Raw genomic sequence first — 144179 nt, forward strand, 5'->3', positions numbered from 1 at the left:
CTTCATTGGTACATGATGAATATTTTTATAATTTAAAATTTTGTCTTTGGAGAAGAAAATAAGAAGGAGGAAGTAAAAAGTATCTGATTGGCTTTTGAACTGTGCTGTACAGCACAGCTGTGTGTTCAGCACAATATATCACACACAGCAAATCAAAGCTAGCTTAGACTCAACTTTTCTGCAGCTTTTTCCTCCAATACCTTTGTAGGATTACCAATTAATAGAGACCAGATGCCAAATACTTGAGCATGGCCTTAAATCAAGAATGCAAAGAGCCTGATCTCCTTATTGTCCCGGGGGATCATGTGCAAATTGAATTTAAGCGTCTCTTTTGATTTGTTAACTTTTTGTATCTGTCCTCTAATCTGTTGTAAATAATAATACAAAGGAGAAGGAGGTTCAACCACACAAATACATTTCTTCCTAAAAATATTGCCAAATCTTCCAGGCACAGCAATGAGCAGGACTCCAATTAAGGACTCGCAGATACAACATAAAAATAGAGAAAATGCTGAGAAAAAAAATTTCAATTTAGATCTTTATTATACAGGCCCAAAGCTGTGGTCACCATGCAGTTACACTGTAATGGGAATGATTTTGCTGAAAGGCTCTCACTAAACAAATGTAAAGAGACCACAGACTACAGCATTCCAAATATCTGACACTTTAATTTTTGAAAGAGCAAAAATAAATAAAGGAATGGCAAGTATGTCCTTTTCACATATGTTGGGGCATATACATATTCCTTCTTTTCTATAGCTATTCAAGAGACAAAATTAGCAAATACTGTTCAAAACCACAGACCTTTTGTGTGATGGCTCAGCTAACTTTTAGCTGTTTCCCTCTCCTTGGATATTAGATCAAACACACATTTAGATAGGTGCATATGCCAAAAGAAGAAATGCAATGTGGGGGGTTTTGTAGTTCATTTCTACTTCCTGCCTTTTCCTTCTCCTTTTAGGAGAAGTAATGGGATGTAATTGGAGACAACCAGTCAAATAAAAACCCTAGAAGTTTTTCTTTCTAGTTTTCCATTATAATCTCATAATTTAAGGATTAATCACAAATTTTAAAAAGTTGAGGTGTCTTACAAGGCATTCATCATCTCTGGAATACAGATAGCCACAGTGAAGAGCTGCACATAGACTGCACACATAGTGTTATCTAAAAGTGGTTATCTTTAAAAAAACAAAACTTTTTATAAAATCTGTAGATCAAAACAGAGCATGTCTTATTCCTCACAGGATTTTCTTGCCACCTTCTTCAATTATTTGCACTAGGAGATGCTACAAATGATATTAGTTACAATATACAGTCCACTGTCATCTTCTGGTCCAGCAGAAGAACCTGTCTCTTCGATGGATGCAAAACTGTTCATCTGAGCAGATCATCCTCAACAGCACAAATATGGTCTAGAAACTCATAGAGTTTATTGTTTTAATTTATAAAATTAAACCTGCCCCAGACAGGTACTACTGGTGTGTAATATTGCCATCCCTGGGTTCTGTCAAGAAGGGGGTACTGAGGTGCTCAGAGCCGTCTCCGAGCGCAGCGCTGGGATCCTTCTGGCACTCCAGACCCAAGGTCGATGGGATGTGATGCGTGCTAGAACTGGGAGCACTTCTCACTTAGCTCTGCAGAGCCCGGGACATGGTAAGCTGCCAGAACTTCCTTCATCTTGCCTGTTGACAAAAGGAACAATAGCTAGTCATCACTGGTTGCTGGAGTTTAATTCCCATTTTTAAAAAGTCCTATAAACGAGACTTTTTGTTTTTTCAGCCATGCAATAGTAAATGCTTCACTAAGAAAATATTTGGGATTAAGTTTACAGTCTCTCTGTTAGCCACACAATGCTTATGAGGGAGAAAGGCCTTATTCTGTATGGTTCCTAAAACATTATCCAGGATCAACCATACCATTATCTAAAAAATAAATGTCCAGTATCTTAGTACTTTAAAAATGTCAGTATAATACTATCCTTGTAAAAATTATTTTTGTATAGCAGATTTTCTAGATTAAAGTCCTATATTACACACTCTAATGTGTCTCTCTCACACACTGTACACAAGATACAGAGTAAAGGATTAACAAACAATGAGCAAGAATCCAACAGGTTAATAAGTGGCTTATATGAGTTTGTTGTAGAACTACCTCTAACACATATTGGTCATGTCCATTATGTATTAGTAACACCTGTAAAAGCTTCATAAATGACTCACTGAATTGGCTTCACAGAACCAAGGGTCAAAAGAGCCCTCTACATTATCTATTCTGATTTTCTGACAATTAGAATTTTTTCAGATAGTCCTCAGTGAAGTCCAAGAAAATCAAACTTTTAGTATCACAGACGGAGATAGGAAAAACTAAGAATACACCTCCAATATATATTTGTTGCAGAAAATGTAAGAGAGGCAGAGGTACCTCTGGAAGGTGATTATCCCCTCCCTTGGCATTCCAAAAGGCTTGTTCTGCTCTATGAATTAAGTGTACATTGTAACCTTTCATCCAAACCATCAGTGAGAATATTGAATATTACTGGAACAAGGAAAAAACACTTGAAAAACTCTACTAAACAGAGTATCATTGAGAACTATTCCTTGTATATGGTTTCCAAATAATTTATGCACTCACATCATCATAATTTATTCTAGCCCAGTTTCCCTACCACACAAGAACAGTAACAACTGAAATATTTTACCATACAGTCTTGTTTAAATAAATCTGCTAATACAAGCAAACATATTTCAAGAAGAATTATGTAAAGTTTGAAAATAGAAAAAATAGAACCATTATGGAAAGAAGATTTCAAGTGATAACACAGTCTTCCTAGCAATTGATTTCACATCTATATGGCTACTTTTATGAAGTATGTGCTTTATTGAAATATTGTTCAATTTAGACTACTGGAATTGTTTCACAGCCTTTTAAAATTGAATTTTGTTCAATGAAACATTCCACTGAGAAAATAAGAAACATATACCACTACAGTTTAGAAACAAATCAGTTGCACAGCTTCACAAAACTCTAGACCACAAAATTATTGTTTATCTTGCAAAAGATATCTTGATAAGAAACATACTGAAAAAGACTGTTGAGACCAACAGGACCAGTGATACTGAGCTTTGCAAAGAATAGGTTACCATTTATATTAATCTTTATGAAGATACAAGACAATTCCACAAATACAGGAGGCACAGATCACTCTTCCTAACCTAATTTAGATTATTAGCAGACCACTTCTACTTTTCACTCTATGATATATTTTGTTTGTGCCATCTGTGCTACTCAGAAATGTGAAATAACTTGCTCTCCAAGGTGGAAACAGAGTCCCCAGCTCTTTCTTGACTGGAGGAACTGGAGGCCAGCAGAAGCTGAAATACAACACAAAGCCCACCTTCAATTAACACAAAATTTAATTTGATGTTTAGGGAATATCCCACTGGATTTCCAGTGAAAGAAAAGTAAGACTGACTTCCTCTGAAAGATACATGGTGACAGAGAGACAGCAGCATAAAGAGTACACACAAATACTTCCAGTTTTCTCCAGTGGAAAATAAGGAAAGAGGATAAAGGACAGGTGAGCCAACCTGACTGCTCATGATGTACAGCCTGCTGTCTGACTGCCAAGACAGAGAAGAAATCCCACAAAAAACACCTGCTTTTTACAGGAAGTCAGATGTCCTGAAAATGAGACAAAGCAGATGTCTGCTCCTTACTGAGAACAGCTCTAGGGGTTATAAATTACAGAGATTTAGGGGATTTTTATCAAGAATTTTAGACATACAGATACCAGAATTACTTTTGTCTTTTTGTCAAAAGGGCTAGGATCTCTGAAAGTCAAGACTTTGCTAACAGTGACAGGGAAAGAGAGACAAAGTATTCAGTCAGAAGCGTTACTGAAAGTCCAGGCAGCATCTTGCTCAGGGCCAGAAGAGCTGATGGCTTGTTGACATGGAGAGATGTGTCATGGTGACTCCTGTCTTAAAAGATCATCATTGTTCTCTTTGCAATCCATGGCAAGCCTAAGTATCCAACCAGAGCTATCTGGAGCCAGTCAGTGATGGCAGGAGAATTTGTGCCACGCTTGCCTAAGTGCCTAACACAGGTGGCAGGAGCAGCCATGAGAGGTGTGTGGGTGTGTGACTCGCACTGCAGAGCGCTCACTGTGCTGCAGAGACAGAGCAGTCAGCTCTGCAGTGTAGATGTATGGCAAGAGTAAAGTGAGATGAGTCCCACGCCTTCTTTTCAAAAGGAGAAACAGGAGTCTGTTTTTAAACAGTGCAACGTTCCTGTGTTGGCTGACAGGGGGAAAAGTAGTAACACTCAGGGTAATTAAGACTGCAGTTATCAAATAGAGATTAATAGAAAGTGCAAAATTTCCTCATTTTAGCAAGCAGCATAGAACTTACATAATTTAACTGACTTTAAATTCCAGTGAAAATTTGTGGTTAAAGACTAGATTACTGATAATGACAAACCTCAATCTGTTTGTTCCTTGAGGTCAGATGTCTTAAGCTTTACACTATGCGAATACTGATTATTACAATACTTGAATTAAATTATGAAGCCCTTGTCCCTGATGTTAGAGAAGCCTCTATCAAGATAATAATAACATTTGGAACGTCATATGATGTTTTGTATATATTGTGCTGTCATTTATGAAGAGGCAGGAGGAAACTTGAAAATTATCAGAGTGTTTTCTATGACTCAGCCTAAGGAGTATTAGGGGAAGAAATTGCAGTAATGTTCAATATTTGAATTGCTATGTTATTTCTGTATCTGTATACAAAAGTATTCCTATAAATCATTTTTAAAACAAATTAAAGGGTAAATATTAAGTGTTAGAGTATACCTTTGAGTCTTGATATCATCAAGTCATTGGGGATATAAAGTGAAGTTACAATGTGCTAAATTTAAACTATACTTAATTACAATGATTAACAAAGTCTCTAAAACTCTAGAGAATTTATTTAGAAGTGTATTTTTAAATTAACAAGAATTAGCTAGTTTAATAACCACATGAATCTGCTTAAAACAGTAGTGCATACTTTAAACGCAAGCAGTGTGTAATTTAAAGCAATGTAAAACCATTGGAAAAAAATCCTACCTAACATGATTCAAAAATCTGAAGGACTTTCAAAGCTTTTCTGCACTGTATATGGTGGTGTAAGTGATATCAGTTAGAAATGAACAGTCCAGTGGCACATTGCATTCTGTAGGTAAGACCTGATTAGGGTACCAAGTGACAATCCAGTTGCCAGTCCTCCAAAATCCAGGCTGGCATCAAGTATTCTTTTTTGGGAGTGGGTGAGTTCTGGGCTGAAGGAAGAATTTCACAGCCTTGAAGCAGTTTCCCTGGTGTGTGACTGAAGATGCTTGTACTGCACGGCACAAGACAACTGCAGCTCCCTCTGGCCTTTTTACTTTCCTCCCTTCCTTTCAGGTAATCTATACCTGGTGTTTTTCACTCCATATGTATCTTCTGTCAGCAAGAATTCTGAAATCTGAACTATATCATTCTTACAGCTGTGCAAACTTTGGCAATTCAGTCCCTGGCTTTGTCAAATCCAGTGTTATCAGCTCCAGAGAGTGAGCTCCACAATGTTTTTTTCTGTGAAGCTTTTCCTTCTGAAGAGAGTTGTTCCTGCATGAATAGTTTTCATTTTTTAGTTCATTTTTCTATGCTCATAGATGAAAATGTGAAAAAATGTGATTTTTAGGTGCTGATAGGCTCAAAAGAATCTGAGAAAAGCAGATGAAATGGATTTCTAGAGACTTTATTTTAAGATTACACTATTTTAAAGCCAGTCTCATAACCTTGGAAGGCACAATTTTTGAATATTTGGCATTTGCATGACAAGAAACATCCAAATATACTGTCCTCCAGCTTTGCTGGCTGACACAGTTATCCTGCTCTGCCTTGCCATGATGGAGAGAAAGATTTAAGTTTGTTTGGGGGTATGCCTACACACTTACATGACTGAAACTTGATCATGAGCCAACTCTTGACATACTTGCTAGAGCACTTCATCTACATTCAAGCCAAACAGTGTTCATTGGTGTGGCTATGGAATGGCAGATGGTGCGAGCTGGAAACTGCAAACAACACTTCAAGGTGTTAATGAAGAACAGCCTTAATCTCTCCGCAGCTGAGCTCGACTGCAGGAATGCCTCTGGTTTGCTTCAAGGCAAAGGCACATCTATAAACACAGCAGGGGCACTTCAAGCAAACCCTTTTGGTATGCACTGAAGCTGTGAAGCTGTGAGGACAAGCTCGGAGTGGGTTGGTGCCTGAGCTGGCAGCGAGAGCATCCCCACAACAGTCACAGGCACCGTGGGAGAGCTGGGAGCCGACAGTGTGACTGCAGCCACGCTGCATCAGTCCTGCAGGAGAAGCCTTAAAACAACCTGGACCTCTTCAGCTTGCAGGAGCCTGTGACTGATTGAGGGAGCTGTTTGCTGTCCATGTCCCAGAGAACAGAAGTTGTCCCAAAGTGCTGCTTTGCCCCGGTGTGAGCCACTGGGAGGGCAGTGCTCGGCACCAGCGCCTCTCTCACCCAAGATGTCGCTGGATGGGTTGGACGTTGCTGCCTCCTGGCTGTGGGGCTGGTGTGCGCCTCTAAATGGGCACACTGGGACAAAGCAAATAAAAAGCCATTGCACAATCACTGAGTATCAGCTGGAATTGGCTAATAAATTGTATGCCAGCAGGACATAGCAGCTCCCTGTACTCTTCTCAAAGCAGGAACTCCTGGCTGGGCTTCCAGCAGCATGGAGGAAGCAAGCTGAAGCCCCAGTCAGTAACCCTACCCTGAAATGGAATGGAAGCTCTTAGACCTCTCTAGTGTTTGTCAGGGCTGTAACACACTGATGGCTTGTGGCAATTCTGAGACAAATCAAACCACCAGGATTTTTCTTCTCTCTCACAACTGGAGTCTCTTAATTTTTTAACTTTAATTTTAACTGAATACCTATGAGCTTCTGGTTCCTGACAGCAAACTCTGGAGCATGCAAAAATAGTCCATAGCCCTTTACTATGTGGAATAGAAAGGGTACAAAGTAGGGGTATTTGAAAGGTCTCAGCATGCAGGCCTCTCCCATTCCATTCCATTAACTGCATTAACTGGCCAAGATGTATCCTAATTTTTTTTTAACATCTTTTTACTTACTGTTCCTGAAGTTCATTGCTCTGATGACTAGAATAATTATTTCCTGATTTGAAGCCTGCATTTTTATGATCAATTTATAATTGTGAGGCTTGTTTTCACAATAAAGATATTTTCTCTTTTTTTGGGTGTGCTCTTCTTGGAGGGGGTTAGAGAGACTCTATTCAATCTCTTTCCCAAATTTCCTTTTATAGGGTTAAGTCAACATTTGTTAGCATCCTCTTGCTAACATCCTCTTGCTTTCCTGTTCTTTCCCTAGCTTGCTTCTCAGTGTCTTCCACTTTTTGATTTAATCTTGCCGGAACATGAATGATGAAACTTTATCCTACAAAGTTCTGTTTAGGAGACTGATTGACAGAGTCCCTTGGAAGGCAGCTGTGAAGGGCAAAGGAATCCAGAAAGGCTGGACATTCTTAAAAAAACCCAAAGCATCTTAAAGGCCCAGGAGCAGGCCATCCCCACATCTCAATGGATAAGCTGTCAGGAAACAAGATGGGCTTGGCTGAACAGAGAGCTTCAGCTGGCATTCAGGAGAAAATGAAAAGTCTATAATCCTTAGAAGGGGCAGAGAAGTCCAGATCACTACAAGGATCTTGTGAGGTTATGCAGACAGAAAATTAGAAGGGCCCAAACCCAACCAGAACTTAATCTGGCTACAGCTACAAAACACAGCAAAAATGCTTCTTAAGGAGAAATTCCATCTTTTTCTGGATGTGGGGTGAAATATAGCCACAAAGTATGAGGAAAAGACTGAGGTACTTAATGTCGTTACCTCAGTCTTTAATAGAATGACCAGTGGTTCTCAGGATACCCAGACTCCTGAGCTGCAAGACAGGGACAGAGAGTAGAATGAAGCATCTTAATCCAAGGGAAAATTGTTACACCCCTTAGACAGACAAAAGTCTATGGGCTGGATGGGATCCATTCAAGGATACTGAAAGTGCTGGCAGAAGTGCTCAGCAAGCCACTTCCCATCATTTATCACTAGTTCTGGTTTACCAGTGAGGTTCCAGATGGCTGGAAGTTGGCAAATGTGATGCCCAACCATGAGAAGGATTGAAAGGAGAATCCAGGGACCTAGAGGTTTCTCAGCCAGACCTTGGTCCTGGGGCAGGTCATGGACCAGCTCATCTTGAGTGCCTGTACATGCCATATGGCATGTACAGGACAACCAGGGGATTAGACTCAGACACTGTGGCTTTGTGAAAGGCAGGTCTTGCTTGACCAGTTTTGTCCATGGCAAGATGGCCTGCTTAGTGGATGAGGAAAGGTCTGTCCTCGTTGTCTACCTGGACTTTGACATCATTTCCCATAACACTGTCCTGGAGAAACTGACTGCTCCTGGCTTGGACAGGAGTTCCTGCACTGTTCACTGGGTTAAAAACTGGCGGGATGGCTGGGCCCAGAGTGGTGGTGGATGGAGTTCATCCAGCTTGTGGCCAGTGACAAGTGGGATTCCCCAGGACTAAGTGCTGGAGCCAGTTCTGTTAAATACCCTTATTGATGTTCTGGAGGAGGGCATCAAGCACATCCTTAGTTTGAACATGACGCCAGGCTTGGTGGGAATGTTGATCTGCTGGAAGGCAGGAAGGCTCTACAGAGGGAGGGATGCTCCCATAGGCTGGACCAGTTGGCTGAGCCAGTGGCACAAGCCAAGTGCCAGGTCTTCCACTTGTGTCACAAAAACCCCAGGCAGTGCTACAGGCTGAGGAAGAGTGGCTGGAAAGTGCCCTGGCAGAAAAGGACCTGGGGGTGCTGGTTGACAGCAGCTGAGCATGAGCCAGCTGTGCCCAGGTGGCCAAGAAGGCCGATGGCATCCTGGCCTGGATCAGCAATGGTGTGGCCAGCAGGAGCAGGGCAGGGATTGTCCCCCTGTACTCAGCACCCGTGAGGCTGCGTCTCAAATCCTGTGTCCAGTTTTGGGTCCCTCAATATAAGAAATACACTGAGGTGCTGGAGCATGTCCAGAGAAGGGCAGCAGAGCTGGTGAAGGGTCTGGAGCACAAGTCCTGTGAGGAGTGGCTAAGGGAGCTGGGAGTGTTTAGCCTGGAGAAAAGGAGGCCCAGAGGGGACCTCATCACTCTTTTCAACTCCTTGGAAGGAGATTGCAGCCAGGTCAGATGAGTCTCTGCTCCCATATAACAAGTGGCAGGACAAAAGGAAATGGCCTCAAGTTGTACCAGGGAAGGTTTAGATTAGATCTTAGGAAAATTTTCTTTATGAAAAGGGTTGTCAAGCACTGGAACAAGCTTCCCAGTGAAGTGGTTGAGTCGTCATCCCTGGAGGTATTTAAAAGACGTGTAGAACTGGTCCTTAGGGACGTCGTTTAGTTGTGGACTTGGCAGAACTGGGTTAATGGCTGGACTTGATGAACTTAAAGGTCTTTTTCCAACCTGAGTAATTTTATGATTAAGACACTGATAACTTCACTTTCTCTGCTGGAGTTACCTTGCTTGATATGTCCTAAGATAGCATTTCCTTTTTTTTTTTTTACGCAATGCACCAATGGCTCAGAAATATCTCATAACTAATAAACATACTTTTTTATTCTCACTTGTTTTGATGTCTCCAAAATGTAATTGTAGAAACTTTACTTCATTGAACACCCAACTTCATATTTGTACTACTAAATTTTATCCCAATCTTGCAGCATCCCCTTTGGATGAAAAGTACCCACCATCTGTTTTGTCAATCTGCAGAATGAATGCATTTCCTTTGTGCCCTCTGCTGTCTAACAATTGTATCTTCTGCCTGGTCTTAGCCATGTACTGGTGACCATTAGCCTGCCTCCCCACATGCCCTTCACAGTTGTCACTTTGCAGTGGCAGTACTGTTTCCAGTTGCTGCAGTACAGGAATTATGTCCCTGGTGAATTAGAAATGCATGAATAGCCAGTAAAGGTGAACCTTACAACATGGAGCTTCTCTTAAAGATCCTAAAAATTGCTTGAAAATATCAGTCTACCTTTAAATGCAATTATTCATATTTAGCTTTAATTAATGAGTTAAATAATCTTATTTTAGGTCCAAGTAATGATTTGCCATTACTTGTGGTTTCTATGCGACCTCAGCTGCTATTGATCACAAAGTCAGTAATTCTAGTCTGGTTCTGCCTTGTTGGGCCTGGAACTAAAATTATTTTGGCAACCTAATTAAAATTTATAGATTATGTAAACAAAATGCCTCTTACTTCCATACTCTTGTTATTCTATAAATGTCTCTGTGTTGATGGTAGATCAGTCCAGCATTAAATAAGCAGAAGACAATCTTCCTGTAGGTCATTTTGTTTCAGATCATTAACTCCATTTTCTAGTCAGCTGCCTCTCCACAAATTCTAAAAACATTGGCTCAACCTACATTGGTGTTACTGCTCATTCATTTCAGTTATTGCAATCAAATGCCACAACATATAAAAATACCTCAGATAATCATTATGGGACAGAGCTCCAGAGCACAGCCAAGGCTCTACACCTGTTGAAGATTACAGACTGCTGTGATGCCAGCAATGGTCTCCCAGTAACTTACTACTATTAAGTCCATGCTGGTAGGTTAACTGGATGAACTGTTTTTTTTGTTTTTTATTTTAACTTTCTCTCATATTACATTTTAGACTTTTTGGTGTGCTTAAATCTGTCTCTTAAAAAAATTTGTAATGTGCCTCTTAGCAAAACCCAATGGGAACAGCTCTGTATAAACAATTACCACAATCAGCAAGAACTTATTATTTTATCTGATCCCATCTTTTGGTTCCGAACTCTCCATATCGAGAAACATCTCCATCACCATTATTCTCCATTAGCCCTGACAAAGACTGATCTGTTTTTAAAGACTTGTAGTTGCATTCTCTTGATACCTTTGCTTTTAAAATTATCTCTTTTGCAAATGTCTACTTCTAAAATCTTGTGAAGTTCAATATTAGGCTCTTCAAAATGTTTAGCTTGTTCAAGTGTACAATTGTCAAAAGACACTATTTTTTCCAAGAAATGGGAAAAAATAATCAGCTTCAGTTGTGAAGAGACGGTATTTTTTTCTAAAAAAAGACAATCACTATTGCTAGAGTCTGCCCCTCAGCTCCACCACAGACCACCCAGTCCACACAAAGTTATCCATCAGAATCAGTCAGCTGGGGAATGCAGCCTGTTCTGGATGCCAAGGATTTCCAGAGAGCAACACAGCCAAATTCATATAATTCTTGTTCACCAAAGGACTTAAACCAGAAATATTCTTCAAATTACTAAAATATCTTCTTACTGTAACTATCAACAGCATTTCTGAAGAGATCTGACATTACAGAAATCATGAAATACATTTAAAAGTTGTTTGAGACAGAGAAGATAAACTTCAGAGGATCTTTAGTTTCTGATCAGATTCAACTGCCAAGAATATTAAATTTAATATTAAAGATCATTAATAATACCTTGAAGAAATACTCTGGTTCTTGTTTTGAACAAAAATTCATCACAAAGGAAAACTCTCTTACTGTAAGCAAAGCTTTCAGTAGCCATTGCAATAGAAGGTTTTTAAGATATACAAAAAAGAACAATCTATTTCAATATCAAGACAGCATTAAAAAAACCCAAATAAAATACTGTAAATAACTTCATATCTGTTAGGCTGGGCTCTTTGGCTCATATCACTAACAGAAAAATCTTACTATCTTTATTTCATTAGTAATACTGCTAAAATGAAGAGGTATGTATTTTTTTCTCTAATTGCAGAACATATTTCCTCAGTGATCCAAATGTGAAAAGGCATGTACTGCAGAGAACAAATGCATCTGAACAGAAGTAAATGTGTACAATAAAATGGAGATAATGGAGTAAGAAGGCTTAATTAATTCATAGAAAACTTCATGCCCCCAGCTACTTTGATTATTGAATTCTTACATATGTTGGTATAAGATTGTTAAAATGCAATATTCCCCTAAATTATATACTTAGTATACTTCTTGTACAGTTACAGCCTAGGAAAATTGAGTCTGGTGCCTTTAAATACCATTTCTTTGGAGATTCCTAGGAATGTAGAGAACTTTCCAAATGTAAAGTTTTGGGGGTTTTTTTTGCAAGTGCAGTGCTGCCAAATGTTTTTTACCACTAAATAAATGCTATTTCAGCTGCATTTGAGCTGTAATAGTGGTAGCTAATGGCCTATTCACTTAATCATAGTTATTCACTCCCTGGAAATGTCTCCGAATATAATAAATGTTTTGTTTTCATTGTGGACTCTTAAATTACAGGCATTATATAACACCCATGATATATAGCCTATCTGTATGAATACAAACTGAACCAAAATCACTCCCCTAAAGTATTTCTAGTATTTGGAACTTCCAAAGAAAGAAATATGCTGTTGTTACCCACAGAGCTACTAAAATAGCATTGAAAGCAGGGTAAGAAATGGTTTTAAAGAACATTCTGGTTTAACTAAAATGTGGCTATTTGTCATCCATTTGCAGAGGTCTGAAATAACTATTATAGAATATTTTTTAAACAAAGAAAATAAGAAACATACTCAAATAGCTGAACCACAGAGATCCTTCCCTAAAGGAAAAAAGGGCTGCAGATGCAGGATTTCAATCTGCCCTGTAAGAGACAGAATAACCATAAAGTCTTCACTCTGAGACCAATCCCCTCACTGTGTGATGTACCAATATAAGATGGATCTTGTTCACCTCTTTTTAAAAATATTTACATAGGTTGTAGAAGATCCTGCCAGTCTTAGCTCTGCTTTGTTCACTGCTCAGGAGAGATTATATGTATTATACTGCATGTTGACAGCCTATCCCAAGGGTAGTGTGATATATATATATATATATATATATATATATATATACACACACGACAAAACAGCTGGTTCTATCTCATCACTTTGTAGTTGCCATTATATTGATGAGGCACAGAATCCTCCTCTGTAGTTTCTTCAGGAAGTATGTTCCAGATGTATTTTAAAAAGCTGCAGAATATGTTTTAAAACAATATTCGACTTCTGAGGTCAGGCTGTGTTTTTCAGCTACAATTGGTTTGTAGAAAGGATTAGATTGTAGGTCATAAAAGTCTGCCCCTGGTTACTTCAAGAAGTGAAGACAATCTTTGAAACAGTCTTCCGTTGGCTTCGCAGATGAAAGCACTTCTCCATGGAAGCATACAAAAACTCAGAAGACTTTCAAAATTAGAATATGGAGAAAGTTTGGTATTTAACACCTCTTTTATTTCTCCTGAAGAAAAACACACTCAAGTATTTGCTGAAGAAGTAATTTGGCAGGGCATAAAAGACATGGGAGGGTGTTCTGGTTTTAACTCTAGTTTCATAGAACATTTTTAGAACTTAGTAATGGAAAGGAAATCAAACCAAAGTGATTATAAAATGAGATTTCATCATTCCTAGGAAAGAAAGTGCAGACCAGTATTGAGAAGCACAGGGAATGCAGCCACAGCCAGCTTCAGAGACTAATCAAGGACACCCCTAGGCAAAGGCAATCCAGAGGGGGAAAGAGTTCAAAAGAGAGGACTAGTTTACAGAAGGGCAGCACTAAAGCACAGCAGCAAATTAACCCAGTGCACAGTAAATGAGCAGTGCGCTATACCAGGAGATAATTAATTACCTTAGAGCCCCAAAGGAGTAATTTAAGAGGTATCAGTAAGTACACATGGCTGGGAGAACTGCAAAGAATTCACCATGCAAACATGCAGGGAAAAGAAAGATAGAAAAATGTAAGAAAAATTCTGTAATAGTGTTAGAAAAGGAAATGCTGCTTTTTTTTTTTTTAACAACCTTGCTAGTTCAAAATAAACTTTGCCAGTGAGAATACTGCTGCTATCCCCTGCAGCTCAGCAGAGATCAATTTAGCACCTGAACATTGCCTTTGGTGGCTGAAATGCCAGTGACTACAGGTCATCATATGCTGTGACAGTAACAGGCAGAGAAAAGTCTGACTCCATCCTATTACATAACTTCTGCTTGTTATCAATCATTAAAAAAAGGTCTTTCATGAGGTTTCTCAAAACAAACTTGTTGTAAATCTGATGCCTTTTATATTTGACAATCTCACACTTTGGTGGTAAAGTAGATTTGTAGCATCTGATACAATATATTAAACTGCATGAGGTTGCAAGCAGTTTATAAGATTGGACTAGAACTCACCATAACTGCAGTAAATTGGATAAATGTTCTGAAATTAATGCATTAGATCCACAATGAGAAGGACAAATTAACACAGAAAGAGCTGAAGGGAGTTATAGTGATCTATAAGCAAACCCAAAGTCAGCATGCTGATGCTATCCACTTGCAGAAAAAGGGAGCCTGATATACAGGCAGAGTAATACTGTAAGCAAATCAAACAATTATTTTTCCCGTATTACCAGAGGCAAGGCCTTGACTGCATTACTATATCCAGCTCTGCCTACTGGGCTGTTGAAGCAAAGAGACAGCTGGAGGGAATCCAGGTAAAAGCCACAAAAAATTGATAACAGATGAAGAAGAATGGAAGGTTGAAAGAAATAGATTGTTTAGTCTAGAAAGAAGACATGATAACATATTTAAAATATGTAAAGGTTTGTTATGAGAAGAGGATGATAACTAATTGTTCTCCCTGTTCATCATGCAGAAGACAAGACTTAGTATGCAGTTGTGGAGAAAAGCTTTCTAACACGAGGCCAGTGAGCCAGGCAGCAGGTTATCCACAGGCATTGCATGTACTGGTGTCACAAGAAGCACTGGCAGTGGTGAGACAAACCCATGTGGAGATGAGACGTGTGCTTGGTTCTCCCTGAAAGCAGGTGAACAGTCCAGGTGATCCCGTGTGAGAACCTGTCCTGAGCCTCATGCTCAGCCACAGAAACCAGGCACAGATCACAGCTTTCCATCACAGAGACTGAATACTATGATGCAAATGACTGCCATTTGTCTCAAGATGCTTGCCAGGAAGGATGGAGCCTGCAGGACAAGGGATAAATGTCTCAAATCCATTTAGCTGGTTAATTCAATTGGCTGGAAGTAGCAGAGAGCACCCACTCAGTCACTGCTGGATACTCTTCTACTTGTTTAAAGTGCTCATGCTCAGTCATACCTTTACCCCATCTTTGCTTTCCATAGCCCTTTCCAGGGGTTTACAGGAGTATTATCGCAGGAATGGTTTACCCAGACTATTTAGGTGTACACTGCTGTGGGGCTACTGGTGGAATGAGTTAATGAATGTGTTAGAATGAGCTGAACAAGCTCTAAAAGCAGTAGGCAGGGTTGGTCACCAAGGCTGTACCTAGACAAGGTAGATGGCATGCACAGGAAAAGGGGTGACACACCAAGAGCTTGCACCATAGAGATTCCCACCATGGGGACAGCTGGCAGCCACCCATGCCAAATCTCTGCCAGGGAGGACAAGGCTACTGCATTGCAGGGCCAACCATCCCAGCCACCAACAGGACTGCTGTTCCCAGCTGGTTGAGAAAATAGGATCAGAAACCCCAGTATGACAGTGAGAGGGAAAGACAGATGGGAATATCTGGAGTGAGGCCCACCAGTTTTGCTGCTTTTAGAAGAGTTGAGGAGTAGAGATTAGGGAGAAAGATTGTGAAAGGTCCTATCCCTCACAGAACGGCAAGCCTGAGTGTGCAGACCCTTAAGTGACTTCACCTGTACACTACTGGATTCACAACAGGTCTCTTAGGTCTCTTACTTTTTGGTTTTTTTGTTTGTTTGTTTTGTTAAGAAGCATTGAATTTATTAACTACTCTCCATTACAATAATAAAATGAAGAGCAAGGAAAACAGAGGCAAAGGTCTGTTCTTATGCTCAATCACATGTAAAGACTGGATAGTGCACTGTGTATGTTGGATATTCCTTCTTACGTGACAATACTGACCGTAACTACTGTCCTGGCAAAATCAAAATCATTGACAAATGGGATTAAACAGCTCCTGTCAATGACTCAGTTGTTCTTTCTACTTTCCTGCTAAGCCTTATGGCTTTCTGAAAAACTTCCTCAGGTAAAGGTCATGCTTCAACCATTTTTAATGATGATTCCCATGATTTTCCTGCTACGATGTCAAAATTGCTGCATATTACAATAGCTTTTAATTATAAATGTAGACAGCTAATGAGAGTGTACAATTTAAAGACATCCAGATTTGAATTATTTAATGGTCTCTGTAAGGAAAAAAAAGTAAAAGAAATGGTACAACACTGACACAGAAATGTTTGCAATGCAACATCCTGATTACTCCCTTTTTATTTTCCAAATGTACTGAGGGAGCATTTATATTTCATTGCCCAACACCCTTTGAAATTAATTTAAATTTAATAGATATTTGCAGCTCTAACTGCTTCAGGAGGAGGGGAGGGGGTGGGAAGGAGCATTTTCCTCCTTTGATTCCACAGTCACTCCAGAATCTCTGCAGACCATATTTACACAGGTAAGGATGACTTATAGAGTAAAGTAAATCTGAAGGTGACTTCTCTATCAGATGGTGTAACTAAGTGGGACATTATCAATTTTCAGAAAATACTTGCTTTCCTTCATTTTATACGATTGGCCTATTGGGTATCTGCTTTGCTCTCACTGTGGGATGGCAGCACCAGCTGAGTGCTATGTATGAATGTAGTAGATATTCCTTTTCTGCTATGCATCATGCCATCTTTAAGTTCCTGCGTGCTCAACAATTATTACAGACATTTATGGCAGCATAGACTGAAGAAACTATGCCAAGTAGGGACTGAGGATACAGAAAATCCTCCTAACAGTGAGCCTCCAGGGACAGAAGAGTTGTCTGTAACTTCCCAATTACATGAAAGCATCCTTGTCTTCGTTAAAGAGTTCAGTTAAAATCTCCCTGAAAGCATAGAGGTTGTTAAAGGAAAAGGCATCACAAAACTTCCCATTACCAGCAGTAGCAGCAGGGCCCAAATCTGTTCCAAATCTGTTCTGTTATGAAACCTAACACACAGAGGCAAGAATGTTCCTCGGCTAATAGGTCACACTCAAAACAAGTAAACCAAAGAATTGAAAAAAAAAAAAGGCAAGCACATTCTGTCATCATCTCTTTATCAAAAAAACTAAACTCTTTATCAAACTATCTAAAAAAACTAAACTATCAAAACTAAATGCTAAGACATAAAGCAATTTGTCCACTATCACATAAAGCCTACAGTAAGTCACATGAGATCTTTACTTTAGAGCAGTCAATCCAACTTTCATTAAACTATAATTGACATAATGGACCATATTCCTATGAATTAGTCATTTATATAACATAGGATTTTAACAGAGATAAAAATTCCTGATTCCTCTGACTTTTCTGAAATTTTACCATTGATGTGTTTGCATGAGAGCTCTAGATCCTCTCCAACAAGTAATAAAGCAAGGACACTTCTCATCTGGAACAAGAAATGCATAGCATGGAAACGAGAGCATGCTAGTCAAAATGCTCAGGTAATTAGATATGATAAGAAGGAGAAAAGGCTGCAATGAGAGATCAAGGTTTATGGAAGTTAATATGATCCCTTCCTCTGATCTCCACAAAACAAGCAGAAGAAAGAAGGAATTTACAGACAATCTGCAGGCATAATAGTTGTCACCATAAAATTCCATATTATTTGACTTGGTTTATTTTACAAGCATCCTAGCATGAGAGCTTGAAGGATAAAGCAGCACATTTTTACAACTGACCATGATTCCAGAAGAATACAGCCTTTTTCAGTACTGTACTTAACTGTGCCAAGTCAAAATCTTTGGACACAAAGTTAAGTCCTGGCTTAAGAACCTTGAGAAATAAGGTGATGGTGTGGGAAAGAACTGGGCAGTTCTAGAAAGAAGGGAAGCTTGAACATAAGAGATATTACACTGAGTGGAAAGAAACAGGATAATCCAACATGAAAGACTAAGGAAATGCATATTTATAAACACCCACAGAATGCTTATTCTGTGTTAATCTAATCCTAGGTAGGTTGATTTCAGCACAATTACCAAGAACCATCAAACATTTTGATCCAAAATGTACTTTACTTTCCGGGTGCAATTCCATCAGGATTTACACCCACCTGCCTGGGAACAATATTTGTGTCTATGAGAACTTTTGCTTTTGTGCAGTGCACTGTATCACACTGAGGATGAACAGATGCCTCAAAGGAAGGGAATGATGGACTTGGGTAACCTCTGAGACTAAAATTGTTATTTTACTTTCAGTACAGAAAGCCAGATTGCTGTGCCTTGTAATTGATTACTTTCCATAGTTATACAATTATATAACTAGAGAGACCAAATACAGTTAGAAGCATTTGCTTCCTGTGATGAAAAAAAAAGATTTTTCACAAACAACCTGTCACTCTCACTTCTTGCAAAACAAAAAATAATCTATTATGGGAGAGAAGACCTCTTTTAATGTGATGACACATCAATTTTTGAATACAACTACAAGACAGCTTTATTTTGTATGGCAATTTCCATACAAAATGTATTTTTGTTTGAGCCTTATCTTTAAACAGTGCAAGTAATTTAATAATACAGCTTCAATGTTCATATGAAATAAAAGCAGATAAGGAGCCAAATAAAGGATGCAAAGCTATTTACGTGGATATCCTGACTGTGCAACAGGGACTTAATAGTGCTGTAAATTTTAGTCGATTTAAAAGAGTCAAGCTAAATATCATACTGGACTAAAAAGCAGTCCGATATCTGGAAAAATGTAACTGAAACTTCAAGGATCTTGGTGACAAGATATTTATTTATATCTGGGTTTATGGACACTCATTTGTAGTTATTAAAATATGGTTTAATAATAAGTAAAACTTCACTAAAGTGTATCTCAGTTAAAATCTTGGCCCTGGCAAATACACTTGCTTCTTGAAAACCTAATTAAAAGCCAAAGAAGGTATCATATCTCACAGTGCTAATGAAAAATCTTGTCTGCTTCTATCAAGTGAAGTGCCACTGAAAGCAGATGGGAAGAAGGAGAATCTCAAATTATTTGTGAAAGATATCACACAGAATATTTCAGAGAATTAAACTCCTTTACGTGAATTTATTTTGAAATTCATGAAAGGTAATTAACACCATCAAGTGAGAGCTTGCTGGTGGAAGGACAGTTTCTGAGTAATATTTCTCTAACTTCTAATATAAAACTTTGGGAAATCAGCCAAGTTTCAAGAAATGTCAGATTTTTAAAAAATATTTGAATGACATTTCACATTCCAGGATTAAAAAAAATGGTCTCATTAGAAAGAACAGAATAATCTCACAAGCTCATCTACCTTGAACCACAATGTCATAACATTAAAAAACTAGGAAACAGAAATAGAAACTGAACAAAAGGACAAACTAAAGGTGTGTTTTAACATATTAGAGTTTAAAACTTGTCACTGCTTTATCAATTGTGCTTACAATCAAGTAAGCAAAGGGTCAACTTTACATAAGTGTTATATTATTTTCTGTTTCTCCATTTTTGCCTTATTTGTTCCTTTTCCTTTAAGCACTAAAGCCGTGATGCTCCCACATGTGCTTTAAATGTAAGCATGTCTGGTTATTCTGGTTATTCTAAACAGACTAATCATATTTTGAGTGTTTTGATGGATTAGTATGTAGATTTTTAAATTTCATAATAATAATACAAAAGAAAGGTAAATCAATGAGGGAAGCAATTCAATGAACTTTTCAAAGTGTTGATGAGAAATCAAAAGCACTTATAACAGTTAAAGCACTGCTGGGTGTGTAAATGAGTTCTCTCACAGTTTCACAGAGATTGTCACAGAGCTGTGAAGGGACCCACAAGGATAAGTGAGTCCAACTGTTACGTGAACAGCCTGTACAAGGACCAAACACATTGGATCACGATGTTGGTGTAATTAGCATCATACTCTGACTATGCTCATCCCAGGAGCTGATCATGGTTCCAACAGACATATTCCAATGGATTATTTTTATGCTTTCTCTTTTTGGCAGTGCTGCCCTTCAACCTCTTCAAATGTGTTTTGATCCTGAAGGCTGATAAGGATGAAATAAAAGGTAGAAAAGAAGGCAGGAGAGCTTTAAATTACACACCACATACATACCACATTCAAGTATGTTTAATTATTGCTTTCAGATGATCACTATTGAGACCTCAGATGCACAAAGCAAATGTGCAATCAATAGCTACTAAATTGGAATCCATCTCATCCACTTACACAGTAGACAAAAGGAAAAAACATGTTATCTGCTCTGTAATAGTAGCATAATATGAACTGTCAGGAACTGGTCATAAGCATTCTTAAATTGACTGGCCCACTGACAAGGAATAATATAATACTTTTGAATTTATCTGTACTAGAGGAGAATCTAATCTAACTGTAAATACTTAATTTTTACTAAATTCTACCACAAGGTTATTTTCCTATCTACCTCTATATAAGCTTGAGCAGCACACTTTTTTTCTTTTTAATTACTAAAACTAACTTTATATTCTCTTGAAATGAGTATGGATGGGTACTGATTGTGAGTCAGAGGTGACCACTTGGACTTGGCTCTGGTCAGTTTGAAGGGTACCTACCTCACCCTCTCAGGCAGCTGCTGAGCAGGATGAGCATCTGCTCCTGACACCACAGTTGATGGTCCCATTGCCACAGGAAATCACCAACTGCTTCATTTGACATCCAGCAGGAATTTCAAAAAAAGGTGAGGTAGACATTTTGCCAGTCTAGGGACAGGTTCTCTCATAACTCCACGGTGGTCTCTGAGTTAATGTAAGCTACTGTCACTGGCTGTGTCAGCATTGAATATTTAAGATAAGTATTAGAATAACAAAATTTAAGGATATAGAGCATGTCTGGAGCAACAGTGAGGAATAGAGCAAAGCCCTGATAACCATAAAAACCTGAGTAATGCAGACCCTTTTCTGTGTCAATTCCTTTCATATTTGCACATGAAAGCACAAATATCCAGAATAAATTAGTTAAAATCAGTGAAATTAGAATAAATCAATGAAAATAAATAAAATTTCAGAATAAATTAGTGAAAACTAGGAACATTTGATAGAATACATACAAAGTTCTGCTCTCAAAATCTCATCCCACTTCTAAGCAGTGAAAGGTTTGCCATGTTGGAGGTTGAGAATTGGACAAAACAAGTAATTTTATTGACTACTTCCAAATGATTTCTCCCGGGTGTCTCAGACTTTTATGAGTGTCTTAAAAGAAAGCTCATAAAGCTATAAAATAAAATGAGAAGCAGCAGTTTTTTCAAGGTTTGCTAAGTTGTCCAAAGAACTGTTTCTCAGCAGAATGACTCTGAGGTTTTGTTTCAAGCAATTCCTTTGGGAGACATCACCTTACCTCATACAGGCACGCCCAGCTGGGGATGAGCAACAGTAGGGTGGGTGGCCCAAACCTAATGACATGAGCAGGTGAAAAAAATCTATTTCCTTGATACCTGAAGTATCTTTAACAAAGCTGACCTTTGGAAACAGGTACTGTACAGCATATCCTCCCCTAGAAGATCCCAAGGAAAGCCTGTACTTTGCTCAGACAGGACTGAGAGCTTTTTGTGCCTGCATTTACTTGGCCAGCAAAGAGGTGGACAGAAGACTTCCTCATTCTTTCCCACCTCATTCCTACAGCAACTTTTGCACAGATTCACAGAATATTTAGAGTTGGAAAGGACCCACAAGGATCACTGAGTCCAACTCTAAATTAAATGGCCAATAGAGGGACTGAATCCCCAACCTTGGTGTTACCAGCACCATGATCCACCCAAATGCCTTCTCCCAGGACAGCACATGTGCCAAGCAAGGGTGGCAGCTGCTGAACAGCTACAGCCACAGCACGGGCACATGGAGCACAGGTGCTCCTCCTGCTGCTGTGGCTGACACAGGGGCCTGGAAACCTGGCAGGGAACCTGTCAGCATTTACAGTGGCAGCATAAAACATGAAAACTTAAAATTACCTTTAGGTGTTTAAGTGGAAATTATTTTTATTTTCAAGTTGTTCAAATCAGAAAAAAAAAATGAGAGTAATATGATTTATTTTATCTAGTTCTCCATTTGCAATTTTTGTTGGGTTTTTTTCTCCTTGTAGCTAGGTTTACTCTTACTAAAATGATCACCTAAACATTCTGATCTAGAATTAAATAGAACCATTCTATTTTTTATGAGAGAATATAGTATATCAACATAAATTTGTTTAGCAACGATATAGTTTAATATATATTCAGCTCTTGATTTCTAATAAACAGAATTATAGATGTTATGTATCTTATTTTGAAAGTGACAATTGTTAGTTATCTTCAATTCTCACCCTTTTGAGTCTACAGGCAGTCATAATTTGCAAACAATATTTGAAGACCTAATCATATTTCCTTTTGTTTTGCAGTCACTTACACAATGATGGTTGTCTTTTGCTTTATATGTGCAACATGGTTTTCTTTGCTACACTCACAAGTATTCCTTCATGTGCCATGTGAACAGTGTGACTCTACAGAAGCCCATCCATCTCCTTAGTGCCCTGGCTCTGCTGTGGGGAGCAGCCTTTATGCTCCCGTTAGAAATGTGCCTGTGTGTTTCTCCACCCAAGCCATCTCTCTTGCCACCTCTCCAGTTACTATTCACTGAATGTTCAAATGAAGCTACTCTTTCATCTCACCAGGAGCTGGATAGCCTGAGCTAGAAATCTGGAAGCTAGGAGACTTTTCCTTCGCTCTGCTGTGAGAAGAATGCACAAGTGGAGCTCTTGACAGATGAAGGGACCACAGGAGATTTACTGACATGCCTTCTGTAAGATGGTGGCCAGTTGATAAAGGAGTGACAGAATCCAAGACAGACAAGTGACAACATAAAGTTATGAATGACAAATACTGCCCTTGGCTCCACACACAGGGAAACCTGTCCAGAGTTTTGTGCTACCCCAATAAAAGTCATTCAAGCAGCAATCAAAAAGTTTAACTTCTGTGGATCAAACCTGGGCATTGCTATGTGAAAACCACTCTTTGATCCTTCTTCACACAACTGATTCTAACATGAGAAAAAGGACTTACAGATGTTTCTTTCTTTGCTGATATAAATAAAACTCAAAAAAAAAAGCGTCATTCCTACTGTTTGGGACAAATTAGGATTTCTGTTATGAGATGCAATGAAAAAAATCTATTAGCTTGTTTTCTTTTTAAGCAGTGGTTTTTAAAAAGAGCTTATTGCTCTTATCTGTTTGAAAAACCTCATGTCCATGTAAAAACTGAAAGGGTATTTATACTGTAAAAGCCCCAAAATAAAACCAGATTCGCCTTTACTTCCTTCCTGTAATTCAGTAAAGAATACAATTTAATCCATACTCTGTACCTGCAGAGAATACTACAATCACATTGTTCTTGAACAGAGGGAAAAGATACTCACTGTAGTATGGGGAGGAAAGAAAAAGAAATGAAAACTTCAGAGAAAACCCATGAAAGATCTTAATAAAGAGAGGGATAAGAAATTAGTCTCTCACGAAGGTTATCACATGAAAATCTCTAGCTTTCTGGGATTTCCTTTCACATTTCAACACTGTAAGACTGAACCTCTGGCTTCCTGTTAATGCACTGAGTACAAATCAACATGAAAAAACTGAAATACAAAATCCAACTAGTGTACAACAGAGGGTACACCTGTACACACAGCAATTGTAGAGAAAGCAGTGCACTGAGGCACAAGACTGAATGACTCTGAGAACTGCACTGAAGATATACAGCACGTCACCCCTACAGGGCTTAAGGCAGCAGCTCTCTGGTTTCCACAGAGCCGCACCACAGTGGGCTGGCAAGAAACAGCAATGACTGTGCATGTGCTGGGCACCCTCTGCTGGCTTCACAGCAGCAAGTCACCAGGCTTGGGAAATAAATATAACGAAGTGCGAGCAAAATCCAGGGAAGAAAAAACATTTTACCTACAAGCATGAGTAAAAAAGGAGGGATCAGAATGTCCTTAAAAAATTTAAAGAAATAAATACCTCCAGAACTTTTTCGATTTTAACTCAGCTATCTTAGCTATCTTAGCTGTTTCTACTTATAGTTACTATCAAACTAAAAAAGACACCCTGCTCTCATAAACAAAGCATTCAGCATTTCTTGCATTGAAAAATCACTTTTTTCCCCTTTAACATAACTTTTATCAACATCATGGCTAGCAATAATTTCTCCTAGTTTACAAGACTCCTCCTGAGTGTTGACAGGTTACATGTGACCCTTCATGGTCTGCAAAGCTGACATAAACAAAACTCTTGCACATTTGAAATTACCAAAAGCAGAACAAAATACAAGTATAACAGTGTTAACTCTCAGCAGCAGCCAGCTAGTTAGGCACCAATTCTACATTATAAGGAAGTGAAAACACATGTAAATCCTAATAAATTCACTTAACATTCCTCACAAATCCTTCAGTTTCACAGTTCTTCAAAACCACAGAAATCTCCCTTTGGTCACTACTGACACTTCTAAAAACGTTCTTAATCAGTACCTAAGCATTAAAGGCAGGAATATAAAATCTCAGTTTTGTTGTATCAGTAACAAAATCAGCAAGTGCTTAGAAAATTTTTCAAATGCAACACCTGCACCCTTTTGAGAGGGGTTGCCATACAGTTCAATTTTCACAAAAAAGAGGTTCTCTCAGAAGAAAAATCCTACGATACTCTGACACTTGATAACTTGCTATGTCCTATGGATATGGTTACAAAAGTGTTCAGCATTTTAGAATGCAGAATAAAATATCAATAACCACAAGTAAGATGACTGAGCTTCAAAGATCTTTTCTTGCCCACAATCCATTCCTCAGTCCCACTGGAAGAGATTTCCCAGTTTCTGTGCTGTTTGGCTGCTCATTTTTGCATCCTCCTCTAAGTCCATTAGGTTGGGATACATTCAGATGGAAAAAACATAATTTTTGAGAGAAGAAAGTGTAGGGGGATAGAATATAAGTAAATAAAGGTAGTATAGAAAGTAATCTTACCCCCTAAAGAGTTGCAGCTGGGTTAATTACTAAAGATTAGGAGCAGGCCTGATTTTAACAGGCCACAGCTGTAGCCAATCAGAATAGTGTTATAAAAGAGTGGATTGGTTGGTTGGAGGGAGCTGGAGTCAGTTGGCTGCTGTGAGAAGAAGGAAGAGTCAGTGCCTAGAGGCGATGCCTATGAGAAACATCAAGGAGGTATGAAACTCTAGCAACATGGAACCTTTGCAATATAATGACAACAAGAAAGTTAATAAAGTACTAATGCATTTTGCCAAGGAGCACGCTGTACACAGAATCAAGGTACAGGTACACAGGATACAAAGTATAAAGGTAAAAGAATAAAATGAAACTAGGTCAAATTTCTTATTCTGCAGTCTCTACAGCCAGAGAATATGTGTTGTTTTATTGAAATAGCATGATCCAAGAAGTATTCGTTAAAATTTTTCACCACTAGAAAACAAAAATTTAATGTCGCTCTGATCCAGAACATAGGATCCTCAACATATCCATGAGCAGGGGTATGAACTCCTCTCACTACTTTCATATTCATCAAGCTCTATTTTACACAGGAGAAAATTAAATAGTGGAGAAGCAATAGTGTTGTTCTCAAAGAAGCAACAGAAAAATGTGCACGTGAAAGGCAGCATTTGCCACATCACAGACAAGACCTAGCAACTCCTGTACTGCACAGGTGCCAGCAGAGTTCAGGGCTCTGCTTGGTATTTCAGGTGCTCAGAACAAACACAGCAGAAGTGGCCACCCTTCACAAAAGGCACAACCAGCTGCTGACCCTGCAATTCATGTAACACCCCTGAGCACCAGTACAGATGATGAATAACCAGGGGAACAACTCATCCAGCTGCTATTCTTGTCTTCCTAAATCCAGAGGCTTGTTGCAAAGAAGGGTTCAAAAACTGGATAAGGTGTCCTGGAAAGGCAGGCTTATTCTTTTTGCATGCTCCTCTTGCTGCACACAGCTTGAGAAAATGCCCTTTGCAGAAAGTGTCAGCATGTTTTGGGGACATATTGGACTTCCTCTCTTAAGAAGGTGAGGAAATAGGCTGCAGTGGTTGGCTAGACACCACTGCTCCATGTAGGCAGGAAAAATATAGAGGAACAGTAAGAGTACATAGAACATGTTCCTTCAAAATGCATCAAAACTTCACTTTCACACTGAAGACACTGGAAACCATAATATAATAAGCTGCTTTGAAATGCTCACTGTGAAGTGCTTTTGCCAAAGAAATCAGGGTGAAAATAAAAATTGGGGCAAGTATTGCATGACTCCACTAGAGGTTTTGTTCCTAAAGAAAAACACTAAATTTCCTATTTCAATGTCTTTAGAAATGGCTAACAATGGCATCTGAAGGATTCAAAAGAGTATAGAAAGAGACCCAAGAACATCCTTGTTAGGAGCAGTGATGATCATGAGATGTAGTACGTTTGTGCTGGCTGCTACTTAGCATGGTCAAGATTACATGAGGAATGGGAAAACACACGCAGGTGTACTTGAGGTATCAGCCTACTGAGAGTATTTTGGAAAGTCAGAACCACAAAAAGTGTCAGAATTAACTTTTGGCTTTTTCCCAGAAAATGAGACCTTGAAGTAGGAACCACCTGCCTTTAGTATCTTCAGATACAATTCTGCTCCAGAACAATCCAAACAAGCACCCACAGTGATTTTATCATCTCTCTTGCTCGTAACTGGATTCCCTTCCAGTAGAGCCCCTGGTTCACAAACCTGATTTGGCAGTAATTATTATCTTGAAAAGCACACTAACTTTAAATACTTCTCCTATTTGTAAATATTAAACATGTGACAAAGTTCAGTATAAAAAGACTGCTGTAGTAATACCACTGTTGTGGCTCAGGTAGAAAAGACAATACCAGGATGAGCAGGAGCCTTGTGTCTCTATGGCTCAATAATATTCCACTCTCCAGCCTGTGCACCTGGCAAAACATAGCAGTTTGCCTGGACATATTTGCATATTTATCTCTGTGCTACCTCACAGCCTGAGATAAAAGGTTGTGGTTGGTATTTTTCCAGTCAAGTGTCAGGATACTTCAGGTTTTGCCTTTCACAGTTCACCAGCACATCATTTTCTATAGTATAACACTGGGAACCTGGTATTCTCTCATAGCAAAATCAACTACCACCAAGACTGAACCTTTCTTATATATGCAACAACACTATGTTTTGCTTTACTTTAAATAAATAAGACACTAAATAGTGTAAAAAATCTGGTGTAACCAACCAAATGTTTCATAGAAAGCTAGATGTAGAATACCAACTAAATATTTAATTTTTAAATATTCAACCGATTTTCAGAGATGATGTGCGGTTAAATCTGTATGTGAACACTCCCATGTCTAACTCTGACTTTTTTGACATGACAAAGATGGAAGTCAAAACAAATCTGTGTCAGCTGTAGGAAGAATTTAAGTGTAGCATGCATGGCAAAAGGAAGAGTGAATACTGAAGTCTGTGTTTCCTTCCACAGCGTAGACTGTAAATTCTCCAGCTAAGGTTTCCATAAGCTTCTGTAAGATGGATTTATAAATGTACACTGATAGTTCCACAATAATAAATTAAATGTGTTGTGTGTTTTGGGGTGTATAGCTCAAGTCAATGTTAGAGTGTTACTGTAAGACAAGATGTGTAATTTCAAAGCTGCATTCTAGGATGCTTAATAGGACCCAGTTTTGGAAAAAAAAAAAAGTGAGACAAAAGAATAATGAAATTTCTTGAGAAGGGCCACAAAGAAAATGTAATTTTTAAGTAAAACAGCCCATTAATTACAATCTTTCCAGTTCTTTAGCAGGCTTTTTAACCCTAAAAATGCTAGAAATATGTGCAGAATTGCTTTCACAATTTATTCCTTTTGGACTTATGTTTGTCTACTTTAATGTATCAAGATGAGAGACATTTAGAACAAATTAATTCTCCAAGCTGGAAAAGTGAAAATCTTCTTAGCTTTCGTAGCAATCTGTTGGTTGCTTAAATTTCTTCACTTTGAGTAAGAATAATTAGAATATCTAGGGACAAGGAGAGGAATGGAAAAGGAAAAAACAAGACTTTGGTATTCACGACTATGTACAAGTTGCATGGGATAGCTCCTGAGGCTGCTCTAGCTTGTGCACAATTTTTCAAGTTGCATATTAGAGATGGGATAATCTGCTAGAATGGGTGAAAAATGCCATTTCAGTTAAATTCTTGAACATGCTAGAACCAGACTATCATGACAAATATATGTAATTTTGAATAAAATTTTTATTTCTCTCTTTTTTTTTTTTTACATGTCATTCATTACTTCTATTCTGATTAATACAGAAATATAAGAACTTTTCATGGAGAAGGAAATTTATTGAGGAGAGTTAAGCAACACATTCTAAAATGAAATAAGAAAACTTTATTAACCTAGTGCATTCATTTTTAAAAATCCTTTGAGGAAAAAAAATGCTATTTAAATAAAACATAAGCTTTCAAAAAAAGCAATATGCAGATGAAGAAAAGAAAGCTGGAGGACATAATGGATTTTGAACAAAGAACAGTGACCATGTATTAAAAGGATGCTCTACGTGCTACAGTGAAAAGATCTACTTAGAAAGTACAATTGTTTTGGGAGAGCCAGAAGATAAGACCAATGCAGTTAAGAAGCTTTAATTTGCTTGCTTTCTTTCTCTATGAACTCTATGAATTTCCTAGCACAGCACTAGACAAGTATAGTGCTTGCAATTTTTTCAAATATTTTATACATTCTATTTCATCATACTTTTAAAATCCCAATAAAATCTTTACTAGGGTTGCCTGCTCATAAATACTTGCACAGGAAAGAGAATCTGAAAGGGAAAAAAAGTTATCCCCTAGAAGCCTCTGTGTTAAAAGCAGTAGAAAAATCAAGGAAATTAGAACCATATAATCTTCTATCACCTGCTCTTCTAAAGGCCCCTGTAAAAGAAACTGAGACCCAAGAGAGTTTGAAATCCTGGACCTAATTAAACAGTCATGTCCCACTGGTAAACAAGCAAGGCTGTATAACACATAGTGGTTTAGACTAAAGCAGCATTATTTTAAATTCTCTACCAATAACATGAAAGAATGTAACAACTTTAATCAAGAAAATGTCTTCTGCAGGTAGCAGAATGCAAGAAATGCTGCAGCCAGCACTTGTCAAACTGGGATACTATTGTGAAATGCACCCTTATAGCTACTGAGGTAATTACAAGTAATCAGTAATTATCTCTACTAAGCAGACATTCCTCAATAGTGATGTTTGAGATTGGTGATTCATACAATTTGATAATCTTCTCCTTTTTTTTCTGTGATAGCTTTGCCTTAAACAGCATCACTCCCAGCTTCTCACTAGTGTCTGTATCACAGTGATGCAACACCTACAATGTATTACTTATTGAACAGGTTACACAGGCATTAGTCAGAACATCCTGTAATCAGCACTCAGAGTGGAACCCTGAACAAGGGCAGTTCTTGGACTAGGATAACACAAACAAGGAATAAAATAATCTTGGATTTTACACCAAAACTTCAGTTTAGCACACGCCCTGCAAGTCATATAGTTCTTCATCATGCTTTTGGCTGGGTTCTAAAGTATTTACTATTTAAAGATACCCAAACAGGTATATTAACATCTGTGTCAAGTTGTACCTCCAAGAACCTTGTAAGCTTACAAATATTTACACCTACCTGAGTTTTGGGGGGGGCTTTTGTGGTTTGGACAGAGTGAGGAGGTGTTCATTTTTAATTGAGGTATGAGCAATACTAAGAAAAATGCTCAGGAGTACCTAAAATTTTTGGATGTTTGCTTGCTTGTTAATTAGTAAATATTTAATCAGAATGCACACATTAATTTCTGTCTGCTGAATCTAAAAAAAAAATAAAAAGATTCATTCATGCTTTCTAACTGTATTTTTTCTCATTTCAAAATGGGCTAACAAGCTATTGCTGCTGAAAAACCATAATCTGTCTAGTGATTTACATATAGATCCACTCTGTACAGTATTTTCAGTGACTGCTAGAATATGATACTTCATTCCACTTTCCTATTTTCCACAGTGCTCCTGATCATGAAATAAGGGTTACAGGAACAAAGCACGTGTGAAGTGTACCGACAGAAACTACAAGCAGTATGCACACAAAACTTAAAAATTACACTTCAATATTTTGTAAAAATAACATTTTATCCTAATCGCTTCAAAGTTTTACATTCTAACAAAAATAATGGATGCCTCATTCATTTTATCAATTCATAGAACTTCAGCCCTCCAAGTTCATAGTTTTAATACAGTGTTTTCTAATCAACATGGAATTTGAGAGATGCCATTATTTTGCTTTTAATAAATAGCAAAAATCCCAAAACAATCAGCAAGCATTTTAATTTGCTGTCTGTATTTTACTTTTAAACACAGACAGCTTTACCACTAGGGTCCTCAACAGTGAATTACCTGCACTGGTAGTCATACTGCACAAAAGATCCATGACATTCAAGATAAAGACTTATGGTTGTCCTAGATTTTAACATCTCAGTTGTGCAACTGAATGACATAATTCAAAGATATTTCTAACCTACTGTAAGAGGAATTCTGTGATAGAACCACTTGACAAAATAATGTAATGCAAGCATGTGGAAAAAAAGGAAAATGAACTGGACAAACTAGCACAACTTTCAGTAAACATTTTTGAAGTTGAGTGTACACTTACTATTTATGTATTTGCAGAAATGAAATGACAAAGATTTTCTGGAAGAAAACCACTGAACCCAAAATTGCATTTCAAATTCTACAGACAAAAAATTTCTTGGTTTTCTCTACATTTTTGTCTGAAGTTTGAAATAGGTGTCCTTTTCAAAAGGACAAACTTAAGGCAGACTTAAAACTGCATTTCACTGCATTGCTGAATGAGATGTGATTACCTCAGAAACAGCATAAATCCAAAATATTTTTTCCTTTGATCAACTGAGGTGACAGAGCGCTCATTGGCTAGATGAAGGTGAATGCATTTTTAGAAAGAACTTTATACACTGAATACACTTTATTTTTACTTAATTCCTGCTGTTGTCAAGAAAGAGTTACTTTGCTTACAATACGATCTCTACTTAGTGTGGAAGTGACATTCAGATCCAAAGTCCCTGCAACTATGGCTTAGATGAATGCTACTGACCTACATCTGAGTTAACAATTCTAGATCCATTTAACACTCTTCACCTATTCATCTGGTAAGGGTTTCTTGCACTGCCTTGCACACAATTGTAATGTTCTGGTATGCAAATCGATATGGCTGTGAAGTTACCTGTGAAGTGTTTGAGAAACATCAAGTCATCTGCTCTAAAGAATTTGTTCTTCTACATTTCAACAGAAACTTTAACACACACTAATGTGAACACATATGCATTATGAGACACATATGCATGAAGAAAATCATTCAAGAGGAATTTTGTAGCATTAAAACATAAAACATTAAAAATATTTCAGCTAGCCTATTTACAAGTTACAGTGCTCTCTGACCACACTGTTTTTTGCAAAGCACAAAATAGTCCTTTGTCTGAGGGCTTTAGTATGATTTCATTAGGTAAGAAAATTTAAAATTAGCACTAGTGACTTCACTTTAAAAGAAAAATGACAGAGTACAGAATAAGATTAGTAAACTAGTAATACAACTAATATCACTGTTAGTATGCAAGTGCTGAAATGTGCACTTTGAACTCTTGGAGAGAGTTAATCTGTAACTGTATAATATATCTTAAGATCCTCTTCATTTGTAAGAGTACTTAGACTGCTAGAATTGCCTCCTCTAATCTTTGGTAGCAGACCATCTAAAAGATATTAAGAGTAGGATATTCAATGAGACAACCCTTTTTCATCAAGTTCTTGCAAGATAGGAATAAAAGAATAACGGCAAATATAATTTTACAGCTTACCAACTTCAAGAAAAACCCTATTAAGAAACTCTCATCACTGACAAGAATGACTTTTCAGATCCTATATGCGAGTTATTACTCAAAGAGATGTAATGAATTTTCTTTTTAGTAGTTCTACTTGGCTTTTCTTGACTATGAAATATCAAGTACATACACTAATTGAATTATGTTTATTGTGCACCCAAAGAACTTGTACCAAATAAGTTAACGTTACTGTGACAGCCCTTCAAGGAAAAATGTAAGACTAGTTACAATTAAGGAAAGATACTTTTGCCATTCTCATTCAAATAAACAGCTTCAAATTAAAAAAAATAATATCCCACCTTTATGCCTTTTAAAACAATCTCTCATCTACACCACTAAATGGCATCACAGTGAATGCCTACTTGTGGAAAGGAAGTTGAAAGAAAAATTCGACTACTGCAAAATTCAAAAGAATCAGCAGTAGATGTCACAATAGGGAAAGGAAGATCCTTTAATTACCTGAATCAACAACAACAAAAAAGGGAAAGGTTCTTCAATAACATGAATTAAAACAAAAATTTTTTTCAGTTACTCTTGATGACTCCTGATATTCTGAATAGGTTTTAGAATTATAAAGCTGGAGTATGACTTTTTACAAGAGCAAAGAACAAGGGGCAATGGCTTTAAACGGATGTACAGCAGACTTATATTAGATAGAAATTCTTCACTGTGAGAGTGGTGAGGCACTAGAACAGGTTGCCCAGAGAAGTTATGGATGCCCCATCCCTGGAAATGGTCAAGGACAAGTTGGATGCAGTCTCTAACAGCCTGGTCTAGTGTCCCTGCCCACGGCATGGGAGTTGGAACTAGATGATCTTTAAGGTCCCTTTCAACCCAAACCATTTGATGATTCTGACTGTTCAGATCTCCTATTATCAAGCAACAAAAGGTCACCATTACTGAAAAGACAGAGAATGAAATTTAGGATCCATTTTTATCAGTTTCAAATCAAATTACCCAAAGATGTTAGTTAGGGAAAAAAGTCAAGAGTACTTTCAGTTTGACCAGCAGAAAATATCTTTGCACATGGTCAAAACTGCTCAAATTGTATATTTAGAGACTTCTGTAATAAATTGGCTTATCTTATAAACACCTTCTATATGTAAGTTTATTTTATCATTTTCCAACTGTGCTTAAGGAATGCCTGACTGCCTCACTACAGGTTTGATTACAGTACTCCCATCTTGACTTACTCAGGCTAAAAGTTCCTTAACTTCATAAAGTCACTTAAATCACTTAAGTGGCTCTAGGTATGTTACAGAGTTCTCCTGAAGCAAAGGAATCTAAGTGAATATATTCTCCTGAGTCTGTAACAAAAGGAAGTACCACACATACAAAGAAAGCATACCAGTACTTCACAGGAAAAGGTTTCAGCAAAGAAATCATGTCCTTATAGCAAACGAAGGCTACATTTCACCTTTATGGATATACTGCTCTACTCAAATGCTCTACAGTGAAAGAACCACAGCCTGTTTAAAAAGGCAAATACATCAAACATCTTATGGATGCATATGGTTTTCAAGTAAATGTGAATGCCTAAATACAATGTGTTGCCTGCAAAGCTAACAGAAATATTTTTCAATGTAGCTGTTACTTATGTGAATCATACATCAGCTTCTTCAGTTGCTGGAACCCACAACCTTTCATCACTACAGCAAGCTTTAAACCGGCGTAAGCCAGAACTGCTACCCCAATGCCTGGGCCCCATCTGCTTTCTGCCCCAATCTCACTCTCTCCTTTGCAAAAGCAGAAATTAAAAGTCACTCCCATGAATCACATCAAAGATTTGCTCTGGGTGTCAGGACAGTTCCTTTCAGTGCACACATTGGCTTATGATGGCTTAATCTACAATAAAAAAGGGAAGTCTTCACTCCAGCTCTGAAACATTTAAAACTTCCTACTGGCAAGATAAAGAAACCAGAGTGTTTCATTTATATAAAGTCCCTTCAAGTTTCTAAATATGGCTATATTTTGGTAATACATATCTGCATGCTACATTATTTAAATAAGAAATAGAACAGTTCTAGCTGTAAACATAATGCAACTGAAGACTGTACAACAAACTTTTATTCTACAAAAAGACAGGGTTTAGAAACTGATAGTGTAACACATATGTACAGTAGCCAATTTATTAATGTTTCAAAGATATTAACAAAGATAATAGATTTATTAAATGCATTGTTCTATACCACTACCAACCAAATTGTTTAACAACTGTCACCTGGCAATTTACCTAAATCTTCATACTATGAACAACTTGGCACACTGCCAGTCCCAGTTTAGAAGAACAACAGATGAACTTCAAGTTTTCAGGAGGTTTTAAACAAAATATTTAAAAAGTAAAGCTACTGCCAATATGTGTTTGATTTTGAGTATTCATTTCTGTGGCCTATGACAGAAGCCTTTTCAAACCTAACATATTAAAATGAAATAAAACCCCTTAAGTTCATAAAATATCCTTAGAGCTATTTTGTGCTTTTGGGCTTTCACACAATCAAATCTGCCTGACCAGAACCCCATGAGTAGCTGGTACAGCAGCATCAGTTGAGCTCTTTGAGCCAGAGACTGCCCGTGACAATACATTTACCTCCAGCACTCATCTCAACTCCCAAGACACGTTCTGGTAATAACACATCAGCAAGGTCCATTACAAAGCAGTGGTTATTTAATGCAGACCTAATGACTACTACTTGCACAATAGATAATAATTCATTCAAGTCCACTCTTTCCAAGGGCTACCTTCATTAAGCTGTCTGTTTACTATCCAGAATAGAAGTCCCTGGAACTGAAAAGTTGAACCATGACACAGCATGAAAAATACCTCACCATCCAGAGGAAGAGGACTACACACACAAGTAGCTTCTAGGTTCAAAGGCTTGCTAATGCTTTACACTCATGTGATGTTTTCATACTTTCACCCCTTTTTGAGGGAAGCAGAAGGGGAAATAAAGCTTGCATGCTAATGCTTTAATGTTAAAGATCAAAAGTCTAATTTGAGCTAAAAACGTTTCTTTTACCAAAGGGGCATTCATGTAAGAGAACCTACCCTTATTATCTTATTATGCAAGAGGAAAACAACTTTCTTAAAACTGAGCGAAAGGGTGCTTTCAGACACAGAATTTTAACAAAACTTATTTTGAAAGAAGTTGGTGAAATGCACTTGAATGGAACAAACTGAAAATCTGACATCATCCTACAGCTTAACCTTTCCAATTAAAAGGATACACAAGTAGCAAAGCAGGTGAAAGAGGAGAGAATAGCACTACTAATTTACCTAAGCAGCCAATTCATCTCAACAGTTTAAAAAGAGGTTCAACTTCAATGTTATTCCATCAAAACACAACCCCCCAACTCTTATTTCTGTAAAACATGTAGGGTTTTTAGACCAACATCAGCTTACTTTTAATGCAACATTTCTGAGCTTTGAGTCATTAAAATCAATTAACCATGGAGTACTCAAACACTAACACTATCTATCCAGAACACCAAATATATTACAAAATAAAAAATGCAAATACTCATTTAAGTTTTGGCTTCATGCATATCTGCATTTTAAAAAGTAAGCTGGAATACAACTGCATATTCTTATTCTTCTTATATATATATTCCACCTTCTAGAAGCAGTAAGAACATCGTAACAATGAGCATGAGCAGATAAATAGAAGCTTGACAGCACTGCAGTGAAATAAGTTTTATCTTACTACCTAAAGAAGGTGAAAAGCAAATTTTCACAACCTAGTTTCATTTCAATTTTATTGAAGTGCCTACAGTATTCTGTGAGTGCTTGCACATACACAGGCACACACAGAAAAAATGGTATCTACAAACAGTTTACACAGATATTTACATACATGTTATTTACATAAACTAATATGACTGCATGATCTTTGATGTAAAAACCATATGCTTCTTGCACATGTAACTGTTGCATTGGTTTTACAAAAGTAATATAAACCTTTTGCAACAACTGGCTAAGCATATATCAGAGCTGATTCCAAGTTTTTAGAGCTTGCAGGTTTTTTAAAAAAATACAATACCTAAAACACTGTTATCAAACAAATATGCTTTATTGGCATCTAAAAACAAAATGCACCCAACATTAAAATGTACTTTTTCATTTTTTAAACCCACTGCAGTATGAGGAACAAATCACAAACACTTACTTTAGAGAAAACAGAGACTATAGTGTAGATTTTACAAAATCACTTTTAATCTCTGTGTTATGCTCCTTAAGTAACATGGGCCATTTTTTTTTTCTGCCGAATTGTAGAGACATAAAATATCACAGCTTTATCTATACTTTAAAATTCTGCAGCAGCCTAAAAACACGGACAAGATACACCAGCACCTGTTTTCAAGTATAACAATTTTGATAGCCAAACTAAGGGTAGTATCTAAAAATTCCATTTTCTTCCATAGGAAGTCTTTGTTTGACAAGCTGTTAATTTATCATTGTGAAATTAAAAGCAATTGGGGGCAAGTTTATGCTTTACCAAAGAAATAAAATAAAATTTAAAAAAAAACCCAAAAGCAAAAAATGTTTACCTACCATGTTCAAATTAAGAACAGTGTTCTATACAAGTCAGTTGTACAGTTATTTAAGTGAAAGATGAACATGAACATCAGATTAACTTAATTCTGGCAGACAAAAGTGAACTGCTACGGTCCAGTCAGCCATTTATCTATTACAGAGAGATGACAACTTTACAAAAGGTATCTTTTACCTACTGAGTGATGATTATGTCCCCTCAGTTTCTGTGCTTTCTACCACTGGTTCACTCTCTATATCAGCTTCTGTGTCACTCTTCTCTTTGTTTATCTCGACAGAAGATGTCAGTTTTTCATAAAGTTCTGGATCATCCTGCACCTGTGCAGTTGGTGGCTGACTTTCTGTCTCTGTATTTTCACCATTTACCTGGGGCATATTATCAGCTTTGCGTTGAGAAGTGGCCCCATCAAAATATTCAAAAACCCTTGGATGTGGAGGTGGGATCCAGTTGTTTGACATTCTGTCTCTTCCAAACCTGTTTCCATTAATTTCTCTGCAGAAATTAAAATCTCTGTCATCCCTATCCCTCTGTCTTTCCCAGGGTCTTCTGCGGTCATCAAAATCTCTGTGAGCATCTTGTTCAAATCCTCTATTCCAGCTGGGACCACTTCTGCTATCAAACCTATAGTTTACATGCCGAAACCTCTCTCTGTCTTCATGGAAGCCTTTAGGGCCACCATAAATAGGGAAGGCATGGTGCTCTCTTTCATCATAATCTCCTCTCTGTCCCCAGTGCTTGTCTGAATTGAAACCAAAATGCTCTCTTCGGCCAAGGTTATCTATACCTGGTCTTCCAAAATTTTCTCTCATGTCTATATGTGGTCTAGCAAAGTGTTCTCTTCCATCTACTGGAGGCCTTCCTATACCTTCTCTTGGATCAACTGGTGGTCGTCCAACAGAATCTCTGACATCCACTGGAGATGGTCTGTTAAGATTATCTCGGTTTTCCACCGGAGGAAAGCGATAATCTCTGTCCCCCTCCTGTTGAATGTTATCACCTCCAAGAGGTAGCCTTTTCTCTGGATTAGAAATGTTATCGATATTTTGTCTTCCTGGTGTTCCAAAAGGTCTTTCTGTTTGATTAAAAATATCTGCTGGAGGAAAAGGACCTCGAGGTGGTGGTGGGTGAAGAGATGGATCGAGGATTGCGGGAGGAGGAATAGCACGCTGTGGTGGCATTCCTGGCTGCATTAAAGGAAACCTTGGTCCAGGCGAATGGGGCATTAGGCCTGGACGGATATCTATAAGAGGCATTCCTGGCATTCTTTGATTACTGATATTTAAATGAGGCATGTTTGGAACTGCAGCTGGATGCTGCATTGCCATAAGTCCAGAATTACTTGGAATATTTGGTGGTGGCACTCCCATAAGTCCAGAACTAGTTGAAACATTGGGTGGTGGCATTATGAGAAGCCCAGAGTTGCTTGAAACACTCGGTGGCTGTACTCCTGCCAGAACTCCTGAGCTGCTGGACACACTGGGTGGCTGCATTCCTGTCAGAAGGCCAGGGCTGCTTGAGACACCAGGTGGATGAACTCCAGCTAGAAGCCCTGAGCTACTTGAGACATTTGGTGGTGGCACTCCAGCCCTAAGTCCAGAGCTACTTGAGGCATTAGTTGGCTGAATCCCGCCAGCAAGAGAAGAGCTACTGGAGACAGCAGGTAGCTGCATTCCTCCGGCAAGACCAGAATTGCTGGAAACAGTCGGTGGTTGCACTACTCCTACAAGTCCAGAGCTGCTTGAAACACTGGGTGGCTGTACTCCCCCTGCAAGCCCAGAGCTACTTGAGACAGTGGATGGGGGCCCTTCTCCACTAAGCCCAGAATTGCTTGAGACACTGGGTGGCTGCACTCCTCCAACAAGTCCAGAGGTACTCGAGACATCACTTTGCACTGAAATGCAGTGACAAGAAAAACAATTAACAAAAAATATCAGTGTTAACACAAAATGCGATTTAATCCATGTTCAGGTAATGCATGCAGTGATGATACTGCTGACAAGGTGTGTCCTAGTTTCTATAGGTAATATATAATATTTCAAACACATTGGTGATACATAGACATTATGCCACAGAAATTAATGTCTCTGCATAGTAAAGACTGTATAGTAGCTAAAATTTACAAATCCCAAAGCCATCACCCAATTTATGCAATAAACTATTAAAATTTTTGATGAAGTTCTACAGATGTTATACTATCCTACACTCTCCTGCTCCTTTCCATTGCTACTTGTGTAATAATCAAACTGCATTTCTAAGAAGTTCTCTGATGAGTTCCCAGATTCAGCTTTACTTCTTGAGACTATGAGAAAAACATACTTAAGCATAAGCTGCTAGAAGTCACTGATCAGGTGATGACAAAGATGGTTCTCACCATTTCCCCAAATTAATTTCAGAATGACACCCTACCCAGCACAAAACTTCCTATTCTGTAGTTACTAGCTCAATGGACTATGATTTGCAAAAATCTCTGATTATGATGCTTCCTGTACAGGATCATATCATATAATGAAAACATTTCTTACCAGATCTATTGTTTTCACTGGAAGAAATCTGAAGGTCTGTAAGATGTGGTCCTTTGTCATCTGATTCTGGTTTGTTGATTGGCAGGGGATTAAAAACACTTCCAGCAGATAATGTTGGAGTAGCTAGATTGCTAGTAACTGTACCAACTGGTAGAACAAGGCCAGTAAAAGGAACATCCTTCATCGTCTCTTGTGCAATTGGTAATGGAGGCTGTACTAAAGCTGTAGAGATATAACAGAAATGTATCACAGTAATCATATAGTGAAACCTTCAAATTTAGTTTGGTAGAAGTCAGGCTGATAAATCAGAAGAAGTGAAATTAATTACCCTCACTGGTACATTTTTTGATAATAAATTTCTTATCCTCAATCAGCAATGTAATATTTAGGGATTTTTCCTAGAGATCATGAGCTCCAGGCAAACCTAAGCAATCAGTACTCTGACATATTTTTAAATGTTAAATGAATACAGTTAGAATGCTAAACTAAAATAAATTATTATATATTATTCACTGACTAAGACCAAATAATTCCAGTAATAGCTACATGTGTTAGAAAGGTCCAAATACTGAACTATGCAAACAAATAATTAACAATTTGCAACTTAACTCCATGTTAGGTATAATTTTTCAGTCTACATTATAAGCTCTGTAAGTCTTTATTCAATGCCTGCTTAAACCAGCTAAACAACTTCTGCGTTGCCATTTCCCATTACACAGAATTAACTTGCTTTTGATTAAATAACAAAGAGTATATAAACAAAGTAAACTTTTCATCACACACAAACAATTGTTACAGCAATCAAACTTACGTGTTGGAACAACTGGTGGGACAACAGGTGGGGGAACCACAGGTGGTGGGACAACAGGTGGAACTGGAGGAGGCATATAACCTATATGGAAAAAAATGACAAACGATTACATGAAAAGCAAATAAACTTTTGCAGTAAAAGACTGCCTACATTATTTATCCCAAAAAGTTGTGCCACTGTTTGCCACTGGCAAACAACATATTAATAGGAAGAGGCAACATGGTTATTGTTTTCAAAAACAACCCCATCTTCACTACAGATGATCTGCAGGTGCATCTTTAAGTGATATCTACCAATAGTATCCAAAGAAGAAAATCAAGAGTTTCAAACCTTTCAAAAGAAAGGAGATTGATTTTAAGTACTTTTAAATTTTAATTTTTCACAAAGGTAGAAATCTGTGATTCTTATTCTCAACAGAAGACATTGGTAAAAATAATACCAAGTTAGATAAAAGTAATTTTAATCTAGTATATAATTTAGGAGTCAAAGGCCAACTCACTGAGACAGTGACCAGTAGCTGACAGAAAACTTTGATGTACGCAGAGGCACACTAACTGCCTATGCTCATTACACACTGCATTTCATTTTTACTGACTTACCTGGAGGTGGCTGTGAAGGGTTGAAACTTGCTCTCAAGAAGGGTGGAGGAGGAATTGGGCTATAACCAGGAGGAGGGACAGACATTGTGACAGGAAACGCAGGTGGAACCAAGCTAACAGCAGGCACAGCTGGAGCTACTGGAATCTTTTTTCATGGAAAGAAAAACAAGCAGCTTCAATATTTAACAGTATTCAAAGACATTAAAAGGGATAAACTGATCTAACTGCAATTGACATCAAGCACTAAATGTTCCAAATGCTTTGTATATATTTCAAACACTGAAGAATTAGATTGCATTCTGAAATGGTACACTATGAACAAACAAGGACACTGGAAGAATCCTATTTTATCTTTACTTCATTCTCACACAGACAAAAATACAGTCTAACACTATGTCTATTCAAGAATAAAAATGTATTGCAGAGGGGTGAATGCAGCAATGCAGAGAGAGAAAAGGAAGAAAAATATAAATAGTGTAGCAATTTGGGGGCACTTTGAAAACAGTGATTCTAGTGTCTAGAAAAACTTAGGTATTTTAGAACAGTACTGGAAAATTAAGTTTAGTGTGCGCAATTATAAAGCTAATAATCCTGATGAAATCCTGAAAATTATTTATTATTTCCTGAATTTCTGTTTGAGCTATGCATTGTGTTACAGTGCATCATATTTATAAAGATGTAATTAGAAGCAGTATAAATGTAATATATAAATATGTATATTTAAACATATACTGATCACAGTGTACATTAAGAGATGGCTGAGATAGGAGGACTGAAGACAGTTTTTGCAAAAAGGAAAAAGCCCAAAATTCAATTCAAGTAAATGCAAATATATTAACATTCATATGATTTCATGTCAGTTCAACAACTAGAAATGTCTATATACATTTAGAAAAATAAAACACAAATAACATAAGTACAAAACTTATTAAGCAACTGCATGAAACTAAACATTATGGATGGAAACAATTCTAAAATATTTCAGAACTGAACACTAATGGATGCAGGACTAAAATCAAAAATATTTTATCACTTAACCTCAGCGTTAAAGTTTACCTGTATTGAATAAGAAGTCTGCCCACCAGTTCTGTGGGGCTTTTGCAAACTCAGACAATACCAACCTGCAGCATAGTGACTGGTTGTGTGTAAGCTTCTGTCTGTGTTGTAATCACGGTACTCTTATCCACTGTAGCACTCTGCGTCGTTTGAGTATTTTCTTTAGCAGCTTCTGAGCTTCTGGCTGTTTCCCACTCTTTAAAAATTATTTATTTTATTATAAAAAATAATTAATGTGTTATTTTTGTTTAGATGTCTTCCTTCTTAAACAATAAATTTGAATCTAGTATCTACACAGATTCATTACAAATAGCCCTCAAACTTATTTTTTAAAAGAACGAGTGCAATTATTTATGACTGTGTATTTTAAAGAACAAAACATCTTTATCTACCTGCAATGCTGTTTAATTTTGCCTGTATACAAACTGATTTTTCAAAACTTGCCAACTTTTTTTACCAATCATTCTGTTAACAATTTGCAATATAGAGTATGCTCCTGTTTTCTAAAAACTCCTGTAGCCAGTATATGTATATTACCACTTGGCAACTGTACAATGAGAAAGAATCCTGATGTTAAACAAACTTCACCACAACCTCCATTTCTTCCATCTGTCATTTCTCCAAGAATTTTGTACTTTAAGTGTAACAGAGTGAATGTATTTCAGTAATGTTACATGTTTTAATTTTTGTCATTTATACTCAATTTTTACTCAAAGCAAGATTGTATTTTGACCTGAAGAATCATTGTCACTATTGTGAAAGTCTTAATCTACTGTTTATTTCAGTATAATCTGTTTCAAGAAATCGCAATACAAGTAAATCTTTCATAAACCTGACAAACTATTCAATTGGGTTTCAGATTAAGGGCTAACACAATTTATTTTCCTGTCTCTCTGACTTTATGAAAAAAATACCATAAGGTTCTGCTAAGCTGTGCCTATCAGGACAAGTTCTAATTTCAACTTAATTCTTTAACCAGAATACAAGACTTTCCTAATCACAAGCAGATAACAATTTCTACACAAATTGATATTTCACATACCAGTGCACAAGAAGTTCAAACCTCTTAAAATATGCTAACCTTTATTAACTGGCCTAAACTAATTATCTTCTGTCACCAGTTCTTCATTGTCATGACAATCAACTAAATCCAAAATTATTTGATTAATCTAAAACTAAAATCTAGATTTCATTATTACAGTGCCATTTATATTGTAAACAAAGAGCTAGAAAAATCTAAGCAAATGAAAAAAGACTATGTATTTCCTAAAAAATAATGTGTCTGAGAATTTGCAATTACCAAAATAAACACACTATCAGAATTATTAATGTTTGTACCTGTATTTACTGTTTCCTGATCAATCATGCCACCTTCAGCAAAGCCCTCCAAATCATCCAATTTCACTTTCTCCCATGGAATATAGGAAACTCCCAGATCCACATCCCAGAATTGCTTGTATTCTGTTTTCACACCTTTATTCAAAGCCCAAGCAATCTGAAAATAAAACCCAATCAGACAGTATGGTAAATCATATAACCTAGGAACAGAATATTTCAGATTATTTCCTTCAAGTTTCTGTCACTGCACATCAATCCTCAGCGTCTATTAATTAAAAATTTTAACAATGTTTGGATTTTAAATGAACCTGCAAGAAGTTTACTTGGCCTCTACAACAGGTACATGTATGATTAATTATATCAGAAAGCTTAAATTTGTTCTACATCAATCCTAACATATATATGGGGAAATTAAAAATACAGAATTTCAAGGACTTACCCTAAAGTATCAAGCAGGTAGAAGAAATCCCTATAGCATTTAACAAAATACTTATCTCTAAGACTACTATAAAATTTAATATTAAGTGACCCAAACTGTTAGGTAGAGGATTTATTCTGTATGTACATAAACTGTGGTCCAGGTGTTTCCTAAAGATCAAGTCATTTTTCTACCTTTCATATTGCCTGTTAAAAGCTGCATTTTACACAGCGAAAAAGCAGTTTACACCTCATTGCTTCATTCTTCTTCTCCACATTGTACATTTGAGTGAACAGCTGCTAAAAGACAAACCATCATAGTAGAATTGTACTGTGTTTGAAATGGACAGCATCCTTAAGATTGAAATCACCTTACCTTAATAATTTTAGATCCAATTTTATATGACCCAGAGCTAAGTTTCTGAAGAGCACGATATGCATCTTGTCTGTGTACCATACAGACATAAGCACATCCTCTTGGGGGAATCATCTATGGAAAAACAGCAGAGGTTTTAAAAAGCAGGAAAATCAGTACTTCAGATTATGTATATAGCATTTCTATAGTATTGTATATAATACTATAGAAAGAAAAGCATACACTGTAAGCAACTGTTACCTTAATTGGCCATATTAACAAGTTTGGGCCTGGAGAAAACTTAGTAGTGATACTGGCAGGCTACTTCAGTTACAACATTTCAAGAAGCAGCAACAAGCTGAAGAATGAGTGTCATAAATGACATGAAAAATTTGAACAGGGAGCAGACTGGGACATCTACATTATGACATCAGAAAAGCAAAATTTGCTACCTCTTCTTAAGCTCCAGATTGTCTGTGAGCTGAGCAATAACCTCTCACAGAGGAGTAAAATAGTGATTAAAAGTATATTGCATTTTTAAAGGGCAGACTCCTCATTCCTGAATGTTATTTTTTTTAACATTTTACTGTATTTATGTAAGTATAGCATGTTTTATTGATTGTATGTCATAGCACATAACCCTTGCAAGCTTATGCTAGCTGAATTGTCATGTATGACAATCGCTTACATCTGTTTTAGTCAAAATCTTGGTGTGCTTTTACACTGTTTAAATGCACTAGTAACATAACAAACATGTAAGATGACAGACTGTAAACATATTTTCTAAGAACTGCATTAAGATATACATTGTTATTCTAGGTACTTAAGCTTTGTGGAATGCGTAGGATGAACTATCTACAATATAGTTTGCCTTTGAAATATAACAGGCACTGGGACATAGGTATAGCTGTTACATCTCTTTCCTTAATTGATAGCCCCTGCAAATCAAAATGAGGTTTAAATGTCTGGCTACGGGGCTAGTTTTTTCACTTGTGAAACTTTTTAGAAGATTCTGTAAAGTCACAAAAAAGTATTCCTTATTAATTACATATTTGACTATACTAACATGATAGAAAAACAGTAGAAGTTTCATCTGAAATGAATGAAATTGCACAAGAAGCATTTTAAACTGCTGAAGCAAGAGGAAAACCCAGATTCCTCTCATGCAGATGTGCTGCTTTAGGAGAAAAAATACTTCCTTTTGAAGCTGAATTATAGGCAACTGAGGTACTACTCTAAACACCTGACTCTAAATTATTCTAAGTAATGAGAATTGTATGTCCAAATTATAAGCATCTTTTTAATTGTCACATTTTAGAATAAACATTTATTTACAGTACAATTTCTTTTCTTCTAAATGTTTTATCGAGAAGGATTCAACTTAGGGAATCCTCTGTTAGGAAAGTAACCAAGAACAATGAGGATACACATCCATAGGTGTCCGTAGGCCAAGGAAAAATGATATCTGCTCCATGACGCATCACTAAACCAGAACAACCATAACTTTTTGGTTAAACTCTAGTTTAAAAACTGCATAAAGTGCTAGAGCTTAGGAAGAGCCTTTTTACCTTGAAGTGTAGTCTTTAGTGCTTCAAAACAGAGTAGATCAAAACCAGGTGGCAAATATCACGGCCACAATTTTTAACTGTGATAGAAAAGTCTCCTAAATACAAGTTTAAGCAGCTGTAAAGAATTCAGAGACATAAGCATGCTTAAGTTTCTAGTCTAACATTTCTGAAATACCAACATGCTTACTTACATTAATTGACTCTATTTGTCCAAATTCTTCAAACAAGTTTGTTAAATCTTGCTGCGTAGCCTTCTTGTCTACTTGACCTACCCAAAGAGTAGTACTGCAAACTGTCAAGAGACACATTCACATCAATCAAAATATTGAATGTTAGCTTCTGAAATATTCTATAGCATCAATGTAAAAGGTTTTGAAACTACCCAGGAATCACTGCTAAAAACCCAAGAATGGTAAATCTGTTACTTACTATATAGAAAGTACATTAAGAAAAATTATAAAGGATTAAACAACATCAAACATATTCACCACAAGCATTTCTTCTTCTTGTTTCATATTCTTTTAAACAAAATAGTTGTTTTCATAGAAATAAAACTGTAAAATTCTGTAGATTAGCACTTAGGGCAAACTGAATTATAAATTACTTCTGGAAAAAAAACCAAAACATTTCTCTTCTAATTTCCATTAAAAACCCCATGCCTTTAGGATTCATGTCAATTTTAACAAAGTAAGACTAAGTTCTAACTGGCTAAAAATGTCTTACAGATGGAACTTAATACAGCAGTATTATGCACTGCATTTTCACAAGAAAATAGCAACAGTACTATTAATTTACTATGGGCAAAAACCTGAAAAGAAGTTTATCTGAGGCAAATCAGGCTGAAGACATGCATGATACTTCTGATTCTTGTCAATTCCACCACAAGCCCAGATCCCTGCCTTCAAATGTCCACCCACCATCCTCACCAAACACAAACACTCACTGACATGAGCCAAGACTTCCTTCTGCCATATGTACATGGTTCCAATTCCTCTGTCTTCCAAATACTGCCCAATCTATATGTGCAGCTTGGATTTCTGGGTTTGCCCTATTCTTTATGAAAGAAACATTCTTTCTTCATCATTACCTTGATACATCACATCTCCTTTCTGTACCAATCCTGGCGCACCAAAATGGAAACCAGAGCTGTGCATTCTGTCAACTGACATTTTAAACTGACTCTACAGTGGTGAAAATGACCAGCTGTATGATTTCTCTTGGACAAAACTTGTCCCTCACATGCTTGTAGATATCCCTTTTATATCTCATGGTGTTAAGCTCTAGGAAACAATTCTTTAGATCTCAACAAGTAATAGCGGCTGTCACTGAACAAATTTCATGAAGCAGAACACTTGTCAGGTGAATTACTTGTTTATTTAATCGCTTACCTCCCCCCAAAGTTTCCACACTTCACTTAGCCTACTTAATGTCTCCTTTAAATTTCACAGGACCTCAAATGCTGCTGCTGTTTGTTAGGTTACTTAACATCTCTGTCTCTCAGCTCCAACCATTTTGATTATAGCTCCCTGCCTTGTAGACTTCTGGGAGAAATCTATACCATAAAACCAATTTGTCTCTTTTCATATGAAAAACCAGAGAAGAAGAGGGAAAAAAAGTGCATTGGAACTGTTTAAAGTCACCTTGGAATGATATAAAATATTAATGTGAAGAGAACAGAACATTCTTTCCTTTACAAAAATGAGTTGTGAGCTGCTTTCTTGTCAGATAAACCATATAGCTCTAATACACAGGATAAATGCAAAACTATATCAGAAACAGTTTATAACCTATCTGAACAAAACTAAATTCTCAAAATACATTTCCTTTGATTTAAGCAACCGGGTGGAGGAAGTTATTTTTTTCCTTACTACCTTCTTTTTTTTCAGTATGTTAATTCTCTGTGTAAATGAATGCAATACACAGCAGCACTCTGCAGAGGCTGAAATCCACTTGATTTTTGAATACTTCCTTAAGATACTACCATTATGGTCCATCTTACACTAGCAAATTCCACCTGTTTTGGTGCTACATTCCTCTGAAAATCTATCTAAAAAACAATGTTAACGTCTTAAAACCCGGGCCTCTAAGATTTCCATCAAAGTGTCTGAAGTGTGCACCACACACTTTAACATTTTAACAATTTTCAGACCAACTGCTGGACATGTTCAAATGTCAAGTTAAAGACAGCATTAAAGAGAAAAGATTGTAACTTAAGAGACAGCCCTTGCTGCTCTCTGTTTTGAAGCATAATCAGTGGTGCAAGTGTGACTAAAAACATCAGTAGAAGAGTATGACACTTGTTCTTGTCTAAGATGACATGATGTACCTAAGCTGCAAGAAACATCAGAAATTAAACTTACAAATATATAAATAGCCAAGATAAATCTTGTTCTGTCAATGAAAACAAAGCCTTTTTTCCACTTAATCCCACATTATTAAAGCACTACACAGGTACTACATACCACTGAGTGTTTTTGACCGTATAGGAGGCAATCCCTTTTTCTGACGTTCCTTTTCCCTTTCCCGAGCCCTTCTTTCACTGGAGTATGACCGAGATGACTTTCTCTTCCTTTCTCTGGATCTCGAGCGCGAACGTTTTCTGTGTTTCCGCTTACGAGAACCAGACCGTGATCTAGACCTTCGTTTTCTTGGTGACCTACAAAATACTTAATTTTAGTATGCTGAGTTAAAAAAAAATACTCTGATTTAGTCATCTTTTAACTGTAAACTTTAGGCACTACACAGACATTTCCATTATATTTACTAAAACTACTTCAGGAAATAAATTTAATGCCATTTGGGTGAGGAACAGAATATACACGTTAAAACAAAACACATTCAAAATGTTCTGTAACTACAGTACCTAATTCTCTGGCACAGAAAGTCTGTCCAGCTGACTAGTGTCAGCTATTTCTGTAACCTGAACAGGTCTTAAAAAATTTCAGTTAAATCACAGACGTAGCAAATAAACTGTCATACCAAAAGTTTGCATCTAATACACAAACATTTAACAAACATATCTTTTTTTTTGCCAAAAACTGCTTATGATAATTTTGGAAAATACAGAATTAAGACTGACAATCTCAAACTGCAACTTTTTTTCAGAAAAACTTCCTTTACTTAATGCAAGGTAATTACAAAACCTTGAACGAGATCTGGAACGAGTTCTTGATCTTGAACGAACAGCTGATTTCTTTTCTTCTTGTTCAAAAATCTCTTCTTCAGCAATATCTTGACCTTCATCTATATCCATGTCCTGAGATCAGACATAAAAATTGTTCAGTAATACTTAATAAATTTACTCACAATACATATGACTTGGAATCATATTAGTTTATGTTTTCTTTTCAATTTCTGTAATAAAATTTTAAATAATTTTACCTGTTGTTGAATATCCATGGAATCATCTACATTTGCTTCCACTTCTAAAAACTGCTGTTGACTACTCCCTTGTGATGGTGACGCAGAGTGCTCTGAACCAAAATTTCCTTCTTGATTCTCCTCAGGACTTGCCTAAATAACAGTTAATAATATACCATAAAGCCCCTTGCAATTACAAATGTAATACTATATGAAAATAATATTCTAATTTCTCATCAATATGAAAGCTGAACTGGATATCAATCCATTCTATTCCTTTTTTATGCTATCATCCTTAAACACAAAACTTCGAAATAATTAATATTTCTGATTACAAAATATTAGTATCTATTTGCTAAATAACAAAACTACAGTACACACAGAGTACACAATTTACTGCTTCAAAACAGAAATTCACAGGACAAACACAGCCATGTGTACAGTGACCCTGAAAGACAGCCACTTGTCCCCCATGCATATGCATTAATAAATGTCAATACTAACATAATAAAAATATTTGGAATACTAATTCAACTAGTTAAAAAATTTACACTAGCCTGAACTTTTTTATAGTGAATGATTTCGGACAAGCAATTACTGAAAAATAAGAGAGGAAGCTGTGCCATTTGTGTCAACATGGCAATTTCAAGAGATCTAACAAAATACACAGTTTTGAAACAACCACCAAAATTAATGAATGTGGAATACTCAAGGTGTTGATGATTTGCTAGAGAAAAAGCTGTAACAGCCTGTGCATTGCCTGAAAGTACAGATTTGGAAAAAATATCTCTAAGGTACAAATAATTCAAGAACTAGAAAAAATGAAATTAAAATATTCAGAAATTATATGAGAACAATTTTGAAAAGCAATTTAAAATCTATAATACATTACTGCAGGTAAATATTTCAGTGATCCTCACTATATTTTAACTTTAATTAAACAAGTCCTTCATGTTCTATCTGCCCAGAGAATGACAGGAAGTTAGCAGAATGATTAGTAGTAACAATTTTATGTTTATATTTTTAAACATCTTATAACAAGTTTGTAAAAAATATTCTACTATAATTCAGTTAATTTTTTTGCCTTCTGACAGAATGTTTTGTCTCATTTTCCTTATATTTAATTATTCTGCAACCATCTGTTTCTTGGTATCAATGCCTACAATTTTTGTTGCTCCTTCTGTTTTTGTCTTCTGTCCTCTCCTCCCTTTCCCTCTGCTCCTCATCAGATGCCTAATAATTTTGTTTTGTGCTTTATCTTTCCTTCTCTTTCCCTTTCATCTTTCTCAATGAAACTTACACAAGGAAATCAAGAAAATATTACCCATAACATACTGCAGTCACTACAAAGTAGTTTCAGCAGCAGTTTGTATCTTTTAGCTGTTATCAAAGTGAAAAAAAAATCCTTTCTCTCCATACTGACTAGACAAGAAGACTGGATCTGAAGGGAAAATTCATCAGGTCTTGTAATAGAAAATTAAATAGTAAGGGGAAAGTCAAGTAACGGTTCTACCCATAAATATATTGTAAACTTTGATTTTGCTGATTTTACAACAAGGTAGGCATTCAGTGTTTTTATTTTCAAATTAGACAGATACTTTTTGATATGACATATCAAAAGCTCCTCAAACAGATCACACCTCTCTTTATTCCTTTACAGCGTTTTAGTGTTAAGAAACAGAAATAGCCAGATATCCACCAAGACCCAAAACTATTTAGTCTGTAGCTATACTGTATATTCTTTTCCATTTACTACACTTAAATGAGAAATGAAAACAAATCAGTAAAATAAAGCAGTAAATAAACAGTATTTAGTAAAAATTAAATTAATAAAGTCAGAAATTCAAAGCTTAAATGGCATTCTTGATTGAAAGCTGAGCCCCTTGGCTCAGGCAGTGGAATAGATTGTTCAGGGAGGTGGTGGGGTCACCATCCCTGGTGGAGTTTAAGAGGTATCTTGATCTGGGCTGGGTGATGTGGTTTAGTGGTTCAGGGATTACAGTGGCAGTCATGGTTGACAGCTGGACTGGATGATCTTAAGATTCCTTCCCACCCTGACTATCAATGGTTCTATGACTTGGCCTTTGCACAGCTTGAACTAAAGTCTCCAGCAGATGTTTGCTAAGTTTGTGATCCCTTGTCTTTTCTTTCAATCTGAGATTTCTATTTTCCTGTCAAAATATATCCAAATACACCACAGGAAGTCCACTTCATACCTGGCCAGGATCAAGACAAAATACTTTTGTCTGCTTTGGTTTGCTCCTTTTTTTTTTTTTTTTAATAGGATCAGGAGGGGAAAAAGAACATTTAAGTACAGAGGACTAATCTCAGTAGAAATAAGTCAAGTTATGTCAGCATAGAGAGGACACAATTCATGTAGTTAAGAGGAACCTTGAGTTATCTCAAGCACCAGTTCTTAATGAATTTCTCAGGAAATACATGACTATACTTTAGCTCAGATTCTTCAACAGAATTATTTCATCAATTATTAGTCAAGACATAAAACTCAGGGAAATTAAAGCTACCCACAGTCTTTATTCTGTCCTCCCCTCAGAGACAGGAGCATAATCACTTTATCGCTCACCTTATTCCTTCTGCAAGCACGGGAAAGCATTTTTTCCCCATGTAAAGAGCTGAACAGCCAAAGCACAGTCATGTCTAACTCACCTAATGAGTACTCTTTCCTAAGAGAAGCAAATTGTACTCCCCACACATTTGGTTGAGGGTTTTTTCTGCTTTAAGCACTTTTTTCCACTTACCCCACTTACTCAGCAAGTTTCTGTTACATGGTTAGCTAGCAATAAAGACTTTAATTATATGAAAACTGTTAGTAACAACACAATTTTTTTGTCCTGGAATATGCTTTTTTTAATCAGAGGAGAACATAAATTACAACAATAGCCACAAGGTGGAGTCCTTACCTTTTGAGGCTGCTGCTGCTCCAAAAGCTGCTGTCTGAGATGCTCTAAATTTTGCTGCTGTAGCTGTTCAGCTAGTTGGTGAAAAAGTGAGTTGTTCACAGATTCTGGTACTAATGGCCTAAAATGAAATAACTTAAATTAAAAAAAAAAAGCCTACAGTTTTTCTGTTTGTTTAAACAGTTAGTAAATAGATTTTCACAACTGGGTTTCAAGTTTAAGTAAAATGTAAAATAATGAGGACAATGGAGTTAGTTCCACCTTCTAATATCATCACTATTCCACCAACTGTATAAATATAACTATAAAAGACAAAGAACATGCTAACTTTATCCTAAAGTAAAAAAATATTCTGGAACACAGACTTAGAGTAAATGTGTATGTTAATTCAGAAAACTGTCTTTTCTCTTCCTAGTGTTTTAGTGTACTTGTGCTCTGAAATAAGTATTTTCCTTACTTAATCCTAATTTTCAACTAGCATCAGGCAAAATTTAGTATTTTCCATAAGAAACATAGCTTGGTCTTACAACTGGGAAGAGGGAGTTTCCTTTTTAGGCTCTTCATTTTGTTCAGATTCTTCCCCAAAGTCAAACCTGTCCATCAGCTTCTAGGAGAAAACAAAATAAGCATTACTAAACACTCCTTATATGTCCATTTATGCATATTTCCTTTTCATTATGAAGATGCTGTCATTTCTCAACTTAAAAAAAAAAGTTTGGCAAATATCCTGAATAGAAAATTAAGTGGCATACTGTTATTGTTATCAAACTCTTGACTGCATCAGATTTTGGCCCAGTTTTCCTGAGCTCTGCTGCAACAAGTACAACCACATGTTCTTTCCACAGTAACTAAGAGCTATTTTGGAGTAAAGCTTAAATAAAGATTAATTTTTTGTAATGGTACCTTTAATTAGAAGAAATTACTACGAAGAGGCCAACTATTCAATCCTTTGGTAATCATCAAACTGCTCTGCTCATATCAAGAGAAGACCTACAGCTTGATTACTTCACAAAGAATTACTGTATTTTCACACACATGTGTCATTTAGACAACCTGAATTCCTTCAAATATACTGCTCCTTGAAAAGAACTTCTCAATACTCTGCAAAAAAAAAATCAAAGCAAGCAGTTATCATGTAAGAGGAATAATCCTTCTAACGGATAAAAAGAAAGGTATCTGAAAAGGAGAAAAACTTGGATAAACTTCCTGTGTTATCTGTGAAGATGTCTACACTGGAGTTCTGCTTAAGTAAAAAAGTAAAGTTTTTAAAAACTTTTTAAAAAGTTTGGAAGTATTTTAACAGCACCCTCCTTTCTTGAAGAGAAAAACTAAGGAACAAGCATAAAGAAATACAACAGATGTTATTTATCAGTGAGATTGCATTTTTTCACTGTTTAATGAAAGAACCATGCTATTAAAACCATGTCCATGCATCTTCACACACCTTGGAAGTTTTCTGAAAAGCAGAGCTAATGCTATACTACCAAGCACCATAACTTCCTCTCAAATCTTAATCTCAGAAAAAAAAACAGAGGATGAGAATGTATGGCAGCAATTTTGAAATACTAAGGTAAAAACATCTTCAGCAAAAAGCCACGATTATCCAGTACCCCATATTCTTTCTCAGGATGCTCTATTTATTCTCAGTTACTGGAGTCCAGCAAGAAGAACAAAGCATAAGCTAACTAGAAGATGGATCAATCACTGATCAATCAAGAATTTTTAGAACCACTTTACCCAATATAATATTTATGAGAAAGCAGGACTGAATATGTCTCTGAGAAAACACAGTAGAAACACAGACCATTCAGCTTATGTGAGATGGGATGTTAAAACCCAGAACAACTTTCACCATATATATCTAATCCATTAACAGCAAGGTGATCACCTTTTTTGTTTGTTTTGTTAGAATATTTCCAGTGAGACACTTATAAAATGTTGCTGCTCTGAAAAAAGTTGTGCATTTCAGAAAAACAACCTCAAACTTAAAATACTATTAATCATCATGTATCTTTCATCATGATAAAGCAGGAGGCAAAATAACAGAATATGTACTGTTTACACGGCTGAGAAAATAAATAAATAAAAACTAGTCACCAGTTCACAACAAACAAAAAAAACATTCAGATTAACCAAGGCCAGAGAAAAGGAGAGAACTTCCAGCCAAGACAGGTAAATGTGCAGCATGATTTTTTTTTATATTTGGTTTAAGTAATATTGTACATACTGAAGCAAAAAATCTGAACTGAAATATCTTGATTTTACATAGTTTGTAGAATAATACTCTCTATAGTGAAGTAACAGAAATTAAACCAAATGATATACTAGGATACCAAGTTCAATGTTACACACACATGCACATAAAAGATGCAGAACCTTCCCTTATGCTACATATGTTACTTTAATTATGTAAGAAGAAAACATGTTCAGAAAAAGCAACAGAAAGGAATAAAGACATGAAAAAAGGTTTTTATTAGAAATGAAACTATTTTTTTCATAAGAATCAGGATATGCTCTTTGGAAATTAAAAGAAAAGGAGTAGGGCAAATCCACATGTAATGTTCATCAATTTTTTTTTTTACTGTAATACAGTATTTGGTTCTATAGCAAGATCAGAAAACGTGCACATTCAATGTTGCCGAAAGAATTTTTCACATAATGCAGATTAATTTGCACGATTAAGTAACACAAGATGCTACAGATTGAAGAGATTGAAAACAAAGGATTGGAAGAACTGACAAATAGGTTCTTTTAAAAAAAGATGGATACTTATGCATTCATCAAAATTATTTTCTTGCACTATTTATTATTTCTTATCCAATTCACAAACATGATGTCATGGAATGAAAACTATGCTTCACAGTTTCCTTTGGATCACAATACTAAAAAATATTTGGGTTTTTCATAAAAGCTCCCCTTTCTTTTATGTCTCAAATATCTCATCAGGATATGAATTCCTTCCATTTGCTTCAATTTAAGATGTCCAAAATTCAAGACATCCACACCTACAAATAAACCAATCCATGGAAATGCTGGAATTCAAGTCTGCAGAACAATGCCACACTATAAAATACTTTCTGTATGTAAATAATACAGCAGTCCCTATTAACTGATGCCTTCATTCCCTGTGATTATGCCCTTCTCAAGCTGATGGTTACAGCTGTGGTACAGCAGAGTACAGGCCATTCTTTTCCTGACTTATTTTTACAGCTGCATTACTGTCAATAAAAAGAGATTATCTGAGTGAAGAATAAAAAAGGGTTTTTTGCTTCTTCAACTTCCTTATGCTTACTATTTATTCACTCCAGGACAATCCTACAGAGATTATGTACACACAAACTATTTCTTCCAAAGACAATAGAACAATGCTTATTTATTTCTTTCTTTAGCTAGTTAGTTATAATTCTTTGAGCAGAAGTTCTTCCTTTTTTATTACAGGTATTATACTACTATGACTGCAATTGCCTGCATGGTTGTTGCTACCTGGCATGCAATAATATTAGTATTCTTAAATTCCTGCGTTCTGATTTTGTTTGTAATTTGGTTTGGGGGTTTTTGCTCTTTTTTTGGGGTGGAGGTGGGTTGTTGGTGTTTGGTTTTTTGGTTGGTTGGTTTTGGGTTATTTCAATGAAAGTTTCTTTACCTACAGGCTTATTTATTCACTTACATCACCTTGTGGTGAAACTTAAAGTTTTCTTGGCACATACTTTATAATGAGAGAAAATTACAAATCCAACTTTTTTACTCTTCTGAGAAAACAGTGTATATTAAATTAATTCCTGCATATTTTCCATTTATTTCCTTGTAAGAAACAATTCTCATTGCTATGTTACAAAGAGTGCAGAAATACATGGCTTAACTTTGCTAAATCATAAATCAAATCCATTACCATATTCAATAACCTTTGTGGGTCTTTTCCAATACTAGATATTATACAATGGGTTATTTAGCCCTAAACTCATATAAAACTAATATTTTCATTTACACTACTGTCTAGACATTGTTTTTCATTTTCAAGCTGTATCACTTTATGGTATATTAATGTATTTTTAAAATGTCCAAAGTCAAACAATAAAATCCAAAAGAATTTCTAAATTAAAAAAAAAAAAAAACAACTTCTTCAAAGTTCTATTATTTTACTTCTACCTTATTAAAAGAGACACTCTGTTCCAGTGGATTAAGTGTGTTAGCAGCAGCAGCTGCAGCTGTGAGTTGTGCTGTGAGGGCCTGTAACTGGACAACGAGACCGGCATCCAGAGCTTGAAGTAGCGAAGGCTGAGGTTTCTGCTGCTGTATCTGCAGTGTCTGTATCAACTGCTGAAGCTAAAAGAGAAAAGATAACAAATACATTGAACAAGATTTTTTAAAGCAAAAAAGCCAAGTACAAAATAGACTTTTCCCCTTCCACTTAGTAAAAAAACTCCCAGGAATGAAGTATCATCTAACCTATGGCTATTGTTTTGTCTTTAATTTATTTACAGCAAATTTTGTTCCCACTTACTGGCTAATTTGTTTTCTGGGGCTGATAAGATAGGCAGATGCTTCTTCTTCCTAACTTGCTCTGACAGGTTTCATGATGATGCCAGTCACCACTCAGGATTTCCTGCTTTCTAGTGTTCCCCCTCTTCTGCTTCTCCAGTTTGATTCCTTTTGACCTGAAAAAAATCTGTTAGCCTATTCCAGCTTCCTAAGGGCCTACCTAAATTAGGATAATCTGTGTCCTGTAACAGCATTTGTACAGAGAAAAGAACTGCACTGTGGCAAGCTCCACAGGTTGCCAATGCAACCTGTTCATAGGGAGAGCTTGCACCTGTGTCTCTGCACAAGTCACAAGTGAAATCTCATGGTGAAACTCAGGTGTGGGTTGACAGAATGCAATTCTCCTACCATGTTAACAAAACATCAAAAGCAAATGTACAAACCAATCACTTGGTCTATCTTGATGTCCTTACTTCAAATTCATATCTGTATATAATCTTTTAGAGAAGCTGTCCTAATAAGGAAATAAAAGGCTTTCTCATAGGGAGATCAATTTATCTGTAGGACAGGAATGCTCCCAGAAAACTGTGCAATTTGCCTTAAGAAAAAATATTAGTCCTACTGAAAGAAGCTCTCCTAAACCACTGTGGAATTAGAGGAAGCAGTTCTTTGACACTCCTTGAGATAAATCTCTAGTCTTATCTTTAGATATTTGTGGGGAAAGGGTTGAGCAAATTCAGGTAGTTCAAACTTGCTGACATAAGTCCCTGATTACCCTTACCTTCAATACTCCAACCCCTTATAAGTTTCCCCACTAAACTGTTAAAGGGTTCAATGCCTCCCTTCTTACTAAGCCTCATTAGAAACTTCATAAAGTGAATTTCTTTTCTGCAATGCATCAAAAGTGTGTGACCCTTTTTCAAGATAGATTTAGAGTAACTTTCTGATAATGTGAAACCATTTTCCCTATTCTTTTAAAAAGTTATACAGATTTCTTATACAGCAGGGCCTCTGAAAAGGCTTCAATTGTTGTTCTACCTCAGCAGGAGCTTTCCCTGATTACTGCAATATGCAAAGCTGAAGAGTTCTCCCCTCACCCCTTTTTGTCTGGTACCACTGGTCCAGCCTGTACATTGCACTCAGTAGGAAGGAATCAAACTGAAGAGGCAGAGATGGAGGCCCTAGAGTGGAAAAATCCTGGGTAGGCACCATTCTTGCTGTTTTCACATTCTTGCTGGTCACATATGTCTAGACTCTCAATTTACCTACACACATTCTCACCAATAAAACACAACTGTAGGATTAAATCAAGGTCTTTGGAGCTGGGGAGAGGCTGTGGCAGAGGACTGGTTTGAAGAACAAGAAGAAAAGAGACGGACAGGATATAAGCAAATATCATAGTTCCTCTACCAATCCTAGACATCTGCATGTACATATTTATTATGTACCCAGTCTGTCTCTTCCCTTCTGCTTAAGACTATTTTGAGCTAAATATCCAAATGGTATTTCTTTGTGATCTGCTGTCTTTAAAATTTTAATTCCCTTCTCATCTTCATTTTTTCATCTTGCTTTTCTGTTTTTATATTCTCTAAGCAAAAATCTTTAAAATTACCTCACTGACTTTCCACATATTTACCATTCTTATTTCATATCCTTTCCTTTTTAAGAGCTAGTCCACTATTTTTCCTTCATATTTCTCAAAGTATCTCAGAAATTCATTTTGCTTTACTTTTCAGTGACTTCATTTCTTCCAGTGTAAACCTCCACTTGACTTCTGAACAATTACAGACAACTCTAGCTAGCTAAATACTGTAAAACATTCTCATTAAGTAAAGTTGTTATTGCCAGCACCAGAGCTTTCATTGGCCACTGCTTCTTATTCATATGCATGAGATTTTGTTTTGAATGCCAGCAGGTAAAACAATCTCAATCCAAATAAAAATCACAATGCCAAACTTATGCAGGTGCCATAGCTCTAGCACAGCCTGAAAAAATTATCTACATTTTTACAGAAAGCCAATTGTGTGTGCTTAACTTATGTAACCACAGGTTACAAGGGCAAGAAGTTCTTGTGATGCTGGAAATTAAGACATTTTTGAAGTTGAGCATTTAAAAGATTGAAGAACATAGTAACTTCCAAAATCTTATTTTGAATGCTGCAAAATAAAATCTATGTTTAGCTGATGGAAAGATAAAAAAAGGAATTAATGTACAGTACACTTCCTGAAGAAGTTTGCTCCCATTCTGTAATGCTGAACAATGTTTAGCTCTTCCCCAGGCATCCAACAGAGACATATGCTTTAACTGGCATTCTATTTCATACCTTTATCCATGAAATCTTATTGTTGCTCTTGATTTAGTCATCTGCAATAGATCTGTACTTGTCATCTACATAGACAAGCATGTATTACAGATCATCTTATCTGAAATCATCTTCTGAGACTCTTTAAAGATGCTGGCTTTAAACGGGGCCGGCTACAAAAGGGAACACGGAGTTTTAACTGACCTGGAACTTACTTGTGATGAACAACCTCATGGGAAAGTTAACATGGACATCGGATATAAAGACAAATAAGAGATACACATGAAAGCATTCCTTACCTGTACCCCAAAGTCACAAAGTATCAGACAGTCTACAGTGTCTACAGTGTAACTGTCCACAAAATTACCTGTTGGCCTTGAGGACTCTGTAAAATCTGTGCAACAGCGGCAAGGGTGTCTGTGTTAGCAATCTGAGATACCCAAGGATCAGGCAAACTCTGTGCCACATTGGCTGGGGTAACTGGAGTCACAGGTGTACCTAAAAACCAGAAAAATCAGTATGCTAAAATATTTCACACAGAAAATAAAAATAGTATTAGAGGAGACAAAAGCCTGCTGTAATTAAACACTGAGAAAGCACATCAATTGAAACTACTTTTCTGACATAAACAAGAGCACACAGAAATAATACAGACTCACATCAACATTCCTCAAGTAGCAGAATTACTTAGTGTTAGTTGGGACAAGTGGGACTACTAACAAAAACACTGATGAAGACAAAATAAATAAGTTTCACACAGTATTCCAAAATATTCAGTGGAAACTACATATACCAAAAGATAATTATTAGCAATTTACTTGTCAGCTTGTCCAAATCTCACTGGACTTGCACTTTATCCCCAGGAAGACTCTTAAAGATTCTACTAAAAATTTCAACCTGTATCAGCTGGATTCATGAGGATTGCTTGTTTTATTGTTTTTTGTCAAGAGAAACACTGAGACTAAATCAGCACTCTGATAATTAGTTTCATGCCATAATCCAGAAGAATCCTCCATACCCGCAAATACTTTTTTATTTATAGCTCAGAAGTAGAGGTATACCAATGAATGCTAAATATGACTAGATTACTGCTTTGAAAGTCAATTTGCATCAAAATTTAAAAATTATGATTCCAACAATTTAATGTAGTCATTCTATATAAAAATAAAAAATACTGAGCTGGAAGATGCAGAAAAGGCACTCCAAGATCTGAAAATCTTACATATTTACTTTGTCAATGAAAGCTAAGGTGAATTTCCATCTCATTCCTTTTCAGCATGGGATCAGCAAAAGGTGAGTTACAAAAGCAGGTGCCAAAAGCCATTCCTATTTGACCAACGTACCATATATTCCAACTTCAAATGAATAAATTTTGATGAAGTGAAAAGTTAAAAATCCATTTTCCTGCTATCTACCTACATAAGCAAGGCAGATGCTCAGAGCACAAAATGATTAAGCCCACTTTTATAAATAATATTTTCCTGTTTCCCTGACCTTGATGGTGTTGGTAATACACTTCTTTCTAGCATTCATCTGAGTGAGATATTTCAGCATGTTAACAGGCAACATACCAAAGCTGACAGAAGTGTTTAGGTTCAAAGTATGACTTCCATCTGGTTTTGTTTACCTGGCGTATTGTTGCTCATAGCAGCTGTAGTGCTGGGCAAGACAGGGGTCACAACAGGAGGAGGAATTCCTGCTGCCATATCCAAGAGAGGCTGAATGATTTCACTCTTGAACACATTATTCTTCTGCCATAAATTTAGCACTCTAACAATTTTACTCTAAAATGAAGAAAAGACAGCAAAAGATCTGAGTCATGCTTATTTTTCTTGTTATTGATCATGGAATTCTTAGCTAGAAACTTTATAATCTGTCTAGACTAAAGAACCTTTAGGTTTGCAAACAGTAAGGACAGCTATACTGGGTCACACCAAAGATGTCTTAACTACAAACCTGAGACTGATCCTAGGTAACAGCAAAGAGCTACTACACACAGGTGACAATGTTCTCTCAACCAAAAATGTGCCTTTAGTTTTGGACATGAAATGAAAATTATCTGAAGGAAGCATCTTAAAGCATTACTAATAATTAAAATAATGAATTATTAGTCTGCTAATTTTTTATAGTTAACATTTATAAATGCAATTCTGTTCTGCCTGTGAACCAAAATCATTTAAGTGCACTGAAAAATGCACATATCCTATTAAGACTGCTAAATATTTTCATTAAAAAAGCAGCTTCATATTTTGCAAGCTCTCTTGATGAAGTGCGGAATTTAAAGTTTAAACTGGAATACAATTACCTGCCTGTTGAAAATACATAGCAATATTAAAAAAGGTGGATCATGGGGAAGGGAAAAAAAAACCCCAATTAAGACCTCATACAATTCCATTAGTTGTAACTCATTGTTCAGCTTACATTTCTATTATATTTTTTCTATTATGAAAAAGGCATTCTATTACATCACAAACAGATCATCATTTTTATCTGCTTATAATCTTTTTTCAATGAGCTTAACTTCCACCAAAAGGAAAGATTTTCCTCTGTTTTGGGAAAAAAAATCAGTTGCATTACAAAGAGCAGGAAATTCTTCATAGGATCTGGTGTTTGCTGTCACAAAGGTGGTTTAATTACTTGAGTTCTATAAAACAAGAACATAGAGCACTTAGCCACAGTGTTCAAAAACAAAAAAAAAGAAGTCTGTCCAGAATTACAAGAGGATCCTTAACAGTAATACAGAAGTGTTGAATTTTCACTGCATGGAAGATGCAATTTAGAGTTCCCTTAAAGAAATCTCTGATGGCTTCCACTCAGCATTTCACTATCTGAGCCCTTCTTCTTTAGAGTCTGTGTTATAAGCAGTCCTTGTCAAGTCCATCAGCGGCTCTAACTGCCCTCACCTCTCCAGAACAGGAATACAAAACTGTTTCTGGGGCTCCCTATCTACCCACACCTTGCACTTTCTCTGGGCCAGACAAAGGAATCTGTGGGGTTTTTGTTGTTACTTTAAATGAAATGTTACTCCATTTCTGTTTGATTTAAAAACAAATTCTACATTTGCTTGTATAAAGACAACTGCTGTGTTTCTCCATCATGCCTTTCAATCAAATTAAACATCAAAATGTTACAAACCAGGTACATATCTTGGTCTCTGACAGCTCAGTTTTTTGCTAGGCAATGTATAGGATAACTACTTTCACAGTACAAAGACCCTCCTGTAATATTGAATCCATATGCAGCACAGCAGCAGCACTTAGGACTGAAAAGTACAGTTTTATGCTGAGGTGAAAAATATCCTAGAAATGAACCTGACAGGACTTTTGTGGACCCTAAATAGCCCAGGTTTTACCCTCTTTCTTCACATCAAACACCTCTAATGCAATACATTAATTGCCATGCATTGAAATATCACAGGCAAATAGTGCAATTTCTTACCCAATGAATTTATTTTGTATTTTTTAAACTAGACACAAAATAAATACTTGCATCCATCCTTGTTCTAACCTATCCTTCTTCAATACATCAGGGTCTTTCTGTATATTTCCCAAAGTAGCAAGCTAAATGAGTTTAGAAAACACACTAAAAAAGATAAATTCAAAAATGGTGCCTATTTATAAAAAAAAAAACCACAGTAAAACACTGTGGAATCGAAGCAACACAAGTTAATCACACATATAACCTAAAACCAGATTGGAAACATGTCATTTAACCTAAATAACCTGTTCAGCAACACCTCAGAACTCAGTTGCAGAAGAGAAGACAGATATCCTTAGCCAAATTTATCCAACCAAGCAAAACTTCCAGGTCCTGACACATTTTTCTGCAGTAGTCTTAACTACTCTAAAAAGGGCAGGATTCCTAAGATAACACAATGGCTGAATGTGCCTTAATCACCTTCCATGGATGCCTTGGGTTTTCATATCTCTGACTGAAAAATACAGCTCTAGGAATGCATGTAACTATTTTAAATACAACTCTTCCTGTAGCATCCAGCCTCACTTACTACTTTACCTAATGACTCTATTACACAAATTTTTGTCAAGACAAAACCCTTAGAATCCTCCACCTTTCTGCAGTTATTCAATAAGAAGAAACACTACCTATTTTACAACTAAGAGACAAATATGAAGGAAGTTGAACTGCCTGCACTCTGCTATTTCCAGCCAATCTCTTAGAAACAGAATTTGGTGGCTATCTCAACTATTGTGATCCAAGGGAACAGCTGAACTAGTGAGTCAAACTATACAAGTTAAACCTTATTTAGCTGCTGGATAATCATAGAGTCAAAGGAAAGACAACCATTTCAAAACTCTAATTAATCTCATTGGATACATCTTTCCAATCCCTACACTAAGAGAAGCATCATTAAGACATACATATACAGGGCAAGTTTATAAGTAGATCCCCTCCAGCAAGTAGAAAGTGAGATGAAAATCTTTATTCTTTATAGATGGTATGTTCAATACTGTTTAACTAGAAAGATCTGAAAGTGGTTTACCTTGTCATCACCAGGGCAACGGTACAAGTTCTGGAAAGTGCTGATGATGTTATTGCTGAATCTTGGTGCAAATACATCCTTTTCTTGTCCAAATTGATGCCGGGACTGTCTCACAATGGAGTCAATGACATACAGACCAGGCACCTTGTACTCTGGTTTGCACTATAAAGAACAGTCATTTAAAAAGAGCATATGTGAAAAATAATCAAAACCATTAACGGCAGAGTAAATACAAACAATCCTCTCTAATTTTTAAGTGGGTCCAAGTATACTGAAATGTTCTTTATTTTATAAATTGTCCTGGAAAATGAAGCTTTCTCAAGTACCATCCAACCTCTAACGTTTCAATTATCACATCTATATGCATTCTGAAGATATGTAAATGGTATGAAATCAATTTCTTACTGCTAAAGAGTTAACTTTCAAAAATCTATCTATTAAAAAAATTAGCACACAAACCACATATCCTTTTAAAATGTGCACTCTATTTTAAAAGTACTGCATAAAGCATGACCAAATTATGATCTTTATGATCAAAGTAAACATTAAAGTGAAAATTTGTTTACTTCATTTTACACTGTTGTAATTAGGGTGTGGTATATCCTCCCCTGCAGCAGAAAAACATATTTATGGGGACATCTGTTTGGTTGAGAATACAACAATATTTATTTTACAACTCCGGAAAACTTGCATAATTTACAAACAGCATGATATATTCATAAGGCATGTCTGCTAATTAAAATACTAATTAATTATGTACTTTTACTTTCTTAACAACTAATGGTAAAATTTTTGTCTTTTAACTGCAAAGTAATTGCATGACATTACTGCAACCAGTTTTAAGACAGAACAAAACATGGTCCAAAAGTATAATGAAGTCATCATCAGAATATATTATGTTATGGATTCATTTAATAAATATTGGGTGTATATCACACAAGATATTATGGAAAACATGGGAAAGGACACCCTTTTCCTCTCTGGTCCTGTAGACATATTATGCAATACACTAAGTTAATAATCTTTAATAAAATGCCAAACAAACACTTCAGAATATTAATTTTACTATGCCCTAGATACAAATGTTCTGTTTTGAAAAGTGTTGATTTGCTAACACTTGCAACCTTTAGAAAGTCACCTTTCCTTAGCTTCTAAACATGGTTCAATGTATTTAAGTAAGGCACTCTGTATTTTTAGAATGTGTGCGACATCCTTTTAGGAATATATGTGCATCATTAAGCTTAAATTGGATATAACACACTGTCTTCAGAAAATCACTTCAATGTATTGCAGCCTCTGAAATTTTATTTAAATTATTGAACAAGAGTATTCTGCACACAGAGCAGACAGGTATATAACTTTTCACAATATTCAAATTAATAAAGCTCACAGAAATTCAAAAAGAAAAATCAGGACATGTATTAGCTGAAGTATTTTAAAACATGGCACATGAAGAAAGCAAAGTATGACAATAATGTAATAATATAGATTATATGGAAAAGGCAATAAAATACAAGTAGAAAATTAAATAAAAATTAAAACTGGGGCAGTGAACCTGCATATCCCTAATCTCAGATGGAACAGCCTTTACACAAGTAATATTTACTTATTTTCTGGGTGAGTAATCAATAATGTAATTTGATTACTCAAAGAAATTAAATCTGGCTCTCCAATGGAATAACCTCACATATATGAAATGTGATCATTTGACACCTGAAGTGATCTTCTGCCAAAGAATAAAGCAGTTGACCAAAATAACAATAAACCAGTGTGTTAAGTGGCACAAAATTAAGAAAGTCACGAGCAACTATTTTATCTGAAGTTTCAGTAACGTCATGAAATTACAAAATAAAATACTGGAGCTGTGAAGGATGAAGTGCAAACTATCTGAGATGGCATTGACATCATTCTGGTCAAGTCTACAGCAGACTTTAATGGAAGATTTAGTCATCTTGAGCTTTAACTTGAAGTAACTGCTCGCAGAAAACATCCAATTAGTCTCCAAATATACAATTTAAGCCCTTTAATATCAAATACTTAGCTTTCATCTGCTTATCTCTCATTCTAGTAAAGCAAAAACTTCTTATTTAAAGTTATTAATAAGTTGTACATTTCACTAAATTGTTCATGAAATAATTAAAAACCCCTCAGCAAGACCACCAAGGCGAATCATCTAATCCAGGGCGATCATTAACAAGGTTATCAATCAAAATGTACATCTGCCTTCTCTAATCAGCAATGAACAGTGCAGAGCTTCCTCATCGACCAGTACTGGACACTGAAGGCATGCAAAGATAACTCAAAGTAGCTTGTGGAAGGGTCATGAACAACCAGTCCCAATCCTGACAAACTGCCATTCATTCATGCAGAGTGTAAAACTTCTCTTGTGCCTATGAATACTGAACTGCCAATCACATCCACTGGAACTAAAAAGCACTGTTGGAAGTCAGACAATTCTGAGCTAATTTCAGGACATGGAACTGCAAAGTTTTACTGGTCAGAGATGAATAATATGTATTCCTGCTCTTCTCCTCCTGTGTTTACCTGCAGCATTGAACAGGGATCAAAGGGTAGTGATCCCTGTCTCAGAGATGGAAGAAGTCAGAGTCAAGGACCCAAAAGACAACTACTTGACAAAAAAACTAGCAATGTTGATAAAGTATACTACCTGTCTTTACTACTGCTTTGAAACACGTATATGACACTTTGTTCACATAGGACTGATGTACCAGTACCTAAATATTTAATTGATAAATAGTTCTGAGACAGATAAAAACACCAGGCTGAAGCTGAAACCTGTTTACACTGCCCAGTCACTGTAAAAAGGCAACACAGAGCAACAAGGAATAAAAGTTAATGAGGAAGACGGGTTACTAATACAGAACAATTCAGACTGCTTTGTAAAAACAGTAACAGAAGGAAAATTGCATCCAAAATTGCAACATTAACAGCCTAACTTCTCTAGCTTGTCAAAACTAAATTTCAATTTGATAATAATTTACTGCTATTTACAAAGAGTGAAGAAATTCAGTACCAAAATGACCAACTGAACAATCAGGTACAACACACATAAGGAAAGAAGACTCACAAATTCGAATCCATGCATTTCCAACTGGAAGTAAAATGCAGTTTTACCCAAAAATAATTAACTGTTGCAAGAAAAGAAAGTGCTATAAATTTCTTTGCTAGAAAGAATCATTAAATTAATACTACCATCTTCCCAAAAAGTAATTCTAATCTAGCCATATAAATTTTTTTGTTTTAATTTACTAGCAAGAACCACCAATTGAAATGCTACATCTCCTGCTACAAAAAAGATGAGGCTGAAGGTCATCTTCCCTTCAGCTTTAAAATCAATGGGAAAACCTGGCAGAAAAGCAAAAGCACCTGTCACCAGCCAAACAACTGTCAATTGTTTTGCTGTTAGCTGTTCACTGACAGTCTCTTTTAACATTAAATAAATACACACAGAAGCCGTCCTAAAACAGTACTCACAGTGATTCAGATCAAAGGACAAAATGAGAACAAAGTATTTGTCATTCTGTATCATGAGTTATGATCTGCTGCCAATTATTAGCAGAAACTGAATGCCACTAAAAATGGAGATGAACTAGTAAGTGCTAACTAATATTATTCTATATGTGAACCTAAACCCCCACTTGACTGACTTACCTTTTGAATGAACTTCTCAACACTCTGTACAACATGCTTGTAGAACTGAAAAATACAATAGTATTTCAATAGAGAAAATATGAAGACACATATACCTGTTCAAGTATGTTGCTACATTGATAGCAAAACCAGAAGCAGAAACTTTGGATTATTAGATAGCAATCCAATATCCACAGCTGAACATGCAAACTTCCTTAAAATACTTAATAGCCTATAAAAGAGTGTTTCTTCTTTTTCTTGAAGGTTTTTTACACTGGATTTCTTAAATAGCATGCTTATTTATTGAGACCAAGGAGAATAATCTAATTGTTCCACCAAAACACATGGTTATTTTACTGTACATGACTGAAGATGTTCACCTAATGTTACTAAAAATACAACTTCTCTGCATTTCATTAATTTATAGCATCGACTGCTACTTTTTCTTTAACGTTTGCATGTCTTTCATGGAGTTGTTTTTTTTAATCTCATATATAATCACAATGGCTCTAAATCATGTCAATAATTGCAATAACCACTTACACAATTAAATGTTATCATTGAAATGGTAAGAGAGGAAGTAGGATTTCCAAGTTGAGTACATAATAAAACATTTGGGCATAATTTAATTGTTTAATTAATAGAACCATCTGTTATGATTTACTGCTTAAGTTCAATACAAGTTTTCAGCATTTCCATTCTATAGCAACACACAGGCTTTAACTTACAGACATACTTAAGAAAACCACTGAATTTCACTCTTCAGCCATCAAATTACCCTTTCCCAATTACACAAAACACCAATATGGATTTCATTATCTGAAAACATATCTGCATTGTCCGCAAAGGAATACAGATAGGAAAAGCATAAGTTTGGTCTATCCTCTTTTCTACCTCTCCAGCCCTCACTGAGTTTCTATTTGTTTTAATGCTTAACACTAGTGGCATACTTCCTTCACCATTTTTCAGTGACTTTTTCTGCTGTGCTGTTGTTTAGCAATTAGTTTTACTTTGTGGCAGGAATAATCTTTAATGAGTGTACTAAAACTTGAACTTAAAGACAATTTGTATCCGAGCAACAAGAAAACTGAAATCTATGAATAATATCCATGAAAAGGCATGCTAGGAATTCAGAAAAATGAACAGTTGTATTGATCCAAAGGCATGCATAAATTTTGGGGAGGGAGGGAGAGAGGGGAGAAGGAAGGGTGAATTGCAATTTTCTATTTATTCATCTGTTAACAGGCATGTCAGTGTTTCCTTTGTAAACTAAGGAAAAAGCCCTGTCTTTCAGATCTGATGGAATTCAGATGGAGATAAATTGGTATAATTCTCACATATGACAACCAGGAAATGAAAGTCACACACCACTTTCAGCCTTCTGCTGTATTCCTGGATATCACATATGAACGTAACTTGGAAATTGTAAGCACAAGGGAGGTGGAAAGTTCTGAAGCAAATTCTTTAGACTATTTCACAAAATTATTTTGACATACATGAGAAATGTAAAAGAGGACAAAAGAAGATAACTGGTTTCATACCTTTATAGCCTTGATTGCTGCCTTGGTGATCTGTGTCATTTTAGCTTTAGAAATGGGTGGCTTATAATCATTTAGCGAGTACAACTGCAAGAAAAAAAACACTATTAGAAATATAATCTGCAGAATTGTAAGCAGAATACATTATTTTTCCACAAGAAAATATAATTTCTAATTTTCAGTGGATGTTATGTATTAAGCAAGAAAAGACATTCCAATTTAAGAAAAAAAAAAAAGGTCAATAACATATAATGTAAGATTCAAAATGCTTAAAGGAGAGCAGGTTCTTCTTTGCAATGGTCCCTATATATACACCTAGCTTCACCAGCACTACATACTGGAGGCATTTCAGGTGAAGTTACAAAATAAGTACTTCAAACATGCAAATACAGTAGCTCTTACTAAGTTTTCCAGGGCAAAGACTGATATACTTGACTACCTTTATGGAAGCACAACAAAACCTTAACTTAGTATATTCATCATCATATGCCTGCTGAATCTGGTCTTTTCATTTTCCATTAAACAAACGAACAACAACAAAATCAAGCCCAGAGAGCATGAGCATGTAGCAATTTGACACTTTAAACAGACTGTAAAAAGAATAGACTTCATTCATTCACTGCATTAACCCAGGAAAGTAACATATAGAAAGTATTACAAATGTTTAAGCAAAAATCCAGCTGTGTTCTCAATTTCAAGCAGAGCATCTTAACTCCACTTATATCTAACAGCAAAAAAACCAGAGCACACAGGCAGTGTAGTTTTGCAACAATGCTCTCCCTGGATGCAGCATTAACTGTGCTCATTTGACTGGTACATACATCTCCCAGCAGAAACAATCCAGCATGACAGGTATTCATCACAAATTTGCTGCACAGTGAAACTTTAACTAAATTCACAGCTATGACTGATGGGTTGTAATTAGAAGTAACTCCTCCCCAAAGCTATTTACTTGTTGTGAAAATCTCTGATTATCTACAATATATGATTTTGAACAAAATGCTGTTATTTTCTCCCTCAGGTCTAAGTGTTATAAGAGAAGGGACTGGCTGATGTTTGCTACTTTCAGGCATAAAAACACCAGACACAAAGTGCCAAACCTGATTTAAGGACATCCTTAACTTATATTTTATTTTTGTTTACAACACGTTTAGAAGCATTTTAGTTCAAAAATGTAGTTCTGATAAGAGGAATGATCATCCATAACCAAATTTTTATTTCCTTTCTAAAAAACAGGAAAAATTGCAGTTTTTCCATAAAACAGTAATTGAAACAGAAATAAAGCCAAAACCCTTTCTCCTCTCCTATAGAGCTTGAGAAATGCAATATAATGAACCAGATTAATATCCATACAGATATTTACAATATCTTTAACTTCCTAATATTTTCTCAATTTGTGGCAAACTGCTAGCTCAGAAAACATAGTTCAGAATTTTTTATATTTAATAAAGCAAACTGTAAGACTGAACAGGATCACACAGTGGAAAGGATTAGACAATCTTAAATTTAGGTCATGCTCCCCAAGTTGCTTATAATAATTTATTGCTCAAGGTAATAAGTAGATATTCTTTCATCATACTTGAGTTTCCAAGAGACAAGGATTTGTTCTCCTTGTAAACATGAGGTACTTTTTTTCTATCCTTTCCTGTCAAAACCAGTTTTAACCAAAACCTCCTGTAGCTGTCAAAACACAAAGTGAAACAAAAAAGGTTTGTCCAAGCATAAGTGTCTGTCTTCTCAGCTTGAAAGGATCTCCATTAAAACTGTGAAATTATAACCACTTCACAGCTAGACATCCACTTTTAAAATAACTGTTACTACTTCTCACTAATGCTAATGCTAATTGCTGTTGCAAAATATTCTGAATTATTTACATGCTGCTCACATGACAAAAATCAATACATTTCTAAAATGTAGGTATATGAATGCTCTTCACCACCACAGGGAAACGAGAGAAGAGAGACACAAACCCAAGCCACTAATCAGTTTCTTCTGTTTTCACAGAATCACAAGGTTGGAAAAGACCCTCAAGATCATCGAGTCCAACCCATGCCCTAACACAACTAAACCATGGCATCAAGTACCACATCCAGCCTTTTTTCAAACACATCCAGTGATGGTGATGCCACCACCTCCCTGGGCAGACAACTCCAGTACTTTATCACTCTTTCTATAAAAAATTTTTTCCTAATATCCAACCCTTGGTGCAGCTTAAGACTGTGTCCTCTGATTCTGTCAGTTGCTGCCTGGTGAAAGAGACCAACCCCCAGCTGACTACAGCCACCTTTCAGGGAGTTGTAGAGAGAGGTAAGGCCACCCCAAGTCTCCTTTTCTCCAAGCTAAACATCCCCAGCTCCCTCAGCTGTTCTCATAGGGCTCGTGTTCCAAGTCCCTCACCAGCCTCGCTGCCCTCCTCTGGAAATGTTCAAGAAGTGTCTCAATGCCCTCGCTAAACAGAGGGGCCCAGAACAGGACACAGCACTCACAGTGTGGCCTCACCAGCGCCAAGAACAGGGATGACCACCCTGGTCCTGCTGGCCACACTATTCCTGCCACAGGCCAGGATGCCAGTGGCCTTCTTGGTCCCCTGGGCACACTGCTGACTCATGTCCAGCCAGCTGTGGACCAGCATCCCCAGGTCCTTTTCCGCCTGGGCACTGTCCAGCCACACCATCCCCAGCCTATAATGCTGCAGGGGGTTATTGTGGCCAAAATGCAGGACTCGGCACTTGGACTTAAACTTCATCCTCTTAAACTCTGCCCATCCATCCAACCATTCCAAGTCTCTCTGCAGAGCCCTCCCACCTTCCAACAGATCAACCCACGCTCCCAGCTTAGTGCCATCTGCAAATTTACTGATGACTCAATCTCCTCATCCATGCCATCAATAAAAATACTGAAGAGAACTGGCCCCAGCACCGACCCCTGAGGGACACCACTGGTGACAGGCTACCAGCTGGAGGCAGCACCGTTCACCATTACTCTCTGGGCTCAGCCATCCAGCCATTTGCTAATCCAGCAAAGAGTGCTCCTGTCCAAGCTGTGGGCTGCCCACTTTTCCAGGAGTGTGCTGTGGAAGACAGTGAGTTTTGCAGCTCACTGTTCAGCTTCCAGTTGCTCACAGGTAATTACCAAAATGTAATCACTCATCCTGGCTACTGTTTGGCTGGATGTTGTGCAACTACAACTAAACTACTTCTGGGAACATCATAGCACCAGAAACTTTTTGTTTGTATAGTGTTTCTTAGTAGAGTCATTTTGGGTGTTCCTGGTCAGCATTCTCAAGCCCGAAATACTCATCAGTAAAAGCAATTTACAAGTACATGAGCAAATGTGAAATCAGCCTAGATTCAAGAAGCCAAGCTTGTCAATCTAAAAACAGTCCCAGATGGGATTGGCACAGGAGCTCCTTTACCTACAAAACATACAGCTGTAAGGAGGGAGAACCACTGACTCACACAGATACTCACAGGGACCACACCTGACCAGGCCATCAGCTCTGAAATAATCTGGGCCCTAATGGGACAGTTCAAAGTATCAAGGAAGCCATCACACATGGCTGGGAAACAAGCAAGAGTTGCACACAACTGACTCTGAGACATCGGCTGCGTGCAGTCAGATATCCTAGCACCGCTTATCAGGAATATGCCAAAAGCCAACAGGTCAACCTGGGTTGTTGCCAGCATCCTGATACTTTATTCCAGGTAGCAAACAGGCAAATTTAGCATTAAGGACTGATAATTCAAGGGGAAAGGTGGTGGTGGAAAGGTATCAATAAAAAGAGTAAAACAGTACTTCTGCAGAGAGAGACTTTTTGGACAATGGTTACATCTGTTACAGATTTTAAAAGCCATTTTAAAAACACACAGATCCCAAATTTAGTACCTGCAAAAAAAAAAAAAAGAAAAGAAATAAAAATTCTTCAAAAACTATTTTTCCTTAATTGTCTTCAAGATGCTTTAAATTTACTATAAAACACTGCATTCTGAAAAGTGCATCAATTGCACCTCACTGCTGAGGCTGCATTCAATCCCATTGTCTAAGTAATCAAAAAAGATATTAAATAATATCAATCCCAGTGCGGACACCTGCAGGACACCACTTCATACTGGTCTCCTTTTGGACACTGTAGCCATTAATTGCAACTCTTTGGATGCTGACATCCAGCCAGCTCCTTATCCATCAAACAGGCTATCCACCAAACCCACTTTCTCTAATTCTAGGCTGACTAGAGAAGCAAGACTTGGTTGTTGCCTCTCTCATAATGAAAACTTCAGTTTTTCATCCAGCATAGATGATTATTTTAAACATTTGGAATTTGAAGAATAAGGAATTAAAGACACATGCATTATTTTTAAAATCTGTGCTTATATCCTAGTTTAATTTTTCCTGTGCCATCTCCTGGAGATGTTTAGCTAAACCAGTTTGCTCTCTAAGACCAGAGTCTTAGTTTTCTAAGACACTCATGCTCATTTGCAGAAGCTTGCCCTCACATAAAAGAAGTCTTTAAATAAACCAGGAAAAAAAAGGCAACGTGGTTAAATAGTAAAGTCAAGGAAACTCTCTGAAATAAAATGATACACTCGAGAAAATCAGTAGTAATATTCAAAGGCATGGGGAGGAGTGGGAGTGACCATAAACTCTGGCTGGCAATGTATGTGCAAAAGATAGTGCAATCAAGTTTGAGAAACAAACAGGAGAAAGCATGAAAATCAGTGCTTTTCAGAAGAGGGAAGGAATTGCAGATCTACTAAAGTCCTTGTCCTGGACAAGCAGCACTTACAAGAGATAAAGCACTCATAGGAGATAAAGCCCTACAGAAAAAGACACATACATACACCCTTTGTTTTTTTAATCTATACACTAAGGAAAAACTGATCCCACACCAGAATCATCCTGAAGTGTGTTTACAATACGGTAAATAACAAGCTCACAATGTGAAAAATAACAAAGTTTTAGAACAGAACTCCAGAATGCAAGACTTGGTAGCTATGATTCATGAATTCTCATTTAAAGCAGTCTCAAACTTATAGCTCTGAAAGACAGGAAAAGCAACATGAATTTCTGACAGGAGTTCAAGGGGAGAATTAGGAAACAATGGATCAGTTAGGTTAAATGTTAAAAAAATAGCATAAATTACTTCAAAGAAATGTATTAGTGGGGACACAGATAATTCCGTGCAGCTGTTGTAAGGAAAGGCAACATCTCAGTATATTGTTCTTCTCAGAAAGACTCCAGAAGCACAGTGAGAAATCACTAATATAAAACCAACTGGACTACCAAAACACATTTACCAAAGATCTCTCACGAAAGGCTCCCAAGAAACTAAGCTATTCTAAACAGGCCCTTGCATGACAAATGACCCAAACAATTAGTCCTTAAATAAAGCCAGCAAACAATCTGAACAGTCACTTGGTGCAGGGTAAAGGGAAGTCCCAACAGAACCCAGGTGGGTTCTATATTCTGGCTAGGACAAAGTCAGACTCTCAAAAGTTGGAGAGGCACATTGGTGACACTACCAAGTAGTAAATGCACAGGAAGTAGTGGACACTGGCTTTGAAGCTTGAAGCTATCGCCATTCAGCAAAGAGATCTGCTGATCCATGAGAGATGGCACTCTAGATATCAAGTCAAGAGCAAACCAGAAAAATCTCAATAGTAAATGCAGTAAATGGACATTTGGATCTACATTATTTAGGCAACAGTGATAACCTACAGGGCACTCTCAACTGTACAATCTCCAAAGCTGGCATGAAATCATCAGGGATAACTAAAATTGTGGAGAAGCTTTCAAGTGAAGAACAAAGGTTCCTCAGTTGGTGAACAGGATTACTAAGGAGAGGCATATGCCAATACAACCTCAGCACTGAAGATCAATTGGGAAGGATCTTCCTCACCCAAGGAGCACACCATATGAGATGAGCAGGGAGTATGCAAGAGTCCAGTTGGTGGATGTGGTTCCAAACTGCCCAGTGTGGTTTTCCTTAGCCTGCAAGGACAGCTCTGGCATGCCTCAGAGGGAATTGACTCAGAACCTAAACTGTCACCATGAGCTTGCTAAGTCTGTGCCCTGATACCATAATGAAACCCACCCACTCTTTTAAATAACTGTATAAATTACAGTCAGCTATCTCTATGATAGTATAAAATGTTGCTCTCTATTTAAAAGGTCTTATGCAAATGAAGTTCGAGCCTTATCACATCAAGCAGCTGCATTTTCTTCACAGTAGAAATACAATTCTTTTTAGAGGGTCGAAAGTGAAACACTGTAATCTTCAAGTGCCAGGTAAAGCCATAAGTTTCAGACATTTTGAAACAGACTAGTTCATATTTACAAGCTGGCAGAACAAAGAAAGGGAACAGACAGAAACCAATATGTAAACTTAAAAAATAACACTAAAGCTGAACTACCATATGATTATGAAAAAAAATCTTCCTTTTACTAGCCACTTACTGCTTTTCTGGATATACATCAACCCATATGAAACATTTGCTCAAAGGCAAAAACTGATCAGTATCTTTAAATGTCTGATTACTACTAAAAGATATTTGAATACCAATTAAAAGTTTTTTCTAGTTATCTTCCTAAGTTTCATGTTACAGATTTGCAGAGTGAAAGTATTTGCACCATTTCGTATATGAAAACCCAGTAAGTACAAACATTTACTGTTGAAATCTGAGGCATTGTTGTGGAAAGCACCACATTGTGTGGAGTCTCTTTTTAAAATATGCATTGAGAATTTCTCTCCAAACACTGAACATTTATCACCTGTTGATGATGTACATGCATAATAAAACCTAATTTGAAAACCACCCTACAAGTTGATGGATCAATTTATTTTTCTTATTCATTTAGTAACTGATTTTACAGCAGAAAAGAGAATAGGCTGATTTCAATCAACCCAAAATTTATCTCCCATCTATCCTACCATCTAGAGAGAAGAAACAGTCTCCTGATATTTGCCCATAAAAGAGCACTGCTCCAGTGATCTATGTATTGACCCAAGAGTCACTCTGACACAAAGACTCTCCTAAGCAGTCACCACAACACAAACACAACATCTGGGAGAATGCTGCTTCAGTCAAAGTAGAGTGACTTAAAATAAACTGAAAGGTTAAACTCTGATTAAAAAGAAAAACAACAACAAAACTGCAAATATACTTTAAAATTTATACAAAGCTTTGTTTTGTACTGTCCGTTCTTGAACTATGGCATATGACTCAGAAAATTAAAGCTGAAACATTTTCTGTCTAAATGTAGATGGCAAATGGCATTATCACACAAGGACAAGGAAGGAACAAAGACTAAAATTCTACAGAATGGGGAGGGGGGGGGAAACAAGAGAGGATGAGGCAAGAGTTACACAATCAGTGCCAAGTCACAAGGAGTCTGACTGGTAAGGTAAACCATTCTCAAACTGTTAGCCCAGGTTTTGAAAAAACAAGTGTTAAATAATTAAGTCAGAAAGAGCATTAATGCATGATTCCTGTATGACCTTTTGGGAATAATTTTATTTTCCTCTAGGAGAAAAAGCATAGCCAAAGTTAAGAGAATACTTTCAAGTTGCTGTAAAAAATACCAGTGTTTTTTTCAAGACAGCACACTTAACAGCAGCATACATTTGATTTCAATGTAAATGAACGTTTAATGATCACTTTATACTAGGAACCTGTGGACAAGACTATTCTGCCTGCCTCAAGCATTCTAGATGACTGAACACGCTCAGCTCCAAATACACTGCCAACAATACAGGAAACTACAAAATAAAAATTAACATTAATCTTCTCAACCCATTTAAGCTAAAGAAAACACCAGATAAAATTTACAGTGTATTTGTGGGGGGAAGTTGTTTCACTGGTTTCCTGTATGATGATTCCATCCAACCATGTCCTACACACGCTGGCATTTTCATAATTAGGTGGGGGACAATCAATAAATCTTTGATAGAAATATGCATGTTTAATTAAATGCTTAATATAAATCACAGGGAAGACCTCAATATGAATGGCACCTCAGGGACAAAGTGAGTAGACAAAGATATACATGCTACAAATCCTAATCTTGTCTCAATGAAAGCAATTCCTAGGGTCATGTTCTTGCAAAGTAAGAATCAGATGACAGCCAAATGTCCATGTAAAGCACATAACAGCTTATTACACAGACAGCATTAGAATTCTTAATATGCTCAAAGTAATAGTGCTAAAAGTGGTTTCTAAGACTATGTCTTTCCTACAGAAATGCACATCTGTGTATCAGGACCAGGCCAGCAATTAAAGCCAGTTAATTATATTCACAAATCTGTATTTTCCTCTATCTGATAAAACAGTACAATTATTTGTACAGCAAAAAGTAATGATGGGAGAGCTAAGGCACTCCATACAAGGCAATATTCCAGTGTACATAAAGGTCAACAGCATTGTTAATACTCATTTTCCCCAATATAATTTTAAATAAACCAAGTCTTCTTTCCAAATTTTTGGGGAAAAAATACAGACTTGCTCGAAGATCTAATGAGCTATAAAAAGTACATGTTGGGTTTGGGGAGAAATGCAAAAGATCAGGTTGATGCTATAAATAAAGCAGTGAATTTCTGCTCTATATTTTTCTCTTTAATTCTGTTAAGAAAAGTAGTCTTCAGGAAAAGCCCTACCAAAAGTCAGGGAATTTATCAGCACATTTCAAATTTTCATCATTCACTATCACAAACAATATTTTTATGATTACAATCGTAACGAAAGAAGTACTTAAAAGTGAAATCTACTGTAAATACCCATAAAAAGCAAACTCTACTGCACACAGCTGTAGTTTACAAGGCAGTACTACAGGCTGCTAAGCTACAGCCTAAAGCTTCTCAAGTGAAGACCAGACATCATGCACATGAGCTTTCATCCCCCGAGGATGGGCAGTCGCTTACACAGCAAGTTACTACACACATCCGTGGAAGCAATGGCACACTGCACTTCTACAAAGCCCAGCACTTAATTCCAACATCTTTCAGTGCTCTTATTCAAGAGGCAAAAGAGCCAGACAGCTGTTCCTGTACCAAAATTTTGAATACAAAAGAGAAAGCAGTACTAATTTTATTAAAATTTTAAAAGCTTCATAAATAATATATCCCTTTTTTTATACCTCTGCCACATCCTATAAAGACAAGAAGAGCAGCTAGGAAATAATTTTTCATATAATTTTGCCATATAATTTTAAAAGGCTTGAAAGATGTGAACAACTCTAGTCTCATGAGATACAAAGGAACAGATATTCACAGAGACAAATCTCTGCAACACTGATACAGCAGCTAAGGGAATAAACATTTTGATGCTGATAGACCAGGACTCAGCCCATCTCTTAAGCATGAGATAATGACCAGTGTGAGGGATATCAGTTACAAATCCCTCTACAGAAATATTTTTGAACTTTTCTCTGCCTGCTACCAGGATACAACATTAAAAAGACATCAAGTAATGACATGACACTAACCAGACATCATACATACTAACAAGTATCTGCAATTTCAATGCAGAAAACCCAAAATAAATAGTTAGAAGTCAAGCCAAATACATACTATCTTAATAAATCAGTTTAATTTATTTCATATTTCAATAGCATTAAAATAAATAAAATCCAATTGGAAATACAGAAATAGTCACTGAATTGCTTACTAAATATTAATATCAACACACAGTAGAGAACAAGAAAAGAGTATTGTTATTTATTGCTAAAAAAAAAAGACACTTATCAACAAATTTCTATTAGGTTATATTTTATACACTTTCCTGAAATTAAATTTCTTGGCAAAGTTACTCAAAGTGCATGCCCTGATCTCTCAGTGAGTAGGATTTTAACTTGATGCTGAGTAGGACCTACCTGTGAGAACTGTTATTCAAAACCTGTCAGCACTTTGTTACCCTCAGAGCTGAATGTAAATGTTAAAATATATACCGTACATGTGCATGCAGGATGACCAGAATGGCAGATACTCCTTCCAGCATACGGTATTTAAGTTTGTAAAAAAAAAAAAATTCTATTCTTTCAGTTATCAACCAAGATGAATTGCCAAAATTCAACATTAAAAAAGTATAGAACAAGTGGGTTCCAGGACAACAGCCACTCCCTTAATACAACTGTTTTCATAAACAAAGCGCATGACACATGGTTTTAATTAGGAAACATTAAAAAATAGTGCATTTTCTTGATATCTAAGTGCATGTTCTTAAAAAAATTTTTAAAGCAACCAACAACACTCATGACAAAAACTCAGCCTCTCTCTACACATCAGCTGCATTATACACTATTTATGTTTAAAGAGGGCATTTAAATATTCATGCCAGCTACTACACAAGCAACTAAGTGAAGTAGGATGCAAAGGTAACACAGCAGTCCCTCAGCCCATCAGACACCAGCTCATGAAGTCAGGTGTTACCACTGCTGCACTTGTCTAGTGCTTCTCCTACTTCTTTTGTCTTAAGAAAACACAACTATGACTTTCAAGTTTACTGAACCTAAACAATTTGAGATGGAATGACAAAATTCCATTTTAGTTTTTACATTTCTGACCCACCAGCCCATTTACCATTTTCTTTAAACCCTCACCATTACTCCTTTCAAAGAAAGCTTCAAAGTACTCTTAGTACAGTCTGCTTTGTACAAATATGAACATAAAACCGGAATGTAAAGAAACTACCTGGATTTGGCTCCACTTTCCTGAACTCCACACAACTGCAAAACAGATGCTTACTTCATATAGTCTCTAGAACATGCTCCACTTGCTCTTAGGCATTTTTAAGTCATCAAACACAATTCCCCTTTTTCTCTTCAGAGTAACTTGGGGTGTTTGCTGCATGGGAACAAAAAGCTTAGAAAGACCAAAATGGACCAAATGAAATAGGTAGGTGAGAGTGAGCACTTCACCAATGCCTGAACTCCCAATCACAGAAAGGAAGATTGACAAAAAATCCAGTTAAGAGTATCACACAAGGAAACAAGGAAAATAACAGAAGCATTTCACTTCAAGCAATTTTCTCATCTTTCCTGCCATACGGCTAATTTCCATCACTAACATTTTATCATTATTATATAGCTAATTCTAGATCAAGAGGAAAATGGATCAGCTTCTGCCACAATGTCAATCTTCACAGATATCCAGATGTGAGCTTGGGGGCTGCTCACACTGGAGAAGTACCCTCTGTCCTTGTTGTAATGCACTAGTTTGGTAAAGTATGGCACAATGCAGTTAAAAGCCTCAGAGAAACCTAACTACAATCATACCTCTACAATTCTGAGATATGAAATATAGGAACAGATCTTAAACATTTTGAAAATCAGACTCACACATTTTCTCTGCCAACTGTTTTTAGAACTCATGACAAAATCTGTCTTGTGTTGATTTCAAAATATCTCCTTGGATATAGTTTAAAACCCCTGCATTCACAATGAAAGTTAATGATTCAAATTTTTTTTAAAATGTAATCCAGTCTGTACTGGATTGGATTTCTCCAACCAATACACTTGTCATATAAATAGTCTTCATTTCCTGTTAAGTGCTTAAGTGCTCCACTTCACTCTTGTGAAAATTAAGCAGCAAGTGGTTACTACTACACATCTGGTAACAAGTTCTGAAGATCAACATGTTATCTGAAGCTATTAATTTTCATATGAACCAGCTGTGGTTTTTAATACATATGGGAGATTTGGTATTCTGAAAGAGTCTGATTTGATTTGATTTGGTCAGGTCTTTCCACTGGTTTCCAACAATCTGGTTAATATATTCTAAGCTCTTACCCTATGAAAAAGCCAAAAACATTTATAAGTATGAATATTTCTCTTTTTAAAACTGCAATCACATCACTAGCAAAATATTAGAATCGTATTTTTATCTATCATACTGATTTCTAAATTATGCACTGAGAGCTCCTTAAAGTCCTGCTACAAGGCCAACATTTTTAAACCAAGAGTTTTATAGTGAGAGCAATTTACAGTATTTTGCACTTTACAGAAAAAACAAACAATAGAATAATAGGGGTGGAAAGCAAAGAATGCACATAATTAATTCTACTTAGGATTTTGAAAGTAACTAATAAATACTGAAGATGGAGAACAAAAAAAAAAGTATGGAAACCTTCAGCACTCAACTCTAAACTAATTATTTGGAAACACTGAGCTCTAGACTGAACCACTCAAGATGATGGATCTTCTAAATTACCTTTCCCAAAAATGCATGCTATTTCAATAATAAATTTCAATTCAAATACATAAGACAGCTATTCACCTCCTTGCATAAAGGCAGTGCACCTTGTTCAGCTGTTATAATTTTTTATAAAGCACTATTTACTTCAATCTTTCAAAACTAATGTTATAAACAGTATGTTATAATAAAGAAGCTCAAGGCTACAAAATAGGTGGCTTCAACCTCTCAGGTGTTGCTACCCTCCACTTTTTACTGCTCAGCCACCATCCACCCAAACCACCATTCCTTGCTCCTGGATCTTAGCTCTACCACCCTTCTTTGGGGCACATCTTCTTTTGTGCCTTCATTTTAAATGAGAACCAGAACACTCTCTGCCAACCCTCAAAACTATCAACAGCAGACACATTAACAAAGGTGCCAAGCCTCATTTTCCACACGTGTAGTTTAGTAAACTAAACACATGCATTATATTTCTGAATGTCAAAGCACCAGCCACTCACTCATATAACCAGGGACAGGAAAAAAGAAAAACCTCATACAATCAAAGACTGTACCCAGTAAAACCAGCTAAGTTATGCAAGTAAACTCTGGCAAAAAGAAGTGGAAGCAAAATAAGTTGTTGTATATCCATAGTAATCACCTTTGTACAAATGCCAGCTCACTCCCCAAAAGCCTAACAGCAGAAACAGCAGGTTATTACAAGAAATATGCACTTCTAGTAGGGGTAAATCTGATAGAGAGAGGGTCACAGTGACAATGCACTAATTTCTTCTTATTTCCTCCAAATGTTAACATTTTAAATTCTACTTATAAAAATGTCTCCTTTTGGTCAGTACATATGGCAAGAACAGGTAAAATAAGTACTAGTACAGCAGTAACTGGACATTGTGTTTTTGCCTCAAAGAACATGTACCCTAAAGTGAAGAAGCAACTCCTGAATAAGGTTAATAAAATTACCTACCCAACCACAGCTGTGTCAGTGCTCCTGAGAAATACTGCAGAAGGTAGCTCCAAAGAATTGAAAAAATGGAAGAATAGAAATACACGTACAACTTACAAAAAGTTCCAAACAGGAACAAGGACTAATATTGTTTGGAACTTTTTTCAGAAGTTGTTTTTGGTTTTGAACTTTCAAAGCCAAGGTCACTGAACTCTGACTACACATATGAACAGCCAATTATGCACCTCTGTCCTGGGCCTCACAATGGAATTACACCAGTGAGCCATGAATGTGGGCTGTAACCAAGGCTGAAGGAGCCACCCGGGATGAATTTCTTTGGTGGCTGTCCAGAGGTAAAATGATGAATTCATTTCACAGACAAGAAAATAGAAGACCTCCTCCTAAGTGAAAAAACATGGGAGTAACTTAAGTACCTTAAAGTATTTTTTAACCTGCCTTACCAAAAAGTTCTGTTCTGAATGGCTTTTTTCCCATAAGAAAGCCATCTGGATTACCAGACTCCACTTCTACAACTGCCATAGGAAGACACACTGTTAGTCACAGAATGGTTTGGGTTGGAAGAGAATTTAAAGGTCATCCAGTTCCAACCTCCCTGCTATGGGCAGGGACACTTTCCACTAGCCCAAGTTGCTTTAAGTCCCATCCAACTTAGCCTGTAACACTTCCAAGGATGGGGCACAGCTCGAATAGTGGCATATTCAAACAAGACTTGTTAAGATAATTTTAAGTACTCTGTCAAAGACTGTAGCCCCAGGTATAATCTTGGTAAGCAGATGACAATCAAATGATCTGAAGGTGTAAGAGTTCAAAAGGGCATTTGTTTTAAACTGCAAAATGGCTTGCTGCTCTCTAAATGAGTAGCAAGTAGGATCAGTACTTGTAACTATCCAGTTACAACTCCAGAGAGTTTGCAGCATCTGGAGATCTACTCAACTGCTCCAGGCTCACAAGGATCTGATCTAGATCACAGTTTAAGAACAAATTTAAAGTCTATGTATCTAAGACTGAAAACCTATCAATGTCTGTCCTATACTGTTTCACTAAAGAAATTAGGTTCTAGAGCAAGACATGCACCAAAATAAAACCAAACCCTAACATTTCGGGCCTTTAACACACACTTGCATGAGCATGTCTTTACAAGACCAGAAGTCAAGTTTCTGTGGCTAATGAAAATCAAAGGTCAGATCAGTCTTCGAAAGTGTGATATTAAAACTGTAAATATTTATTCAGCACCATGGAGACATTTAACCAGGTGAACATCAATTTAATATTTACTGTATCTTGAAGAGAAAAGAACTTTCCCTACAGTCTTAAAAAAATCATTGAGAGCCAGCAAAGTTCAATTCTTGCTGGGAAACAACAGAGTAAAATACTTACATTTCACTGACACTGCTCCTAATGCTCCTGACAGTAAACAGGAAACTAACAAATTCTTGTTAGTTTGCAACATATTTTGTTGCATCTTAAGGGAATTCGTGTAAATATCCATGCTTTTTTTTTTTTTTTTTTGAGAAACACTACAGGATTATACAGCCAACTAAAATGGAAGACGTTTTTCACATCCAACCCAGAGGTTAAGAATGAAACACAGAAACAACTTTTCGTCTGCAGATGCACGTATCACTTTTTCTTCTGACAAAAGACAAAAGTAAACCAGAAGTTCACATCCCAATTTGTTAGACTATAAATGAGGCAGCAGATAAACAAAAAAGAAAGTTTTAAACTTATCACAGCTGCAGAGTCCTTTGAACAGCAGAGGATATGAAAGAAGGCAGTACTCTAAAATATAGTGACAGACAAAACAGATAGAGGTTGTGCCATTGTCACAGCAGCTAGGAAAAAAAACCTGTAGATGTTTCAGGTGCTTCAGCCAACATGAAACATGCAGCAGAATCCAAGAAAAATATCTTGACAGGTAGTAGCTTATGTGTCTTCTCACTGTTTCTCAATATAACTGTTAGTATCTACTTTTACTAATCAAAGCCCTGGCTGCTCATTTTATAGAGAATCCCTTTTTTCCCCACTTTCCCCAGCTATTCAGCATCAATCTCTATTTAGCATCTCCATGAGGCATACCATTTAGCATTTTTTAGCGTCAACTGGCATTCTTTCATGAAAAACCCGCCTCGTTGACTTAGAATACGCCATTTAAATAAGGTAGTCTGAAATAGAATATTTAGTTTAGCCTTCTGTATTTTTATGCACCCATATTCCAATGTTCAGTATTTAAGATGTGGGTCATTTCCAAGGGTCACATTTCTGAAATTGTAGGCCACTGAACTGTTCCTCACTGACTCTCAAAATACACCCTCCAAAGAATTGTCATGATAAAGGTGGACAACATAAAATGAAGCACAAATAAAGTATAGAGACAACAGCATTACCAGTAAATGATCAGTGTCTGCCACATCTCTATCTCTGATCAATTTCAGAATGACAAGTGAACCCAAAAGCAGCAACAGCCACTTTATGCATCATCTTACTTGACTCTCAAAAGCATAATGCACACCAGAAGCTCAGTGTATTTTATGATGAACTATGCAAAGAGAACCATTTTAATTGTCAATAACGGCTCAACACCAACCTAGCAATGCTGCAGAAGTTTTAATTATGACTCTCACACCCTAGGAAAGACACGGCAACCCACACCACTCTTTAAACAAATCGTAATCACTACCTTAACCTTACAGCACTTTGTGTGCATCCCACTTTAAGATGGCAGATATTCCAGGTCTCCATGATGACACTTCAGTTTTCTATTCAATTCCCTTGTATGAAAGTATCAGCACCCAACTGCACAGACAAGAGAATCTGAGCTTTTCATTCAAGCACACAAGGCGTTTGTGAAAGGAATCAGAAGACACAACTTTCTTGTTCCTGAGTTTCAAGGGACCAACTCTGCCTTATTCTATGTTACTCTTTTAAAAAATATATAATTGTCCTTTTCTCAATTGCCTCTCCAATGCCATAATATACTGCATTGCCTGACAAATACAAATACAGCTGAAATTTGTGGCACTGGACAATAACAACTATTGTGCACTGGATTCAACAATGTAAATTCCAAATCTAGATATGCTATCTAACTCTCCTGAGTAGGTTTTACCACTACTGACCTTCTAAATGGCTGTAAATCAAGGATGCAAGCACCAGTCTCAGCTACTCAAAATGAAAACAATATTCAATTATTTGACCAAAGCACTCAAAGCTTATGCAGGAGCTATTTTTGGGTGTTTTTTTTTAAAGAGAATGCAAAACCAAAAACATCAGTAAACATCATGAACAGCAAGACTTGATGAAGCTCATACATGATGAGATATGTGCCTGTATGTGAGTAAAGATATTGACAAACTTTAAATTATTAGAAATGCTATGTTTAATTGAACCAGATCAGTGAACTACTACTTTTTAAAAGAAATAAATACCTAAGTTGAGTTTGCTCTGTCTTTTCAAGATTCCTATTATTTAATTCTTACAGATGCAGTTAGTATGGCTAAACAAAGCACAACTTCAAATATTCAGTTTGTATTGCACTTAAAAATGAATTTGTGATCTCCATTCCCCCTAAAATAAATTACAATCCTGTGACTATTTGACTTCAAAACTATTTATATTTATTCTACATGTTAACACAGAAATAAATTTTAAAATAATTAAATGTGTTTTAGAATTAAAACATCCATTGCTCTTCTTTTTCCACACGGTCTTCATATTACAAAGTGAAAAATAATTTGGCTTGCCACTGCAAAAAGGACAAGTATAGCAAGAAAACTCTGTGCAGTATAGCTCCACTCAAAATTAACTTCAAGACCAGTACCTGAAAGCAACATGACAATGGCCAGCTAGAGTTGATGATGACAGCAGGACTTTAACACTGAACAAATGTAACAAATACTGAATTTTAATTATATACTTCTGCAATTAAATCACTGTCATCTAAGCACTTTAACTGTGACGATACACATGCTTGCCTCCAGTCCATTTCAAGTCCTCTTTAACAAAATACGCGTTATAGAACATATAGAGAATTTTAAATACTTGACTCATTTTCTTCTGTCAGGACCTGTTCTTGAATATGATTTTGTGCTTTTCTGAAAAATCTCAGGGCCTAAACTGAGGCCTGGAGGAAAGTGGCTCTGCAGTGGTAAGCCTTGGTGGTGCCAACTGTAGCAAATGATAAACTCTGTGGTACAAAACATCACCAATTACCTCAACTCTACACTACGTCAGTCATCTATTATTCCAATTTCCAGTTGCCAAACAGTTTTAATCAAATAGTAAAATGTCAACCATTACATGAAAACAATCCTGAGCATGTTTTATTTAGGAGCTTGACTATTTCTCAGCTTTAAATTTACCTTTCCCAAGACTTAAAATGTTAGGGCTAATTTTATATGTACAAGGTACAGCACAGACAGTACTACCAGACATTGAACAGCTTTCCACAATAGCCTCCATTATTACTGTTCAAATAAACTTGGAATTCTTCTTTCTAATCAAATTAATGACAAGCCCATTCTAAGCACTTCAATCCTGACTGCCATGTAGCATAGTCACAATACAAGATATTGCTCAGCTCATGTACAATTCTGGAGTTAGCTGTACTCCCTAGATGGATAGCTGCCTTTATTTTAGCTTCACTGCAGAATCCAAACACAACTCCTTCCTTTAAAAAAACCAAACAAAAAAATCAACCTGCAAACTTGAGTGTTTAAATGTATTGAAATTCTCCTTCTAAAGCATCATCTGGTTTTCACCAGTAAGTTACATAAACTGTTGTAAAATCATTAACTGAATGCAAACTGCATAAGAAAAAGTATGGTAAAAGTTTTTATACTATTTACTCTGTCCCATCTGCTGCTAAATTTAATTTACATCTATTTTAAGCCAAAAAACTCTAAAACAGGACTCAGACGTCAGTTCTGGAGTTTAACATGACCTTAAAACATAATATAAACAAAGAACAGGGCTTTACAAGTAATATTTACAACCAATATTTTGTAAATGAATCAAAACTATTTAAGAACAGCAATAAATAGACTCATACACTTTAGCTAATTCACATATTTAGTGATCATTTCACAGTTCTAAATTGCAAAGTGTGTATAGGCAAATTCAACCAGAGAAAATGACAGAAAGTTAAATTAAAGTTCAGTTCTGTACTGGGTACAGAGGTGTTAAGAGTGGCTAGCAATGACACATGGGATTCTTTAACTGTAGCAAGTCTGGTACCATTTACTTCCAGGATCAGGGTTTGTTTAGTCATGGCATCTTTAAAACCTTCCCATCATTGTAGCCCAGCATTCAAATACAGAGGTCAAATCAGACATACTGTCTATTTATACCATAGCAGGTAAGTTGGTTAAAATGACACTGTCAGATCTGCATTTTCTTTTCCAAGAACCTACTGTCTACCATTTTTAAGCATTTAGAAAATCTAAGGCATAATCTAAAGCTCTCCTCTTCAGCACAGCTGCCACCTTAAGTCTCAGACTTATTTTTACAGTACTTATACCCAAGTGCTCAGCAGGTCAGTCAGAAGCTGTTTTTCAACATGAAGAGGAAGACTTCTGCTCCTGCTGATAGGTATATAGCAGGAAAATATTCTGAACAACTTATGGTCTTCTGGTTTTGTGACCAGATTCTTCCTTTTCTCTGCATAACAATACAGCACATGTACCAATCAAGTAATAACATAGGAATAAAATTTTATAGCGTTTATTTTCTTCTAGTGGCCACTATGTGCTTATTATTCTACTTAAGAATTCAAATTGCATAAAGTGCAACATCTAGAACTGCACATCTAGGTTAGAGCTGTACAAGTGTTACTGGAGAGTACCTGCTCATTTTAGAAATCTATCTTACTGTGCTCGTAGAAACAACTACATGGTTGCCACACTGTTCCACCACAGGTCAAATGAAACAGCATTACTTAAAACTATTCAAACTGTACTACATCCCTGCTGGGACTAGCGAGAGAGCAACTGGGAGCTTCAGTATGAGAGCAGTCTCTAGAAGTATACATTGTAACGAATGACGATACTATCTAAGGTCAACATAAGTTAAAAACTACTTTGTAAAATGTAGGACGTGGTAAGAAAAATGTGTATTTGTTTTTCTTGCTCGTACATTAACTTCAAAATACAAATGATACTTTCATAATGACAGAAACAAAGAGTTGCCACAAGAACAATCTTGCAATAAAATAAACATTGGCTCTCAGCACAAAAGAGAAGCCAGGTGCAATATGAACACCTCAGCCCATATGTGTGTATGTATGTATGTGTTCTTGGGTTCCATAGCCTGCTCTCTGCACAGTGCTTCAGTGCAAGATCTGAGCTCTGTGCAGCATGTAGGGAATGTCTGACTCCATCCCGACCACTGCGAATATACGACTCAAACACGGAGACGAACCTCCAATGCCTTTGTATTCCTTTACCCAGATTTAAAGCTTAGCAGCAAGAGGTGTTAAAAGTGCGCGCTGGCGAGGTTCGGACACACACGCGAGGAGGAAGAGGGTGGCAGGAGAGACGAGGGAAGGCGTGGAAGGGCACAGTCCCCGTGCCCGGCGAGCCTGGACCCCCCGCCGCCCAGCGCAGCCTCCTCGGCCGCTGGCTGAAGTTGGCCGGGCATCACCCGCCCCAGCGCAGGCCAAGCGCAGGGAAGAGACCTCCTTCTCCTCCTCTTCCTCGGTCTCCTCACGCGTCCTCCTCTTCCTCCAGCCCGCCGCCAGATCTATTCTTCCCCTTCAGCCGCCCCCAGCTTCACGGCGGAAGAAGCTGGGGGGGAGGGGGATGTCTCCATTACCCTCTCCACCCTCCCGCTTCCCAGGGACGGCGACAACGGCCCTTTCCCGCCCGACGCGGGGGGAGCCCTGGGCCGGCCTGCGGGAGCGCTCCCGCACCCCTGGGCCTCCCGGAGCTGCCCCAGATCCCGCAGCTTCCCCACTGCGAGGAGGGGGCAGGGAATGCGCCAGGCCCGGAGCCCCGCCCGCTCCCCGGCCCCGAGGAGGGGAGGCCGCCGGCAGAGGGTTACACACCTCGCTGTTAAAGGCTTTCACAGCCTCCATGTCGCGGCGGAGGCGGGAGCCGGGCGGCTTCTCTCCGCTGATGGCGGCCGCGCCGGGCCGGGCCGGGCGGGGGCAAGTCTCGGTCCGTGCGTGCGTGCGCTCCTCGCTCAGGGGCCGCCCGGCCTCCTCTCCATGGCGGGTGGCGCAGGGGGCGGGCGCGGGGGGACGCGGGCCCCGGTCGTTTCCGTCTCCTCCTCGCCCCGCTTCCCGCCCGGCGGCGCCGGCGTTCCCTTCCCTCTCTCCTTCCCTCCCTCCCGCGCTCGGCTCCGGGCGGCCGCGCCGGCAGGAGATGGAGGAACAACGCGCGGCGGCTGCGGCGCGGGCGCCAATATGGCGGACACGCGGGGGCTCCTCGCAGTGCAGCGCCGGAGCGGCGCAGGCGGCTACAGCGCCCCCTGCCGGGCAGCGCCCGCAGCGCCGTGCCGCACGGGCGCTGCTGGGATGGCGCCGCGTCCGCCCCGCCCGCTCTCCTCCCTCTGCTCCGCCTCCCGGAGCGGGCGGCGAGGAAAGGGTTACGGGAACGAGGTGTTAAATGCCGCTCGTTTCGTCACCGGAGGGCAAATCGAGGAGTTCCTGAGGCGCCCTTTTCGCCGTTTCCACATCCCCGAACCGTTCGCCTCCTCACGCCCGGGCCGCTGAGCCTCCCTCTCTCCGCAGCAAGGCCCGCCGGCGAAACTGGGAACGGCATGCAGGCTTGAAAAAAGGCAGCGGGAAAAAGAATCAGCGAGGCGTAGGAGGGCAAAACAATTCTTAATTCGATAAGCCCACTGGCAATCAGTACTATTTTTCAAGAGGAAAGGCGAAAACCCAGGTAATCGTAATGCAAATCAGTCCCAAGCCTCAGTGCACTTACTGCATGAATATTACAACTCAACAATTCCACACCAAAAAGTCTCCAAACCCACCAACAGACGTTAAGGCATTTCTGTTTGACTAACCGGGCATCTTGTCAGGTTAAGTTTCGGCTAGAGCTCACTTCCCCGTGCCCCCAGCACCATGCCAGACCGGCCGAGCACCTGCCTCTCCCTGAAGCACAAACACTTTCCTTAGCTGAGAAATCCCAGCAGGAGCAGCTCTGTCAAACAGGAGGACTTTCTTCCAGGGCACAGATTTTTGTTCCCTCAAACACAAAACCACCGCATGACTCACCTTTGCTAGGAAGAGCCTCCAGGGTCTCAGAAGCACTGAAGAGGAAAACTTAGGTTTGTCTTTTGTTGTTGCTTTTCCCTGCTTGGTTATGTCCTTTCAACTCTACTGACGCAGTAGAGATATGACAGTTCCCATCTGAATTGCATTCCATTATTTCCAGCCACAGCTCTAGGTAAGGCTCTGGATGTGCCTTGATGGTCTCCAAAGTGCCCCTCAGGCTGGAGCCACAAAGACTCTTCATGGACAGCGAAAATCCCTCTTCAGGCCTGAGTCAGGGACTTCAAACTCAAGTGGGCTTGATTCAACAAACAAGGGTAACATAAATTAAGATAAACCCAACACTGGAGGGAGACCTGGAATCCTACAGCTCCATTCTTACAGGAACAAGAGAAATTACTAAGTCTTTTTATAAAAGGAATTGGAAGTTCCTCCCATCTTACCCCCAACAGTCTTACTTAAGAAAAAAAGCCCATCTCTAGCAACCAGCCTTGCTGCAGCATCAGGCCACCACGAGGGTCAGGAAACAAGAGCAAATACCTTGCTAGCATGAGAGGACTCTGTCTGTTCAGACTGAAAAAAAGCCCAGATGGCCATGGAGTAGGAAGGACACCCAACGCCTGCAAAGTAAAATGTCTGACTAAGGCTCAATGGCGTTTGATTGTTTTTAAACAACTGAATAAAATTCTTTGCAGACCTCCTACACAGCAGGAGGTCAAGAGGTAGTAGTCTTCATTTAAAGCAGGGGAGTTTCTGACACAACCCAAGAAAAATGTTTTGGTTGTGAAGATGGCCAAGCAGTGGGGTAGGTGTTCCAGACAGGCTGTGCAGTCTCTAGCCCTTTATGAAGTTCCTTGGGATAAGGACCTTAGTAGGCTACTCAGAGATCACAGCCTGACCCTGCTTTGAGCCAGAGCCTGGACTAGCCAGGCTCCCCAGGTCCCTTCTAATCTGAGTGGCACTGATACTCTACCAACTACAGCGTTCAGCGCTGCCTTCTGGCAGCCCCTCTTCACAGGTGATTCAGGAGAAGTACACTAGGTTTACCAGGAGGGACAAGGCCTCTGTTTCTCTTTCAGGTTTTGTTTTATTTGGGGCTTTTAAAATTTGTTTGGGGGTTTGGTTGCTTTTCTGTTTTTGTTGGGTGGTTTTTTGTTTTTTTTTTTTTTTTTTTTTTCCTGTGGGAGTTAAGAGTAAATAAAATATGAAGAGACAAAACTCAATTCAAATCATTGTGAAAGCTTTACAGGGTACTCATTGTACTACAAGAGTAACTGCTGTAACTATTTATCTTGTACTCCTCTGGAAAGCTTACTGAAATACTGCAGTTACAAACAGTCCTCCAGGATCTGCTAATTTCCCTTTTAGGTGAAATTGAAGCAAGCCTAGTTTTCCCTAGCAAAATGGATGGAATTCCACACTGCAGAAACTTTTTAAACAAGGTTCTGAAATTGACTTCAAAGTGATCACAAACTCCCACTCAGTTGCTTTTCAGGAACATTTTTTCCAGAAGCATAGAAGTTATTCCAATAAAGGAAAAGCCAAAGAAGGAGGGGTAGGATTTTCACTTAGAGATACATGCACAAAGCCTTGACCTCAAAAGCAGAGCCTGAATTTGAAACGACGTGGCTCCCCCCCACACACATTTTAAGCTTGCTTTCTGTAGGTCTCTAATAAACATTTAAACAACTATTTTTACCATTTAAAATATTGAGGTAGCAAAAGCTTTTAACAGCCCTTTTTAATTCCAGCAGTAGAAAGGAGAAGAGCAGCACATTACATCCCTGATCTCAAAAGGAGCCAGCTGTCCCCCAAGAATGAGAAATAGGCTACAGAATGAATACTGTAAAAAACATCTCTGATTATATTTACATGGTCTAATTAAGAAAACATACAAATCATGTAACATTGAAACAGTGTTAGTGCAGAAACACTCATTTATTTTGGGGCAAGGTGGCCTTGCCCTGCAAGGCTCTCTAGTTCAGTGACTCAGTATCACTCCTGACATACCAAAGCCAGCAGAGTTCTCATTGTGCTGCACAGCAGAGTAAGCACCAGCTTCCTGCACAGCACAAGCTTTCTGCAGTTCCAGTGCTCTGCACACTGATCAAACTCATACCAGAAACATTAGTTCTGCACGTGAAATCCCACTTGCTTCCCAACATCTCGATGAATTATAAGTGGAATTTGCAATGATGGGGCACACTTCCTGTGTGGGTACAAACACCTAGGTTTGCAATTCTGATGGAAAAGCAGGACTGAATACATCTTTAGTCTCCTGTTATTCCCCCCCTCCCCCCATAAGAGAAGATAAAATAGGTATGCTTGCTTTTTTTCCTATTTCAGACAAGTCCAAATAGAGACTCAATAGGTCAAACAAGTGTCATGCTGGCAAATGCCCTTAAAAAAGCTGTCATCCAAGTAAGCAGTTCCCTGTTTCCTCTCAGCAGAGGAAACCACATGGAAGTGTCTGGAGGGAGAACAGGTGTTCCAGTTGACAGAGAAAAATAGATCTGTTATTAGTAACTTAGCTTCAGGTGAGAGAATATCGCTCAGTTTTCCTCGTACTAGCTCCACAATTTTTTTTGAATGCACAGCTACAAGTCATCCTCCATGCACCATTTCACCATTTCTACTTATTTTTCCTCTGCCTGTTTCTACTTAAATTTTCAGTGCATTTTCAAAAATTCTCTTACATTTTTTACTGAAATTGAACTCATTTCTCCCCTCTGTCCTTCTTCACTAACTCTATCTCATCTTTCTCTTTCATTTGCATTTTCAGTCCTCTTAACCTCTATAACCATTTTAAAAGTTTAAACTGTAAGAAAAACAGTATGGAAATAAATCTTATGTTGAACTTTTCCTAAGTTTGTTACAGACATATGTTCACATAAGGAGCTCCTTCTCAAATTTTAAAAATTTCAGAGGTTGAAAGAGAACTTTTGAATCATTTGTAACCACATGTTACTCATGATAGCCTGACAGTTTGGAGCTTCAGTTAGTTTACCATGCAGTTCCTTCTTGTCAAGCTTGACTGACTCTTGTACTTATGCAAGCATGATGGTGTCAGACTCTCTCTCCAGAACAGCACAGAAACAACCTCAAAACAACTTTATTGAAAAAAGCATTTGGAGCTTTAATTTACAGGCCAGCTACTTCTCCTGGAGGCACACTCTATAAATCTCTGTTGATGTCAAAGCAAACTGCTTTAAGGAAAGGAGAACAAAGTCTTGGAAATTACCTTCAAGTAACATTTCTCAGACTTGCCCATAGGAGGTTTGGATAACCTGATGCTAAAGCGTGCTGGCAGTACAAGTCACACCAACCGTGGCATTTCTAATAAGCTTAGCCAGAAAGCATTTACTAATGTTTTCTTATTCTGTGTGGGCTTCTAATCCTGAAGCTTGAACTCTGGCATCCTGTTTATTGATTGTAGTGTACAATTACAAGGTAGAACAACCATTGTTTCCTACAGCTGCATAGTTACATTTCGTTCTGCTCCTAACAAGGCAATTCTTTTAAAATAAAGGCCAGACAATGATTTTACAGAAGCAATGCTTGCATAATTTTAATGTAACAGCAGAAGTACAAGGATAGAAAACCCACTAGATTTTAGCTTGCAAACATCACAGAAGACATAAGAAATGTTTTACAGTAAATTCCAACTACAAACATATCCATTTATTGTTTAAGGGAAGCTGAAATTAGGAAAAAAAAATCAGTAGATATGTTTATAAAAACATATGTTTTTATACTCAAATTGCCTTGAAGAATTCAATCTAAAGAATTCTTGATGAATTTGGTAAAAACTAAAACTTTCTAAAATATACTTAGCTAATTCAAGGACAACTCCAGGATGATTCATTAATAAATTTTAGACGTAATAAACAGCAGAAGACTCCTTATTTGGAGTACTGCTTGTAGAGAATCAAGCAAATATAGGGTCAAAAACCTGAAGTAAGAACATTAGAGATGATCAACAGAGAACAATTATACTTACAGAAAGTGTTTACCAGGTGGCTTTTTACATACAGGCTACAATGAGGGCAGTCCATAACCAGCAATTTGGGCCATTCCTTTGCATACTGCTACTTTTTCTCTCCTGCCATACAGCTTAAATTTCCAACTTGCAATGATAAGGCTGCAAAAGCAGAATTATTTCTCCCTTTCTGCTAAACCAGCATAACAAAACTGAGCACAATACACTAAGAGTGATTTCCATAATGTCTCTTTTCTGTCTCTAGCAAATTACATAGGAAAGTGAGCAATTTTGGATCAATCTTTTTTACTTTGCTTTGACCTCAACATTTTAGATTTAGAACATCACACTCATTATATTAGAAATCTACAAAGACTTGAAATCAAAATTTTAGCCAATGATTAAGATTACTTTCTAAATCAAAAAATACCACTACAAAGACAATAAAATCAGTAGGCAGATCTCCTAGGCACAGGTCTTTGCCCCAGGTATTTATGGAACTGGACACATTTTTCTGCAGTGGTTGGTCCAGACTCACCTCATGCACCTGTACTGTGATAGCTACCTAAGCCTCAGTCTGCAGAAGGCCAGAAATGAAGGAGTAGCCAAGGTTTATTTAATACTGATTAAACCTAAACATCTTCAATGTCTAACTGACTACGAATAAAAAAGGCTTTCAAGGAAGATATTCCACAGAGAAGAAATATGCCTCCCTATCACTCTGACAGTTCTTTCATCATATTCAGCTGCTAAGCCTGACTTTCCCAGTTTCAGATCTTCTTTTCTGTCAAGTTATGACCTCATTGCAGTCATATCATTGACACTTTTTTTGGTCTAAAGAAATGGAGTTATTGTGTCATCCTTTGCATTTCAATAAAGAGTAACTCCAGTTAGAAAAGTAAATCATTTCCTTACACTTTCCTCTGTTAGATCTTGGACAGCGAGACTCAGCTCATTAACAATTTACACTGCAATAGGAGACACCAGAAGTCCATGCTGGCACAAACCATACAGAAAGTCTGTTCTCTTTCTAAAAGCATGCTCATCACTTAGAAAAGAACAGCTCAGTCAATGAAAGCTTTGCACTGGAAACGTTAAATGGGAACAAGCAGAACAGAGATAATTGCATACACACACATAAGGTGTGAGCCAGTGGACAAAAGTCCAAGTGGACAAAAGTCCAAGGAATTTTAAATAGCCACCACCTTACCCCAGAATGAGAAGGAAAACCCTGGCAGGAAAAAAACCAAAAACCATTAGCTACTTACAACTGTTGCAGAAGAAACTTACATAACTATGCTTTCTGCATACTTGTGTGTTCCCATTTCAATGTGTTTACTGAAAATAGATACTGTAATGACAATATTTGCTATTTACACTACTAACTCTATTTTGTAATAGTATATGTTCCTGACCTGGCAGTTAGCTTTTTCTATGAATCATTAGATTTCTCTCCAGATGCCCTAGAAAAAAATTACTCTATTCAGTTATAGGTTAGGATAGGTTAGGATGGGTATGGTTAGGATAAAACAAGTTTTAAAAAGTGATCTCTTGAGTGTAATGCTCAAATTCTACCAGAGGAAACATTGTCCTTCTTGAATGTTATTAGGCAACACTACATTTTTCAAGCTCGGCATGAGCACATGTTCACTAGTTTAGGCAAGCCATTAGTTAGACCATCTGCAAGAATTATTAATCAGAACAGAGCAAAGGAATGATGGCGAATCCATTTCTACCTCCTCCAAGAATGAGACTTATCTGTGTAGGCTCACAAAGAAAACATAAACATGTAATAAATAAAATTGCACAGAAGATATTAAAAAAACAATAAAATCACAGGGTATGAAGGTCAACCATGTTGAAAGCATAGGCAGAATAGAGTAAGCTAAACCTGCAGTGTAGCAGATGACAGTATGGCACACATGGAGCTTGGCAGGAAGAAAAACACCCCCTGTGTGGGCAGAATCCTTTGTCCCCTAAAGCCTAGTGGTTAATAATAGCTCTTAATCCTTCACCTATCCAAAAGATGCAGGAGTCCACAGACCTACACTTTGTTATTTCTTGGCCCATAACTAGCACAAGACAGTAACTAATATAAAATTATTTGTAAACTCCATCCAGGGAGGGAAATGCTCAGCACCTGAGTATACTTAACACTTTTGAAGCTGCAGTTTCCTAAAGAGTGTGCTTGCCAGACCAGAAACCGTACAGAAATCACCCACCTGATTAACCCTGACAACCACCTGCTTGTGAGCATTAAAGCCAAGAATGCGTAAGATAATATTTGGAACAGCACACTGTCACAGTGGTTGCTGGTGCCTGAACTAATGGAATTGCTGGGGATAGAGAGCAAAATGTTCATTATTGCCTCTGTAGGAACACTGGTATGGACTTCTCAGTACACTCCAAATGCCTGTTTGCTTTAGCTTTGCTACAGGACAACCTGTAATCCACCTAGCCTTTTTAAGTAAATACCTTTACAAACAATGTATTGCATTGCCATGCTTGATATCCCTATGTACCTAGGATACCCCACCTTCAACTTTCAGGCTTCTAATTTAGACTTCCTAAGGGCATTTATAGCCAAAATGTAAGATAATGAAAGGTATGTGGCCTATATAGCCTTTAAATTCCATATAGAACTATGATATACAGGCAAAAAATTAATGCTACAAGGATGGAAACACTAAGAAGCTTTATATGGACTTATTATAAGACTCTCAGTGTAATAAAATATTATTTTTTTTTATTTACCAAGCAATAACAGGTAGTAGATCTTACATTGGTCAGAAGTTATGAGATGAGGCATTCAAAAGCCCTTTACTGGCTTTCTTAAGACTTTGTGGCTGTAAGAGCTGAATTGTTGATTCTAAGAGGAAATCATTTTGTCTGGCAGAAATCATCCTGTCAAGTCTGATGTGTTTTACAGTGGCCACTGCCTTTAAGAAACTAACACTGCTATACTGTTTTTGTATTGAAAGACTGTTTTGCCACTACAAGAACATGAACAATTGAAAGACTGTTTTGCCACTACAAGAACATGAACATCCAAGAACATTTGGTTATCATCAGATCTGCTCTTGATGTGAATGCATTAATCAAAAAATTGCTCCCATTAATTCCAAATAACTCAAAAGGTGCTAAATAAAGCATTCAGGAGCACAGTAGGGCACAGCAGAGAGACAAGCTTCGGATGTGTTTGTGGAGCTTTCCAGTTCGACAGCAAAGTGATGTTAGTAACAGTGCTTTAAAAACACACCTCCCCAAAATCCTCCAGACCAAAATGCAAATAGTGTAGCTTATCTCTCCAGACTAGAGCTCAGCTGCTGTTATAAGCCAGGTGAGACTTCTCAGTCTTATGCTTACCTTGTAAAATTCACAGAACAAGATTATATAATTCAAAACTTCTTATGCAACCCAAAACACGTGCTGGCCAGAAAACCTTGACCAAACTGAGTATTGAGCTTCATATGTATCTATTCCGGTATAATTAAATTGAGAATAAACTAACCTGCAATCTGCAAAAATATCAGTCTCTTGAATGACCAGTATAGAATCACTGTAAGGATGGTACAGAGAGAAATCAAATGCATGTAGTAGACAAACAGCATAAAAAACTAAAAACTATTAACCTATTAACTTTTTCCCAAGTTTAAAATAGTTTTCAAATGCAACCTTGTCTTGGTTTAACTGTGTTAAAATCCACGTAACAAGATGTACTAAGATTTATTCTTGTGTCCTTCAAATAGAAGATACTGAGAAAGTGGCTTCTGATGAAAGCTTTCCCTGACCTACAGTTTTCCTGGCATGCTGGTGGTGTTCACCAAAAGCTTTACAGCTGCATTCCCCAAAGGGAAATTTGCACCAGCGGTCACACTCCGCAGGTTAAATGTCTGAAAATGCCCTAGCTCCTGGCCCCTGACTTTTTGGGGACACAGCCTGTAGTCTCTTTGCAGCTTTGGTTGGGAAAGAAGTATGACACAAACTTTTGTTCAAAAACCACATGGAGGACAAACAACTCTCTGGAGCATGATCACAGCGTCATGAGCCATCAGGACCGGACACCTCAACTCGAGCCCTGGCCTCGCTCATCCAGCCGCAGACCGGCAGCTGAGTAACGCTGAGGGCAGCGCTAAAAGGGGAAAAGATGGTGGCGAAAGATGTTTTTGTGTTTTCGCTCTGCAGTTACAGTCCTGAAGGTTTTTTCCTCCCCTTGCTGCCCCAAAAGCCTACAAGGCAGTCCCGGCTCCCCGTGGAGGCAGACCTGCAGCCCCCGACAGCGAGCTCAGCCCTTTGCGCCCCTAACAGCGGCCCGCGTCGGGCGGTACCATTACTTATGATTCAGGCCGGTGCTCCCAGCTGGCTGCCGGAGCCCCGGCATTGCCCGTGCCTCTCCCGGCAGGAGAGCGCCGCGGCAATGCCCGTGCCTTCGCCGGCAGGGGAGGGCCCCGGCATTGCCCGTGCCTTCCCCGGCAGGAGAGCACCCTGGCATTGCCCGTGCCTTCCCCGGCAGGAGAGCACCCCGGCAATGCCCGTGCCTTCCCCGGCAGGAGAGCACCCCGGCATTGCCCGTGCCTTCCCCGGCAGGAGAGCACCCCGGCATTGCCCGTACCTTCCCCGGTAGGAGAGCACCCTGGCAATGCCCGTGCCTTCCCCGGCAGGAGAGCGCCCCGGCATTGCCCGTGCCTTCCCCGGCAGGAGAGCGCCCCGGCATTGCCCGTGCCTTCCCCGGCAGGAGAGCGCCCCGGCATTGCCCGTGCCTTCCACGGCAGGAGAGCGCCCCGGCATTGCCCGTGCCTTCCCCGGCAGGAGAGCGCCCCGGCATTGCCCGTGCCTTCCCCGGCAGGAGAGCGCCCCGGCATTGCCCGTGCCTTCCCCGGTAGGAGAGCACCGCGGCATTGCCCGTGCCTTCCCCGGCAGGAGAGCACCCCGGCATTGCCCGTGCCTTCCCCGGCAGGAGAGCACCCCGGCATTGCCCGTGCCTTCCCCGGTAGGAGAGCACCGCGGCATTGCCCGTGCCTTCCCCGGCAGGAGAGCGCCCCGGCATTGCCCGTGCCTTCCACGGCAGGGGAGCGCCCCGGCCCCGGCCCCGCCGCCCCTCAGGGCCCTCCCGCGCCGCAACAGCGCCACCTGGTGGGACGGGAAAGGAAAGCGCCTTCCCTCGGGCAGCCTGGGCCGTCCTCACAGGTCTCTTTTCTTCTTTTTATTTTTTTTTTTTATTTAATTTTATTATTTTTTAGCGAAATAAGGTTCCTTTCCCTGCGGTCGGCAATCCTTGTTCTCCTGCTCACATAACCCCTGAGGGCTTCACGCATACTCCCCGCGGCGCTTGCTCCAAGCGCTTTGCAACACAAATCTGGAAGCAGGATTTGTGCTCCCGGCTCTCTTAAAAATCCGTGCATCTCCCCGCAACAGCATGGCCTTAACAACCCACCTGAAAAGAGGTGGCTGGTTCATTAGCCAATCTTTTTTATCTCCCTCTACCCTTTCCCACTGGTGGAAGTGATTTTAAAAAACAAACAAAAAATCCCCACTATTCTGCTAGCAATCTGTATTAATAAAAGATTCCCTTTACTTGCATGCTGCTATGCTATGCTGATTATATATGCCACATCAAAACCAAAGCCAGATTATTAGCATATGATTTGCACTTCAGCTATAGTTTTTGCTGATTTTTATTCAGTTTATGTACTTGCCCCCAGTGTGCTTTGCATACTGAGGACCATAACTTGTGAACTCAGCTTTTGCCCATCAATCACCACATTCATACAGAGCTCTGCTCAAATAAATGCAAGTGGTGAATCACCTATCCCCTCCTAGTAATTTATGGAGAAATGACACAAAGTGTAAATACCTATGAAATGGGAACCTAGCAATTTATTAGTGCCATTATAAACTCATTATTTTTCTCAATTTAATGACTGTTTTGTCTTTTTAAATTTTTGTAGCATTCTGAGTAAATATGGTTCGGTCACAAGCTACCTAAAGCCTAGGAAAATGACTGCCTCTTACAAAACACACAGAGGTGGGACTCCAGTCTTAATTTTGGCCTCTCAAAGCTCCTAGTTTTAAGCACTGGTGAATTTTCAGACTTCTTTATACAATTCTGTACCCCCTGATTTAGCATCAGGTAGGGCGTATTGGTCATACAATGTAACTAGGCTGAGGTATACATGAATAAAGTGTATTATAACTATAGGCATAAAGTCTGTCAGCTATAGCACCTATATTTGCTTAATAGGTCTGACAATCCTGTAATTAAAACATTAATTCTAATAAAGGGAACCCTGGCACTAGTCATTTCTGCCTGGTAGTTCTCTTCAAAGGATGGCAAATGATGATCTAAGTACAAAAATTAAAGAGCAGAACTCCAGTTCTCTCTATGTTCAATACCCAACAAATTGTTCATCCACCAAGTTGATGCTAGAAAACTGACAACAATAATCAAAATATAAGAAGACCCTTTAGTAACAAATGCGACAGCAGGCAACAATAAAAAGGAAACAAGCCTATGCTCCTATCCAAATATACTCCCAAAATAATTAAGTTAACAGTTACATGTTCATGAACTAGTAAAAAGGTAATATATGGCATTTGGATCTTCTAAGCATGCTGAGTAACTGTAGGTGATAATTTCTACAAGCCCGATTCCTACATTCATAGTGGAATCAACTTTTGAAAGAGAAAAAGAAGTACAGTACATCCCTAACTCAACATGCTATTATTATATTAGAATTCTCTCTGAAAAATAACTCCCAGAACATAACAAATTAAAAAAGCATTTATTACAAAAATTTGGTCCTAATAAGTCAGTACAGTAATTATTCTCAAATCTAACATCAAATTGTCTGCCTGAGTTGGTGGATCTGAGCAATCCCCTGAAGTTTTACAGAAAGGAACAAAGTGGCACCCAATTATAGGATCAGACTGCAAGACTGTAACTCATGTTGACAATTCCCTGGGATTTCTCTTCAAATCTATTTGAAGAAAGATTGGCTAGACTTGGAACACAAGGATTCAGTCATGGGCAAAGCTAGATTTCATGCTTCTGTTGCTAGTGAGAATAAAACAAGCAACAACTGTTCCTCTAATAAGGAAGGTACAATAAATGCTATTGTGCACAGTTTCTTTATCACAAGTTAGATGTAGTCCTTAAAATGTTGGTAAGTTTCCAGTGCCATCCTTCACACAGAGTTACCGACCAAGAAATTAGTATTCAGTTTTCATCTGCTGTGACTTATTACATATTGTTCTAATACCTACACAACATATGAACTTTGAGATTTGAGGAAGACCCGGAGAAAAGTGGAAAGAAGAAAATGCTACAGAAGAAAAACAACTTCAGAAAGCAGGTTAACACTAATTAGACTGTAGTTAAATACAAACAAACCAAACCTGTTAAAAAAATCATGATATTTAGATTACTAATTCTGCATCATTTCTGTCCAGACACCATTTCTGGTAAGCTTTACTCCACCAAGTAAAGGAAAAAAACATCTTGCATGCATTTTGCATTTATTATTAACATAGCTAAATTCTATTATCTCGAAAGAGTGATGCATAGTTTTTTAGGCATCATTACTAGTAATACACTTCCTCTCCAAAAACATGACTCTCAAAACCATAAAGTAACACCTTACATTTCCAGGTTAAAAGTCCTTACTTCACTCTAAACTATACTGTTAATACTGGGTTTTGTGGAAAAGAGAAATACTGTATCAGTTTTTCTAAGGAGGCATATAAGATGATTACATGGGGGAAAAGAAGAGATAGATTTAATCTGTCCATATCTATGGAACACAAAATTAAGGTATGGAGCAAATACTGTTTTAAGAATAAAAGCATTGTTGTTTTAACAAAACATCTTCCACCTAAGATGTAAAGAACACACTACAGGATGATCACTCTGTTTCTGTTGAGTGTCTATCCTTTTTCCTATTCTCTTATTGGGCAGTTCCCTAAAAGTACTTACCTGCAAAGCCTGAGCACTTACCTGAAAATCCTCTCCTAGAATAGGTAAGAAAATTAATGCCCAATACTAGCAAATTTAGACTACTGTACAAGGAGTGGGATTTAGCCTGAACACAGCAATTTTTATGATGAAGTATGGGAAATGGAGATGGTGCTCTCATTGACTCAGAGGAGCTGTAGTACCCTGGCTCTAGAGGGATAGACACCAGAAAAATTGCAACACAGCCACATAGTCATAAATAAAGTTTACACAAAAAAGAAGAAAAAAAAAACCAAGCAGAAAGGCTTTTCCAGAACTGCTCTTGTATTTGAAAGCTTTAATGCCTGTATTTGAAAGATTTAATAAGGCAGCCTTTTTTCTCTGTCTTTTTGAGTGCATCCTCAGCTACATCTTTCTTCATCCAGTCTATCACAATAGTACAAAGGCTTCCTCAGTAAAAGGTAGAATAAGTGAAAGTGAGTCAGAGCTTCCTTAGGCACAAGAAACAAGAGAGGAGCTCACACTCTGCCTAAGTGCCCATGAGAAAAAAATCCCTTTTTTTTCATTCTACATAATTAATGTGCACAGCAGAGTCTATAGAAGACAAATGCTTGCTGCTACTTCTTAGAAGAGAACCAGGAAAAAGAACCCACTTAGCTCTGACTTAAGACTGTCTTGACACCCAGAGCAGATGCAGCACTTTTCTTGCCTCAGACATGAGTTGCTAACAACAACTGGTGCTCTGAAAACACCTGAGGAACTGGAATTACTTCGGTGATGTCAGCCAGACACCTCCTTGACTGATAAGCATGGGCAGACTTAAATCAGGAAAAAATAATTCCATCCTGATTATTTATCCCAGCTGTGGAAAGTGCTACCAAGCCTAAGTAAGCATCTTTTGATGTACTAGTTTATTACTCTGCATATTTAAATGCTTCTTGACCTTAGTGTGGCAGACCCAAAGCCACAACTCTTGGACTCTGGCTTGACACAAGGTTCAGCTTTTTCTGCCAAGGAGTTGCAACCACTGGAAGAGAGAAAAGAGAGAAAATTAGGTTCCTTTTCCATTTTAGATCCCCTTATTTTCTTGAGTTTATGCATTTATATTGGATGGTAAACTAGTTAAGCCAATTCCAAATTGTGTAACAGCAAAAAGAGCTCATAATTGAGGTATCAATGCTTTAAAAGTTCTGAAAAATTAAAACACTTTAAATTATTAGCATATTTAGATTAGAATGTTACAATAATTAAAAATAGCTGCTCTTTTTCCATTGTAATGAATATATATACTGAACATTTTACATCTTAGTTCCATTTATTATAGAGGGAAAAAAACCAGTAGATTAAATACATAAACCACCTCGTTTTTTGGCTTGACTTGTCTTTGAGGTGGTAGTGTGAATAAACCCACCTTAAATATGTAACTTCATCTTCTTGATGAGAATAAGATACAGGTGACAGAAACCTACTTAAGGTAGTTTGTTGAGATGGGGTGGTATACTTATTTGAAAGGGTAAGCGCCATCTCTCTATTAAAAAAGGTTTTTGTTACCATATGTAAGGTAGTTCAAGAGATTTGTTTGTTGTAGTGTGGGAGTGGGCAGACTTGTTTGTTTGCATCTTTTCTGTTTCCCTAAAAATTAAAATCTTCATTCTGGTGTTTTGCAGCTAAGAGTTTTTGATGTGCATGCTCCTGTTAATAAAAGATATAGCTTGTCTACTTCTCCTTGAAAGGCTTAATTAGTTCAGGGACAGGGGAAAGCATGCTGTGGCTGTATTGAAAAATGTTAGTCTGTAAGTCTTTCACAGAAAGAAAAGACATTAATGCTTACAGCTACTGTATTATTGGTAGTCTTCCACACTGTGCTGCTGCGTGGGCTTCTTGCTCATCACTGATCAAGGTGGATGCTTTCTCTCAAAGCCTCACACAAATGGATGAAGTAGCTTACAAAAAATGAGTGTGTTAGAAAAATGAACAAGGAAAGGGAAGAGCTTAGATTGTCTAGGGAAAGAAGGCAGAAAAGGAAAAAAACCCTTATGCTGTTTAGTGAGCTATCTCTTGTGTAGTTTAATCAGTATGTGGCTTGTGTGACAAGTAAAAAAAATTCTGATTTGTATTTTTAATTTAGATTCCTATAGGGGCTTGATATAGAAGAGTAGGCTTTTATTGTCGGGTTCAGGGTTTTTTGGTAGCTTGAATTCTTAAGCTATCTATGTGCTTTGTGTACTTATCTTGTTCTGTCAGCTCTAAAAGCCGAGATGGGACTGTCTGGAGTTGAACATAATGAAACTTTAAGCCCTGATGTTTATAGTAACCTATAAGTTAAGAGAAGTAAAAATTACCTGAGAAAAACTATTTCTCTCTGATGTAAAATATAGTAGCTGGCATGAAATTATTGACCTATTTTCAAAGGTGGCATTGTTTTTAACCTAATTGAATATTATTGAATTCTAGTACCTGTGAGATAGTGCTGCCTGGAGTCTTGAGTTGTTTTGTCCTTTTGATTTGAAATCTCCGTGAAAATAGTGAAAGTGTGATGTAGAAAGTTATTAAAATTTCTATAGAGGTATCTAGTTCATTACAGCATAGGAAAAGTTTAGGGAAACTAGCTTAATTCAAGTAAGACTTGATATCTTTTAAAATGCAGTTTTAGTTCAGTTAACAAATACAATCTTAATACTAAAAAAGGAAGCTATACAGTCCTTGTTTCCATTACCTCCTTTTGGAACAGAGCTGCAGCTATATGATGAATTACATGGTCACACTCCTTGTAGAGTTTGAGCTTTGTATATAGAAATTTGCAAAGCCAGCGTTACTCCCTTTTCACTGCAGATTTTTTATAGACAGGTTTGTCCTCGTGAGAGCTGGTTTCTTTTTCTCATGGAGACTAAGCTGTCACCAAAGGTCATTCTAAGAGTAGTAGGAGTTGAACACTTAGTTACAAATATGTACTTTTTCTTTGGTCTCTTATGGGGATCAGGCTGTTCCCTGGACAGTGCTGGGTGAAGACCTCTGGGGCCATCAGCTTCAGGCTGCCCTGGGGCAGGGACCAGTGCTCAGGTAAGGAGCAGAGGTGGCTGCTTGGGTTAGTTAGCCCTCAATACTTGAGGTTTTCTTGCCAAAGTCCAGCTGCCAGTGAAAACTCTGTGTAATGCCTGCCTAATTTTTTCTGTAGCCCTTAAGCCAGAGCACCTCCCCATCTCTTTTTCTGCCTGTGCTAATGAGGGTCAGTTAAGGCAGTTTACACAGAATAGGTTTTCTTGGTTATATGGAGATCCTCATCCAATGACCCCAAAGAGAGGGTGGCTGTTACACTTGTAAATTCAGTCCCTCTTAGTCTCAGTAAAACTTGCGTATTTATTCTCTGAAAGGGCTTGCATGTAACTTGTGCTCTGTTCCTTTAAAATTAAACCAAGAAAATCCTGCTGAATAATGCTTATCTGCTTGAGAAAAATGAGAGAACAGAACAAATCTTGACATGCACACTGTAAAAATCTGTTTTAGGCCCCAATAGCAGTGCATGGGTGTGTTCCAGTTTGCTTTCCCTCCTCCAGCTTTGGAAGTAGATAACCATTATTTTGATACAATGTTACTGTGTTAGATGCAAAAAGGTCCCTTGACATCACATGGCTAACTGGGGCTCCTCGGTGAATAGGATCTGGCCTTTTAGCTGTGTTCTGAATGCACTATTGACTTGCTGACAGGAAGCCCTGTAGCGATAACAAAGGAAGAAATGATTCAGCAAACACCGGAAAGCCTCCCTTGATTTCACATCTGCTGGCCCATCTATTTCCATGCTGGTGGAGCTGCCTTCACATGAGTGCAAAGTCTCTCATTGTTCAGCACTTGTTTCCTCTCTTTTTTCTTCTTCCATTCTTGTTACTTTAAAATGTCGAATTTTCCACAGGCAGTATCAAAACCAAAATAAAACAGCTGCTAGATTGATGGAGTGTCAAAAAGTAGTAAATACTGCTGACTGTAGCAGAAAATGGATACGTGAAGACAAAGTGCTGCATTATGAATGGCAGAGTGATTTCCAAAATTAACTGAAGAAAGTCCGAGGGATAAGGGTATTGTCTTACTCAACTGTGGCAGGCCATTATGTTTCTAGTGTGACCAGACTCCAACCCTTTAATAGCACAATCCCAAATCCTGTTTTAGATAAGTTGGTTTTGGTTTGTTGCTGTAACAGAGGCAGCATTCAAAGTTTAAAATGCTTTTGCTTTGTATTACAGAACCCAATGTGCCTAAACAGCTAAGAAACTACTAGGAGATTATTTTACTTAAATAATAAAGCAATAAAAAAAGCAATAAAGCTAGTTTTTCTGTTGACTCATGTTCCTTGTGAGGGTACAGTGTATACCAGCATATTTAGCTTGACTTGGAAAATTCTTTCACTGTGTTTGGGCAATACATAGACCAGGACATTTTTTTTACTTATTTGGATAAACTTAAAACATCAAATGTTCTGGTCCAGATACTGGAATACAGTCAAAAGTAATAAGTGCATTAGGAAGTGCATACATAGTAACAGTGGTCTAATCCCAATATGTTTATTTCAAAATGTGTCACACACTGTGTTACAAGTCCTTGTTTTAATGCAATTTGTGACTTAGGAACCTCCAAATTACTATAGGATGTCAAAGTAGTTGTCCATATACTTTGTCATTTAATCTCCTAATTAAAGAAACAAGTCTGAGGAATCCCTGAAGTTGTTCTTTGCCTTAATTAAATCAGAGGGAAATACAATTTGCTCTGCCTGCTCATGGAGAACACTGTCTTCTTCCTGAAGCAGCTTATCTTTTCCACACTGTGACTTGGCTAACTCCTTGCACTGCTCCTTCTCTTCCAGCTCTTCCATTTTTTCCAAGTGTCTGGGTTTTCCATGATGCTACATGACTGCATGGTTTCTGAGGTTTTTTTTCTTTGTGATTTAGGCCTCTGGATTAGTTTCCCTTCTGTGAGGGGATGTAGGAGAGGTAAGGATTGTTTGCTGAGTCATCCTTAAGGTCTGGTGTGAGATCTTTCTGAAAGCTCAGGGAAAATCCTGGCAGACTATGCCCTTTTGCAGAGCTGGTAGGGATGCAGTTTTGTGTCAGAGGCACTGGAGCCCAGACAACACATGGCAAATTTCTGGTTGATCCTGTCTGGGGAGAACATAAAATTATTATATTCAAAACAATGAAAGTGAGTCCTAACTTTGGGTCATATCTTTGGAAAATGGTTGTAGTTACCACTGTAGGATTCTGCACAGTAGGATGGAGGTGACCTGGGGAAGGGCAGAAGGCAGAACACTTTCCTCCATGGCCTGAGCAGGATGGTAATCTCTGTAAATGTTTTCAGGGTCAATATGAAATACAGTATTAAGCTGGTGTTAATCTACCAGTGACACCAGTGCCCATATACTCACTCCAAAGCAGAAGTGTCACATCCAGTTATGATCCTTAATGGGATTTTTCTGGAGGGTGCCTATGGATCCCAAAGGCAGGAGGCATTTCCAGTGTGCTTTGGCTTTCCCAGGGAACTCTTACAATTGTTTTTGGGAAGTGTTTTAGGAGGACTTTAAAATTCTCACAAGAGTTTTACAGAGGAAAATATGACTCAGGAGCACAAACCCCTTGGTAAAGGGAGTGTCAAGCTTTAATTATGACTTTATTGCTATGTATAAAAGGCCAATCTTATGGAAAGCTGGGAATAATAATAATCACAAAATCTTAGGAGAAGGAAGGGAAGAGAGAGAGAGCATGTATTTACAGAGCAAGATGTTCCTTGTCGATAGAGAATTCAGCTGTGAAAATGAAATGAGGATGTAAAGCACCATCTTTATCACATAAGAACCTTAATTTGTTATAGATATGAGAATTCTTTCACTTATCAGTGTTTCTTCATCACACCTAGCACTACCCTCACGCATTAATTACTGTACTGTTTGTCCTATGTGCTGATATCTACAACCAAAAAAAAAAAAAGTACAAATGCATTGTCTGTGTAAAGGTGCTTTTGTGTGGAACAAGTAAATATGTACTTGTAAAGGGGAGTGTATATGTAATAAAAAAGGGGTGTGTGTATGTAATAAAAATATATCTTGTGGTAGATATATTCATAGAATGCTTATAGTTCTGTGACATGGACATAGCTCTATAGATATATGAATAGAATGTATATAGATCTGTGAGCATGAAGCTCTCCACATGTCCTTGCTGCAGTTCTGCTCCCAGGAGAGCCGTGCGCGGTCCGCAGCCGGTCCCGGCCGGGGCTGAGCGCAGGCGGCTCCCGGCGCTGGGGGGCAGCGCTGCCCCGCTGGGACCGCCCGCGCTGGAAAACCCCCGGATTTGGGATGCGAGCAGCGCGCCGAGGGCTCCCTGAGTCTGCAGGGCAGCCCTGGACACATGCCCTGCACGCTTCACTCTTTTTTTGTTTCAAATCCCTGATCCTGTTTGCCGTGCGCGTCCCTCATGCGCTGTAACCTGTTAGCAGGGCGCGGGGAGCTCGTAAGCTCTGGCCCGGGCTGTGAGCAGCTCTGAGCCAAGCCGTCCCCACAGCCCATTTTTGCAGATCTGTCTCTGCCCGTGGAGTCACAGCAGTCCAGTCCCTAGAAGGCCTGGAGTGAGCTGATTGCACACACAGAAAAGGAAAAGTCAGGGGGATAAGTCTGGCTGTCCCAGGCAGTAAAAGCATCGTCTATGTCCCGTTGTTTATTGAAAATATGTCATTCCTGTATGTCTGTAGGAATACAGTGATTAGTTTTGTGTTTCTGCATGCTTCATCTTTACATGTCTAGCAGCCCAGTGGATGCTGAAGAGATGCACTACCTTCTGCTGGATTTGAAAGAGCAGTCTATTACAGGAAGCTGCACATTATGCTCTCATGGAAACATTTTTTCCCCTCATACTGCTATTTTTCCATTAATTCTAAGTGACACTTACAGCTCTTCTCTGGCTATGTGAAGTATTAGCCAAAGTGACAGAAGATGTATCCCATATAAAGGAAATTCTTGATCACCAGTGAAATGAAAGTCCATTCTAAAAAAAGCTAAATATTTAGTGAATGCTATTGCTAACATGAATTTTTTAGCTGTCCTGGGACAAGAGGACAGCAAGCAGTAGTATATTCTATAAAACTGTATATGGCATCCAGCTTTTTTTCTGTCACTGAGGAGGCTCCAATTCTTCAGGAAACATCAGATATATTTTTTAATTGTCCCTATCAATGATTGTCTTCATTGATGACTTTGGTTTGTGTCACTGGGGAATTATAATTTTTTTCTTATCTGCTGTCTTGATGCTTTCTTTCTCTAGAATGCCCTTTGGAATCAGATTCCCTGAGCCTCTATTCCCTATCAAAGCATGATGATTACTTATGGACTTATTTGTCTGTCTAAAGATTGCTCACAGTGCTAAGAATGCTGTGATCAAGCTATTTCTGTGTGGGTTTCTTACATTGTATGTAGGAAATCTTACATGATAAATAAAATCTCTCACTCCTCTTTTTAAATGTAGTTTTTAAATGTAGTTCTTATACCCAAGTGGGAAAATGATGCTATGAATGAAGGGCATTTACTTGTTTTGTTTCCTGATGGAAGAGGTATCTAGTCCTTGTTTATTTTCAGAGCATTAAAACCACAAAACCAAGTGGTGAGTGTTTCCTTTGGTTTAGCAATAATGATAATATCTGGTTCTGATATCATGCTGTTGGATAATATTATTTCCATTTCATATGTGGGGATCTGAGCACAGCAAAGTAAAATGAATTCCTGGAAAACACCCAAGAAGCACATGGCAGAAGCTGGAAAACAATCAAGTATTCTCAGTACTAGTCATCTGCTTTGTGCACAATGGCCCTCCTTCACTAAAACTGGAAGGATTTTCTTGGGAATGAGGAGGTCAAGCACTGTGTGAGAGGCATTTAGAATCTAATGTAGCTTCAACTAGCTGAAAAAAGAATACAACAATCTGCACTTTTTGAAAAGTGATTAACTTAAACTTTTTACCAAAGACAATTTTATGTAATAGGGGAAGAGAAGGACTTGGAGATGAGATTTCAAAGCAAAGGAAGAAAGAAATATAAGTAAAAAAATGAAATTGCTGCTACTATATTACTATAACTAACCTGTTCTAAGGGTTTGCAGGCTTAATTGAACTAACCTGTCAAGACCTATTTAAAGAACACAAAGGTCAGGCTAAAATACATTTTATAGGTACCTCAGTTCCATATTTTCATTGTTCTTCTCTTCCATAGCAAACAGGAAGATGGCCTGTCCCATGTCTCCCTGCTGCAGGTGGTCCCTCAGCCCCAGTGTGCCCTGGAAGGTGACAGACCCTGTTTTCAGGACAGGTGCCATGAGGCACATGCTTATCAGCCATGGCTGAGCTACGCTTTTGATCCTGGCCAGTCACATTTTCCCTTTGAACATACATGCGCAGAAAAGTGCCTTGTGATGCTGAAACTGCTTCTTACAAAACATCAAACCTCCCACTTTGGACATCAGGAAACAGACTTGCTCTGTCAGACTGGAAATAAAAATCTCTCTTCCTCCATCATCATCCTCTGATCTCGTGCCAGTAGGTCACAACAAGGGTGATTGTCATTGCGGTGCTGATGCATCCCACTTTTCTTGTCCTCCTCCCCTTGTGACTCAGCATAATATTCTCCAGTATTCTAGCTACCCTTTATTGTACCTCTATCCTAATCCTAATCTATCTCTATTCTACCCTTTTTTGTAGCTCTGAAATAGATTTTCAGGGGTGACAGTATGCCCTATGACACTTCATGTTCATGTTATCTTAGGCCAGGCTAATCTGCCTTTTTGTCCATCATGAGGTGCTTGCTCTGAGCATCCTGTAATCCCCACACTGTTGCAGGAGTAGACAGCAAGCTTTCCTCAGATGGAATTTCTGCCTGTCCATGGGTTGATATTTTTGGTATGGGCACTCTGACAAAAATAAAAAGAGTCTGCAAAGAGATTCATGTTATGGTTTGACATTAATTCTTTTGAGAAAACAATCATATCTCCAAAGAAGTACTTGCTTGAAGGCAACAAAACTTCAAGATTACTCTGGGACTACTAAAAAATATTAGTACTTCCATCTCACGATCCTTCAGAAAGTGAAAAAATATGCCAGTCCTGGTGTGATTTAACAGTCAACTGGTTAACAATTAAAACCTTGAATAACACACAATGCCTATTCGCTGAGAGAGTATGTAAAAGAGAAACTGAAATTTTACTTTCTATTCATTTCTGTGACTGAAACTGAGTGGTATCGTTTGTTATAGCAGAAGACTTAATTCCTTTCCTGTAATGAGTCATGTCATAAAGAAGACTTTGGTAAGTGGAAACTCTCCAGTATTCCAGGACGATACAAGATGATGCCCGAAGATGTGCATGAGACACTGAAGGCAAGAAGAAGCCATTTCCAAAACTATTTCATTTTGCAACAGGTCTTTATACTGTTAACCATGTGCAACACTGTGCAAGACAAAAGACAAATATTTTTCAAATGGGCTCAGGTTGGGACACAGCTGACTTGCTGTGCTCAGGCAACCAGGAAGTCTACTGGTTAATACTGGCGTGCCTTAAGTGACAGGGAATGGAAGAGAAGAGTTGCCCTGTGGTCTTACATGCTGGAAATACATGGCAATGTTTGTGAGTTTCTAATTGGAAAGGTATGTGCTGCTTTTCCAGAAAAAATGAGCTAGAGATCTATCGTAGTTATTTCTGATGATCACATGAGTTTGCTGGTTTCTTTGCAATACGTTATTATTTAAGAATGTAAAAAGATGGCTGTTCTGGTCATTTTAGGAATAATTTGTTCATTACAATTTCAGTGTTATGTTTCACATAGGCCTTTATTTTGACTGTAAGAATGTAGTTGGAAAATAACGTTAGTCCCTTCGGTTTTTCAATGTTTCAAGCATTATTCAGTTCTAATAAAATCCTATAATTTATAAATATCTTTGAACTGCTGCATAGGAAAAAAATTTCAAGTTCTTAAAGACACAGTTAAGGGAGGTGTATGAAGGTTTGACAGATGACTTGTCTGATAGCAGCTTGAATATGAATTTTTGAAGGTATAAGCCAGTGGAAAAGCAAAGTAAGCATTCTTGGTTTTAGTTAGTCAGTGTACATACAAAATGCTTAAAACCTTAGTCTTAACTATTTACATCAAAATATTACAAACAGACTTTTTAACTTTCGAAGGAAGATTTTAAATCAGATTTGATGAAGGAAGAGAAACTGAGGGCTAGAGGTGAGAGAACACTGCAAAGAAAGGGATGGGAGCAGGGAGGTGAGGAGAGGGAAGTGTGCCTGGCAGAAGACAGTCAGGAAGACTTTGACATTGCCACTCAGAGGGGCAGGGTGCTTAGAGGCTTATTTTGTGTAAGTGGCACTAACACACTGAGCCTGGGTGGCACAGGAATGCTGGAGGTCCCAATGCAGTCAGGGGGATGTGTATGAACAGATGGTGCAGTGTCATAAGGGTGCTCTCATGCCTCTTTCAAACCAGATTTTTGAGCTGGTTAAGCATGTGCAGGGCCTATGGCTGTGTTGGATTTGTCTGCAGATGGACAGGATGCAAGCATTGCTTAAAGCCTTTTCTCCCTGCCTCAACTTCTAGTACAGCGCTGATTCAGGCCAAAGAATCTACTGGACTTCATCCAGATTTCCCTTGTTCTTAGGGCTGTATTTACTAGAATTCAAACAACGATGAAATGTGAACTGATTTTGCCAATCTGGCTTCTCTTTAGGTCTGAGACCTCTTTGTCTGCTTCTACTACTTTATTATATATATATATGTAATAAAGGACCTTTTCCAAAAGTGATGCAACCACAGGTCTGGCAAGCCAGGATGTTGCTAAAATCAGTGCATGTAGGAGAAAAATCAGGGCAACGTAGGAATTAGATCTCAGAATGCCAAAACTGCTGGCTCCTGGTCTGTGCTGAAGATCCAGCAGTGGGGAGTTCTGGTATCCTTGCATTGATATCAGTCACTCTGGTTGATGCTTTATGTGCTCAGACCTTTGCATCCAGAATCTTCCCCAGAGCAGCTGCTGCCTTTGGTGAGCCAGAAGCACAGCCTAAATAGGTTCTGGGGCCCTGCTCTGGGCTAGCTTGGCCAGAAAGCAGCCAGAGTAATAATTCCAGTCTCAGCTCAAGGAAGGCTCCTTATAAACAGCACCAAGAGGCACAGCTTGTTTGGAGGAGAGAAAAAATTACTTTCTTGTTACTCAAGTACCAGCTCTGGTCAACCAGTTAAGGAATATTTGGTGGTGCTTCAACTTCTCCTGCCTACTAATGGTCAGCTCTATGGCAACTCCAGAGAACTGTTCCAGGTCTCAGTCTCCCCATGTAGCTGCTGAGACACGTGGGATGTGTACATGTGATGGTGTGTGAAGGCAGTGACCAATTGCCTGGAAGAAGAGGTGGAGAAAGCTCATGATATGAACAATGTGAGCTGGGGTGACAGCTCCTTTCCGAGCCCTCTGTGAATGTCCTGTGAGAGTGTCTGACCATTTGTAGGGTGTTTACATCCTCTTTCCTTTTCAACCAGCTTGCTAACTTGCAGCTTGTTCAGAGCACTGAGATCATGTAACAAAACTGACTCTTGGAAGCATTCAAGTTTGTGGAAATATCTTTAAATTCTCCTTCCCAACCAGAATTTTCCAAACCTAATATCTGTTCTTTCCCTTCCCAGTGTGTTTAGGGATTTTTGGAAAGTTGGTTTTTGGTTTTGTTTTCCTGGTACTCACATGATCTGAATCAATGCAAAGAGAAGTTGCTTATTTGAACGCCAAAATTTTCAGAGTGGTCTGATATTCACAGAATTAATTATGGCCTTATTAATGTGAGGCTTGTTGTTTTTTTTTTTAGAACATGTGAAACAGTGCCTTGGTAGAGGAACCTGTAACAATAGAGGCTGTAACAATTTCTTTGATGAAGTACAAACATGCTTATCTATTGAGCAGAACATAAGCTTCTAAAGGGTATATAATTTGTATAGAACTGGGGAGGCATTTGGAGAGGAACTAGGGATAGAAGAGGGTTTGTCTTGGAAGGATTTTCAGGAAAGCTGGGGTGTTCAAGGCTTTTAGTAAGCTTAGAGCGCCAGAGGAAAGGTGATGCAAACCAGCCTCTCGTGGTTCTGTGTGGGGCTGGGCACACTGGCTGGCCCTGCTGCCGAGTCATGGGCAGTCCCACAGGGATCTGTGTCCAGCACCTCCTGCCCCAGAGGCTGTGGGTGCACAGTGCCAGCAGGCAGTGTCTGTTCTAAACCTGGGGGGAACATCTGTCTGGCCAGTGATGTTTTCTTGCAAGATAAGTCAGCATGGGATTTGACTCTTGTCCTTTTCCTCTTGAAGTTTTGATTGCTCTACTCATTAATACAACAAAGGTTGATATGTTGCTCTATTCTATTAGTTTATTTCTAGCTTTAAGAAGCCAGTGTCATCTGCTTGCTGTACAAAAGGTGAAAAGGCAGGAAATGGAAAATGGGTTTGAGTTGATGGTCAGGAGGTTTTCTGGGTTCTAAAAATGTTTTGTTTCACGGTTTTGACTAGAGTACTGCAGCATGGGGGAAAAAAAGGGAATTTTTTTTTGCATAGCAGCAATAGTGATAATATAGTGTTGCTGTCTGGAAGTATCATGTTTAGTGGGAGTCCAGGTGGGAAATCTGCTGTGCAAACATCCTGCCAGAAAATCCTCAAGCCCCTGAGAATGCCTTCCCTGCTTTCAGAAGTTTCCAGTTCAAATAACTAAGACAGAAAGGAAGGCAGTCATTGAAGTGCCTTGGAATTGCTGTAGGTAGAAGTTTGCTTTAGCTATAGACCAATCTATCTCTTAAATGGCTAGAAAAATATAGAACCTATAAACATGTATAAATCTATCCTTTCCATGTTTATGGGGCCTTTCTATGACCTGAAAATACTTTTCCATCCAAACAGACTGCACTAGGGTGAGCACCTGTGTTCAATTACAGCACCTGTGTCCAAAGAGCTTGTAAAAGCAACATTCCCTCATTCAGTTAGCATTGGATATGGCTGATGAAGGTGATAAGGAACCTCTATGGCCATGGAATAGTAATAGCTCTTCTATAGGAACTTTTACTGTATGAGGAAGAAAGAAAAACTATAAAACTGAGCTGCTGCAGCACAAGCACTATTATTTCTGTTGTTTTATGTTGTATTTACCAGGAGTTGTCCAGAATATGAGAAGATAGAATTGTGTGGGCTCTAAAATGATGGTCAAAATTCAAGTAGAAGACTAAGAATTATTTTGTTGACAATTTTTTTGTCGCCCCCCCCCCCTTTTTTTTTTTTTTTTTGGTAAATATAATGTTGCTTCCCCATTCATCGTCACATGTTCGTGTATATTTAACAATTCTTGTCTGCTCCTAAGCTGGTTTGGGGGTAAGCAATACAGCTTTGTGGAGATGCTAGTTCTGGTATTCATGTACAAACAGAGAACTGTTCATAATCCTCTTCCCTAGCTCCGTTCTCCTCAGCATGGAGAGAAAGTATTTCAGACAATAGCTTCTGTATTCTGTAAACACACCAAAGGTCATAAAAATATACAGTGCTAACATTAGCTCTGGCTTTTCAGCCTTTGCTACCCTCATTTGACTCCACATGATTGCACAAAAAGGTGAATGAATAGCTGTCTTCAGCCTTAGCAGTGAGGAAAAAGTGAGTTTGAGCACTTCTGTGGTAGAAAAAACATTTTCTGTGTTGGTGTTACTGGCTTTTGAGAGTTCTGTTTGCTTTTTTTGTTTTCCTGTCCTGCCTGCACTGAGGACAACCATAATAGACTTTTGCCTAGAGTTTTACTTGAGTGGTCAGAAAAAAGTCTTCTTTTACCTGTGGTTACAGTTGCTTTACCCCTTGGTTAAAGTTTGCTTACTCTGCTGTCTGGGGTCATTCATTTGACTGCACAAGTGGCAAACAGCAAGAATGAAGCATTTAAGAGTCTAAACTTTTAATGGCACAGGCTTGCCCTTTCCCACTCTGATAGGTTTTTATTCTGTGGGTTTTATTCTGTAAAAGTAATGAAAGAAATCTGTGCTCTCTTTGAAATACTTGACGAGCTCTTTCAAGAGAGGCATTAAGTTACATGTCAACAAACTGAAGTCAGGCCCATAAAACTGAGCTTAGTTTTCTCGTAACATTTACTGATTTCCAGGCTCTGTGTATCTCTGTCAGGCCTGGCAAGGCAGTGAGGACATCTGTTTCTACAAATGAGCAGAAGGTGTGTTTCATACTATGGTATCAGATTTTTGCTGTAAGAACTTTCAGGCCATAGCTTCTGTGTGTTTAAGGTTGGTGGCAAACAGTGTGAAAAATATGGAAAGCTACTCCTGCTGTTAAGTTACACCCCTTCCTCTCCTCTCTTCTTAGAAGTATCTTATCTACCCTCTTAAAGAACAGGTAATGTCAAGGTCCTAACTTTCCCCAGCCTATGTAAAAGGATTTGGAGTTCCATAACCTCACTGTAAGTTGACGTGTCCAAGTGGGCGGCTGGAAAGAGCTGCATTCAAAATAGTCAACTAGCTCTTTAAACTCTTGTTTTCAGTAACTTTTGTTTGGAAATGTATGATCTGAAATCTGCTGTTTTACTTAGATTTGAAAAGTTTGCCTTTTTAATCTTGTTTGCTCTGCATGGCTCTGAGGATGCCATCCTGGCCCCTTTGCAGCCAACAGTAAAACTCTTATTTGACATTAGCAAGAGCAGGATTGGACTCCCAGTGCTCTGCATCTTGCTTGCAGTGCACAGTCAGCTTCTCAGCTTTTCAAAAGGTTGATCTTACTGGAATAAATCTGAAAAGCCAGCAGGTTTGGGGACCTCTTGTCTCAGCCAGGTACCTGGAATCCCAGAGCCACAATTTAGGCAGTGGCTTCATCCTAGAGATGCAGTCCAGGGCAATGGCCACAAAACTGCATTCCCTTCTGGGGCAGCAGCACTTCCAGACCATTTCTTCCTTGCATGGAGCTGGGGAGCCTTGGGAGGGTGAAAGTTGTCACCAAACCTACAGGAGGGTGCAGGTTGCCACCATTCAGGGTGCTGCATTGCTGGAGCTGATGGACACAATGGGCAGTAGTGTCGTATTGTATGAGCACTTTTGCTAGCAAGCAGTGCCATTCTGCTCCATCTTGTGTATTCCTTGCTCCTCTGGAGTCATGGAGAAAGAATGTCTTTGCTTAGGCTGTGTTAAGCATTGCAGGATGCCATCCCTGTATTTGGCTAGATACTTTTTTCACATGAGCCTTGCCGTCCAGCTCTGTGCCTCCAGCTTCCTTCTTAATTCTGCCTTTGCTTTTGGACTGACTTGAAATCCAAGGCCACCCCACACTGCTGTTGCTATTTAAATATGTGACTCCCCATGCCCTTAAAATTCTTTTAATTCTTCAGTTTTGCACTAAAAGCAATGATAGCTTAGAAAGAAAAACAAAAAGAGAGCACTTCATGTAACCCAAACTTCAGCTCCCCTGATCATTGGCTCCACTTTCACAGCTTGTGATGTCAACACAAGTCTTGAAGATTAAGAACTCATATCAAGTTTCACTGGCTAGCTTAAAGTTACCCTACTGGGAAATGTTGCTTTTCCCTCTGCCAAGTCCCTTTTTCTCTCTGCCAAGTCAAATTTTAGGAAGTTTAATAAATAAATAAATAAATAAATAAGGTCTGAGGAAAAGGCTTCTACTGAAATGAAATGGATGTGAGCCTCCCGAGCAGGCCGTACACTCTTCTGGCCAGGATTTGTCAGCACACCACCTGCCCACATCAGGAGTTCTGCTGCATCCCTTGGTACCTCCACAGCTGTCACTCCTGCTCCCTAATCTACACCTGGGCTTCAGGTGCTCGTGGTTCTTGCCCAGCTCTCTAGGTCTGCCCTTCCTCCAGTGCTGTGATGCTCTCAGGAGTTTGTCTTTTCTGTCTTCTCCCCACACCATCAAATAAGAAAATCACAGCTGCTACACTGTGTTTCCTTTCTCTAAATAAATCTGAATTTTTTAAGATCTAAAAATGAGATTGCGATGAAGTTTAATACAGAATAGAAGCAGTGGTATGTTTTTACTTATAATGTGTTTGCGCACATCTAACACAAGAACTTCGGTTTTTCCAAGGGAATTGCATTGTCAAAATACAAACTTCTCTTGAAAGTCCAATTGCATTGTCAAAATACAAACTTTTCTTGGAAGTCCTTCTAATGTGGTGAAAAATAGACCCAGCCCTTGCTCCCGTCTGCGCTCAGCCACGCTGTGGTCAGCAAGTGGGGAAGCTCAGTGTGGATGTGTTATGACAGTGGCACCAAATCTTACACCTTTGCTATGCACTCACTGCCAATCCCACACATTGCTCGTTATCTGCTTGTTCTTCAGGACACAAACTGTGCCTTTTGGGGATTCAAACACATAAGGGGAATGACTAATTTAAAGCGTGTTTGGGAGTAAAGGGTCCGTCCAGCTTCTGGGATGGGTTCCTGCTTTCCCTCTCTGATCAGGCACTGCGTGACGCTCATGGAGGGAGCAGAGCCTTCATTCCCTCTTGTATTTGCATCAGATAAGGCAGTAATCTCTGACTTAGGTTTTCCGTGGCAGCAAACTTTCACTTCATTAGCACCGGCGTCATTAGTGGGCTGGGGCAATTCCCCGTGCGATCCAGCCCCGGCTGCGGCCTGCATGGAGCCATCCAGCGGCAGTGCTAATTAGCGCCTCAGTGCCGCTTGAACCCTTCCCCGCAGCCCCTCGGCTGAGGTCACGACTAATTTCGCATGAATCACTAAGCAGCCATTGCCTGGTAACTAATTTTGACCTCTAACTGCTTCGGCAAGACCTCCAACCCCGCTGCTGAGGATAAATGACATCCTGTTGTTGTTATCTGGTGTCTGGGCAGCTGCTGGATTCCCACAGCAGCCTTGGATCGCCCTCCCTGTGGGAGGATAGCGCTGCCGGCATTGCAGCTTGTCCCCGAAATGAACGTGAAGAACGACTGTGACCAGGGCTGGCTGCACACACACCCGTCAGATCTCGGTGGCACAAGCTGAAGTTGGAGCCTGGAAATATTTCTTCCTTTTAGGTCTAGTTTTTGGATGAAGGGGGAGAAGAGCTAGGAGCAGAAGTGCTGAGGCAGGGCTAAGAGCTTTCTCCTGTTCCCAGGATACACAGCCAACACTTCTATGCATCCACTTCTGCCCCTGATCATTTGGTGTGACTGTGCAGCTTACAGCGAAGTGCACAGCACTGTGAGAAGCTGCAGGGGAAATACCTATGGGGAGGGATTGTTTGGAAATGCAGGGGAGGAGAGAAGTGTGTTTTGGCAGGGGTGCAGGCAGAGTTTACCCAGGAGATGTAGGAAAGCATTCAAACTCTGATTAGCTGTGCTTTGGAGCTGAGCAAAGCCTTGGAGTTAGTGGTGCTAAGTGAGCTGGTACCTACAATGAGAAAGTATCTTCTTGCCAGCAGTCCAGAATGTTCTCTAGTCTTGTTAAATTGTAGTTTGGTGTTTATCCTCAAGGGTTTTCTAGCTGTTTTCCTAGTGTTTACTGTATTAGACAATTGAAGCCGCCCCTGTTGCCTCAAGAACAGGCCCTGTTGTGATCAGAGTGAGCTTCAGTGTGTGCAAGCATGTCCCGAGAGTGTGTTCTGACTGTGGTGCTTCACTGAAACCTGCCAATGGAGTTATCTTCATCTGACCTGTTGACAATAGCTAAGATAAATGCTGTCTTCATTAAAACCTTGGGAAATACATCAAGAAGAATAATGGAAAACCTTTTATTTGAAAAAAATCAATCAAACAAAACTCTCAAGCCACCCCAACTTCAAAAAACACCCCCCAAACCCAGTGTTAGTACAGAAATAAAAATTGCTCCTCTGGCACTGTTCTTAAATGTAATTGCTGTTACAAGTGGTCTCAATTGGGCAATATTCTGGTAACTAATTTTGAATATCTACTTTTGAAATTTTCCCTGAGGAGACAGTCTCCATGCTGGTGGAGTATTGTTGGTGGGGTATTTTTTTTCCTCAGGTGTTTAGCTTGCCTTTCCCCATGAGAAATCAACCCTTTTCCACAGAAAAGTTTCCGAATTGCAGTAGGCACTTCAGTAGTAAGTCGAGGGAATAAAATTAGGCAACTGGAAATTCATAGTATCTTTTACAGATGGATTATCATGTAAAGATATCCACACAGTTCAGTAAGTCTGGATATCTAGCATTCAGGGTGTCAGATTTCAGCTATGGGACCGTGCTTTACCCTGAGATAGATATTTATCTACTGATAAAATGAGATGTGTGGGTTTGAACCTTTGCAGTGAAGCAGAAAATCAAAGCCATTGACCATTTGCAGTCAGTAAAACTTAGACTGCCCTGTTTATAAGGGTCTTATTCTGTGACTCAGGATATATTTCAGTTTGTGCTGATGTCTGACCTGCTTAAAATATTTTCCCCCTGTTTTCTGTATTTCACTAAAGTTGTACTCTTTCCTTTGCTCTACAAACCATCGCTGTATACCATTCAAAAATTCCAAATTGATTAAGTCTAGTGAAGGATGAAGTGATCCCCATTTGTGTGTGTTTTTCTGAAGCACTGCTGACAAAAGCTATGTAAATGTAACACATGACTGCTGTTTATGGTAGATTAAGCTTGTTCAGCTTTTGTAATGTACCCAGTTTGCAAGTAAAAGAAAAGGATTTGTGATGGGGTTGTTTTTGTGATTTGTGTTAATAATTAACCTAATCTGACAAAACTGTCTGGCAAAAATTGTTAGACTGGACAGAAATGTGGCAGAAGGCTCCACAGCAGGAAGAGGTGACCTTTGGAAGTGAACAGCAAAGTGAATATGTTAACTAACAGGCAGCCTATCTAGATTTTTTGTTTTTCAACAGTGAAATATAGTTTAAACTGTCCCTTTGCAGATCCCTCCAAGAACAGAGCTCTGTGTGATAGCACACAAACTATGTTATGCAAGCATATACTTATTATTACAATTATTTATTATTAGAGAATTTGTGGACTCTGGGAATAAAGCTCTATAACAGCTTTGACCCATGGAATCACACTAAATTTTCTGTGTTTCTGGGCTAATTTCACTTCTGTTTTACCTGTGTAGTTTCTTTAAGAGAGGTAAGCTTCATGTGAGAAAGGAAAGCTACAGTGGTCATTGTCTAGCAGGTTTGTGAGAGTAAAACTGGTCAGAAACCAGTTTGGATCTTGAAGCTACAATGAGAATGGAAAAGGAACTGGTGCTGTGCCTGATGGCACACAAATTGAGAGGGAAGCCAACATGTGTGGAGGGATGTCTTGGACTTTTTGGCATTTAACAAATTCTCCTTGACCTGCCCTTGCATTTTGCCCTTTTTATATAAAAACTAATAAAGAAAAGAAAAAGCTTATGTTTTTCATTATCAAGGGCAGTGGAAAATCTGAAAAAATTCAGGACTACAAAAACAAGGCAGATGAAGTTAGTGGGTGGTCTGTGTTCACTGCAACATCTTCTCAAGTGTCTGGACATTGAAATTGCTGTAATCACTCTCTTTATAAGCATATAACTGGGTGGGAAGGGAGTGGGGGAAAGAGAAAAGTAACAAATGTTATTTACTGGACTATATGTTCCTACCAGTACTGATTTTAAAAAATAAAGTTTTTTTCTTTTCCAGAAAGGAAACATGAATCAGTGTCCTGTTAAGAATCACATTGTTTATATTTTTGTACCGCAGTAGAGCCTTTTGTGTCACTGAATTTCATTTCGGTTTAAATCTTTCTTTTGTTTCTTATTCAAATGAAGCTCATGTTAAAAGCTTCTGGTTCCTTTTAAAAATGCCGATCAGCCCACGGATGCTTCATCTCCTTGTTGGCTAGAAGAGGCAGACTTTGCTTGCCTTTGAGTTTCGGGGAAATGCCTCCATATGTGGAGGCATACTATGCACTTGCCAGTAGTGAAGGAGGCTTTTCAGATGCACAGTGATGGACACCAGCAGACAAAGCTTTTTAAGCTTTTCTCTCTCTCTCTTTATAGAAGAACAATGAAACTTTTTTTAAAAAGGAATGGTTGAGAAAGCCATTTTGTATTTAGTGTGTCTGTCCAGGGCTGCCTTCCCTTTCCCTGTATAACAACTATAGTACAGAGATCACTTTCCTGTGCCGGGGATGGCTGTCCTCCCCGTGGGGTCACGGAGGAGTTCCCTCCCTGCTGCCCATGGGTGCCAGGCTCTGTGCAAGGTTATCTGGAGAGGCCTTTAGCAAAGGGGCTTTATTTAGTCTGGTTCTCAGCCTGTGAGCCCCGTGCCTGCTCCTGAGCTTGAGTCTGGGTGCATGTGCTGGACACCCCTCCCTGCAGTCATGGGACAAGACCCAGTGAATGTGTCCCTTCTCCTCCTCCTGCCTGGGGAAATTCCCTCGTGCTTCATGCTGGGGGGCAGCATGGTATTCTCTGCCATGGTATTCTCTGGCATGGTATCTTCTGTCACACATGCAGTCTAATGAGAGAAGGAGATAAGGTCCTGAAGTGCGCAGGTTCTACACACCCAAGCATATTGGGGCAACCTCTATGCAGGAAATCTGCAGTAGATGGTACCATGCTTGTAAATAAAATGCCATGTTTCCAAACACCTGCTGTATTACATCACTCTCTACATCATTATTATGACCTTTTTTGGCATTTTCTCAAGGAGTTATTCCTTATTTTTCACTTTTTATCACAGCAAGCTGAACTGTGATGGTGAAATTGTACAGGGAGTATTTTTGTTCTAAGGTAATCGGGTAGTGCTCTGTATTGCTGATAGCTGAATCTGACTGCCTTGCAAAATTGTGCTGTAGGAAGTTCCTCAGACAATGTAATTTTGCCAGAATTTTTCATGTCTACATCCTCTGTACTCCTCTTTCCCTTGGCTTACTGGATAAAGCTGAACTCAAGCAGAAAATCTGACTGCTTCACAGATGGGTGAGGTTTATAGCAACTCTGACCTAATGCAGAAGCCAATTACATTATTAAGTTGCCTCCTATGATTGTTTTGTTCCTAACTACTGCTACTGTGTGCCACCTTAGAGCTGATATAATTCAATTCTCAGACACTTTCACACACTTTCCCGGTTGTGTTGTTTTTGGCTTTTGGTTTTAGTTTCTTTTAATAAAAACTCTTTGGTACTCACCATAGTGCAAAGCAACTTGCAGGAATATGCAGTATGCTGTCCCTGGAGCTGAGTAACCCTCCCCATCACTACCAAGGCCATGTCCCACTTTTGAGACCATTTTCTCTTGGGGGTTGCCAAAGATGCAGAAGCAGCTTCCAAGTGCTTTGAACTACCTCGTGTTATGTGCAGGGATGTGTCTGCAGCCCATGTCCTTGCTTGTGTGCATAGTCCTGCTGCCTCTGAGTGAGCTGTTTGCAAGCACAAGAGGAGATATTTTCAGCTGGGACAGTTCTCCTTGGGAAAAAACATAGTGGGTGAAGGAGGAACAATCCATATTCTGGATTAGTTTTAGATTGTGCATCTAAAATTAAATTTATTTTTATTCAGTTGCAATAACAGAGGTTATTGCATCTGAATAAAAATAATTTAATTTTAGATGAACACTTCATTATTTGTAAAGGTTGAATGCCTCTTATGTTATTGGTATCACAGAGGATTTCAAAATTCAATTGATTTTAAAGTGTATGAGTGAATTATGTGCTGAGTTTTATGCCATGCATTATATAGCAGCTAATTCAAGGTATCCCACAATTTCTCAGGAAAAAACAAATGGATATGAAGCCTTGTATATCAATGTTCCTTTACCATGTGCAGAGTATTGTAGAGTTGTTTGGATTTTTGAGTTTTTTGTTCATCTTTGTCTTGTTCATTTTTTTAAACTAATGGTGGTATGCCCTTTTTACATTATACAGTTGCATGCAGTTTAAGTGTACCTTCTTCAGCTTCATGAAGGTGACCTTTCTTGCATGACCTGCATCAGTACTCAGCCCTCTATATTACCAAAATGGTGCAAAAGATGAATGAAGACCAAAGAAAAACTAATTTTGCTGGACTCTACAGATCTTCCTTCTCTGCATGTTACTGACTAAAGAAAAAAATAGCATTTATTTATAAAAAAATTTGGTGGATTCAAATTCAAACTAGTCTAAGTGCCAAAGCTGTGGATTTAATTGTACGGTATATTCCTACAATTTATAGTAGAAGTTTAGTTAGCTGTAGAATTAAATGACTTTGTTTTCCACTGCTGTGGGTCTCTATTGAATTTGGCACAAGTTCAAACGGCCTTGTAGCATCCAGCATTTGCAGGATCATAAAGCAAAGACCCTCCCTAGGAACACAAATGGAATTTCTTTCCACCACTGCAGTGAGATTAATGACAGTTTAGCAGGGTTTGTTCTCCCCCTTTGTCCTGTAAATCTAAGCTCTATTCGACTGAGCTGCTTTTTAAAGAAAACAAACTAAAACTCAGGCTGCCCAACTTCTCCTGAGGCACCATGCAAGGGGCAGTGTTTTGCTCTCCCCACAACCCTTGCAAGGCACGGAATTTCGGGCAGGAGGTGTATACAGGATCAGGCATGCTGGCAGAGACTACGGGGTTGTAGGCAAAAGGGGCTGCACATCAGCTGATGCTGCTGATGTGGTGATGGATTAGTGAACAGAGAAAGGCTTGCATTGTGCTAAAAATGGAGGGATTAGCAGCTGCCCTTGTTGAGTCAGGCTAGAGGGAGGAGAATGAGGAGGACAGCAACATACTGTGACACTGGTCTGTATTAAATTGCTATCAGCAGCCTTCTCTACCACTAATCTCCCTCCCCTTTCTTCAGTGACAAAAATAAATTTTATTTATTCTTTCCTCTTTCTTATGCTTTTAAAAAAATTTCTCTGCTTATTACATTTTAAGTTTTCAAATATTTTTAATATGAAGTAATTTCCAGAGAGAAAAGAGTTAGTAGTACTATCTTAACTGCAAAGGCAAACATCCTGAACAGCCAAACATCCAGCCCTAACACCCAGAGAGGGTTGTGCATATGAGTTTATTAAATGCAATAATATGTAGCAAGACACCATATTCTCATTGAGATCTGCTCCTTCAACATGAGGTTTGAATTTAGATTCATCTCTAAAATTCATAACCCACAATATTTTCTGTTAATCTCCTAAAACATATATAAAGTAATTGGTTACTTATGTTGATTTTTATCACTTAGTTCTTTATTAGAACTAAGGAACCCTGTTTTGATGCAGATCAGCAGTTAAGAGCCTTATGTTTGGCACAAGACCTGTTTCAGTAGTGTCACCAATAATGCCATTGCTGATGGACTCTGGTAAGAGGGGCTTTCTCAGACACCTGCTGCCTCCTGCTCTGTGCTCTCCCCTTTGCTGAGGGCTGTCAGCCACTGAGGTTCACCAGAAAGGTCACCTGTGCTGGAAGGGGCTGGAGCTGAACCTTAAATCATCTCTGAGTAAGGCTCTGAGCTCAGCTCTTGGGGTGAGAATGGGAGCAGCTGTGTGACTGTGTGAATCTCCCCTGCCTGCTCTGCCACCAGCCCGCAGACCCTGGCCAGGCGATGGGGTGTGCACTGCGGCTTGGATTTCCCGCACCTACTGCAGCTTGCAGGGCTGTGCTTCGGTGTTTCACTGAACTAGGCCACTGCCCCTGCAAGTACTTCTAACATTTTGAGTGCTATTTGGCCAAAATGAATTGTACTCCTCAAGGAAACAGCTTTTCATCAACCGGACACTTTTGATCTTAGCGGAGAGCCCAGTCTAATTGTTGGAAGTGAGTGAAATTCCCCTTTTCTTTTCATTGCAGCCAGTGAAGCTTCTCTCCCACAGATGAATCTAAAGTTTGGGTTCCTGTGTAAAAATGAGGGCTAAACCAGGGCGTTTAAGTTACCTGACTGTTGAGTGGTGAGACATTGCAGTGGCCAGAGCACTCACAGGGCTCACTGCTCTCAGCCACTGCAGCTCCCCACCAGGTCAGCAGAACACAGAGCGTTCATGGGGACAGCAGCTTTGTTCAGAACCCAGAACTTCTACTAGGGGCAGCAAAATTTGGCTTGTACTAACACAGGATAATGATTTGTGGTATTCTTTTAAAGCAAAGAGCTTTGTGGATTAATATTGGTATTTTAGATCTAACTACAGCTTTTAACAAAGGGAAGCCACGAGATTGCTAAAACGTGTTGTTGTATTGGCACAGCAGGGAAAATTTATCTGGACAGCTTTGCATAAGACAGCGTGCCACATCTCTTCACACTTCAAATTTCTTTTAATTTAAGGAAAAATATAAGCCTAAATTTAAGTCCTCAAATTCTCAAACTGAAGCACTTAAATAAAAATTTCTAGTTCATTAATTTATTTTATCCTGTATGGGTCAAGTTCTTGAGAGTTCTTCAGAAAACAAAGCCATTTTATCCAATGTCTCACTGTGAATGAAATGCTTCATTTGAGTTAATGCAGTTGAAAAACGTTGTCTTTACAAGACAGCTTGCTCATGTGAAGAATTTTACTGACAGATAAAGAAAGTAAAAGAAGTTTTTTTGAAAGGAGCTTGATTTTAAAAAAATATACTGCTGGGGAGAATAAAAACTATAAGCGCTGTTCAAAACAGATGATTCCTCTTCTTTGAAAGCAGAGTCTCCTTGCAGTGCTTGGGGGTATTTGCTGTGTGGGGTCTGCTCAGCTACCTCTCTTCTGAGGAAGGAGAGAGAAACATTTGAAGATGAGTACACTCCTGGCCTTTTTTTAGAATCATGATTTGCTGCCTTAGTTTGTGTCACACAATAATGTAGAATATTTGAGATCTGCAGCTGAAAGGAAAAAGAGGCACTGTGGGTACATGTACTGTTTAGAGAAAATGATAAGAAGTTGCCAAGTGAGAAAGCATTTCACCATTTTTCTTCTCAGAAAGTTACTTGGGGAGTTAGGGGAGAAGGAGGCTAGGAAGAATTTGGCCATATCTCACTTCCAGATTTTTCTTCTCCTTTGGGGACACAAACCCATTTTAAAAGCAGAAGTTAGAAAGAAGAGAAGAGTTTACTTAACATCTTACCTTTCTGTCTTTAGGCTGCAATAATGAGTTTTTCCCCATCTCTAAACATTATTGCTGCATGAGGCTGTCATTGTGATGGGCACTGGCCAGAGCTATAAAGGACATGCCTGGGAGAAAGCTGAAATTAACTCTGCAAAACCACCAAATCTTAAAGAGTCTGAAAGGATCTCTGTCATTCTGTAGTTTGAACTCTCATACAGAGAGTAGGCCATGCCTTTACCCATCAGCCAAGAGAATTTCTGGACAAGATTTTGGCACCTTCTGTGTGGACATTGCTCAGGTGCCCTGGGTACTTTTGCCAGGCCTCCAACAGTTTCCTTGTGAGGAAAGTAAGGAATTTCTGCAACACATAGAGCAAACATGCTCTCATTACAAGTATGTACTGTCGCAGACATTTCTCCACAGAAATCCTTTCTTTCGGATTTCTGTGTCTTCGGGAGACCAGAGGCCTCTGAAGACAAGGTAAACAATTATTATCAGCTGCTGGGGAATGCAACAGGGGCACCTATTTTGATTGGTGATTGGTTCATGTTTTATGTTTATAATTAAGGGCCAATCACCAGTGCAAGCCAGGGGACTGAGTCCTTGGCCACAGCTTTGTTGTGGATTCTTTTCTATCTCTTCTCAGCTAGCCTAGCTGCTCTGCAAAACCTCTCTCTATATTCTATTAGTATAGTAATAATGTATTATATATAATATATTAATAAATCAAGCCTTCTGATTCAAGAAACAAGATTCACCGTCTCTCTCTCACCAGCTGCGCCCACTCAGGTGCGGTAATGATGCACCAGTCACCTTTATCTGCAGAGAGGAAGATGATGGAGAAGATGACCTTTCTGTTTCTTTTTAATCCCTAAAACACAAGAAGCTTTTGTAGCCTCAAAAAAAGGGGTGAGCTCATTTGGAAAACTTATTAGCTTGTTCTAAATAATATGGAATATTTATAACATGTACTTGAAAATGTAGCTTATGTACATGGTAATATCACTGTGTTGGTTAAATGTGTCAAGGCAAAGAACATGACAAGAGTGTGAGGTTTTCCACACACTGCTAAGACAAGGAATAAAACTCACTCTCATCCATATTAAATAAATACACCACTTAACCCAAAATCCACAGAACTTGTTGAGGTACTCGAGTGGATATAATGGTAGGGCTACAAGACTCTTTGTTCAATCATTCATTTAAATTAATCCACTTAGAAACCAAAAGTAAAATCAGATATTGTAATTTCCTCAGAAAGAGAGGGCAATAATTAAATATACAGAGTTCTTATTGCATGCTGATATATGTAATTTTCAGGAAGGTTACTGCAAGAATAAATTTGACAGAAGAAGAAGAAGAACAAAAATATCTTCCAGCTCTCATGATCAGTACTCTGAGTTGTTTGGAAAATGGATGTGAGAAATCTTTACGGGAGTTACTCATGGGATCTCAAATTCATTCCTTTCTCTGTTACAGATCAAACTGTTTTGTAAAGAACTCCTGGGGTTTTTTCGTTTGAGTTTGTTTTTCTTTTAACATCTCATAGCGGCTTAACACACCTCCTTTCCTTCCAAAGTACAATAAATTTCCTTCTCCCCGTGGAGAAATAGCAGGGGAAAGGAGCCCTTCGGCATTCACCACTCCTGATGTGCCCAGGCTCCTCCCTGTGCTCTGCCAGCTCCTCGGCCAGGCCGTGGGAGCAGCTGTTGCCAGCCTCCATGCAGATGGCTGCATCCAGCTGGTGCCTGAGCACGTCAGCAGCTTACGCTAAGATTAATCACTTTCGAGCATTAATCACTTTCTACCCCTTTAAAAGTCTGTGGTGAATTGGGCTGAATCCTGCTTCCACAGCAAGAGATGGAAGCTGTTTAATGCACGGGCCCAGCCTGGCCTTCAGCTGGGCTGGCAGAGCAGTGGCATGGTTTCTCCAGCGCAGGAGGGGTCCCTGAACACCTGAGTCACAGGTGCCTTTCAAACAGCTCAAGTGCTTGTGCTGTACTGCTGAAAATGCTCACGACATCTTGCATTTCTGCTGACTTCAATGCAAAACCGGCCTTTTAAGCAGGTAAAAGGCTATGTCAACATCTGCATTTTATTTGAATTATATTCCTCTGTTATTTCAAGAAGAGTTTGAATTATTTTGACATAGCCCAAGATCTACCTGCAGCAAAAAGTGCTGAAGATTCCATGATGTCATTTTTTAAGTCCTCGAGGTCATCTAAGAAAATATTATATATTTTCTGTGTTCTAGAAAGTTTAGATATGACCTTTTTGAAAAATTGTACTTATGCACAGCCCAAGCACCAAAGCTGTTAGGATTTTATGAAATTTTCTTTCACTTTCATAACTATAATTTTTAACAACCTTCTTCAATAAACTGATAGTGACAAACTACATTTTTGGCAGTGGATCTCAATTTCTTTTTCTGCATACAGGTGCTACCTGTTAGGATTGCTAGGACATTGTGAACACAAAAGGCCAATTTCTTTGTCAGGAAATAACTTTTCCTGAAAAATTTATAGCTAAACTCATAACTGAACAAAGTATGAATCTCCCATTTAGTTTCAGTGATAGTGAGTCACTTCCCTTCCTTTTGTCAGCCATTCAACAGCAAAAGATAAGAAGATATCTTGAACTCTGTGAAGTTTCCATTTTTTTATTAAATGGGCTTGTGCTTGCCAGTGATCTTTCAGCATTGACACTGGACGTGACTCTTGTCTCATGCCACTCTCCAGTTTTTAAATTTGAACAAAATTATCCCAAATACATAATAAAAACATAATTTGAGAATAAATACATTTTAAAAAAACCCAACAATGTAAATCTCATGCCATCCAAAATACTTGCTTTCACTTTAGCTCCACAAAATGATAAAGCTACAGCAGTGATGTATGTGCATAAATATTCCATATGAGATAGATAAGCATGTCTAAGTCCAGTTTGTAGGGTGGATCACATCCCTACCATTCAAAGCCTCACTTTCCTTCTTCAGATAAATGTATTCTGCAGTTACTAATAATCAAGTACGTTACTCCCAGGCAAAGGGAAGTGGGGAAAAAGAATCACTGAGAATTTCTGACAACCCTCACAATCTATGGGCCCTTGAAGAGACTCACAAATGCCATTCAGTCAAGGGCCACAGTACAGTGCCACGAAGGTGATGAATTTTTAAAGTGAGGTTATGGTCTTTTGACTTTAGGATGCCTAGAAAAAAAATCAAGATGAAAGGCAAGCTGGCTTCATGAGCAAATCACCTTTTAATGGAAACTTTTGGCAAATGACTGAAGATATAAAGAACAATATGGTAGATGAGCTGTCAGCTTTCTGAAGAGAGAGGGGTCCACAAAGGTCTAGGCAGTGTAAAACCAAAACCAGCAGAAGATACTACACCTCTGATGATAACACCAAGTCTTCATTTTACTGACTTTTGACAACCAGCTCTGGTGGCGTTTGAATCTCCCAGCTCTGAACAACCTCCTTTGAAACACACAAAAAAAAGGAATAGTGTTTGCACAGCATACTTGGCCTTGCCTTGCATTGCCTTTCACCTGTCTTTCAGAAACCCAGCTCTGACAGAGCTGCCACTTCCACCCCTCTTTATTTTCCACACACATAAAATCATAGAATCGTTAAAGCTGGATAAGAGCTTTAAGACCATTGAGGCCAGCCATTAACCTAGCACCACCTTGTTCACCATTTCCCCAAGTGTCACATCCACATGCCTATTGAGCACTTCCCTGGGCAACCTCTTCCAATGCCTGATCACCCTTTCAGTCAGAAATTTTTCCAAATATCCAATCTAAACCTTCCCTGGCACAACTTGAGGCCATTTCCTCTGGTCTGGTCTACTTGTTACTTGGGAGAAGCAGTCAACTCCAACCTGGCTACAGCTTTCTTTCAGGTATTGCAGTGAGTGATAAGGTCTCTCCTGAGCCTCCTTTTCTCCAGGCTAAACAACTCCAGCTCCCTCAGCTGCTCCTCAAAGGACTTGTGCTCCAGACCCTTCACCAACTTCCTTTCTCTTCTCTGGACATGCTCCAGTGCCTCAATGTCTTTTTTGGGGGCCAAAACTGAACACAGGTTTTGAGATGTGGCTTCACCGTTGCCAAGTATAAGGGAATGAAACACTTCATGGTTTCCTTGTGTGGTGGTCATGCAAAAATGATCACATCAAGCACAGTGGATTCTCTGCTTTGCAAGAAAGTTTCCTCTAGAAAACGTGTCCTACTCATGCCTATGGGATAGGCACATGTTGAAAAACTCTTTTCTAGCTTGGGACCATAGAAGGAGTGCAAACAGATTTTGCCTTGTCTAGCTGAGATGTGCAATAAGTACTTTAGATAAAGATTTGAGAAGAAAGATGAAAAAACAGTGGAGAAAGACAATGCAATAAATATTCTAGGGACCTGATAGAGCTTGTGATCCGCTCCAAGTGTAACAAAAGAAATCATCCTCTTTATTTCCCTGCATCTGTGGTTAGAATTAAAGGAGTCTTTGATAGGAGTCAGGCTAAACTGAAGCTAGAGCTGCTCCATCAAAAGACAGCACATTAATGCTTTTAATTTATGAAAATATGTGCCATTGATACATGAAGTAGACAAATGTTAAACAAAAAGTCTGTACTATAAATACAGAAAAGAACTGTGCAGCCTTATTTGTTACCAAAGACTCAAAGCTGGAGATTGTTTTCCATGTACTAATGATATATCTCAACACTGACATCCTTTCAGGAGAGCTTAGCTCAAATGCTGTTTGGGATCTGGAGATGGTAGCTAGCTCTAGTGAGCAATGCTGCTGCTGGAATCTGGCTCAGATTCAGGTATGCAGGAACTTAAGATTGTTTATCCAAAAGCTTGAATCACCCTCACTTGCATCTGAGCAGTCTTGGCTGACAATCAATCAGGAAAGCAGAATTCTTCATCAGCACAATGCTAGAGGCAGGGATCTGTTTTATGGGTAGGGAGGATGCAAGATGTCATTGCTGAACTGGGAGGAAAGGAAGCTGTTGCTATGATGAAGGAATAGAAACAATCAAGTGACTCTGTCTTTGAAGATAACAGCATGACTGTGAACCTAGACATGTCTCCAACCTGGGAAATGCTGCAGTTGCCCTTCTGGCAGCTTTATTGGTTTATTACTGCTTACTTGTGTTCTTGGGAGCCTGTTCTCCCTGAGGTTGCTTGTCTCCCTGCAAGTCACCAAACAAAATTGTTGCTAAGGGGAAAGAATTTGTGTGAATCCAGATGCCATTCAGATATGGAAAAAGAAGTTAATATCTGATGTCTGCTGAGGTTAAAGTTACTTTGAACTACAGAGACTACAAAACTGTAAGGCACAGAGTTCTGCAAAGCTCCTTGGCAGCCCAAGGACTGGATTTGCTGGGCACAAGGGTCAGCAGGCTTCAGTAATCTTTCTTTCTATATTTTTTTGAAAATAAGCAATTTGAGTAGTGGTCAGAGTGTAGAAATAGAAGAGAAGAGATAGATTTGGGTTTCAAAACTAGAATTCAGGCATCAGAAGGCAGTTTTGGCTCAGCTCTTGACTTGTTGTGTGGCCTTGGACAGCCTGGTTTGTAAAGAGGGGAGGGGAAACTGGCACAGGAACATCTGAGGATTAAAAGATGTTTACAGAGTGCTTTGTACTTGCATAATTTTATCCTTTCTAAGTGTTTATTATTTTGGACTAGTCTCTTATGCCACTCTAATAGTACTGAACTTCCCTCAGCTGGATCTGTTTCTTCACAAAAAACCCTCACATGGACATGAATAAGACAGAGCACTCTGCACAAGTTCTAACCAGTTAAAAGCCTTAATATCATCTTGTAGGTATTCACTGTGGAAAAAGATTGGAATCCCAAAAGGGAGAAAAAGACTTTGTGGGATAGCTGTCTCATGAAGGCTTTCTTATGTCTGCATTTCTTAACTGCTCAGTTAAGAAAATATTAATTTCACTGATAAATATACCTTATTCTTTTTTAAAATTCTAGGCAAATTTTATTTTATATTAATTAAGTGACATATTCTGTGGCCCAAAGTCCACCCACAAGTGGATGTTTCTGAGCATCCAAGCCTTACTTTTCTGTATCAGAATAAAGGAAAAGCAAGTGCTAGTAGATTATCCTGCCCACGGGCATTGCTGTGCTTGTTTGGAGAAACAAGAAGCCACATATTAATCATAATTTCAGTATGAAAATTCTGAAATAGAGTCAATTTCAGGATTTGTGCATAATGATTCCCCTAAACCCATTTGGCTGCATGGCCTGGCTGTGTTCTCTGGGAGACATTGGTCTGTTGAGCCACTGAGGGAAGTTAGCTTGTGAAGAGCAAATGAAGGGGAAGAGGAAACCTGAATTCTGAGGTAATGCTGATAATTGGTATTATCATGAACAAAATGTGATGAGTCAAAAGTCTGAAAAAATGCAGAGACAGATGTCATAAATTTATGCAGTGAATACTCAAGACTAATAGGATTCAGTCATAAAGGAAAATATGAAAAATATGAAGAGAATGAAGATTGTGAGCAGTTGCACAAACACATTCTATGCAGATGTAGGAGATCACATTTTTTGCATGCATACATTGAAAGTATCGAGTTCTATGTACAGGAGCTGTAAAGGAAACATTTCTGTGCTTGTTTAAATGGCTGATGGAGTTCAGGAGCTCAGGAGATACAAATATCTGAAAGCGTAGCTAATATCTGCCACTGCTAAACATTATACATAATACATTGTAGTACTGTTTGCTTTAGCAAAGCAGCTCTGAGCATACAACAGTCATGTGGCATGTGTTTTGGATGGCTGGAGCCCTTGGTAGGTTTGTGGTTCCTACTTGCAGTTCACTAATTGCTGAACTGCAGGTACATTTTCAATAAGTTTGAGAAGCAAACTAGCAAGGTCAGGGAATGAACAGGTACACCTGGTTCCCACCCTTGAATTTTTCAGGTGTGGAGTCATGAGAGAAACCCCTTCAGACTCAAGTACCTTGGTCCAGAGAAACACATTCAATGTTGATGTATAGAGATAAGCAGTCTGGTTTCCAGGAATGGCAAGAGGCACACAAACTACAGACACAGAGAGATTTATGTAACAACCAACAGCTCTGAAAACCAGGCCCTGATATTAGGTGCTTACCACAAGGCACCTAATCTTGAAAATGTTGGCCAAAAGCTACAAAACTGTGCTCCTTTATGGAAACAGAATCTGGGGATTGTTTTTTAATCAAACTCTGCAGTACTGGATCCTTGTAAACAATCTCAGATATTTCCGCTATAACATTAATGAGTAAGTCATTTACCAAAGGAGAAATAGATTGGCTAGTTTTCTCTCATTGCCCTTTCTTCTGAGGTCAAGGTTGAAACACTAGAGCCAAAATGATTACTAAAGGAAGAATGCTCTCTACTTCTGCCTTTCCAGCTAAGAAACTTGTAAGAGAAAGAGTTTCTCACTCTTGGTGGTCATTCCTGGGGATTAGGCAGCTGTCTCCCCAAAATGTTGTTCAGTTTGCTTGAAGTGCTTCCCCTTGCATTTTTATTTAGTGTCTATGTACAATTGGAATGAAATACTCTCATAGGTAGTTAATGCAGGTTGCAGGGTATGAAATCTTCGTGGTGTGATGGCATTCAAACACAGACTGAGTGAGACTATTATGAAGGAAGCATGGCACTTGTGCTGAAAAGTGCTGCTCAGTCGCAGTGTCTGTTACCTTGTGGTATCTCAAACCACCCCTAAACTCCTAAAGCCTTTTTCCCACTTTCAAATAATTTCTTCGGGAGTAAAATGAAATGAGAGTGGGCTGGAGCATAGCATTCACAGTGGGTATATCTGTTGGGTTTCTCTAATGTGCTTTGTCTTTTGACTGTTTCTTCCTGTCTAACAGGCTTTAGTAAAGTTTAAAAATTTGCTTCAAAACTTTCTGCCAGTTCCAGGTGCCTTGGTATTTTTCAGTAGTACAATCACCTCATTATTCACTGAAATGATTACAGAAGATTAATTAAATAAAGATTGACAGGAATGTCAATGGATGTGTGAGAGAGCTATGGAGTTCAAATGGCAGAATTTAGACATGGAAACTGAGAATGAACACTCATTCACTTTCTTGATGCATCCCCTGGAGAACTGAACCTTGATCTTGCTGAAAACTGTTCGCCTATTGCTTGATGGGCCTGATCAGCATTCACATTGCCACAGAGGAAGAGATCCAGAGATGTCTTTGCAGGAGAAATATATTCTGATATATAGCATTAGGTGGTCCAGTAGCTGGGCTTAATGATCCAATAAGACTTAACACCTAACAGGTGCACAATTTTTTGTTTAAACATGTGGCACTAAGCCACTCTGCAAAGCTAATTGCCTCTCTTTCTTTGTGGCTTTGACTGCAGAAGCTCTAACTTGACAAGGGATTTGAGATATGCATGCATGGTGCTTGCCACCAGCTCAGTAATGTCAGCAACATCTTTGTCTTAGCAAAGCTCCGTGAAGACATTCTAGGCATGCTGTTGTCAGGGTCCTCAGCTTTCACTGCCAGCCACAAATGTCCAGCACTTGGCAGGGCAGAGCAGAGTGAAGAAAAAGGAGCGAGGGAAGCTATTCCAGCCAAGAAAAGAGGGAAACCTGCAAATGGAAGCCTCAAGGTCAGCCACCAAAAGGGTAATTTGAGCATTAATTCTTTGGGATCTCCTGTGAATGCAAAAGGGCTCAAGGAAGGGACAGATTTATGACTTCAAAGGCAGGAGGAGGAAAGTCCCCAGAGCCTTTCCTTTTCTTACCTTGCATCTATTTTGTGCTGACCACCACGGGGGGAGGCTTTCATGGGCAAGGATGTTTTAGTATAACAAGAAAAGAAATGCAGAAGCAAACTCTTGCCTGCATATTTCTCCTTTTAGAGCTTTCCAAAGAAATTTCTTTCCAAAGAAATCAGAGTGTAACTTCTGACTTGCCAGCACACTAGGAACAGGTTCACACTACTATACAACCAGGAGCTTTTTTGCTGTGCTGTTTCCTTTCTCTGAAGCATCTACCTCAGGGGCCCTACTTTGCTTCATCAGGCAGACTTTGTGGTGAAATGAGCCACTCTCCACACACTCTACTACGCTAACACGTAGTAATTTTTTTCTCAGACAGATAATTCTTTTCTATCCCTTATGTCCCATTGGGGTTAGCAATTAATGTTTTAGTCCCTGCCTGCTATTTATTTATTATTTATTGACAGTCTTACCCAGACAAAGCAAGTTTGGGAATACCAGGCTGCTCTCAGATAGACAGGAGGTAGAAGGAAGTGGCAATGGCTAGGGGTAATATAACAAATTGAAGATGAGCATCTCACCCACATACCTCAAGTGCAGAACTCCAAGTGGGAGCCTCCCAACAGGACAGAAGGACCTGGGAACTGAAGGAAATAGGAACACCCAAAGCTGTGAGGAGAAAAAGGGATTGGAGGTATTTTGAGGCAGAACTGAGGACAGCAGGTCAGAGCAAAAACAGAACTGAAGTAGGGGTTGGGAAGCTGAAAAGTGGGAGTGCATTAGGCCAGCAAGGAGAATGAAACAGGATATACAGGGTGGGTGAGCTTAGGCCTGGATGGGTTGGAGAAGGAAGAGTTTTGGAGATGGTGAGGTTGTATATGGGAGGAACATTGAGAAAAAAGAAGTACAAGGCTGGATATTCACCTTGGGACTTACTGGGAGATTCTGAAGAAAGAGCAATGGTGATATTTGATCTCTTGGGCACTCTGGAGTATGAGAAGCTAGAGAGAGAATCTGTGAGACAGGAGCATTGCAGCTGGCCTCTCTGGAATGTTAGGGACTTACAGTTCAGAGCATCAAGGATACTCTGCCAAATTTCCATTCCACTCTGCTGTGATGGGAGGGACATCACTGAGGTGCTCTTCATGTGTCCTCTCAGTTACTCTACTGCCTTACACCGTCCCCTTGAATGTTTCCTACTTCCATTGGGATGGTCCAATTAATTTTCAGTCATGTAACATCCTATGATGGCTAGAAGAATGCTGGCTTTCCCATAAAGAGTTAGAGGTACATTTTAGCTGCTAATTATGAATATAATGTAAGGTAGTATGTACTATGTTCCAAATGCAGTTTGACTGTACCATTTAGCAACGGGAAACAAAAAGACTCAGCAAAATATCCCTCATGTAGTGCAACAGAAATCCTTCTTCTCCTTCCCAAGACTGTCAACAAGCTGTGGGGAAGGGTCCATAGTGATGCAAAGTCCCCAGGCATGTGCAAAGAGAGCCACTTTATTACAAGAAACCTTTTTAAGGAGTTAGCCCATTTTCAGTTACATAGTTTTAAAACATAACAAGCATAAGTTAACCAACCACTATACACCATGATGTGAGCACACAATGGTTACATAACTTGTTTTTCTATCCCTAATTCAGCTCAGTCTCTTTCCCAAAGTCCTTTTCTACAGAGCCAAAGTAACAGGCCTGAGCCATGATTTTACAGGGCCCTCCTTTTGCACCTTTATGCAGCAATAAGAAATCTAAGAAAATTGTAAAAGTTAATCTCTGTTTCACTGGAAATAAAACTGCAGGCAAATGCCCTACATTCAGAGAGATTCCTACAGATAAAACTGAGCCCATGGAAGCAGAAATTCCATTTTATAGGCATATGTGAAGCTGTGTTGGGGTCACCTCCTACTCTGTGGAGAGATCACTGTGGTTAGTTTTCAGCAAATTTTACCAGTTTTGCTGAAGCCAGTATCATCACTCGGAGAAGAAAGTTTTGTAGCCCTATCAACTGCCATTTTTTAAAAGAAAATTTCCCTTCCCAAAGACTGGGAGCCCATCTCCTTACAGGAGTGGCAATGCTGTCTCTCTGCTCTGGAGGAATGAAGCTCACCCTGAAGGAGCAGTTTGGAAGCCAGCTTCTGAACTCTGCCCGTGGTAGCTGGAATGCTGCTGAGGCAAATGCTCTGGCGAGTGTGTGGGCGAGCACATCATCTTCCTGCTGCCACCCCGCCTGTAACCCGTGTGTGTTCCTCTCTTTTGCCTAATTTGTAGTGTCTTCACCTCAGGTCTGTTTATACTGAACAAGTAGATTTATTACTTGTTCTTTGCTTACAGTTTGCTTGCATCCAGGTTACACTAGGCTCGCTGGCAAATTATACTGAATTTGTGATCTTCATATAATTAACTGATTTCTTAGTATGTAGTTTGCTATCAGTTTACAAAATTTGACAGCGTAAATTTTTTATGTTATCCAGGTCCCAATGAGGTGTTTTTAATGAGGTTCAAAATGTGCATGAACTGGGCCTTATTTGGCTAAGCTCTTGAACAGACTGTCATGTTAGTGGAATAAAAAAATGGGCTATATATTTTAAGTGGGGAGAAAATGAATAATTCAACAGTAAGGGTCAACTCATCCTGCCAAGAAAAACCTACTGAAAAGGAAGTACATGGAGTTATAGTTATTTGCATTGTAGATAATAATATCAATTATAGCTCCCAGCTGGAATCAAGCCTCCATATTTTGGCTTCTGTACAGCCCCAGAATAACTGTTGCAGTCACAACAAGTTTCAGCCTAATAAAGACAAAGCTCAATTAGCAAAACAACACAAATTTGCAGAAGCATACGCTTGAACAATATGAGACTGATGTTTGGACACAGTTACATATGGCAGTTCAGTAACAATTAGCAGCTCTAATCATTTATAGTTAATGTCATTTTGCAAACACAAAATTTTAACCCTTACCAAAAGCTGTAGCAAAGAAAATCACTTGTTGGGCCCACTAGAAACCATGTGCAAAGGTTTGAGTCTATGGGCTATGTGAAATTGCCAGCCCTCTAGGCTTTGTTGTAAATGTTGTACTATCAGCTTGTTGTAAAAGTCCCAGCTTTTGAAATCCAGTTATTAAGGAAAAAAAAAAAAAAAAAGAAAAGTCATTAGCAAGGAGCACATGCTGGCAGGTGCTGAGGCAAAAGGGGATCAGACTGGCTTGAGACAAAGGCAAATCAGGCTGCTGCCATGGCAGACTGATGGGGTGGCAGAGAGCTCTGAAAGCCAGACTAACACTGCTGTTGTCCCAGCAAAATATAGGGGGATCTAGGGTAGGAGCAATGTCAAAAGGGTTAACCCCCCTTCCACACCTTCTGTGACAATAAGAGCAACAATCTTCACTCTCTGAATTTCTGTTCTACTTGCCTTTTCCTAATTTCCCTCTAGTTTCTGCATGTTTTCTGTGTCTTTCACCACACCTCTTTTCCTCCATAGAAGTAGCTTTGGTCCCTCCCAATTAGGGTTGCAAAATTCATGTTTGCCTACAGAACAGAAAAGCTTCATGTAGTTTGCTGTCCCAGGTGGGGGGGGACTAACTTTTCTATGGGATTGAGTAGAGAGACCCTTACAGAATTTAGAAGGCACAGAGCTGGCTGAAAACCAGCACCCCCCTTTCTGTAAATGAAAACATTGACGGAGGACATCAACCTCCCTGGTGAGACATAAAGCATTCTTACATGTCCCTGATCTCCATGGAGATGGCAAAGGTCTTGGCACTTCTTGTACCATTGCTTGGTAGAAATAATCTTCATATACTTCTAATGGCTCTGATGGTTTAACCATCCCACACCAAGTCCTCAGATCCTGGGTAAATCCAAGTATGTGTCACTAATGGGACAGAGGAACGTACCAGGAAAAGGCAAAGAGAGAAATGACTTTACTTGTTCCTGTGGAAGTACGTAGAACTATGGTCAGTTCTTTGAAGTAGTTAGTCTTGACTTCATCTTTGCAAAACTTTTTTTTTTTTTTTAATTAAATCAAATTAAATTAAATTTAATTTCTAGGCAAGCCCAGCAAATTCTAAAAGGTGTCATCAGTGGAGTAGACAAAGGCTTTGTGTCTTCTTGTGTCACCTGTCCCGTCCCTGCCCATTGCATAGTGTGCTGGTTTGCACCATGCTGATTCTTTTTCACACGCCCTGTGTTGCTGACACATGCAGAAGCTACTTTTCTAGGACAATAATCCATGGTGTAATCACAATGGATTGTCATTTTAATAACCAATTGACAGATGAATAGAGGCACTTCTTCATTCTTCATGCCTTCCTTTCTAGCTCATGGAAGAAGACAGTCTTCTCTTCAACTTCCCATCTTTTAAGAAGAGGAAACTTTTTTTCTTCTCTTGCTTAAAAAGAGGGCTCTTCTCCTTTCCTGACAGCAGTTGTGGTCACCCAGAAAGGTGACCTATTTTTGTCTCCCATTAAGGCAACCTTTGGGAGACAGATGATCCTGGCTATCTTGTCCCTCTTGGGGGAATCACACATGCTCCCAATTTCAGATTATATCTCAAGGCCCCAACTTTCCTGCTTAGCAGCAGGGTTAACTCAACAGGCCCAACTGGATTTGGCACATACACACCCTTTATCTCTGTTGTGACAGCAGTTAATTAAAGTGACTCAGAAAACAGCTTCTCCAAAACAAAGCAGTGTTTATTTGCCAAAGATGTACCCAAAGAAATGGCCTAACAGCAAAGAGCCATAGCCCAGCTTGACCTGCTTGTAGGTCTGGCTCTGCCCCAGACTGGTAGGGAAGCCTGCTACAGCTGCACCACCTGGCTGCCCAGAGCTCCTCTCTGCTCACCGAGAGTGGCAGCTCATCCCTCCTCCTTGCCTAGCCAGCACCTTCAATCTGTGAAGTCCACTGGGATGTCAGCTCTTGGCCTGAAGAAACCAGCTGAGAGAAGCACGCCTGGAACATTCCTCTTTTCTTCAGAGGCACTGTCTTACTTGCCCTTCTTCCTTCCTTCCTTCCTTACTTCTTTTCCATTACAATTTAAATTGATTTTATTTTGGTTAGTTTGTATCTCAGCAAGACTAAGATATTAGTGATGGGCAAAGCCCTAAATCTGGGTAATTGACAATTTTGGCCATCATTAATAAGGAGAGGAACTGAAAACTAACATTCCATCTTTGATTGGGAAGATGGAGCGCCATTCCTAATCACTGCACAAATAAAACTAATCATAGCACAAAAAATGCAGTTGCCTAAAGAAAACATACCATTTCCTCCACATGAAGAAATCGTGTCTGGAAACTCATGAAGGTATTGCTGAAACTGCTCTGATGATTGTAACCTCCGCATGCTGCAAAGCAAGCAGGTCAGAGGCTGTGGCTTAAAATAAAGAGGCCTGAGCTGAAAAAAAACCCTCAAAACTTCATTAAATTCCTCTTGCAATGCCTTCCTAATCTTGTAAAGATTTGGGACAGAAACCTGTCAGACCAACACTTAGAAACATTTCTGAATTTATAAAAGAATATAGTAAGTCTTGTGTTTTCTGCTCTGTTTATTCAGTATGATAAACAAATAAGATTTATGAAGAAAGAGAGAGACGAAAAATAAAGCAAGATCCTTCAGGTCACTGAGGAAGAAACACTATAAGAATGCAGTAACTTACTGGTGATACCACATTCGAGGTCCCAATAAAATTTTTATATTTTAGAAATTTTATGCATGTTAATGAAATAATAAGGCATTAAGGAACTGTTTTCTTGATTAAGGAACTGTTTTCTTTTTTCTTCTCTTACATGGTTTCCTTGGATATTTGGCTCATAATTTTATGGACGGAATGCTTCACCCATACTAAAAAAAGTATTTCATTTATTAAAAGGCAAAACAGGGTTCATTTTTTTTTAGCATTCGCCTTTTCATTCTTTTTATTGTTCTTGGCACATTTTCCTTGCTTACACTCAAAATTTTCAAGTATTAATGTCAGACTATGAAAGCAAATACTCTTTTTATATTCCAGCAGTTTAAAAAATGCAGTTTATTTATTTCCTTTTCATATATTTTTTTCAGTATTCAGTTTTGGCGCTGAGTGTATGAATACCTTTATTTGAGTGTCTCAGGCATTTTGGTGTTCCTGAAATAACTAAAAAGTGAGAGCATAATTCTGTATGCTCACTATTAAAATAAAGGTTGGTATTTGTGACATTCACAGCACTACTTTCCACAAGTTGTGACACTGGGAATGCTTGAATCATAATTTTATTTTTGGTTATACTTTCACCCTTGGTCCTTTAAAAGTCTGCAAACCCATACTTTATTGGGGCATCAGGGGATGCTCAGAAACTCCTAGAGCCCCTATGGCAATTAAAACCCACTGGGGACATGGTAACACTCCAAGAACAGGTAAGTTCAAGAAGAAAAAAACCATTATGGAATAATAATTTTTGGCTGTGACAGAGATTGGATACATTGACTTGTAGACAGCAAGTGCTCTATACCAGGTTACTGTGCCTGGTTTGAACCTCAGAGCCGTGTTTGGTCCTGGGGTAATGAAGCATGTCGCAGGACCGTGGGCTAATTTCAGCTTTAGTTTCTGAAACAAGGCTTTAAGTAATTAGCTCCTTGGAACTGAAGTTTGTAGGTTTTGGAAAGCAATGTTTTAATCTATTTTTTACAGCTTGTTCTCCTACTAAAATGTAACTAAGGTTTTGTACCCTAAGGGAACACTGTTGAGTATTAGCTCCTGATTGCCCTCTAGTTCTAAAGGAATTCCCTTCTAATAATACTGCCTTTGCTGTTGTTCAGGAATCTGCTGGCCTTTATGAAGTAATTTGTCTGAGAAGAAAATAATTCTTACCTGAACTGTGACATGGAAAGTGCTTGGCTTGGAGCACTATGATTTTCATGTATGGATTTTATTTTCATGTTGACTTTTTTTAAAAGAACAAAATAATGACAGGAATAACAAATAAAACTATTATTTGTGCTATAGTTTATAAGAAACATCTTTTCTAGGAATTAAACACAGAATTGAAAGTTACTTTATATGGTGATCAGCAAAGATTGATTCTTCTAAGACCCTACCCTCAAAAAGAAAAAAAAGAAGCAAAATGTAATAAGGGTGTTTTTAATTCCTTAACTAACATTTTATGTTCAAATTATCAAAATTTAGTTTATCTTTTTGACAGAGAGAGAAGACACCCTTCCTTGGTATCTTGTGATGCACAATGTTTCATGTCAGGACAGCTCCCCTCTGCAGGTCAGCAAACAGCACAAATTGTTCTCAGCATGTAGATCAGATTTAGGTAAGTTACTAGACTTGCTATATTTCAAAAACACCTAAAAGTGAAATAAGGAATACATTTCTGCATTTTCTGCTTCCCTATTTCTGAATCATTTAGGCTTCCTGATTGTCCAAATATGATCTCCAAACCTGTAGCAAAGCTGTTGGGGTTTAAGCACTTTGGACATCTATAGAGATGTTTAGGCTTCTGTACAATTCCTCTCTAACATGGGAGTCATGGGGAACAAGATGGGAGACATACAGAAGTGAATCAAGCTCTTCTCAAATATTCTTCATAGTTTTTAGTGATGAACGTTGCTCAGTTTGTGTCCATGCTTGTATGTCCATATGTCTGTATATATGTATACACTAGATATTATTTCTATATTAAATATTTTTCACTTTGCTGTGATGTGCAGTACCAAACCAGCACAGTATAGAATTTTTCTTTCAGAATTTATTGATGGTATAAAACCATTATTGATAATTGGAGGATGATGCCATTCTCCTGATCCTTACAAAAGTCCTTTGCAGTCTGCAGTGCATTAAATTTCTTATGGTTGTGGCTGATAGCTAAATGCTATACTTAATCACTTAATATTAATTTATATGGAAGACAGTGACAGCTTTAAAAAGGTTTCCTTCCCTTCTTGTGGCAGGAAACTTCTCTGTTAATTGCTTTAAATAACAAGTAAAAGTAAAACATCATCTTTGCAATAGTGGACCTCTCAGTTAAACTTAGAAGATGTTTCTTATGAGATTTTTCTGTTTGCCCACTTCAAACTTTCTTTCTATCAGATACCATTGGAACAACATCTCAATGACATTTCAGGTTTTTATTTGTTTGTTTGCTTATTTATTTACTTCCTTTCTCTTTACTGAAAAAATACAGTGAAATCTGTTTTGCAGGAATATAATTTAAAGGAAGTATTTTTTTTCCTTATCACTTCAAAGGTAAACCAATTTTAATTTTTTTATTATTATTTTTAATAATGATAATAATTTTTTCTCTAATCAGAAAATTTATTTTTAGAAATTATTTATTTTATGTGAGACAGCTGCATAAAACTGGTCAGTTTTAGCTTTCGGTAAAGGTACATCAGAACTGGCATATAAGAGCTGCTCTTCATAGTCTCAAAAGGGTTATGAGAAATATTTTTCTAGCACATTGTATTCAATGCTAGTGTAAGGATTATGCCAGCAATAGCTTCCCCCTCTGCCCCCTCTGCCCCCAAAGAAAATTCCTCCACCATACCAGTACTGCTAGCACTGGAAGGAGTAACATAGACCAAGTTCAGATGGTTTCTAGTGCTTGACTCAAAACATTGCCAATATGTTGTGTAGACATTTGCTCACTACTGGCAAACAATTCTTCTTTTATGCCTGTTAAGTAACAGAATTGTATGTTGGAAGTATGTCCATGTTGTAATGGTCTAAGTCTGGTTATGCTTCACTACAACAATTTTCAGTGACAGAATTTAGAGCATTTTAGCTAATGATCCAACCTGGTTAGAAAAGAGTGAGATTTGGCATCTTCACTGAGTGCCTGGCCTATGCATCTGTAATCTCCAAAGCATGCTTATGTCATTCACTTTTGTGAGGATCCCGACTAGTAAGGGAAGAATTTGAGACATATTACAAACTTTGCAATATATGAAACTTATTGCTGATCCTGTAATGTTCTTAAATTTACATTAATCAGATAAGACTGTGTATTAACTGCAGAAATCCCTTACCATAAGATCAGGTAACTAACCAAAATGTAGGGAAGCATTTGCCAGGAGTCTCTGGGAGGCTCTGAAGAAATCGCCTTCCTACAACTCCAGCTCTAAGGCACATGGGTTTCCCCTA

The 144179-nt window shown here is 38.5% G+C and overlaps 1 protein-coding gene across 2 annotated transcripts; it reads right to left on the reverse strand.

Moving 5' to 3' along the window:
• Window positions 1-524: 524 nt before the first annotated feature.
• On the reverse strand, window positions 525-88496 carry SCAF8 (SR-related CTD associated factor 8). Of its 2 annotated transcripts, XM_059469057.1 has the most exons (21): window positions 88204-88496; window positions 68023-68106; window positions 66503-66547; window positions 62831-62992; window positions 59957-60113; window positions 58697-58827; window positions 55695-55871; window positions 52076-52155; window positions 51552-51669; window positions 48652-48783; window positions 48414-48526; window positions 47733-47926; window positions 45462-45562; window positions 43724-43837; window positions 42931-43087; window positions 41658-41788; window positions 40537-40681; window positions 39938-40018; window positions 39127-39348; window positions 36779-38495; window positions 525-1682 (listed from the first exon to the last, which is right to left on the reverse strand). In XM_059469057.1, the coding sequence occupies exons 1-20, from the start codon at window positions 88231-88233 to the stop codon at window positions 36793-36795; spliced, it is 4077 nt and encodes a 1358-aa protein (XP_059325040.1). In that variant the 5' UTR covers window positions 88234-88496; the 3' UTR covers window positions 525-1682; window positions 36779-36792. The 2 variants fall into 2 exon arrangements, with proteins under 2 accessions (XP_059325040.1, XP_059325039.1); XM_059469056.1 differs by lacking the exon at window positions 525-1682 and having other exon boundaries at window positions 36103-38495.
• Window positions 88497-144179: the final 55683 nt, after the last annotated feature.

The sequence above is a fragment of the Ammospiza nelsoni genome, chromosome 3 (genome assembly GCF_027579445.1).
Source record: "Ammospiza nelsoni isolate bAmmNel1 chromosome 3, bAmmNel1.pri, whole genome shotgun sequence".
NCBI lineage: Eukaryota > Metazoa > Chordata > Aves > Passeriformes > Passerellidae > Ammospiza > Ammospiza nelsoni.

Bases quoted from the DNA above. Each gene is read 5' to 3' on its own strand.
- SCAF8 (XM_059469057.1), bottom strand. From the start codon at position 88,233: ATGGAGGCTGTGAAAGCCTTTAACAGCGAG. The intron at 62,993-66,502 runs GTAAGTCAGTCA...TGTTCTTTATAG, and splicing joins TTGAGAAGTTCATTCAAAAG to TGCAAACCAGAGTACAAGGT. The intron at 51,670-52,075 runs GTAAGACCAAGC...ATTTCATTTTAG, and splicing joins GAAACTCCCTCTTCCCAGTT to GCCATTAGTACCAGAATCTG.